At 43.1% G+C, this 144,179-nt stretch overlaps 4 protein-coding genes and 1 non-coding gene across 20 annotated transcripts in view; 1 reads left to right on the top strand and 4 right to left on the bottom strand.

Annotated features, from left to right (window-relative positions):
- Saxo1 (stabilizer of axonemal microtubules 1) overlaps nt 1-26,359 on the bottom strand; it is a 147,052-nt gene extending 120,693 nt beyond the window's left edge. Inside the window, exon 1 of the mRNA NM_001431253.1 lies at nt 26,023-26,359. Within this exon, the coding sequence (NP_001418182.1) occupies nt 26,023-26,063 (41 nt within the window). The 5' untranslated portion in view covers nt 26,064-26,359. The remainder of the gene's footprint in view (nt 1-26,022) is intronic.
- Nucleotides 26,360-46,738: 20,379 nt separating this feature from the next.
- Rraga (Ras-related GTP binding A) lies at nt 46,739-48,335 on the top strand. The gene is given in 1 exon segment (NM_053973.3): nt 46,739-48,335. A coding segment is annotated over 1 exon segment (942 nt). The 5' UTR covers nt 46,739-46,966; the 3' UTR covers nt 47,909-48,335.
- Nucleotides 48,336-49,931: 1,596 nt separating this feature from the next.
- Haus6 (HAUS augmin like complex subunit 6) lies at nt 49,932-86,481 on the bottom strand. 3 transcript variants are annotated; one of them, NM_001401872.1, is given in 17 exon segments: nt 49,932-53,147; nt 53,945-54,925; nt 56,384-56,519; nt 56,855-57,037; nt 57,383-57,449; nt 62,143-62,224; nt 66,994-67,096; nt 68,163-68,289; nt 68,718-68,911; nt 71,860-72,030; nt 73,355-73,403; nt 74,081-74,146; nt 75,862-76,006; nt 78,903-79,035; nt 80,413-80,491; nt 82,722-82,817; nt 86,135-86,472. In NM_001401872.1, coding segments are annotated over 17 exon segments (2,790 nt in total). In that variant the 5' UTR covers nt 86,263-86,472; the 3' UTR covers nt 49,932-53,097.
- Nucleotides 57,523-57,653, bottom strand: Scarna8 (small Cajal body-specific RNA 8). The gene has a single exon (XR_015621549.1).
- Nucleotides 86,482-90,034: 3,553 nt separating the features above from the next.
- On the bottom strand, nt 90,035-116,404 carry Plin2 (perilipin 2). 14 transcript variants are annotated; one of them, NM_001400554.1, is given in 9 exon segments: nt 90,035-90,571; nt 103,182-103,472; nt 104,467-104,574; nt 106,073-106,254; nt 108,260-108,539; nt 111,587-111,669; nt 114,934-115,129; nt 115,209-115,263; nt 116,354-116,404. In NM_001400554.1, coding segments are annotated over 8 exon segments (1,248 nt in total). In that variant the 5' UTR covers nt 115,239-115,263; nt 116,354-116,404; the 3' UTR covers nt 90,035-90,493.
- Between the last annotated feature and the right edge of the window lie 27,775 nt (nt 116,405-144,179).

Raw genomic sequence — 144,179 nt, forward strand, 5'->3', positions numbered from 1 at the left:
TTCCAGAGGTCCTGAGTTCAATTCCCAGCAACCACATGGTGGCTCACAACCATTTGTAATGGAATCCAACACCCTTTTCTGGTGTGTCTGAAGACAGCAACAGTGTAATAAATAAATCTTTTTTTTTAAAAAAGGGTTTCATTTTAAATTGTCCCCACACACTTGTGTGTGATTCTACAATGACCACAGCCACTGTGTGGGCTGCCCTGTGCCAATGTCCTTTTAGGAACTGGTGAGGCTTGAGCAGCCCCAGCCTATCCCTTAGTTTTCAGTACAGTGACCCAACCACCTTGGAGCATGAGGAGTATACAGACATGTGCCTTGTAATCACCGGAGTGAAAGACATCCCAGCTAAGGCCAAACAGGATAGATGTAAGGCATGGTACCCCATGTGATTGCAGAACGAGGGCTGGCAAGAAGCCAGTGAGTACAAGCGCTTGCTGTACAGCCATCAGACCCCAAGCTGGAATCTTCAGCATCCATGTAAAAAGCCAAGTGCGGCCATGCATGCATCTGTAACTCCAGCCCTGGGAAGGCTGGAGGCAGGAGGATTGCCAGCTCCAGGTTCAGTCAGAGACTCTATCTCAAGCTGATAAAGGGGAGAATAATAGAACAGGACATCCGAAGTCCTCCTTCGGCATCCTCCTGTGTGCAGAGAAATAGGTTTGCACTCACACTTGCATCATATACACAAGAAGGAAGAAAATAAACAGCATGGCCTCCATTCCAACTCAGGATGACAATAAAGAAAAAACGGGCATTGCTGGGGGTAGAATACCAACTGAAGATAACATAAAATATTAAGAAGGCAGGGAAGACACCTACTAAGCACGTCATATGACGTTCAGGATTGTATTAGCTACTGTGCTCATCGATATGTGAAGTCACTCCCAAGTAGCTGGTGTTTTTATCCCCAACTTATAGACAATGAAACCAAAGCTTGGGAAATCCCCAGCCAAATAAAAGTCCAGACTCCCCCAGCTCATCAGGAAAACTAAAGGACGTTGGTGACACAGAACACACGGTCACTGTGGAAGAAGAGCAAGCCTGTGCAATGGGTAAAATCCCTCTTCTGAGCGTTACTGATCCTAATTTAAATGCAAAAGTATGGAGAGTCCAGAAGGCAGACATCAGAGGAATTGTATTTCAAAAATATCAAGTATTCTCAGATTCTTGGCAACAAAATAAAACACATTACTGTGGCCAAAGAAGGAACATTCCAAATGGGCTATAATGGATCGTATTTAAAAACAGAAATTATCACGCAGCCAGCTAGGAAAGCTATGCATAGGAGGGTGTGTTTGCGTATGTGTGTTTTTACATGCACATGTTCCCCTGGAGCCATTAAAACCTCAGGGAAAAAAATTATGACAGCAATGTGCTGTGTATGTAAAAGATGGACGGGTTGAAGTTATTGTTTTCTTAGGACCTGCCTGGCATTTGACAGCCACGCAGCAGTACACTAGCTGGAAAGACTCAGGACCTGTGCTGTAAAGTTACTTATTAGTTGTTATTCATGGTACGTGCTCCCTGGCAGACCACCCAATGCTGAAGCAATAAAGGGAGTCACACCGCATCTCTCCAAAACAATCAAAAGACCAAGGAGTCCACCTTTGGGTATCACTATTGAAGGATGTGGCTTTCCTGCAGGAAAGTATGTTATGTTTTTTACTATTCTACGGACCCAGGGAAATGGAGACGACCAAGCCTGGCAGGAGACATCTCAGTTCAGGGTAAGCATGCCTCCTTTAGGGGCTTCAGTTATACCATCCATAAAAGGAAAGGCTGCTCCAACAGTCTCCCAGGTCCTTTCCCCTATGGATCCTGGGTTTTAAAAAGACTGGAACCTGTTAGCAGCCCCACACTAACCCCAGGATGTGATCGGAAGCTGACCTCAGCGCCTGGGGGCCTCAGGCTCTGACAGCCTGCCAGCACCTCCTCGCTCTGCCTCCCAGTTTGGCTTGTTAGGGAGCTAAGAAGGCATGTTTGAGCATTCCTGAAGGCCTCAACAGAGAAGCTCGTCGCGCAGTGCTTAATATCATTAGATATGTCAAAGCTGTGGTTCCACCAGGAGATCCAAGGGCAGATCAAGTTCCCTGCTTAAAACGTCAAACATAACTGCAGAATGCCACGTTGCTCCTACTAATGCTATTTTTTTAATATTCATTAATTGGTTAATGAAATAAACACCTCCCTCCCAAATAACCTTTGGACATTATTGCTGAATGATTTCTTTAAATTATCTTATGAACTCTAATGTAAACACAAATATCTTCTTCAGTACATCTAGCTATCTCACAGTAATCCCCTCATTTATAGTGACCAACAGTCCACCCCACCCCACTACTGGCTGAAGGCAGCGTTAGACAAAGTCTCACTTGTGGAATTCTTAACTTGGGAAACTAAGCATTGACCTTAGTTTTCTAAGGATAAAATGGACCAGTTACCTAACTCACCAAGCCCTTGGGCTGACCTTCCAATTAGGACTTTTGATCCCAGTTTCCACTTTCACCCACAGTGGCGGTATGAGTAAGATTAGCTGCCATAGACTCAATGTCTGAATGTTTAGAGTGGCGGTAGGAGGTGTGGCCTTGTCGGAGTGGGTGTGGCCTTTGTCGGAGTGGGTGTGGCCTTGTCGGAGTGGGTGTGGCCTTGTCGGAGTGGGTGTGGCCTTGTCGGAGTGGGTGTGGCCTTTGTCGGAGTGGGTGTGGCCTTTTGTCGGAGTGGGTGTGGCCTTTGTCGGAGTGGGTGTGGCCTTGTCGGAGTGGGTGTGGCCTTGTCGGAGTGGGTGTGGCCTTGTCGGAGTGGGTGTGGCCTTGTCACTGGGGGTGAGCTTTGAGATTTCAAATGTTGAAGCCAGGCCCAGTGTCATTCTCTTCCTGTTGCTTGCTGACTCAGATGTAGACTTCTCTGCTCCTTTTCCAGCACCAAGTCTGGCTGTACACTGCCATGCTTCCCACTGTGATGATAATGGACTAAGCCTCTGGAGCAATAAGCAAGCCCCAATGACATATTTTCTTTTGTAAGAGTTTGTTGTGATCGCAGTGTCTCTTCACAGCTATAAGAACTTAGCTAAGACGCCCACTGATGCAGGCTAATGATGAAAGAGTACCAAGGAACTTCTCCTTTTCTTCAGTCTTAACCCGACCGCAGCCCAGTCCCTTCCAGGAACCTAGTCCTACGCTAGGCCTCATGAATCTGCACACAGGGCTTATAGTGATTTCAAAGCATTCTCAAATATTTCACGTATAGAAATGTCTGTATAGAGCACGTCACATGCAAGCATGAACACTGGGGTTTAGGTTTCCGGACCCCAGGTAAAGGCCCCACAGAGATGGTGGTCATCTGTAATCCTAGCACTTGGGAGTAGAGATACATACTCAAGGCAAGCTATCTAGCTAGACTAACAGGAATTGGTAAATCTCAGGTTCACTGAAAGACTCTATAAGAAGAAAGCCACCAGAAAGGCAACTGACATCAACTTTGGGCCTCTACATACAGGCACATGCACACATATACATGTATGTGCACCCTACACACACACACACACACACACACACACACACACCATGTATACCCAATATTGCATATTCATACTAAATACCTGATGAGTTTAGAAGAACTCATTTGCTTCTGGTAACAAGAACAATACTTAAAATAAAATGAAATTTTAGACACACAGAGCAAAAGGAAATTCTTTTCTACACTGGAGGGAAAACTACAGTATAACTATTTGATACCAAAGATCACAAAATTTCCTAAAAACAAACAAATAAAAAAACAAGGGCTTTGAAATCAAAACGGATATTTTAAAGAAGTGTGCAAACAAGAAAACTAACGAATTTTTTCAAACATTTTACTATATAAATCTCCAAATACAGAATAGTTGTGTGATTAATTCATAACTATGTATCATTCATTCCTCCTACTCAAATGTTATCATGTCTGGATTCTTTTTGTTGTTGTTGTTGTTGTTGAAGACTTTTAAAGTAAATCCCTGAAGTCGTGCTAATGCACTTCCAAATGAATCTCAAGAGAAAGCATTTAATAAAGGGGTTTTTTTTAGTTGCTGTTTTTCTGGGGTGTTTTGTTTTTTTTCTTCCTTGTTTTGGTTTTTCAAGACAGAGTTTATCTATGTAGCCCTGGCTGTCCTGGAATTTGCTCCGTAGAACAGGCTGGCCTCGCACACACAGAGATCCACCTACCTATGCCTCCTGAGTGCTGGGATTAAAGGCATGCACCATCACCACCTAGCTTGGTAAAATCAATCTTGCATTGACTAAAAAAATCTCAGTTAGAAGCATATTTTTATGACAGGTGTCTTAGGGTCTTATTGCTGTGAACAGACACCATGACCAATGTAAGTTTTATAAAGGACAACATTTAGTTGGGGCTGGCTTACAGGTTCAGAGGTTCAATTCATTATCATCAGGGTAGGAGCATGGCAGCATCACAGCATCCAGGCAGGCATGGTGCAGGAGGAACTGAGTTCTACATCTTCACCCAAAGGAAGCCAGGAACAGACTGAGCATCCCCAGGCAGCTAGGTAGAGGGTCTCCAAGCCCACCCCACAGTGACACATTTCCTCCAACAAGACCACACACCTTCTCATAGTGCTACTCCCTGGGCCAAGCATATGCAAACCATCACAACAGATAAAAGGTGCATAAGAAAAAACCATGCAGGCTTAGACTTGGGATGAAAGACTGAAGGCCACCATTCAATCTGAAAGAAGCCCAGTGCTCACTTCAACACCAGCAGCAGACATAGGAGGGCATAAAACTATCTCCGATCACAGGACTGTCTAATTGTGAGATGATAAAAACACTTTTAGCCCCTTGGTGTTAGCAATCTTACTGAAATTTCAAAGTACGAAACACAAACATCAGCAGAACGTATGCATGCCAACAATGAACATCTTTAAAAAGTTAAGACAAGGGTTTTAATTATAGAAAAATAAAATGCTTTGGAATAAGTTTAACCACGGAGGTGAAATACATACACTAAACACTATAAAGCATTGCTGAAAGAAAATACAAATAAAAAGGTATCCCACGTTCATGGACCAGAGAACTTGATAGGATTAAAATGGCAATGGGAACTGGAGGGCGAGCTCTGCCTTTAAAGGCTGAAGCTGGCCACCAAGCTTCAAACTGACAACGCTAACCACAGTAATTTACAGATTCAATACAAACCATACCTGGCCCTTTTTTTTTTTTCCGCTTCTAGAAATAGAAAGCCATCCTAAAATTTGCATAGACTCCCAAGGGACCTCAAGTAGCCAAAACGAACTTGAAAGTGAGAAGGTTGGAGAATTCAAGCTTCTTTATTTCAAAACTCCCTGGAGTTAGTCACAGGGAGTGTGGGAAGATATTGTGTATGAAGTACAGCTTCATCTGGCCCTGATGGGACGTTTTCTGGAAGTAGAGAATGCTAATAGTTTCATTACATTGTAAATTTCTTGATGTCAATAGAGTGTGCACTTAAAATAGGCTTAAATGGGAAGTTTCACATTTAGTCTCTATATTATCACACTAGAACGTCATCCGTAAACACACACATTTTCTTAGATGAGTGAAACATTTTTCCATATTTTAGACCTGGTGACCTCAAAAATAAGTCTGACTCAGTTCTAAAAGCTTAGACTCCTCTCCCTGAGACCATTCCAGAATCTCATCCTGTGCAATGAATTTACATCTTAGAGAATCTTACCTTCTTAAGGAATAATTTCTATCAACATCAGTTAAAATTGAGAGTTGCTGGGCTGGAGAGATGGCTCAGCGGTTAACACTGACTCCTCCTCCAGAGGTCCTGAGTTCAACTCCAAACAACCACATAGTGGCTCACAACCATCTGTAATGGGACCCGATGCTCTCTTCTGGTGTGTCTGAAGATAGCTACAGTGTACTCATAGAAATAAAATAAATAATTTTTAAAGTATACATGTAATTTAGTAAGTAAAAAAAAATTGAGAGTTGTCAAATCGTGGCCCTTAGTCTACATTCAGATTGCTTCTTTGTTCAGATTCCTTTCCTGTTTGTTTTGTCAGATAGATAGATAGATAGATAGATAGATAGATAGATAGATGATAGACAGATAGATGATAGATAGATAGATAGATAGATAGATAGATAGATAGATGATAGACAGATAGATGATAGATAGATAGATAGATAGATAGATAGATAGATAGATGATAGACAGATAGATGATAGATAGATAGATAGATAGATGGATAGATAGATAGATGATAGATAGATAGATAGATAGATAGATAGATGATAGACAGATAGATAGATAGACAGATAGATAGATAGATAGATAGATAGATAGATAGATAGATGATAGAGATATATTTCTCTATGTGTAGTTTTTTTAAAAGATTAGTTTATTATGTGTACAGGATTCTGCCTGCATGTATGCCAGCAGGCCAGAAGAGGGCACCAGATCCCATAACAAATGATTGTGAGCCACCATGTGGTTGCTGGGAATTGAACTCAGAACTTCTGGAAGAGCAGAGAATATTCTTAACCTCTGAGCCATCTCTCCAGCCTGTTTGTTCAGCTTTCAATGTTAAGAATAATCTTTCCATTTTGAAATTGCTGAAGAATAGAAACAATATTTTCTAACACTTGGAAATTATAGTAACTCCAACTCCGATGTGATGAACAGAGTTTCACCAAGACACAGCGACACGTTGCCCCGAGGGTTATCCTCACCAGCTCTTAGGAGATAAAGGCAAAGCTCACAGAAGGTCAACGTGCTCGTCAGCTGTTCAATCGGTATAATAAATACCTGAAACAATCAAGTTACCAAGAGGAACATTTTCTTTGGCTGTTTTTGGAGACTCCAATCTATGATCAGAGCGCTTGTAGACCTATGGCCAGAAAGTACATCACAGGCAAAGCGCGTGGAGAAGCGAAACTGCTCCGATCATGGCTGGGATGGAAAAGGATCAGATTCCCACAACTCCCCTCCCAGGAACACCCCCAGTGACCTAAAACCTCCTCCTGCGCTGCATCTCTTACCACTCTTTGTCCCTATCAAGAGCACTGCACTGAGGATAGGTAAGTATGCCTTTATTTAACACTACCTTTAGGAAACATTCCAGATCTAAACTACAGCAGTTTGCAAATTGAAAAATATTTACATACAGTCCTTTAAGAAAGTTGACAAACCCTTTGTGTGCGTGTGTTGACAAACCCTTTGTGTGCGTGTGTGTGTGTGTGCGTGTGTGTGTGTGCGTGTGCGTGTGCGTGTGTGTGTGTGTGTGTGTATGTGTGTGTGTGTGTGTGTGTGTTTTGAGGCAGGGTTTATTTGTAGACCACAGTGGCCTTGAACTCACGGCACTCCTACTGCTTTTCACTAGGACACTTGGGAGACCCCTCCCAATGCCAGGATCACAGGCACAAGTCACCAGCTCTAAGCCCTGATCGGTCAACTCAAATACATCTAAACTGTAAAATCAATCAGTGAAGCTGAACTTGCCTTTGGACTCACACAACATCTATTTTGTTCTTGTAAAGATCTGGGCTACATGGCTTTTCCCAGGTAAAGTGGCCTTTGAAATCACAACTTAAAAACAGAATTTCTGGGGCTGAGGATTTAGCTCAGTGATAGAGCACTTACCTAGGAAGCGCAAGGCCCTGGGTTCGGTCCCCAGCTCCGAAAAAAAGAACCAAAAAAAAAAAAAAAAAAACAGAATTTCTGGGCTGGAGAGATGGCTCAGTGGCTAAGAGCACTGACTGCTCTTCCAGAGGTCCTGAGGTCAAATCCCAGCAACCACCTGGTGGCTCACAACCATCTATGATGATGTCTGATGCCCTCTTCTGGTGTCTGAAGACAGCTACAGCATACTTACATATAATAAATAAATAAATCTTAAAAAAAAAAACAAACAAAAAAAAAAAAACAGAATTTCTAAGGGACCTAGAAGTATTTTGAAGCACATAATGATTTGGAAGTTTAGGAAAAGAGGTTTGCTTTATTTGAAGAGCTGAGTAATAGCAAAACATATTAGACACTGACCCAGTATCTGTGCACTCTGCTTTCTTGGTAAATGGATCACGATAGACAGATTTAGACAGACAGATTTAAATTTAGATTTATTTATTTTATGTACATGAACACCTGTGTGCCAGAAGAGGGCACCAGATCTCATTACAGATGGTTGTGAGCCACCATGTGGTTGCTGGACATTGAACTTAGGACCTCTGGAAGAGCAGACTGGTTTTTTTTTCCTTAAGATTTATTTATTTATTTTATGCATACAAGTACATTGTAGTTGTCCTCAAACACACCAGACATGTTGTTGCTGGGAATTGAACTCAGGGCCTCTTTAATTCTATCAAATCCTCTAGTCCATGAACATGGGATATCTTTTATGAGGTAAAGGGTTAGAGGAAACTGTTCCTTCCTGGTGGTAGAATGAACACACACACACACACACACACACACACACTCACACACACACACACACACACACACACACACACACACTTTAATCAGCCATCCTGGATAATGAGGCAAAACACTAAAAGACAACAAAGCAACAAGACAGAAGGAGCCTGGGTTCCTGCCATTGCAGGTCACCTACTATCCCTGAACTTCCTGCTTATCTCAAATGACAGAAAAACTTCTATCTTGTGAAGCCACTATAATTTTAGGACTTCTGAAGTATACAATTAAACTTTATCCTAAATATTATAATAATATAAGAGTTTATAAAACCAATTATTCTGAATAAGTGCCTTTGTTAAAGGCAGACCTATGGCCTTTTGGGGGAACTAAACAGGAGAGTGTGTATCATGTCTGGCATTGTTTAAAATGTAGGACACACACACACACACACACACACACACACACCACACACGATAGATATAAAGCCCAGAATGCCCAAGGCCCTATTCAATCCTTAACACTATCCAAAAAAAAAAAAAAGTGAGGAACTATATGGCCTTTATCCTAGAACTTTTACTTACTTATAAGAAATGTGTGTGTGTGTGTGTGTGTGTGTGTGTGTGTGTGTGCGCAGATCAAAGAACAAGTTTCAGGTTCCAGTTCATTCTTTCGACCTTGTAAATCTCAGGAACCAAATCCAGGCCCTCAGGCTTGACTACAAACACTTTTACAGACAAACCATCTCTTTAGTGCTTACCTTGTTGTTGTTGTTGTTGTTTGGAAACGATAAGCCAATGGTAGAATGTCATAAATCTAAGTGCAATTCCCTCCAATGTCTGAAGTGATCTTGATGAAAGATTTGTGGCAATAAGTCACTTTTTTTCCCTTTTCATTTTCTTATGGGTCTGGTGTACATGTATATACACACATCTGGGGGCCTGAGGTTGATGTCATACCAATCATCCCTCCATCCTCCTTCTACCTTATTTACTGAGGCAAGGTATCTCATCTCAGTCAAGCCCAAAGGGTCCCAATATAAGGTTAGTCACTTCAGGGACTAGTCTTGCTCTGAGGATCTCCTCCTTTTGCCCTCTGGGGCTAGAACTATAGAAGGCAGGCCACCTCACTGACAACAATTAACTGGTTGTAGAGATCTAAGCTCTGGTCCTTGTACTTGTATACTACAACCACTGAGCAGTCTTCCCTGCCTAGTCATTTGTAATTTAATGGGGTTTACCTTAGTCAGATTGATTTCTATCGATAGAATAAAATATTCGTTCATGCATTCATTCAAATTTACCACTGTTCTAAGAGCCAGGGATATGGAATTTTTAAGACTTTTTATTATATATGAGTACAATGTAGCTGTCTTCAGACACACCAGAAGAGGGCATGGGATCCCATTACAGATGGTTATGAGCCACCATGTGATTGCTGGGATTTGAACTCAGGACCTCTGGAAGAGCAGCCAGTGCCCTTAACCACTGAGCCATCTCTCCAGCCCATAGGTATGGAATTTAAAAATAAATTAAAATACATGCAAATAACAAGGAGTTTTGAAATCAAGAAACAATAGTTGGAACCAAGGAACATAACTCGGTAGGTAGATCCCTTTGACAAGCCACGAGCCTCTGAGCGGGAAGAAATAGTGCCAGGTCTCATGACTTCCTACCTCCTGTGAGGGTGTCACAGCACCCTCCCTCAAGCCACCTACACAGGACATGGATGAAGAGCAACAAATCACAGTGGGAGAAGAAGACCTAGCTGTGGGAGGGACCTCTTCAAGAACAGACGCGGGAGCAGCTGTGTCTGGCAAGCTTGGCCATTCTATGGATGCTCTTCTCAGCAGGCATGCAGCTTAGCGACTCACTGCAGGGTGCCTGATCACAGCGCCTAGACTGTACTCTCAAATTGAAAGCAACTGACCAACTGAACTGATAGATCAGCTTACTCAGAACATGCAAACTGACCCACGCAGCAAACGTATGCCATGGTGGAAGCCCCTGTTTGTTTGAGGGTAAATATGCTTTATTTGAACCAGTGTCTTCCCTAGACAGAACTGAATCCATCTTCATTGCCTACAGTTCTTCATCTACGATAGAGAACAAAAGAAGCATGCAAACCGGATTACACCAAAGCCACTCTGCGCATCTGCGGAAATAAACATCATGACTTTGTTTGTTAATTTTGTTCCTGGTTAATCCACATTCAGAAAATACAAGGAAAAACAGCAGCAACATTGCAAAGGACAAAAGTGGGATTTCGACACTGACTCAAATGACCCCAAACCATCACAAGCAAAAGAAAAAAATATTCCCCAAAAGACCCTGGACTTTAAGCAAAGGGAGTCTCCATACTTCTGAGATTACAGCTCCGGTTGAAACTCAAAACTCCACTAGCCATACTCAGAGACACCACGCTGATGACATAAACAGCCCAAAAAGAAGCCCTGAGTTTTCAGATGTGGCAAACGGGGAAACTGCAGATGCTTTTTGGCTTCGTGCAAACTCCAGAGCCCCCAGGTGGAAACTGTGAAGTAACTGACACGCTTTTGCCATCTGAGACTTCGAGGAGCACACAGGATGAAATGGAACAAACATGAAGGGAAACTGAGATTTCTTGTGGTAGGATTCCCTGAGAGGGCGCCCTCTGCCTACGAAAACAGCTATGAAGGTCCTGGCATTCTCACACACTTTCCTGACATCACTTCAGAGTATGTTCACCTTCCAAAGAATTGAAGACTGTTAAAGAGGTTGTTTGGTTTTTATTTTTTAACTATAAAAAAAAAAAAACTATGATATAGTGAATTCATTTCTTTCGTTATGCTCCTTGCTTTTTCAACAGCCAATGCCACTTGCTGTGGGTGGGAGCCCTGCACAGGGCCCTGCTGTGCCACATACTGTGGGTGGGTACTGCTGCTATATCATTGGGGTTAGAAGACACACTCTTCATCCTTCTGAATATGCCTCCTGTAAAGCTCACTTTTAGAGTCAAGTAAGGATGATCCAGAGGCCACAGACTCTGTCCGTGTATCTCTGGTGCTCAGCAAACCCCTTCCCCTTTAGCCAAGACCACACCTCTAGAAGGCCCAGTCTTCAACCCAGCAACAAGGTTGTAAGCAAAAGGATTCTGAACACCCAAAACACACAAGTCACCCCCGAGGCCTCACTCCTGAGTCCTGTACAAACTCTTTTGTACTTTTTACTCTTTATGAAGAAATGCACTCTGGTTAGCTGGCTTTCACGGAAGCACTTTACAAGACAAGCTTGCAAGCTGAATACAGTGGAACGCGCCTGCAGCCTCAGTTGAAGTAGGGCCAGAAAGACCAGGAATTCAAGGTCAGCCTCTGCTAACGTGGTAAGTTCAAGAGCAGCCTAAGCTGAACCCAGGACAAGAAGGGGATTTTAGTGAAAAGCAATCACAATCCAAGTGTCCCATGCCTGTAATCCCAGAACCCGGAAGCGGAAGGATCACAAACATTGGAGCCAGCCTGAGCTACAGTGTGAAACCATCTAAGAAACGAAAGGGCAAGCATACTGACAGAACAACACGAGAGCTACACACAGAAGAGGACTGGTCTGGAGGGGACTGGGTAGGAAAAGGAAGATCATTGAGAGTTGGCGTGAGAAGGAAAAGGGTGAACACGATTGAGCTACATCACTTTCGTATGTGAGACTGACAGGTTTTTACAAAACAGGGTCAAAGGTTCAGGATTCTTGAGGGTATGTCTAAAAAGAAGTCAGTATACGTACACAACCGTTTTAGGAAACTTTCCGTGTGGTTAACAGGATCAGTGGGTCGAGAGAGCCTTCCTTCCTGTAAGACTACAGAAAGGAAACCTTTCCTTAGATCCGATTACTGTGGCCTCTGCCAAGTGATGGACATCCCGCCACATGCCACGCCGGGACTTGTATTTTTACATACATAATCTCTCTCCAACATTAAGAACTCTCGAAAAGATCACAAAAGACAGCTCGAGTCTGTTTAGACTTGTACACAGTTGTGGCCCACCCTGCTCTAGCTGTTTGCCTAGCCGGCCAGTTGCATAGATTTTTTTTTTAATCCCTCTTAAAATAGAACTGAGTCTCCTAACAGCGCCATGAACCAAAGCCAGGTTTGAAGCACTAAATAGGCATTTAAATGCATGCCTCGCTGCACTTTAGTACCAAATAACTCATTTTCTAACTGCCCTATTTCTCCAAATCCTACCAAGCTACTTAATGAGGCATCTGAGCCCACTCTCACTTCCCACTCGGGAGGCAGGGGATGAAATCAACACACTGTCAACCAAACACTTCCACTCCTGCATTAGAAATGCAGGGCATAGATGATTTTAACACAACCACCCCAAGGCGACAGGACATGTGGAGATCCCTCCGACTGAGCTTATGACTAAAAATTAACAAAAGTGGCAATAGACGTTCAAGGTCTTAGCGGGGCCAGAACTAACCCTGAAAGTGTAAAATCCAAGACTGAATCAGGGTCCTTTGTGATTATGGGCAATGTGGCAGAAGCTAGGCTTAAAACAGGACATACAATAAGGTACTTTACACAGTATCTATTACCTTACATTGCATGTATATGTGACATGAATATACATATATATTCCCTAGACATACACAAGAGTGTGTCCATGTATGGGGAGATTATATATATAAGCTGTACCTAGGATAGGGTGGCAAATTAAAGATTTCTTAACTAAAGCCAATTTTTAAATAATTTAAGATTCAATTCCTTTTTTTTTTTCATTTGTTGTTGTTGTTGTTGTTGTCAGGGTTTCTTTGTACAGCCCTGGCTGTCCCGGAACTCGCTCTGCAGACCAGGCTCCCCTCAAACTCAGAGATCCACCTGTGTCAGCCTCCCCAGAGCTGGGATTAAAGGTGTGCACCACCACCATCTGGCTAAACTCGTTTTCTCAAACCTTTGAAATCTCTTCAGGTGTCTTCAGAGTTGCAAGAGAGGTGAGGGTGTCTTGGATCCTGAGCCTGTCATAGTCCTGAGGCCAAATTACTAAAATAAGTTGCAGTGGGTAGAATGGGGTCTAAAGCAGAAAGTGCTAGGAGTAAACACAATCTAACAGAGGGTGAAGCTCTCTGATGATGGGTGTATCTGAACGGATGTGGAGAGGTGGGACCAGAGAACAGAGGCCAGGGGTTGGAACGAGTAACCCGTAGCCTGCTACAGTAAGGGGGCTGGCACCAACTCTGCGGTCCCTTGGTGCAGGGCTTCGGTACATCACAGGAACCTTCAGTGTCAAATTATACCCCTACCCTTGTGTGGGTATTTTAACTTCTGGTTATCTTTGTTTTGTTCTTTGCTTTGCTTTTTCTGAAAAGAAAAATATGCTAGTTAGCAGAAATGAGTTCTCTGGGTCTCCTCAGCAGATGTGTCTCATTCTGAATTAACAAGCATCTAGGTTTGCATAGCATCTCCTCAGGGCCTCATTAGTATTAGTGCATGCCTGTGGCTGTGTTCTCTGCCTCAGGATCCTACACCAATAAGAATTACCCCGAAGAGCTGGGACATAGCTCGTTTGGTAGAGGGCTTACATAGCACGCCATGGCCATGAGCTCCATCTATAGCACAGAGGTAACCTGGTGTGGTAGCAAATGCCTGTTTCTAGTACCTGGGAGGTGGGAGACAAAAGGATCAGGCTCAGGTCAGCTACATAGATCAAGACTAGCCCAGGGAAGGCTCTAGCTAAAAAGCAAAAACAAAAAAGTATCACAGAGAAACATTAGGCTGTGAGGCTATTTCTGTGGCCTGAGGTGTTTCCCTAGAAAGAATCCTACCTCACAAGGCCACTATTAAACTTCTATAGCTGCCATCTCAGCTGAACTTGTGGCTCTGAACCTACAGAATCAGAAAGAGTCCCCCTTTTGACTTCCACACCGTAGCTTGTAAGGATTGGGGAGCTGCAGGTGGGACAGAGAGAACCAGGCCCAAGGACAGGAGTCAGTGAAAATATGGATGGAAAGAGCAGAGCCCAGGCTGGACTCTGATTTGTGTGCAAACGTAGGTGGGTGCCTGGTTATTTCACTGAAGTCAAACGAATTTGCAGCTCAGCGTCCACTGTTTTAGAGATTAGACTGCCCTCTTGTGGGAAGTAAGAGGATAAACTTTCCTGGTGTTTCCCCCTTACCTTTTACCAAGATCAATTTGGAGTGAGCCTGTCTGTCTTCACCAGGCCATTACCACTCACAAAGACAGTCACAGTGCCGTCATGTAGTTTTGGTTTTTCAAGAGACTCTAGAAACTCAAGACTTTAACTCAGGAGGTTTTTGCATGATGTTAAACACCATTCTAATTATTTGAAAAAATATCCGGGCCTTGCTCAGTTGTGATATTCGAGTGGTGTGTTGTCTCCTGAGTGGTTAATGTAGAGAGTGCCGTCAGCAGCCAGGATACTAGTGCAGCCAGCACAGTTAGCGAGTCTGGGAGACAGGGTTCATGGGTCTAAATTCTAAGTCTACCCCAAGTCAGTGAAGAGCTATCATAGGCAAAGACCTAGAAGGTGCAATGGTACACGCCTTTAATCCCAGCACTTGGGAGGCAGAGGCAGGTGGGTCTCTGTGCATCTGGAATAAAGTAAAGCTGGTCTACTATCTAGTTCCAGGCCGGCCGAGGGTGCATAGAAAGACTCTGTTCTCTGGATGGGGATGAGGGAGGGGCTATTTAAATTACCCAAGTCACATGATCTTAATGTTTTAAAAAAAAAAAAAAAAAAAAAAAACAGCACCACGAGCAACCCCAGCTAGGAAGGAGGTAGAAATGGAACTGAGAGGCTGGGGATTTAGATGGCTCAATCGGTAAAGTATCTCCTCAGAACCTATGTAAAAGAGCTGAGTGCGGTGGCTTGTGCACGCTACCCCAGTGCTGGGGAGACTGATGGGGGATTCCTGGGACTTGCTGGCCCATCAGCCTAGTCAAATCCGCAAACCCCAGGTCTCAGGAAATAAGGAGAAGCAGTTGAAAAGGGGACCTGACATCCCCCCTAGCCTCCTTACACACACACACACACACACACACACACACACACACACACACACCCCTGTTTACCCTCACAAATGCACACGCGAGCGCACACACTCAGGTGAGTACCCATGAATGCCTCTGCCTTGCTGTGTTGTGGGTAGAGAAGTGAGCTCTTAAAGGGACAGCTTTGTCAAAGGGATTCCAGACGTTGAGGTTCTGTGCACTGTAAGATTATCTGGGCGGTTCTGGTGGCGCAGGCCGGTAGGATTTGCTGAAGGAGGCAGAGGCAGGAGGATCTGGAGTTTGAGGCCAGCCTGGGATACTCATTCAGGGGCTGGGGATTTAGCTCAGTGGTAGAGCGCTTACCTAGGAAGCGCAAGGCCCTGGGTTCGGTCCCCAGCTCCGGAAAAAAAAAAGAACCAAAAAAAAAAAAAAAAAAAAAAAAAAAAAAAAAAAAAGATTATCAGACTATCCGCCCTTGAGGCTCCACAGGAGGAATGCAGCTTGGGGTGCTCACTGGGTACTCTTTGCTTCCACAGCAGGTGAGGAAGTCTGTCCTGGAGATCACAGAATGGGCCTGTGAGGTTCAGGAAGCACTAAAACCACCCTGAGGGGATTGAGCAATGCAACTGGGAGTTTGAGAGGCCAACCTTCCTCCCCAAAGAGTGAGCAAGTCAGAGCTTATAACAGAGAATACACTTCTTGCTGGTAGGGCAAGGAGTAATGAATGCTCCTCCAAGCACTGCCAGACCACAAACATCGTCTTCACCTTACTTCTTTTTATCAAGATCCTGGAAGGTTGGAAATCTTAACACCCCCCCTCCATAATCTCAACAAACCATGTCCTTTTTTAAGTTATTTTATTAATCCTCTTGTTGAATTAGCATCACATTTCTGAAAGTGTGGTCCACCGTCCACAGCTTCAGGAATAATTGGTCAAGCACTCAACTGCCTAAACTTCAGACCCATGGAATCAAGGACTATAGAAACAGGACCCAAAAATCCGTGTCCTTAGGGTACAGATTTCCAGGGGATTCTCTTAGCCATTTAAAGTTGGGGACACTGTACAAAACATTGGAGTGCAGGTGAAGTCTGCCATCATGGCACAAAAACAGTCAAATAAGATCCACTCTCATGAATAAGGCAATCGTTTGGTATGGCTACCATGGCTTGGGAATGCCTCTAGTTCAGTAATTTTCAACCTTTCGTAATTCTGTCGCTCCATAAAGAGACATTAGGCAACAAAGGTGTGTGTGGAGATCGAAGGACAGCCTGCAGTAGCTGGTTCTCTCCTCCCATCATATAGGTACCAGGTCTCAAACCCAGGTGTTTGGCAACAGGCGTCTCTTCATCCATTGAGCCCTCTCCCTAATTGTCTTAGTCAGGGTTTCTATTCCTGCACAAACATCATGACCAAGAAGCAAGATGGGGAAGAAAGGGTTTGTTCAGCTTACACTTTCACGTTGCTGCTCATCATATGAAAGGAAGTCAGGACTAGAACTCAAGCAGGTCAGGAAGCAAGAGCTGATGCAGAGGCCACGGAGGGATGTTACTTACTGGCTTGCTTCCCCTGGCTTGCTCAGCTTGCTCTCTTATAGAACCCAAGACCACCAACCCAGGGATCGCACCACCACAATGGGCTGGGTCCTCCCCACCTTGATCACTAATTGAGAAAATGCCTTACAGCTGTGTCTCTTGAAGGCATTTCCTCAGCTGAGGCTCCTTTCTCTATGATAACTCCAGCTTGTGTCAAGCTGACACACAAAACCAGCCAATACACTAACCTTAACAGACATTTTTGGCTGTCATAATCAGATGAATATCACTAGCATCTAGTGACAGCTAAACATCCTGCAAAACTAACTGCACAAGACAGACCCCCAAGGACAAAGTGTCCATGTGTGCCACAGATAAGAACTTTCATTTAAGCTTACATGAGCCTTTTATTTGCATATGTGGTATAAAATTAGGTATAAATTCTTTTTTCAAAGTGTATTTGAGCTGCCTCTTATCTGATGCCCTTCTTCTGATGAATTCCCACCGTGTTAATCTTGTAGTAGAGAAGGGTCCACCTACTCCTACAGACACCAGTGAGAGACCGCTGCTATGATTGATATGTCAGCATGTGGCCAAGGCTGGGCCAATTTCAAGTTCCCCTCTGTAGATTGTAATATACAAGTGATAGAGAAAAATATATAGGGTCAGCAGATAAAAATGCTTGTGGCCAAGCTTGACAACTAGAGTTGTCAAGGAGAGAACAGATTTCAGCAAGTTGTCCTAGGACATGTGTACTGTAGTACATGTACACACACACACACACACACACACACACACACACACACACACGAACAATGAGCCCTGTTACTCATACTTGGATACTCTTTCAAGAAGTCCAATACCTATCACTCAGTGCTCTTTGACCCCACTTGTTCAATAAACTGAGAGTCCAATTATTCTCTCATCCAACCTGTCTTTCCCTATCTAGAGGGTTATCTTGGCAAGGCCAAATGATTCCTCTTCTGATTGCTTCCCAACTCTTGCCCTTGTGGAGAGCATCCCTGATGCTGCCTGTTATATAACCCTAGGCCTCCAAGAGCTCAGCTAACTAGGCCATGGGAAGGACTCTAGATGCCAGCAGAGCTATGTCAGAGGCTGATCGAGCCAGGCCTCTTCCCTTTGGAATGGAAACAGGATGGTAGTGTAATTTGTGTCTTCGGTGGTCTAAAATAGAGCTACTGTGAAGCTGGAGCACCCACAGGTGCTGACATGTGGAGGAAATCTGTGGGCATCATGTAAACAAGCCAGACATGCCCAAAAGTCCTCAGGGCCCATGGAAGACACATAGCTAATCATTCAGGAGTTTTCTTGAAAAAAATCTCTTCCCAGCTCTATGGTACAATTCACGTTTTCTTCTCTCCCCTCTAAGATTACCATCAGAGTCTCCAAAGTCTTCAGGCTTCTTCAGAGACTTGAGACAGAGATTCGGAGCCTAGACAGCCACTATGATAGAGCATGAAGGCAAGTTCCTAATCTGAAGATCTCTTTAGTTTTTTGAATCAGTCTCTCTATGATGCTCAGGCTGACCTTAAACTCATTACCTTCCAACTTCTGCCCCGGAAGTGACAGGATAGCATTCAAATGACACCAGCATGCTCAACAGGATGAACAATTTTTTTTTATTTCACTACCAAGGATAAAACCTTAGGGTCTCTTAATCTTTTAATCATTTATTTTTATTTAATGTGCATTGGTGTTTTGCCTGCATGTCTGACTATATGAGGGCATCGGATAGCATGGAACTGGAGTTACAGGCAAATGTGAGCTGCCATGTGGGTGATAGAAACTGAACCCAGGTTCTCTGGAAGAGCAGCCAATGCTCTTAACCACTGGGCCATCTCTCCAGCCCCAAAAGTGGAGCCAGCAAAAATGGTTCAGTGGCTAAAAGCACTGTCTGCCAAAGCTGAGGACCTGAGCTTAATCCCCAGATCCCACGTGGTCAAAGGAGAGAGAACCAGCTCTTCCAAGTTATCCTCCTTCCTCCACACGTGCACCATGGTACATGCATGTACACAGAGTAATAAAGTGTGATCTGATTTCATACAATTCCAGGGCATAGGGAAGAAAAAAGTAAAACCGAGCCCAGGATGCTGAGGGCCCTGAACAGACTGTTGAGGTTTACAACTCTTCAAGCCCAGAACCGGAACACCAGGCTTCTCCACTCACCATCCACTGGCGCTGTCCCTCTGCCCAAGCTGCTCTGACTAAATCAGGATGAAAGGCTGAAGTGTTCAGCTGATTCTTTGCTTTTCGGGTTGAAGTCTTGTCCACAGGTGTAGGTAGATTTTATGTGGGGAACAGAGGGGAACTGCATCATACTCGAAAGACAAAATCAGCTGTTGCTGGGAAGATGGTGACTTTTAAAATTAATCATCCAATAAGGATAATATTTCTGAGATTAAGTAATTGACCAGCACAGGCCGAAACAAAATTCATTTCTGACATTACAAATTCAATTTGTAATGTAGCATGAGGGGCTTTCAGATATCTGGATATTCAAAATATATGGATCTATTCGGCTAAGTGGTTAATTTGACAGCCACTTAGAAACACTATCCTTTCCCTTCTGAGCAGTCATCACAGAAACCTTAACATGATTTTGAAAGTTAAAAAGAAGGAGGAGGAGGAGGAGGAGGAGGAGGAGGAAGAAAAGGTACAAAAAGAGAATGGTTAAGTTGTGCTGTGCAGCGAGGATGGCTTTAATCCCACAGTCAGTGATTTTAAGACTTGAAAAGCTCTGACCCAAATAGACATTTCTCTGATGCTTGTCCACGTCAGTCTGAACATGGGAAGTATAGTGACTGCCGGGCTCAGGTACAGGCAGCCCCTGAGGGCACAGAGGGCCTGCCAGTGTTTAACAGTGAATCAAACCTTGTAAGCCAGGCTGGCCAGATGGCTCTGCAGTAAAGGTATGGCCAAACAAGCCTGAGCTCCTACGTTCAATCCCAGAAGCCTCATAAGAATGGAAGGAGAGAACCAGTTCCATCAGACTCTCCCCCATCACATACAAACAATAGTTTTTAATTCTGTTAAACCTTGTAAACCATTCCAATCTGCCAAATATCACCCGGCCCTCAACCATCTAACTACACTCCTCCCTCCAATTTAACTTCTTCACGACCTGCCAGTTAATAAGACTTCTCTCTTCCAAAGAATACACAGTCTTTTGGGAGCAAAGGTGGTATTTTCTTCTCGAATCACCCAGAATGCACGCTGGCACCTTTATCTACATTCATTTGATAACACTTGTCAGTTTTGCCTTCCTAAGGGCTCCCTTCTTACTTCATAGTGGTTCCACCCTCGTGACAGCCCTATGATGCTGACCCTACTCCTGTGTCCATTTTACAGATGAGAACAGTGAGGCACATAGAAGTACAGATGTCACTGTAAAGTGGTTGATGTGGCACAAGTAGGCTGTGTTAAGGATGGAATTTGAACTCAAGGCCTGGTGCAGCACCTGTCCTTGGGGTCTGTATGCTCAGCTGCTCCCATAAGAGCATCCAGTCCTCTATTAAGTAAGAAAACGAAAGCTGAGTGTGATGACCCATGCCTGTAATCGCTGGGCTCAGGTGGGAAGATCCACAAGTCCCCCCTTCATGGGGTGAGGGAGGGAAAGGGGAGGAAAAAAAATGGCCAGAATGTCAACACAATGCCACAATGTCAGGTAAGGGCCCTGTGCAGTGTGTCTCTGGCAGTCTCCCCCTTCTGGGGATCAATGCCTTTAGTAAGTGGCGCCCCCCACCCCTGCGCCCGCCCCCGATCCTGCCCGCAAGCACCAGCTTCTGAGCATGTATCCCTCCCCATCCCTACCGGCCCTGAGAATAAGGCCCTGCTATCACCCCTATTGTATAAGGACAGCACTTGGCTGGCACAGGCTCAGCCAGGCTCAACCAGGTGCAACCAGGATTCAGAACCTGGGCTTCCTGACTGCTTTGATTTCCTAAGCATGCAGCGAACCCCTTCCCCTTCCTGTAGCCCCACCTCTGAAGCCCTCCCACCTTAATATGCCGCACTCATGCCATATGTTGGCTACTTTTCCTCTTTCAGACTTGTCATATTTCCAAACTATATAACTTGCCTGAGGGATCCATCTTTGAACATCAGCTGAAAAGTACCCACTACTAAGTGGAACTAGCCAGGTGGCTAGTGAGGAACCAGATGCCGGGAAGGCTTCTTCCGAGGAAAGGGACAAGAGAAAAGGAGGAATTAAAGTGAGAGTTCTCAAACAAATCCATTCTCAGCCTACATGACAGAATAGATTGTTTTAACCGACAACCTGAGTTAGTACAGAGCTGTGTATTCTATGCCCTCAGCATCTGCAGTTTGACTGACTATACACGGACTTATACTACTATGAAAAGTATATGTGAGCAATTGAGGTAATCCTGATATCTAAAAGTCCACGTTTTAAAGTGCCTACACAGTGCCTCACATGAAAAGTACAGAAAATACACAAATCAAACGTGTTAAAGTGAAGGATGCCGTCCTGGTCCTCTACAAAGTCATCAGCAAGTATTTGTAAAATGTTTTCCCCAGCTTTTTCTTTCCTTTCCCCCTAATCAGAATTTATGAAGACAATTTTATTTAAATTAAAAACAAGAATTCTTCTTGAAACATGTAACATCCAACATCCCCACCACCACCTCCTAATTTGTAACAGAGACTCTAAGAAAATAAAATCTAAGGTTAAGGAAATTTCCATCAATGTGAAGAAAATATTTTCCAAAATTAAAATAACAAGTTCCTCCCTGGTTCACATAACTGATTTAAGTTGCAGATACATGGCTGCCCTGGAGATCACCTTCCTCCACACGCTCCCAGAAGCAGCCAAAGCCACATCCTCCAAAGCAATTGGCCAGTCCTCTCTGGGGCTAACTTCTTTACGAGATGCTGTGCACATGACCAATGCTACATAGTCCATGATGTGTCCCCATCCCCGTCCTGGAAGTTGCACATTAAATGGTATGCAGTAATCGATAAAATAATCAGATATAAAAGTAAGCTATGTCGGGGTTGGGGATTTAGCTCAGTGGTAGAGCGCTTGCCTAGGAAGCGCAAGGCCCTGGGTTCGGTCCCCAGCTCCGAAAAAAAGAACCAAAAAAAAAAAAAAAAAAAAAAAAAGTAAGCTATGTCAATCCCTTCTTTAACATCCACATTTTTTAATCCTACTTTATAAAAAGTAGAGGCGCTAATATTCTAATCTCAGGAGGAAGATTTACTGTCCCTTATTGCTTTACTAAAAAGCTTTCTAGGATAAGCTAATTATGTTTAAAGCAGATAATACTTCTAAGTCGGACACAGCCTTCGTCTTGTAATCAATAGACAATGGCTCAGTGTGGACGTAGTTCAGCAGTAGAGCTGTAGCCTAGGATGTGTGAGTGTGATTCACAGCACAAACAAAAACACCTGACTGTCTACACCATCGGAGCCCTGACCCTAGATGCTAATTTAGCTTCAATTCCCAGTTCCAAATTGGAAAAGGACAACTAAATAAGTTAAAAGCTTCCCCGGGGAGAACAGGCTTAGATGAACCCATCAAAACTCCTTACTAAAGTCACGTTTCCCATGCTGACAATCACCACGATGATGGGGAAAGAAATTGCTCTGAATTTTCTGAAAAATCATAGAAATACAATGTGATAGGAGGATGTAGAACTTCCAAAGTGGGGGTTTCCACAGGCAACACTGGGGGTTTCAGATGTAATTGGAAACACTATCCCGTTATGGAGTTACTTCCACTAAAATCTCTCTCTCTCTCTCTCTCTCTCTCTCTCTCTCTCTCTCTCTCTCTCTCTGTGTGTGTGTGTGTGTGTGTGTGTGTGTGTGTGTGTGTGAGAGAGAGAGAGAGAGAGAGAGAGAGAGAGAGAGAGAGCTGCAGCTATATAGAAATAATTAGCATTTGGGTTTTAAAAATGTTGACTTTACCATCTTTCTGCATCTTATGAATGCTTACTTTTGCTTATTTAGTATTAATCATATTTAAAAGATTATAAAATTCCATTGTACAATGCCAGTTGTCAGCTTTGGATTAAGGGAAAGTGTGGAATGTGTTTCAATCCTGGGAACTGGGTCTGGTTTCCTTGAACCAGTAAAGCTTGCTAACAAGTTTTATGAGTGGTTAGAATCTTCAGTTGTACATTATTTGAAACACCTTCATTCTACTGTTCAGATCCTTGAGGAATAACACCTTTCTCTGCTATGCTGGGCCCTAAACACTAATTGCTCATTTTTGAAAACTTAAAGTAAACCTATAAAAAATAAATAAAAATAAAATTCAAGAAAACTTCTGAACCCCAAAGGTTTTGTTAGAGACCAGCTGAACCAGTGATGAGGATTGGCTGAGAAAACACTGCCATCTTGTGGCCAACCTTAAGAACTGGCCCTTTAGTAGCTAATTCCCAGCAGAGAAGCTTTTTTAAATAGAAGCCTTTCCGCACTCATGAGTATCGTGTGCTACAATTGAAATCATATTAAAGGAGATAGCCATGGTGACATGTGCCTACAATCCTGGAAGTGGCAAGGCTGAAGCAGGAAAATCATGAGTTCAAGGCTAGCCTGGACTACATAACAAAACTCAAAAACCAAAGAAAAACTGGGAGTAGTAATACAGGCCTCTAATAGCAGGACTTGGGAAATGGAAACAGTAAGAAACAGGAGCTCAAAGTCATACACAATTATGTCCCAGGCCAGGCTACGCCTGGGTCTTTTAAGAGTAGCCAATGCTTTTAGCCACTAAAATAGCTCTCCAGCCCTCAAGTGGCTTTTGAACATCCAAAAAAAAAAAAAAAAATGTGATTAATGCAACCAAGAACTAAAGTTTTGGGCTGGAGAGATGGCTCAGTGGTTAAGAGCACTGACTGCTCACTCTTCCAGAGGTCCTGAGTTCAAACCCCAGCAACCACATGGTGGCTCACAACCATCTGTAATAAGATCTGATGCCCTCTTCTGGTGTGTCTGAAGCCAGCTACACTGTACTTATATACAATAAATAACTCTTTTTTAAAAAACTAAAGTTTTAATTTTACTTAATTGTAATTCACTGAAGTGAAATGCTATCATGTGGCTAGCACTGTAGACAACACCGCTCCAGACTGTCCCTAACCAACTCCAAAGAAAGAGCCCTCCTCCATCTCACAAAGCTATGTTCTGACCACTAAACAGGTCAGTATCACGAAGCATACAAAGCAGAGCTTGGCTTCTCCAGAGCACACCACCAATAGATATGAATCTGGAAGACATAACTAAAAGACAAGAGCATAAAAAAAAAAAAGACAAGAGCATAGAAAATGGGATCCTACCTCTGTGATGCGAGGCTAGAGGGTTGAGTCAAATGGGAGTCTTACAACATGAGCAAGACCTTAAAGGTTAGGAGGCAGAAGGAGAGGTCAGAAGCATTTTAGAAAAGGGAAGAAGAACAAGAGAAAGAAACCGTGAGTGGAGACTAGAAAGTCTGCTTTGGACTCTGGGATGTCCCATCAAAATCACAGGAGAAAAATCTACAAAGACTAGAATTCAGGGGGGAAGGCTAGCCAACATGAGGGTCAGACCCGAGATGCTTGACAGGACCATAAAGTAAAGGAGTCAACACAGGGGGGGTGGAGGGGGAAGGAGGAGGGGGAGGAGGAGGAGAGGAAGGCAGACTTTATATCAAGGACACCAGATAGGAATCAAGGTGACATCTGACTCTACATGCCTCACCCCGATGAGTCCCCGTCTTCCTACCTAGAATACACACTGTGCCAAGGTGGAACTCAAAGACTTCAACCCCAAAGCAGAGAGCAGAGATGGAGCCAGGAGTGATTCAAAGGCCCCAGGAGGAAGCAGAGCCTTAGAACAAGTACTGAATTTTCAGTAGTATGAAAAATTAGTCCTGGACACTGCTTGGCTGCACCTGACAAACCTGGACAGCAAGAGCCACTCGTAGGGAAATGGCAGTAATTATCCGGAGCCTGCTGATAGGACTTTCCTTAGGGACACCCATTTTAAAGTCCCCAGTCGACTCTAATGAGCTCTGATTCCTGAGAATTCAAAGGCTTCTATTTTCAGAGTGTCCTCTGAGCCTATTCTCTCAAATACAATAAGTATGTAATCATGGAATAATTTCATGTAACATGCTATTGTAAAACCTCTTCTGCAGACCTTAGGATACTAACAGAGTAAGTAGAATCCATGCTCATAGAAATACACCTTATCTCTGTATTTGTGATAGTCCTGTCAGAGGAATACTCTCACTGAAATATTAATGGGGAGAAGTTCGGCTCCCCTCCAAGATCCCACCGTTAGTGAGGACGCCAGAGGGCTGACCCCCGAGCTCACTCTCTTGGTCTTATCCAGAAGCCTGAGAACAATTCCAGAGCCCACCCTCTCCTGTCCTGCCCATCTGCTATCTCCTGATTGGCGCAGTCCTGCAGCTCTCTAGCTATCCTGGCAAAGCTGACAGAAGGACCCTCTCAGAGACCGGAGCCCAACGTTTCTCTCCAAGACCCTGCCTTTGCTATGCTTCACATCATCGTGGCCCTGAAAGCAAGTGACAGGAAGGCATCCTGCCAGAAAACTACAAAGTACTTTCCCTGTGACGGTTGTTTATTTCAACACTGCAACAGTTGGTGCCAGTGCCCTATGGTTCCCAGACAAAGTATCAATTTCTGTAAGTGAAAAACTCACCCACACAAAAGAACTCCCCAGTGCTAACAATCACAACAGAAGAAACAAAACCCATCCCAATCTGCCCGGGGCTTCCATTCTGTCTTGACAGCGTGGGCCAGGCCCCCTCTCAAGGTTCCTGAATCTCTACCTTGTAGGAACAAACACAGACACACACACACACACACACACACACACACACACACATACACACACACACGCACGCACACATCCCGCCTGAACAGCGCTGATTCGACATGTGTGCATTAAATGCTAGTCGACAACACTAACACTGAAGTCTAAAACCTGAATCCAGTGTGAATCTGCCTGGTGAAGCAGTGGGATACAGGTACAGCCTGTCTTCATTCCAGGAAAAGGGCTTGGCTCCCTAGGGAGTGTAAAAATCGGGCTCCCCTCCCCAGATTGCCCATTGGGGGACTACCTTACCCGCAGGTGCACAGATTGCAGATGCAAGTCCGCTTCCCCATCCTTCACCTCGGACCTTCCACCACCGAAGTCTCCTGTAGGATCCCAGCTGCCTGGGACAACGATCAATCACAAAACAGATGCTGTTTTGCTCAGAAGAAAACTTAGGTGGCCCTTTGCAAAATTCTGTAATCTATTCCCGTCCTGAGGCTGGCCTTGGGCAAACAAGCAGCACTGGGCACAGATAGCAAGCCAGGCCGGCTCACATCTACAAGCTTGCCCTCACTGCAGCCGGCCGCTGGGAAGTGCGCACCTGCTACAAGCAGCCTGGCGCCTACAAGCGGCAGGGCCCAGGACTGAGTCCTCTATGACCTCCAGGGTCATAGAGGAGGGCATCTTGAGGTGGCAATGACATCACAAGGGCCTCCTGTGAGGTCAGACTTCACCCACTATCTCACCTGGCTGACCCAAGACAGGGACTCTCCTACTAGACCTTGGAAGGAAAGATGGAGGATACGTTGGAAGGCTTTACAAAGCCTCTGGGTCCCCAAGTTAACCAATACCAAGGTCACATAATGCAAAGACAATGATAAGTATTTTGTCAGGGTGGCACTTGCCATCTCTAGGACACATTGTACTCCTTAAGGAAATGCATACCCTGACTTCCAGAATGTTGACCCTGAATTCCATCACTAGATCCTTCTGGAAAGTCTATACCTTGGCTGCCTACATCTTAGAATTGCTCTCAACCACCGGCCTCTGTTCTTGAGAACAAAGCGGTTTGAGAGGGCCCAGTTCCTTATTGCTCAGGTGGTTAAGTGCTGCTCCAGCTGCTGGTAACGATGCCTGGAAGCAGGGGTTTCTCAAATGTTAGCAGCATCAGAACCACATGGCTTGATGGAAACCAGATTGCCAGTCCCCATCCTGAGTTTCTGTTTCTGAGATATGGGCTCCAGAAAACACGTGCCTCTCACAGGTTCTTAATGATGGTGCTGATGCCGGCCCCCCAGCCCATGCTTCAAGGACTATAGCTTTTGAAGCTTCTGTTTTGCCCTCTGACCTCTTTCCCCTGATAGCTAAGCTGGTCCTGAAGACCACTGCAGACCTCTGCCCTGGAGACTCCTGTGTCAAATAACCACTAGTCTGCCAAAGCACGTGACGCCCACCCACAGACTGAGGCAAGAGGGCTGCTGCAAGCCCAAGGCCATCCTGGGCTACAAAATGAGACTTCACGCTGGCAAAGAAGCAAAAACAAAACTATTCTGGGAATCGAGCTTTCACAAGTTAGCAGCTTACTCTGATGATAGAACAAGGTCAAGGCCCCTCTCTCGAGCTGGGTGTGGTAGCTAGAATCCCAGCAGCTGGGACAAGGAGGCAAGTTTTGGGCTATATAGCTTTCCCTTTCTCAAAAGCAAGCAAGAAAGTATGGTAGTATACCATATAGTATACTACTATAGTAGAGTGTCTGGAATTAAACAGTACTGTTTCCTTTTATTGTATTTATTTTATTTTATTTATTTTATTACATTTATTTATTGCAGGTTCTGGATAGAAAGAGCCAAAGTCTTGTGTGACAAGACTCATGTGGAGGTCAGAAGATAACCTGCAGAAGTTGGCTCCCTCTTTCTACCATGTGGGCGGGAGAGATGGAATTCAGATAATCAGTGTGAACTGCTAGCGTCTGAGGAGTCTTGGATCGCTGCAGTGTTGAGCTGCTGGGTGCTCTGTCTTGGTTTTTATTCTTCCATGGCAGACAAAGAAAGTCAGCAAACCACTGGCAGTGTCCAAATTCCACTGGTAGCTGGTTGACAGGGCCACTGAGCTAAGAATGGTTGCCATGTTTAAATGGCTGAAAAATTAAAATAACATTACACTGATCTGTGAAACATAAAATTCTAATTTCACTGTCCATAAAGATTTGAAGTCTGTAGCATTCTACAGAAATCTTCCTGATTTTGCCTCTTTACCCACAGAAGCTAAAATATTTACTATTTACAGTTCCCCAACCTGGACTGTAGAAAGTCACAGACATAACCTCAGATAGGAGCACCACTTACTGATCAGTCTTAAGAACAAACAGCAAGGCTACGTCTTGCATTTCTGGTAGAAATGTGAGATGGGACATGGGAGGAAGGAGACCTCAGGGAGAGAAATGGAAGATTTGGAAACCAAACCAAGACCTCTGTGCCCCGTTCATTTCAAGGACAGGTCCATCACATGCATACACTGTTCATCACCAAGGACAGGGTCCACCATTGGAAGAAGTTTGTGTGCACTGTGTAAAGACTGTCCTTGCATTATTCAAATGCTGATTTCTGAACCCGAAGAGATCTGATTACAGACCGTATTTGGTATTGTTAATCATCTCCTGCCTTAGGATATTGTAAAGAGAGTTCCCTATCACCTTATCAAAAGCCTATGGTCTGCAAAAGGGGGTGAGTTACGCGAAACTTCCAGAGAGAGGAACTCTGGGAAGCCAGACATGGGAAGAAGCAGGCTGGGAAGGAAGACAAGGTAACTAACCAGCCATGTGGCAGAACTTAGATTAGTATAAATGGGATAATCGAGTTATGAGCTATAGAAAAACAATGCCTAGCTATAAGGACAAAAGTTTATAAATAAAGTCTTTGTGTCATGATTCAGGAACTGGAGCAGGCATAGAAGGGTCCACAGTTACACAGTCTGTCATGTGCACACACTGTTCATTGCCAAAGACAGGGTCCACCATGTACACACACTGTTCACTGCAAGGACAGGGTCCACCATGTACACACACTGTTCACTGCAAGTACAGGGTCCACCATGTGCACACACTGTTCACTGCAAGGACAGGGTCCACCATGTGCACACACTATTCACTGCAAGGACAGGGTCCACCATGTGCACATACTGTTCACTGCAAGGACAGGGTCCACCATGTGCACACACTATTCATTCCTAAAGACAGGGTCTACTGTGTGCACACACTGTTCACTGCAAGGGACTAACACTAACAGAAACTAACAGAAGTCCACTAACAGAAACCATCTAGAAAGTCTATGGCAAGCAAGTACATTTCCTAGAGATGGCCCACAATGGGTGTACCCTGGGAGGCACAGTCCCACAGACTTCGTCCCAGGATTGCTTCTTGCTGCTGATATGCCTTTCCTGCCACTATTGCATAGCCTAATAATTTCTGGGCATCAGCCCACCCTATTAGGCAAATTTCCTGCAGATCAATATGAAAATGAACTTTCATGAATCAATCCTGTTTAGATGAATTAATGACTACAGAATTCCTGATTTGATTAAAAAAATTTAGGAAGATAGTTGAAGGAGTTGGTTTTAGTTGTTTTGCCAAAAAGATGCAATAAAGTTAGAATCAAGAATAGACCCCCTACTCATAGAATAGTAAGTAAAGGCTGCATAATGAGTACAATGAGCTTTCATAAATTTCACTAAGAGAAATGGGCTTGGGACAGATTTGTGATCAAGGAAAAGTATTCATTTTAAGCCAGATCCAAGGATGAAGGCACAGGTGTGCACTATGATAAAGTGAGGCCATGTGAAACTGTTGCTTTGAACTTAAAATGAGCTGACAGAGTGAAACACTGCTTTGTACTCGCCATCAACATCCTTCCACCCTCCTTTTGTGTAACATTTTATCTATGAGATAATTTTATAAACAACTTTTGTCTCAAAAGGTACAAAACTAAGAGAAGAAATAAAGTGTGCTTGTTGGGGCTCTGCCCCACCCACCAAATGTGTATGCCTGTCTCTATGTACGTACATACATATGTCAGGTTTATGTGTATATATATAAGTGTGCATGCACACTTGTGAAATCGATGAAACAGTTGGTCCAGCCCTGAGAGAGAAAGAACAACCTTTTCCTATCCTTTTCTTTCTCACCAGACACTTAAGAGTTAAAAGAGTTCAGAATTTCTTGCTGGGCATTCTTGCTAGCCACAATAATTAGGTTTTGTTCCTTTAATAGTACTGACCCTGTAAATCACCCACCGCTGTTAGTGGAGGAGGGGGGATTGGCTGTTATCATTAGTACCCTAATCACCAACACCATACCCACTGACTGCCTGCCCCAGGTACCTGAATGCCAATAGTTATCAGCAATCCACCATGTGCACACTCTGTTCAGTGCCAAGGACAGGGTCCACCATGTGCACACTCTGTTCAGTGCCAAGGACAGGGTCAACCATGTGCACACACTGTTCATTTCCAAGAACAGGGTCCACCATGGAGTTCTTGCAAAGTAACTGGTGCTGGAGACTAGCATTCTCTTCACTAGCACCTTAACCTTATCCATGGACCCGCTAGCAAAAGGAAAGCCTAGTTTTGAGGCAAGGACCCATTGCACAACTCTCTAACTTCATGTGGCCCTTGTCTTCCTTAATGATCAGCTGATGTGTGCTTTTTGGATAACAGTGAATATAAAGTTTTGATGAGCAAAGGGTCTTCAGACTGCTGTTTCCTCTATCCTGTCCTTTGAGTTTGTCTGGAGATACACAAGAACAAACCAACCAATGCTAAAAATCACCCAAGGAAATGGTCCTTGTTCTTGAAGATTTGTAAAACTATAAAGTATCTCATGACTGTGCAGTTAAGCTCAGGGGTGAGGGAGACAGGCTGATGGCTCGGCAGGTCAATGTGCTTTGCCTGCAAGCCCGGTGATCTGGGTTCAATCCCTGAAGCCCAGGTAAAGCTGAAAGAATAGAACTGACTTCACAAAGTTGTCTGCACACCCCACCACCACGCCATACCACACCACACCCACAATAATTAATAAATGTTTAGGATCAGAAGTGAGCCACTGAGTCACAGAGCTCCACTCAGGAGAAGGTACCCACCAGCCAGTGATCACTTACCCTCTATATAAACTTCTAAATCAGCCTCTCAGTGAAATAGCTCTTCAGACACGAGAATCACAGCCACCATTCCATCAGCAAGTTAGTTCACAACCAGGTTCTCTGACACCACAATGGCTTCCAGTATTCCCATGCAAAGCCAGCTATCTGCGTTGTATGCAAGTCACACTCAAGTCCTTTGCAAACGCAAATAAGAAGGGTAGTGTGTAAGAAGGTGGAGAGAAAGGGAAAAGGGTGGAGTTGGGAGGAGGGGAAAGAACCCTAAAAACTGACTCTCTGCTGAGTTCTCCTACCAGACATTTGGTGGGGATTAAGCCGATTTTCTTCAAGGCCTCTGCGAAAGACTTGGAAGCTAGCACCTGGCTCCCTTAAGCCTTTAGCCTCCATGGTTCTCAATCTGGGGGTGGAACGACCCTTTCACAGGGGTCACATATCAGATATCCTGCATATCAGCTATTTCCATTATGATTTATAACAGCAGCAAAATTGCAATAAGTTATGAAGTAACAAAAGTAATTTGGTGGCTGGGAGTCACCACAACATGAGGAACTGTCTTAAAGGCTCACAACATCAGGAAAGTTGAGGAACACTACTTTAGGCTGTGTGGCTTTCCTTGGTGCTGATTTCTCAGAGTCCTCTCTCTGTGATAAGTAACAGATGTGGTTATGCTGAGAGCTGAGTCCTCCCAACAAGTCACCAGACCTGAGGGTACTCCTCAAGACCTCCCCCACAAGATGTGTAACAATAACCATTAGGATACACAGATTGTGAACTCAATGAGATTTCACGATGCATCCATTTGAACGACTGTAATTCACTGCTGCTGCCAAGGACAAGAAAGAAGTGCTGGAGTACCACGTGGCTCAGCCATCTTAGAAAACATTCTGACTTGAAGCAATCCCACTAAAATCAGGGCCTAAACAAGGCTGCCCACTCTCTCCCTACTTATTCAATATAGTTCTTGAAGTTCTAGCCAGAGCAATCAGACAACAAAAGGAGATCAAGGGGATACAGATCGGAAAAGAAGAGGTCAAAATATCACTATTTAAGATGATATGATAGTATATTTAAGTGATCCCAAAAGTTCCACCAGAGAACTACTAAAGCTGATAAACAACTTCAGCAAAGTGGCTGGGTATAAAATTAACTCAAATAAATCAGTTGCCTTCCTCTATACAAAAGAGAAACAAGCCGTGAAAGAAATTAGGGAAACGACACCCTTCATAATAGACCCAAATAATATAAAGTACCTCGGTGTGACTTTAACCAAGCAAGTAAAAGATCTGTACAATAAGAACTTCAAGACACTGGGGAAAGAAATTGAAGAAGACCTCAGAAGATGGAAAGATCTCCCATGCTCATGGATTGGCAGGATTAATATAGTAAAAATGGCCATTTTACCAAAAGCAATCTACAGATTCAATGCAATCCCCATCAAAATACCAATCCAATTCTTCAAAGAGTTAGACAGAACAATTTGCAAATTCATCTGGAATAACAAAAAACCCAGGATAGCTAAAGCTATCCTTAACAATAAAAGGACTTCAGGGGGAATCACTATCCCTGAACTCAAGCAGTATTACAGAGCAATAGTGATAAAAACTGCATGGTATTGGTACAGAGACAGACAGATAGACCAATGGAATAGAATTGAAGACCCAGAAATGAACCCACACACCTATGGTCACTTGATTTTTGACAAAGGAGCCAAAACCATCCAATGGAAAAAAGATAACATTTTCAGCAAATGGTGCTGGTTCAACTGGAGGTCAACATGTAGAAGAATGCAGATCGATCCATGCTTATCACCCTGTACAAAGCTTAAGTCCAAGTGGATCAAGGACCTCCACATCAAACCAGACACACTCAAACTAATAGAAGAAAAACTAGGGAAGCATCTGGAACACATGGGCACTGGAAAAAATTTCCTGAACAAAACACCAATGGCTTACGCTCTAAGATCAAGAATCGACAAATGGGATCTCATAAAACTGCAAAGCTTCTGTAAGGCAAAGGACACTGTGGTTAGGACAAAACGGCAACCAACAGATTGGGAAAAGATCTTTACCAATCCTACAACAGATAGAGGCCTTATATCGAAAATATACAAAGAACTCAAGAAGTTAGACCGCAGGGAAACAAATAACCCTATTAAAAAATGGGGTTCAGCGCTAAACAAAGAATTCACAGCTGAGGAATGCCAAATGGCTGAGAAACACCTAAAGAAATGTTCAACATCTTTAGTCATAAGGGAAATGCATATCAAAACAACCCTGAGATTTCACCTCACACCAGTGAGAATGGCTAAGATCAAAAACTCAGGTGACAGCAGATGCTGGCGAGGATGTGGAGAAAGAGGAACACTCCTCCATTGTTGGTGGGATTGCAGACTGGTAAAACCATTCTGGAAATCAGTCTGGAGGTTCCTCAGAAAATTGGACATTGAACTGCCTGAGGATCCAGCTATACCTCTCTTGGGCATATACCCAAAAGATGCCTCAACATATAAAAGAGACACGTGCTCCACTATGTTCATCGCAGCCTTATTTATAATAGCCAGAAACTGGAAAGAACCCAGATGCCCTTCAACAGAGGAATGGATACAGAAAATGTGGTACATCTACACAATGGAATATTACTCAGCTATCAAAAACAGCGAGTTTATGAAATTTGTAGGCAAATGGTTGGAACTGGAAAATATCATCCTGAGTGAGCTAACCCAATCACAGAAAGACATACATGGTATGCACTCATTGATAAGTGGCTATTAACCCAAATGCTTGAATTACCCTAGATCCCTAGAACAAACGAAACTCAAGACGGATGATCAAAATGTGAATGCTTCACTCCTTCTTTAAATGAGGAAAAAGAATACCCTTGGCAGGGAAGGGAGAGGCAAAGATTAAAACAGAGACTGAAGGAACACCCATTCAGAGCCTGCCCCACATGTGGCCCATACATATACAGCCACCCAATTAGACAAGATGGATGAAGCAAAGAAGTGCAGACTGACAGGAGCCGGATGTAGATCGCTCCTGAGAGACACAGCCAGAATACAGCAAATACAGAGGCGAATGCCAGCAGCAAACCACTGAACTGAGAATAGGACCCCCGTTGAAGGAATCAGAGAAAGAACTGGAAGAGCTTCAAGGGGCTCGAGACCCCATATGTACAACAATGCCAAGCAACCAGAGCTTCCAGGGACTAAGCCACTACCTAAAGACTATACATGGACCAACCCTGGACTCTGACCTCATAGGTCGCAATGAATATCCTAGTAAGAGCACCAGTGGAAGGGGAAGCCCTGGGTCCTGCTAAGACTGAACCCCCAGTGAACTAGACTGTGGGGGGGAGGGCGGCAATGGGGGGAGGGTTGGGAGGGGAACACCCATAAGGAAGGGGAGGGGGGAGGGGGATGTTTGCCCGGAAACCGGGAAAGGGAATAACACTCGAAATGTATATAAGAAATACTCAAGTTAATAAATAAATAAATAAATAAATAAATAAATAAATAAATAAATAAATAAAAAGAAAGAAAGAAAGAAAACATTCTGGCCATTTCCTTAAAAGTTTTGCTATTTATCATATAACCCAGCAATTCTACTCTTTTTTTATCCAAGAGGAATAATAGTTATGCTTGTTGAAAAAAAATTAACGAGAAGTTAATCCCAGGACTGGAGAGATGACTCAGCGGTTAAGAGCACTGACTGCTCTTCCAGAGGTCCTGAGTTCAATTCCCAGCAACCACATGGTGGCTCATAACCATCTGTAATGAGATCTGATGCCCTCTTCTGGTGTGTCTGAAGATAGCTACAGTGTACTCATACCTAATAAATAAATAATCTTTTAAAAAAAGAAGAAGAAGAAGATGTTAATCCCGGCACTCAAAAGGCAGAGGCGGGTGAATTTCTAGGAGTTGGAGGCCAGTCTTGTCTACACACTGAGTTCTAGGCCAGCCAGAGCTATGTAGTGTGACCTTGTCTCAAACAAATAAGAAAATGTGTAAGATGTTTCATTGTGGTAAATGTACTTGCCACCAGGCCTAACAACCTAAATTCAGTCCTCAGACCACACTCGGTAAAAGGAGAGAATTAAATGTCCACAATGACCTCCATGCTACTGTGTGTAAAGTCAAAAACAAAACACAAAGAAGCCCATTCAGAGCCTGCCCCACATGTAGCCCATACATATACAGCCACCAAACTAGATAAGATGGATGAAGCAAAGAAGTGCAGGCCGACAGGAACCGGATGTAGTTCTCTCCTGAGAGACACAGCCAGAATACAGCAAATACATAGTTGAATGCCAGCAGCAAACCACTGAACTGAGAATAGGACCCCCGTTGAAGGATTCAGAGAAAGGACTGGAGGAGCTTGAAGGGGCTCGAGACCCCATATGAACAATAATGCCAACCAACCAGAGCTTCCAGGGACTAAGCCACTACCTAAAGACTATACATGGACTGACCCTGGACTCTGACCTCATAGGTAGCATTGAATATCCTAGTAAGAGCACCATTGGAAGGGGAAGTCCTTGGTCCTGCCACGACTGAACCCCCAGTGAACGTGATTGTTGAGGGGGAGGGTGGTAATGGGGGGAGGATGGGGAGGGGAAGCCCATATAGAAGGGGAGAGGGAGGGGTTAGGGGGATGTTGGCCCGGAAACCGGGAAGGGGAATAACAATCGAAATCTAAATAAGAAATACTCAAGTTAATAAAGATAAAAACAAACAAACAAAAAAAAAAAACACACAAAGAGGACTGTTGTTTTGGGTATTTGGGCTCAAGAGTTCTCTCTTGTCCAAAGAAGTGGGATTGTTCACACACATAATTCTTTTCTTTTTTCCTAAACTCCACTAAAATGAGGGTTGTGTAATGAGAGGGTAAATTCTGAGGATTTTATGTAGAATATTCATTCCTTAGTGGCATTTTTCATAATGAACTAAGAACTTGAAGCAACTCTGGTTTCCATCATCTGCTGAACATATAGAATGTGGGACTCCATACTTTTTCTACAGACTCTCATTCAGCAATGAAAGGGATGAATTAATACAGACTACAGAATGGGCTTCAAAAACTGTATCCTGAGAGAAAGAAACCAGGTACAATGTACATACATGTATAGTCCAGTTTATATGAAATTTCTAAAACAGGTGACTCGATAAACAGAGCAGACCAATGTTGTCTGAGTCTCAGAGTCAGAGCAGAAATTGAACACGAGTTGGAAGAAGGAAAGATTTGGAGTGGTAGATATTTAAACTGAGCCATGAAAGTGAAACTGGGAGTCATATATATAGAAGACTTTTATAATGTGTAAATTATACCTTATCTTACTCCGCTCAGAAGATAGATCAGTAGTAGAGCAATTGCCTAGCATGTATGGGACCCCAGATCTGTTCTCCACCATAGCAAAAATAAAACAAAACAAAACAAAACAAAACAAAACAAAACAAAACAAAACCCACAAAACCAGAGCACACTGTAGCCTTTGCATTCTGAAGGCAGGCAAACCTCTGAGTTTAAGGCTAGTCTGATCTCCACAGCAAGTTCCAAAATAGCCAGAACTACATAGAGATACCCTGTCTCAGAAACAACACAAAACAGACAAATCCCTGCATAGAATCCCTTTCAGAATCATTAACAAATCATTCTTGTTTGGACTAGGGGTGACTGTGCACATTTGTCATCCTAACACTTAGAAAGCAGAGACAGGAGGATGGTGAGTTTGAGCCCAGCCTGGGCTACATAGTAAGACCTTGTCTCAAAAAAATAGTTATTGTTGTTTTGAATATTTTGGCTAAGAGTTGTCTCTAGTCCAAATAAACTGGCAGACTCAACACCTGTAATTGCTTTCTTTAACCTACGTTCCACTGAAACAAGGGTAGTGGGATGAAAGGGGAAATTCTTTGTTTTGTTGTTGTTCTTGTTTTTTTTTTTTTAAGACAGGGTTACTCTGTGTAGCTCTGGATGTCTGGGGACTCACTCCAGTCTGTAGACCAGGCTAGCTTTGAAATCACAGAGATCTGCCTGCCTCTGCCTCCTGGGTGCTGGGATTGAAGGGGATTCCACCATCACCCAGCTGAGAAGGTAAGTTCTGAAATGGGGTAAGGAAATAAGATCCGCAGAAACAGAATAGAAAAAATAGCAACTGGCTTAGCTGACTCAAGAAAGCGGAATCCTTGGCCAATAGTGGGAAAAGCTAAGCAAATTAATTTTTACCACAGAACATCCTAACCATTCAGAAATTGAAGGCTTCACTGGGGATCTTGAATAAATACCTGGGAGAAAAACTGTGGAAGAGGCGGACTGGCTGGTCAACCCTCAGTCATGTGAAAGGGTTGCCATGCTTCCTATCCAAGGCCTAACTACAACTTACCTTAAGCAATGGTTAGCCTTCTAAATAGCGATTCTTTGCCCCATCTGACAAGCAGATAAAAACGTTTTTGAGTGTTAACAAAAGCCTAGTTTTCCATGATTAAAGGACTAAGGGTGTTATCAGACAGCATCCAAGTCCTACAGCAAAGCACACTCCTCTCTGTTTCCACTGATGTGGTTTTTTAAATCCCTTGATTTATAACTTTCTATAAAAAGGTTCCACGAAACTGCTTCCACCTTAGAACAGTGACTTGGGGAGACCTAAATCACGTTCCAAAGCCATGGCCACTCGCATACGCTCCAGAATAAACCATGTCTCTTTCCTCTGAGGTGAGAGCTGTTTCTTTTGATGGGTGAATAAAAATTACACTAGAAACAATTGAAGGTCTCTTTAAGAAGCACTTATACCCATGGATCCCTTTCTCCAGTTTCGTATAAATTGACAATTACGCCATCAGAGATTATCAATCTCATTCCCCAGAAACAATAAATCAGAGAATGTCTAGACAAGGGGACTTCTGCCACTGAGGACTGGGGCTCCAAATTATAAATAGGAGTAAGTAAAGCCTGCCTCAAACTCAGTAAGGAGTCTAACGTTTTTCTACTCCATAACTAGATTGTTCTTTAACTGTCATTTATGTCCCCAAAGCATCCACTGTGCATGAAGACTTGACCCACAGGATACCATACTCCTGGGGTGTGGTAATTCCTTGGGTTTTGGTAAAATCTCTAGGAGTAAAGCCCACCTTCAGAAAGCAGCTCTCAGGGAACTCTTCAGTAGTTCTCACGAAAGGATGTTTTAGAAGCTGATTTGTTCTCACCAACGCTCTGTCCCTGATTTAAAAGAACTTCTTCGCTCCCCACACAGATTTTCACAATTGCTGTTCTCACCCATTGTAAGCTGACGGAATTAAGGGGCAACTCTCATCAAGCCTGCTGTGGGCCATTTGAACCTTAAGCCTCCAAAACTATAAGCTAAATAAGCCACCTTTTCTTCATAAATCCTGGTGAGAGAATCAGAACCAGAAGGGCCTGGCATCAGTTTAGGCAGCGGGGTGCGAGGGTGGGCATCCAGAAGGACTTACTTAGGATGGCAGCAGCTATTGGCTATCTCTGGAACCAGGAGAAAGCAACAAATGTGAATGGTCTTTACATTCCCAGTTCTGGCAAAATGCCACTTTTATGTGCTTCTGAATAAACTCCCTGAGACTCGGGTGTTACAGTTTCCCAGAGTGAATAGTTTGTTACAACTGCGACCACCCTGTCCCCGGATCCAGAGCTCCTACTGCGGCTTTCATCTTTCATTGTTTCCTTCCAGGCTTTGTTTTGTTTCATTTTATTTCAATTTTTGTTTGTTTGTTTGTTTGTTTGCTTAGACTGGCCTTCAACTCTTGATCTAAGGAAGGCCTTCCCTTCCTTAGTGCTAGGATTATACCAAGCCCAACCTCCAGTTTTTCTTTTCTTTTTGGATTTTTCAAGACAGGGTTTCTCTGTGTGGCCCTGGCTGCCCTGGAACTCACTCTGTAGACCAGGCTGGCCTCCAACTCCAAAGAAATCCGTTTGCCTCTGCCTCCCAAGTGCAGGAATTAAAGGCATGCACCACCGCAGCCTGATTGTTTCTTTATATCAATGAAAATCCAGCTGGGTGTGGTGTCATATGCCTTTAATGTCAGCACTTGGGAGGCAGAGGCAGGTGGATCTCTGTGAGTTCAAGGCCAGCCTCGTCTACAGAGTGAGTTTCAGGACAGCCAGGATTTTTGGGGAAATTCTGTCTTGAAACACACCCCTTCCTCCCCACTCCCCGAAAAAGAAAAAATATAATAAACTGTATATTAGACTTATTCTTAGCAGAAAATTCTTTGGAGAATTTAACCACCCAAGTCTAAAGATGCACTCAATGTTAAGGCCTAAGTAACTGTTACCCGGCTAGCCTGCCATTTTATGCTGTTAACTTCCTTCTATGTTGTTACTGCTGTTACTAAGAAACTCTCTCATGCCCAAGTTGATTACATATTCTGCTCTATTCTGTACTCTCTTGGAAACCAATCACATCAGAAGTCAGTTAGAACTGCTTTGTATAGTTAGCCACAATAAGCTTGGACACAAATCAACCATCCAGCAGCACTTCCTATACCTGTGTATAAGCTTTTATGGTATTTGCTTTTATAAGCTGCCCCTGGAATAGACCCCAATATAAGAGAGACATCTGCACCAATATAAGGAACTATTTGGAATAAGACTTCCATTTTGAGTAGGGGTCAAGAAAAGTTTAAGTTCTCAAGTCTTCCCTAAGAACTGGCACTCTACTTGGCAGACAGGGACATAGGGTAACTGACATCCTGGTTGGCAAATAAGACTTGAATGTTAGACAAGGCAAGTCCTCTGCCGCAGTTGAATGCCCCAAACACGGAATCAGGACGAGCACATGTTGCTAAGGGAATCCCCCATTGTTGCTAAGGGAATCCCCCGTGCCTAAATCCTGATTGGTGAAATAACTTGGCACAGACGTTTATGGATTTTAGGCTTAAAAGCACTGTAGGATTTTAACTCAATGTCGTCATTCAGCTCCCGAGTTCATGATCGAACAGTCCTGGGACATATGTTCAATAAACTATCTGTGTCTGTCTGAGATCAGTGTTCCTGTGGTTTGTGAGGTGACTCCTGGACCCCAACACTCAACAGTATGCAGGAGTCCCTGGGTACAGTCTCCAGAAATAAAAACCATTTTTAAAATTAATATTATAATGTATCCTTAGAAAGATAAAAGAAGACATTTAGTGCAAGAAAATGACTCCGTTAAAAAGAAGTCAGAGCAAGATAGCTCAGCAGGTAAACGTGCTTGCTACCACGACAGACAATTTGAGTTTACACCCCAGCATGTACTTACTGATAGGAGAAAATCGACTCCCGAACGTCACTCTCTGACCCTCACACATATACCATAATACCGTATGCCCAGATACATTCAATTTTTAAATGTAATAAACATCTTAAATAAAAATAAGTAAATAAAATCAGCCTGACTATAGTAAAACAACCCTCCATCTAGGGCAAGGAAAAGCCCCAGCAACGAACAGGAAATGATAGGGTCTTACTAGGAAAGGATTTACAGCTTCCCCTCCCCCACACATCAGAACCGCAAGAACACTGAAGCTGCAAAAGCCAAAGTCTTTCACACACAACCCCTTTCTGCACCACGTGGAACCTACTGGAGCCAAAGAGATCTGAGAACGTCACCTTTCAACTCAGCCCAGCTGTTGAGGGATGGTTGTGTGTGTGTGTACACTCATTTCTGTGTCCGGGCATCTAATACAGTCTGGATAATGCCATGGTCAAGCATCTCCAGTCTCGGTGTTATGTAAAAATTGTTTTCTGTCATCCCTGGTTAGTTAATTAAGGGCTGGTCAACCAATTAGCCGGGCAGAAGAGAATAGGGCAGCACTTCCAATCCTAGTTAGGGGCTCTCAAAGAGAGGAGAGAGATGGCCAGGAGGTAGAGGGTCCAGGAAAAGTAGTGGTGAGCATGTAGCCAAAGGATTTGCCATGAGGACATGAAGCAGAGCGAGCCAAGGCAACACTGAGATGGTAAGTGACACAGCCCATACGGTGAGAAGTAGCGAAGATGGCATAGAGGGCAAGAATTAACAAGTATCTCCAGTCACAGTGCTTAAAGCTTGTTAATAAACTTAACAGCTCCTTGTGTCAATTATTTGGGAACGAGAACAGGAACAAATAAGGCTCTCGCCCCTGAATTACTGCCTACACACAGCTGTGCCAGCAAGTCGTCCCTCTCTCCCTTCCTCCCCATCTCATTTTCTAGTGTTAATTTCTACCCTAGCACGTGCGTCTCATGATATGTTTGCCTGTGTCTGTACAGTGCTCAGTTAGATCTCTTGCCCACCCAGTTTTCTGGAAGGCATACCTTCCTCACTACTTCAGGCACACCTCATACACCACCACCTCATACACCAGAAGTCTATGACTTCTCATCTCTTACTCTTCTTACTTTCTAATTAGAACCTTCCAAGGCCTTAGCAATATTTAAGACCCATGGACTCTGACTGTATCAGAACACTTCCTCCTAGTTACTTTACCCACTTGAACATTTCTCTAAGTTGATCTAATGATTAACCCTTAGCCCCATGTAATCTGTTTTTTTTTTTTTTTTTTTTTTTTGGTTCTTTTTTTCGGAGCTGGGGACCGAACCCAGGGCCTTGCGCTTCCTAGGTAAGCGCTCTACCACTGAGCTAAATCCCCAGCCCCTGTTTTTTTTTTTTTTTTTCAAAGTAAATCTGATATTTAATATTCAATTTTACTTACCTTCCTTGACTTCCACTCCTAAAATGCAAGCATACACTACACCCCTCTTGGTTGGTTGTTCTGCAACAGTTACTGGAGTCAGAGCACCCACAATTAGTAATTGGCTAATATGCTTTCGTGCAACTGATCTCACACAGCTGTGGTTGCTCTCCCAGCAAAGGCTCTGCTTTGGAAGCAATGCAATATACAGCGTGCTCCAGGCTGCCAGAGCTCCTCTTCTGAGGAGTTACCTTCTGAGACACACAGTCAACCCTACCACAGTCAACCCTACCACAGTCAGGCCCCACTTGAACATTGCAAATCCTTTGACTAAAAGAATGTAGCTGATGAAGAAAATAATAATAAAACAAGAGACTAGAAAGTTGACTCAGTAGAACAGAGTACAAACTGCTCTTGCGGGGACCCGAATTAAGTTCTCCATACCTGTGTTTGAAGGATCACGGAACCTCTAACTCAAGTTCCCAGGAGTATTTGATGCCTCTGACCTCCAAAGACACCTAACTCCTATGCACGCACATCTGTGTGCAAGTGTGCCCGCACATACACGTGCAGACACACAACACACACACACACACACACACACACACACACACACACGCACTTAAAAATGATGTTTAAAAAATAAAAAGAAACATATCAAGGAAATAGTCACATGCATATATCTAAGGCAGTAACATAAAAATTATGAAATATCAAGACAACATAATTTCCTTAAAATTTTATTGACTCTACAACAGTGACATCTACTGAGTTGGATGAAATCCCGGAGTGAGAGCATAGGACTTCCACACCTCCACAGCAGAGCACAGCCCCAGGTGTGGCACAGGGCCCTGGGGTCTCCAGAAAAAATATCATTGTGTCTTATCTGGAACTTGACTTTGTCAAGTAGCTCTGTGTGTGCCTTATCTCTCTAGGATTCTCATTACAAGAAAAATTGATGGTCCTGCTTATACTAGCAAATGATTTAAGGAGTTTTTCAAATTACGTAATATTAATCACATTACTGAAATCCCTTACAATCCGCAGGGTCAGGCTATTGTAGATTGACATCACCAAATGCTTAAATGGCAAATTTTAAAAATAGGAAAAAGGCACACTGACTTTAAGCTTTTTCACTTTAAAGCACAAGAGTTCTGCTGCTACCCCAATCGTTTTCCCCTAACAGAGACACAGCCAAAAGTGTATGTTAAGTGGGAAGACCTAGAAACTAATCAATGGAAAGACCTGATGTCCTATCAGGGCAAGGTTATGCGTGTGTCATACCAGAAAGTGAGTGAAGTCCCAGTGGTTTCTGCTCTGATGCATTCGTCATGAACGGCATCCCAGAGACCACTGGACAAACGAATCGTCTGAAGGTAGACAACAAAGCAAGAGGAGGTGCCCTAAGAAGAAGGGGCAGCTGGTGACTTGGAGAGACAATGAGACTAACTCATCGAGCTGAGACCTTGGCAAGACAACAACACTCTACTACTGACCCAAAAGTGAAGCTGGCTATATTACATTCATTCTCAGCTTGTGGGTGCAGAATGCAAATACCTTTTGTCAGGGGGATGAAAAGTATGCCAGTCATAGGAAATAGTATGATGTTTTCCCATGCTAACAATTGCTTTTAGGCTTTTTGATGTCCAGTCCCAGGAATGATTACTGGAACACAGAACTCTCAAAGATGGCCTGTATAATTAGTAAAACTATTACTATTGCAGCAAAAATATGAGCAGAAATTAATCAAGAGATTAATGTATATTCTTGGCTCAAGAAGTGGCACTATTAGAAGGTGTGGCCTTGCTGGAGTAGGTGTGTCACTGTAGGTGTGGGCTTTAAGACCCTCATCCTAGCTGCCTGGAAGCCATTCTTCCACTAAACCTTCAGATGAGGGTGTAGAACTCTCAGCTCCTCCAGACCCATGCCTGCTTGGATGCTGCCATGCTCCCACCTTGATGATAATAGGCTGAACCTATATGGAAGCTCTGAACCTATAATCCAGCCCCACTTAAATGTTGTCCTCTAGAAGAGTTGTCTTGGTCATGGTGTCTGTTCACAACAGTAAAACCCTAACTAAGTCGTTGTTGCTCAAGCACAATCTTGGTTGTTAGCCGTTTCCTGTGTGTGCTGCTTAAATGTGTCAAATTTCTCTCATACTATAGATGGTCAAATTAATGATCATCATAAGCAGATAAAATCTCTTTAAGTGACCTTTGAATGGTTACCATGATTAATTTAAGATGGAGTTCCCCTTCCCTTAGTCCTCAATTAGCTATTCTTTTTTTTTTTTTTTTTTTTGGTTCTTTTTTTCGGAGCTGGGGACCGAACCCAGGGCCTTGCGCCTCCTAGGTAAGCGCTCTACCACTGAGCTAAATCCCCAGCCCCCTCAATTAGCTATTCTTACAATTCTGTTATGCTAGTCTATATTAGTTAGATTAGCCATGCAGGCAATACATTCAACCTTGACCTCTATTACAGCTACATTTTTTTCTCTAAAAAAAATAAGGGGATGGTGGTACACGGGAGGCATGGGGATTATTGTGTTCACAGATTAGCACTAGAGGAACCAGGATTAAACACACAGGGTTGTTCATTTGAAGGGAGGGATGTAAAAACCTGTCATCAACCCAGAAGGCCGGTGACCTTTGGGCTAGCTCTGTAGTCAAGGCCACAGGGGATCCTCCTCCAGGAATTTATCAGGAGTTTGTCAATCTATACAACCTATCTTTATGGAAAGTGTCATTTATAGTCAATCTGCAGAACCCATCTTTATTGAAGATACCACATGTATTTTATAAATGTAGTCATGTTGTACACTTTATTGTGCACACAAGATTAGGTTGTCACCAGGAAAGTTTTCACCAAATCGTGTGGTGCTACAACGTACCTACAATAAGCTACTCGGGGTCAGATTCCCAAAGTTCAAACCAACAGCAGCTACTTAGCAGTGTTGAAGGAAACGACCCCACAAGTTATTACTCTGCTGGCCGCGGTGGTTACAGAGACACCCCAAAAGACAGAACTCAAAATAGTGATTGTAAGCATGTCCCAAGACACAAACAAAAGGCTGAGTGAAATAAGAAAGATAATGGGTGGAATGAAAGGAATTCAACAGAGGCAGAAAGGCTGAAGAAAAGCTGAACTCAAATCTGGAAGTAAGAAAACATAATCGATCAAATAAACTCTGTGGAAAGTGTCAGCAAGAACGGACACAGGACGGGGGAGAGAATATCTTGAAGACAAGATGAAGAGAGAGGAACAATTCAACAAGGACAAATTAAAAAATAAGAAAACTCCAGTGGGAATTCCAAGATACAGAAGACAAACTTATTAGATTATCTGCATTGAAGAAAGAGAAGAATCTCATTCTAAAGACATGAGAAATGTTTTCAAAGAAATCAAGCATAAAAAATAATCCCAGATTTAGGAAAGGAGATGCCAGTCCAGACACACAAGGCATTGACAACACCACACAGACAGATCGGAACAAAACAATCTGGCTTCTCTCTCTTAGCCTTTCCTGAATTGCTCTGCTTGGCCTCATACTAATTTCTGGCTCTGTCTCATTCTGCCTTCACCTGTGTCTAGCTTGCTTTCTCTCTTCAACCTGTCTCTCTATAACTGTCCTGGTAAAACTGCCTCCTACTTTCTCTGTGATGCTCTCGCTTACGTAGCCTCTTTCCCTCTACTCATGAGAGCTGGGCATAGCTGTTCTGTCAAATCTTTCTCTGACTCATTACTTTTGTCTGCCTCTCAATTAGACCTCCGTTTCAAACATGGTATTTTCTTCTACAAACTAACTTTTCCTTCATTGTTTGGGATTAAAAGTGTGTTCTAAGGGCGTGTCTGTATTCCAGCCAGAGGAATTAAAGGTGTGGGCTAAGACTGAGCCCCACCACAACTAGAAATAGTTTGTTTGTTTTTATAACAATATAATCTCAGGGTTCACAGTGTGATCAAATAGCCCGCAACAACGGTTACTTGCATATGAAAATACTGTTTATGTAAATGCATATTTTGCTTGCATATATGGCTGTGCATCACATGCATGCAGTGCCCACAGAGGTTAAAAAAGGGCATCAGATGCCCTGGGACTGGAGTTACAATTTCAAGGAGCCATGGTGGAGCTGGGAATCAAACCCAGGTCCTCTGGAAGAGGTGTGTGTGTGTGTGTGTGTGTGTGTGTGTGTGTGTGTGTGTGTGTGTGTGTGTGTGTCTGCGCGTGCACCATATCTGTGCAGGAGACCACAGAGGCCAAAGGAGGGTATCATACCTGACCCTTGATCCTATACGAAAGCATCGAATACACTTAAATGATAAGCCATGTCTCTAGCCCCAACATTCAATTTTTGAATGAATAAAGAAATGTCTTCATTGGTACAGTAATAGTATACAACTTGGAAAAGGCTTTACAGTAAGGATGTGGTGTCCTAATTTAGGAATCTGAAGTGCCCTGGCAATTCTACTGATTCATCCTGAATGTATTGGACCACAGACTTTCTCTCCTTGAGGGCCCTTTACTTGAGGCAATGTGACCTATGGCTAAGCGAGCAAACCTAAGTCATTCAGACTCTTTAGCCTCCTAAGGTTTGAAAATAGTGTTCACACGGTTACTGTGAGGACGAAGCTAATGCATGGTGTTCCACAGTACCCTCTCCTGGGGTTTTGGATTCTAATCACAAATTCCCAAGTTGAGGTTATAGGAAAAGAGGACATGAAAAGGGAACTTGTCTGGAAGTAGAAAAAGAACCAGGAGTCAGGATATCTCCTGGTAAGGTACTGTCTAGCTCTTGGCAATTATCTTCTCGAAATCTAAGCTGGTTTTCATTTGTCATCCCTGACAAACAAGGACTTGCCTCTGCCCGCCCGATTCTCAAGCCAACAGCACGTCTCTCTGAGGTGATAATGGCAGTGGGCATGTGAGGTCGTTTGGCCACGCGAGGGCAGCATTCTCCCTCCCAGGCTCACTCGACCTCTCCTGCAAACCCCCAGTGCAACCCAAGCAGAACCAAAAACCAGTATGGGCTGCCCCTTTCGTTTTATCTCGCTGTATGCGAATACTAGATTGCAACTTAAGCAGTTTCTCAAAATTCTACAGGTCGAAAACGAGCTGCCGACATTCTCGCGATGTCACCACCGGAAGTGGGTGGTGGCAGGAACTCGGAGTTCTCGCGAGATACCGGCGGAAGTGGGTGGTGGCTAGGCTGGAGCTGATCGCATCACTAGTCTGCTCTCCCTAGCTCCGAGCTGCTGTGGCCATTGCCTCCAGCGCTGTTTTCTGAGGCCTCGCCTCCGCCGTCTTTCCTGCCCGAGCTCCGGTGCAAGGCCTCCGCTGCCAGACGGTGCCTGGTGTCCCGCCGTTCCCATCCTCGGTTGGTCCGCCGTTAGGCCGTGCCTCAGGCCCAATCCGCGGCGACGCCGGCAGGTGATGCCAAATACAGCCATGAAGAAAAAGGTGCTGTTGATGGGAAAGAGCGGGTCGGGGAAGACCAGCATGAGGTCGATCATCTTTGCAAATTATATTGCGCGCGACACCAGGCGCCTGGGTGCCACCATCGACGTGGAGCACTCCCACGTCCGATTCTTGGGGAACCTGGTGCTGAACCTGTGGGACTGTGGCGGCCAGGACACCTTTATGGAAAATTACTTCACCAGCCAGCGGGACAACATCTTCCGTAATGTGGAGGTTCTGATCTACGTGTTTGACGTAGAGAGCCGCGAACTGGAAAAAGATATGCATTATTATCAGTCGTGTCTGGAAGCCATCCTCCAGAATTCACCTGATGCCAAAATCTTCTGCCTGGTGCACAAAATGGATCTGGTTCAGGAAGATCAACGTGACCTGATTTTTAAAGAGCGAGAAGAAGACCTGAGGCGTTTGTCTCGCCCGCTGGAGTGCGCTTGTTTTCGAACGTCCATCTGGGATGAGACGCTCTACAAAGCCTGGTCCAGCATCGTCTATCAGCTGATCCCCAACGTTCAGCAGCTGGAGATGAACCTAAGGAATTTTGCCCAGATTATTGAGGCTGATGAAGTTCTGCTGTTCGAGAGAGCTACGTTCTTGGTGATTTCCCACTACCAGTGCAAAGAGCAGCGAGATGTACACCGCTTTGAGAAGATCAGCAACATCATCAAGCAGTTTAAGCTAAGCTGTAGTAAATTGGCCGCTTCTTTCCAGAGCATGGAAGTGAGGAATTCTAACTTCGCTGCCTTCATCGACATCTTTACATCAAACACGTATGTGATGGTGGTCATGTCAGATCCATCCATCCCTTCTGCAGCTACTCTGATCAACATTCGTAATGCCAGGAAACACTTTGAGAAGCTAGAGAGAGTAGATGGCCCCAAGCATAGCCTCCTCATGCGCTGACATAATGCCAAATGCTCTTTAGTAAATGCTGAATTATGGTGGGTTTTTTTTTTTGCATCATTTGTTTTTAATATTCATAATGTCATGTGCTTAAAAGTGGGCTTTGAAACGTGTGCTTACTATCTCATCTCTTCCCTAGTCTTAGTATTGGACGCTATTTACTCAGCTATCCAGTAGAGATCCTCAAGACGGCCTTTATGAAAAGTTAGTGTGGTGTTAACACTAAAGTAGGTGGTGTGTATGGGTGTGTGTGTGTGTGGGTGTGTTATGGTTACCTGGTTATAATAGAGTATTAAAGCAGTTATCTTCTGTATTATCAGATCACAAAGGTGGAATGTTACTATTTTATCAGCAAGATATTAAAATGTATTTCTAAATCCTCCTTGGTTTCAATCATGAATAAACATTTATTATTAGCAATTTAAAATGTTGTTTGAAATAATTTGATGGTACTTAATAGTACAGATTCTGTTTTTTTATCCTCAAATGTCGTTTAGCTGGCAAACTGGCAGTGTTTGGTAGCATCCGTAGCAGTGGTAAAGACTCAAGGGGCTGGAATAGTGACTCTGCTTAAGAGCACTGTCTGCTTTTCCAGAATACCTGGGTTCACAACTATCTGTAACTTCAGTCCTAGGGAGTCCAACACCCTTTTGTGGCCTCTACACACACCAGGCTCATAGCTGGTACAAGCAGAACACTCCAACACATGTAAAGCTTAAAACAAACAAGGACTGGATATTTATAGAATGTAGCTCAACTGGTATATGGCTTGCCTAGCAATGCACAAGACCCTGGGATCCAACACCAGAGGCACATAAAAACCTAGGGGTAGTGCTGCATGCCTGTTCCCAGGTGAAAGCAGGAGTATTCGTTGGAATGTTTGAGACCAGCCAGAGACCCCAGCCCCAAGAAGTTCTTAAGCTAGGGACATAGCTCAGTGGTAGAATGCCAACCTAGAACTTCTTGGGATGAAATCCCAGTTCTAATCTTTTACTTTGAAGAAGCAAGACGTTGATTTCACTATGCCTGCTCTCCTGTTTGTGGATACAGTAAGAGCACGACTACATAAGATTTCCAAAATGGTCAACACAGAAAGCATCCAGATTATGCCATTCCTCTAAATACTGCACGTGACATCTGGCAAAGTTTGAGCCTGTTAAATGCTAGGTATTAAGTGCTTGACATGCATGTATTCTAATTTATCCTCATAACCTGATGGATGGTGACTTCTATCAATACATGAGAAAACTGGCATGACTATTAAAGTGAGACACTTTAGGGCATTCTGACCAGATCCTTTATGCCTCCTAACCATCACACCCCTCTACCTCCATTGACAGAAAAGTTATTTGAAAAAAAAAAAAAATACTTATCTTTTGCTAGGCAGCTGCTCATTCCCTATAATCCCAGTATTCAGGTGGCTATGTAAGATGATTACCATAAATTTAAGGACAACCTAGGCTATGCTAAGATCTTCAAAAACTACCATTTAAGGTATAGATTATTCCCACATGTAATTCCAAATTTACAAACTTTAGAAAGAGGCCACAAAATTGGTGTTTGACCATTTGTACTTATCTGGAAATTCCATGACACCAAGATTGTTTATTACTTACTTTGTGGGAAAAGATTCTGAGGTTCCTAGTTTGCATTGGGCACATATGGTAAAAGCAGAATAGATATAAACTGCTCCGTTCCAGTTCTAGTGTCAAGCCATCTGTTAGAGCAAAGACTTCTCTGTCTAGGACCACAAAGACCAGTCACTCACTCAAGCCAGTGTGATCTACACCAGAGTTCAGGCCAGTCAGAGCTACATAGCAAGACCTTACCTTGAACATAAAAATAACAGCTGTTGTAGTAGATCCTAGATTCTAGTGATTAAAACAAAACACCAGTAGCAAAGTACTCTTACCTGAACCACTGAGCCTTTTAAATTATTTTACCAAGTTGTACTTTTGTACATAATAATTCAGTGGTGTGTTTGAGGCATAATTCTTTTTGAAATACAGGGAATCCCAGACAGTGGTGAAACACTGAGTATTTATTCTAGACAGCAGTTTGTAGAACACACTTCCAAACAGTCCTTAGAACATAGGCATTTCCCACTTAAGAACATGAACTTGCCAGCTCTCCGTGCATAAAGAGTTGGGTGCTCTTGAGAGCAACCAGGCATCTGATCTTCATAATGTCTTCACACATTAAATGAAATGTTTTGAAACACATTTTTTTAGTACATTAGGGAAAAAAAGTTTGCTTTTATACAGGTCTCAAGAATTCCCATCTACACTTTAGGTAAAATTGGTATCAGACCTTATAACTAAGAAAACTACTGTAAAGGTTTCAAAATGTCTGTTTAGAATTTTGTTGAGCTTGGTCCCTGTCCCCCAAATGCTCCTTAAGTACTCTTATCTTACTTGTCAGCATTTTCCATGCTCAGCAGTATACATACCCTACAGACATCTACACAGGTAAGGTGTGTGCACAGCTGTGATCAGAAATCACGTACAGTGGGGGACAAAGACACTAAGTAAAAACTAAGTAAACATCTGTGGTTCCAGCACTTGGGAGACCGAGGCAGGAAGGCTGCTGTGAGCTGAAGCTAACCTGAACAACTGCAAGATCCCTACCTCCCACCCCCCACCCTCCCACACAAAAGAGTTACACAATAGACTTCAAAAAGGATGTCAGACCATGGATCTAGGAGGGCAAATTAAGACATCAAGGCAGACCACGTGATTTGTCTGAGCCTTCAGCTCTTGTTTTACAGATAGGGTCTCACTCTGTAGCCCTGGCGGCTGTCCTGGAACTGACTTTGTAGACTAGACTCAGATCAGCCTGCCTTCCCAAGTGCTGGGATCGAAGGTGTTGTTCTGAGTTCTAAAGGAACTATAACTGGCTGGAGAGATGCCTCAGTGGCTGCTCATCCTGTGACCCAGGTTCAAGTACTAGCCAACTCCAGTCCCAGAGGATCTGACTCCCTCCTCAGGGAGCACCAGGCACCAAAAAGGTACACAGACAGACATGTAGGCAAACATCTACACATGTGAAAATAAATAAAAAATTTAAAAAATCCTAACCGCTATAATGAAAGGTTCTTAAAGTCTTCAAGTCAAATTAAAAAACTGAGATGAGCTAGAAGGACAAGGTAAGTACTGTAAAAGTTTGGGGGGAGGGGTGTCTAAGTAAGGGAGCTGTCTTTAAACCAAACCCTGTTCTGTAATTGCAATGAACCATCAATGGGCTTGTAAGCAAGGACCTGACAAGATCCAAGTAGCTGCTACCCATCACAGAGCTGCAGGAGACGCTGTGCGGGAAAGCACTGAAAGCATTAAGTTACTATCAGTTTTGGAAGTGACAGATTGGAGATTTGATCATGGTGCTGAAACAAGAAATAATGAGTTCAGGAATGTTCAGCCATCCACAGGCAAATTTCAGTGACTCTTATAAACCCAAGATATCCAGATACTTGACCTTTCAACTCTCATAATGAAGGGCTGAGCAATATGCATACGACAGTGTGCCCCGTCTTAAAGGTACCTCGGGCTAACCGTGCATCTCAGTCTCTGCATCGAGCTGCTGAGCCTGTGAGTGGCCATGGATGCATATCTGAATGAGATTTCCAGACCCTCTCTCAATAAGCATCTTTAAACAGGCATCTCAGATGATCCTAATACAGGTGGCCCCGGCATCCCACCCCAGCCACTTAATCTCTCACTCGCTTCAGAATCTGCAGGCGAGGTATACCTCCTATCTCAATTACAAAGGTTAAATGCAACCATGTGTATTAAACACTTAGCATTGGCTCTGGATGACAGAGGCTCCTCTGATAGTCCTTCTTCTCCCCTAACATGCTTCGAGTCTAGATACCAGGCTGTTTGTCAACAACAAGTGATTTCCCAGTACACCCGAACAGTCTGCTCTGCTGCACTCGTGAAGGAACCAGAGCCCTCGGAAACATGTCCTCTTTCCCTCCCTGTAAACAGCTCTTATACAATCCTTCTGACACTCAGCCCATCTACCTTTCTCTTCTTCCTTTTCTTAAGACTTGGGGACAGGATTTTGAAAGTTACAAACTGAGGCTCTGCACAGAATAGAAGGAGATAAACCAACCTTTTAGAGCCTCTTCTAGTCAGGCTTATTAAGGCACATGTATTTATTCCTTGGATGACACAAACAAGACCTCTGACAATAAGGCAAAATGTATAAATGTTAAATCCATGTTCGATTTTCTCAAAACTATTTTGGAATATTCTGTAGGCACTAGGGAACTTTAATGCTTTCAATCAGTAAGTAATAAAACCTTGTTGCTTTCCACAAACAACACCCACCATACCACCCACAGACCACAACTGTAAAACAAATTTGCAAATTTCTCATTGATATTCTTGTTAAATATAAATAGAATTAAATTCTCAGTCTAACATACACAAAACAGAGTCTGACTGTTCTTTAAACATCTGGCCATCTTCTACCTTTCCCCATCTCCTCAATTCACTCCATTTCATCTTCACCTATCACATACATGCATTTTATCCTATCAACATCATTCTGCAGGACCAATATACTTAGAATTCATTAAGTCTGTTTACAATTTTACAAACGTTACAGTGTGTTGCTTTGATTACACATCCAAGGGTACTACACCTCATTCATTTTGTGTTATTACCAGAATATCCATCAAGATCCAGTAAAATGGTTTATTTCTCTAAAATGAGAGAGATATGGCTATTTAGTGGCTATTAGATTATACACCCATCCTTATGTTAATGACTGATATTTTTTTTCTTCTTTTTTCTTTTTTTTTCCGGAGCTGGGGACCGAACCCAGGGCCTTGCGCTTGCTAGGCAAGCACTCTACCACTGAGCTAAATCCCCAACCCCATGACTAATATTTTTAACATAACTATATTTGTAATTTACTTATAAGATTATTCTAGGAATCAAAATGGTTTTCTAAAATTTGACATTCGCTGTTCTTAAATACTTCACATTTCAAACTCATAATATTTAGCAAGAAAAAGAGAGAGAGAGAAAGACCTAAACACATTATAAGAAGCCAAAGTACATTCAGAACTTCTCTGATGCTAGAAAGAGAATTACACTTCCAATGTGTGGATCTCAGCTGCAGTTAAGTGACAAGGCTTCAGAGTAAGTGCATCAGCTAAATCAACTGGAAAATGCTTTATCTTGTCAAATCAGAGAGTCTCTTGCTTCAAGGCTCTTGCTTGAGATTTCTTCTTCTGAAAAATTGATTTTTAAAAGAGGAAAATTATTACGCAGAAAAGTAGGAACAATTCCAAAAAGTAGCAAATTTCTTGATTTAGCAAAGGCTTACTCTGTGCAAGACTCACTAATAAATAATGAATAAAATTATCATTTTTACTCAAATGTCTTTTCAATAAATAAATAAATAATAAATAAATAAATGTACTTCTAGAATACTTTTCAAAAGTGTTTAAATATCATGGAAAAACCAAAGTGATATGCAAGAAATCTATATAAGACCAAATCAGTCCTAAATGCCTAAGAATAATTTTAACTTTTTCTTATATAATTTTCAAACATAAAAACAAGAGAATTATGATTCATAACATGTGCTGAATGCTTAGCATCAATAATACTGTTATAGGTTGAATTGCCCACCAACACACTCTGCTGGAATTCTAACACCAGCGTCTCAAAATATGACTCTATTTGGAAAAGCTGTCTGTCTCTCTCATTGTAGATATACAGTCAGGACTCTGAAAGTATCCATGAAGTAAGGGTATACTCCTCTTACCCTTGATGAAGGTACAAGGATTATGTCTGTCACATCACCCACCATGACCACACAACACTCACTTTGTTCTATATTTATGAAAAGTTAAGTGAACAGAAGATTAGAAATAGCCTGGGCTACATGGTAAATTTGAAGCCAGCCCAAATCATATAGTAAGTTTGTGGCTAGCTAGGGGTAGGTAGCCCAGTGCTACTCTAGCCTAGGAGGGTTAAAAAAGTTAAGAGAATGGATGCATGCACAGGTTTGGTTAACTCTTACCTTTTAAATTAGGCAGAAATTCCCCAAGCCTACATGGTAATGTGGTCCTCAATTTTTGCTCCACCAGAAAAGCTTTAGATAGAGGTGATACAGTCTGTGTTCTTTCATCAAAGGACACGTGGGAAGACAGCTTTGTGCAGTCAACAAACAAATCTTGAGTGTCCAAAACAGTGCATGTATCATCTACTTGCTTGGCTACAGGACTCAATTCTATTTTGTGTTGTTCAAGGTTAGACAGGCGAGATTCTTTCCTGATTTTGTTAAGAGATTTCTTCAGAGCCTCATAACTACTGAGAAGAGACTGTAAATTGGAATCTAATTCTGGAATAGCTTGTCTTTTCCCCACACCATCTGGAAAAGCATCACTGTCTACATAAGTCTTTGGTTCCAGGTGAAAAGTGGTCTCTGAATTTGTAGAACTATTAAGACTTAGGTGACCAACTTCTTCTGGAAGAGTCTCATGTAATATGCCAATGCCACTCAACCTCTGGAAAGAATCCCATAGCAAAGTCTTATGTGTGGAAGGTTCACTGCAAGAAGCTTGTGAGTAGTCCAACAGTCGAACACAGTCCTCTTTACTTCTACCCATCACATCTATTCCACTGCCCACAGCAGGGGAGAATGCCTCCATTTGTCTAGTTTCTGAAAGCCTGGTGGCTGCACATTCTAAATCTTGCTTACAAATCATTTTCTTATTTATCAAGTCTGACTCATCTTCTGTTGGGGGTTCACTGATCTGACTCGTTACCAGATGTTTCTGAGGTACACTGGTAAGCTGATCTGGAACAGCTTTCTCTTCAGGCAAATAAGACCCATCAAAATCTGGGGAAAAAATAGCCATGCTAAATTCCCTCTGATTATGCAGTGTAGATGAAGACTCTGACGACACGTCTCCAGCTTTGGCATCCACTAGAATCCCATCTGAACTTCTGTTAACTTCAGTTTCGACAGCTTTTCTCCATGAGCTTCTAATATCAGCTACTAATTAAGGTGGAGGAAAAAACACAAAAAATATTTTACCATTTACATATGCCCAAACATAGACATGCGATTAATATACCTTACTCTAGTGCTGAAAACAAAGCTCCTGCCTTAGTAGCAGCCCAAGGTCCATATATATGCGAACAGGATGACAAACCAGAGCATCAGAAAACTTCATCTCCTAATAACCAAACTCAAGTCAGGGCCATAGCAACAGCTATTCCTGAAACATACATAGACTTACACACAATAAATTTGATTACATACAGCAAAGACACATCTGCTTGTCTACCCAGACCAGAAATGGGCAGAATGTTTTTTGTTGTTTTTAAAAGATTAGATACTAGGGCTGGAGAGATGGCTCAGTGGTTAAGAGCACTGACTGTTCTTCAAGAGGTCCTGAGTTTAACTCCCAGCAACCAGATAATAGTCACAACCATCTAATGTCCTCTTCTGGGGTATCTGAACACAGATACAGTGTACTCATGTTAAATAAATAAGATTTAAAAAAAAAATTAGATACTAATATTAGGTTGTCGATCATTTGATCTCCCACAACTCCTCAAATCTGCCATTGTAGGATGGAAATGGCTTTAAGCAATGTGTTAACAAATGCGCAAGGTTGTGTTAAATATAATTTTTTAAAAAGAAAAACACACTACAGGACCCTATTGTCATTTGAAGAACAGTAACCTATGCTGTCTCAGCTCAATGAACTGAATCAGAAGCAAAGAAGAAACTGTATTCAATCATTCAACCCAAATGATCTGCATTGGTTAAATATGGAAGCATCAGGTTCACCTACACCAACCGCAGGTAATAGAGGGAAGCTTTTGACACTGATTATTTTTGCCATGGGCTGCTGACTGGAAAGCAAAATCATCATATTCCCTAAACATGGATGACTGATCTGAAGGTGAAAATTTTTCTTAGTATATTTACTGATTTTATTCATTTGTCTATTTAGTGCATGCCTGTACACGTGTATGTGTGTATGACTACACACATGCTATGGTGCATGTATGGAGGACAGAGGACAACGCCATTCTCTTCCATGTGGAAGATGGCTCAACTGGCCCCAGAAGTTTTAAGTGACCAAATAAAATTCTTTGCAGAAAAATAGCCAAGTAAAACAACTAAAACAAGATTATAACATCAGGACTGATTATATTTTTGTGGAGGTACTCAGAGTCACAAAAGATTACTGATGAAAGACAGTAATAAAATGTGAGTGATCATGCTGAATAGGTCAACGAGATTCCATTGTATCAGACTAAAGAGCCACCGTCAGCTAAACAAGAAGTGCAGTTTTAAATTGTTTCCAAAGATCATGAGTCTAATGGTGGGAAATGTCTTAAAAAGGGAAAGTGAGGCTGGAGAAATGGCTCAGCCATTAAAGGCTAATCTCACAACCAAAAATATGAGAAAGGGAAAGTGGAACAGAAAGCATTAACTTACTCAAGTTATCTGGAGTCCGGGGAATTTGTTTCCTGGTTAAGAAGGGATTAGAAATTAAAGTGTCAATTAGCTCCTCCAATTTGACTTCTTTTCCCTCAGAGAGCTGTGGTGAATCAGACAGAACTACTCTGGCAACCTACAAGAGAAAGAAAAAAAGGAAAATGACCCAGGCCTGACAGAAACAGGACAGAGTGCAGCAAGAAGCATGAGCACAGCAGTCAGCAGCCCAGTACCGGCAGATGGCGGCAGACGCTCCCTGACGTGCTGCAGGTCCAGGTCCTCTGCAAGAGCAGCACGCGCTCTCTTAACCACTGAACAATCTCTCCAGCCCCTAGCCTTCATCTTTATCACCTGTGACTCCTTTACTCCAAATTTCTCAACAATTAATTCTACTCGATTTTTGATGCCAACAGCACTTAGGAAAAAATATTCCAACTATGTAAGCATATTTATTAATAGTCCTTGTCTAACCTCGTCCACCAGCTGATCTTGCTCTCTCTGGAATGGATCACTCTTTTTCTCCAGCAGAGACCCTCCGGATACACTACTCTGTGCATTCTTTGCAGTATCTGATAAAGGAGAGTCTTCCAATTCAGAGCCTGCTATTTTCTTATAAGGCACGTTTTTCTCTTTGGGAGTCCTCATATTTGGATCCTGAAAAAAGACATACATTATAAAGTAATGATCGTGGCTGGTATTGAAGCTCTTTAAATGGCAGATCTAAATAATTGCACATTCTCATTTAGCAAGAGAATAGAAATGGCACAAGAATGGGAGGAAAAGAACTTGAATGTAATTAAGTTACCAAAAATAATTTATAAATCACTGCAGTCACAATTAGCTGAAGCTGTCTTCTAAGGCAAGCGTTAAGCACCTGTATAATCCCAGCACTTGGGAGGCTGAGGCAAGAGCACTGCCATGTGTTCAAGAATGGCTTGAACTACACAGCCAATTAGCAAGGCCATGTCTCACAATCATGAAAATGGTTTTAGACCATACCTTCTCAAGTAGTGTGAAACTGTTTGTATCTGAGGACGAAGCACATTGTAAGGGAAAAGGCACAGGGCTGAAAGAAAAGAGACGGCAAATCTAAGTTATGTGTAGAGAGGCGTTCACTAACTTGATGTATCTCAGTGAGAAACTGTCTGCCCCGTATCTGTCCATGACGATTTCACTCAATTCGCCCTGGTCATCAAAAGGCAGTTTACTCTGGGGAGGTCTAGTGACAATTGGAGCAGCACTTCTGCCCAACTTGTGTATCACTCTCCCGAATAACTCCAACTTTCTTACTACATATTTTTATGCCTATAACATTTATAAGTTTAAATATATACAACCTAAAAATTAATTCAACTGACTAGAAGTGTACTATCGCAATGTCCTCAGCATGCTAATAATACAATTTCACAGTGGCAGAGACTTTAATATTCTTTCAGCCAAGCATGGTAGCACACACCTGTAATTTCAGCACTTCAGAAGTTAAGGCAAGATCAAGTTCCAACCAGACTGGGCTACCAAGCAAGGCTGCCACAAAACAAGCAGCTTTTGCCAAGTATTCACCATGTAGCCTCAGAACCTGAGCTGGACTCCCAGATCCAAGACAGAAAATGAACCCAATTGTCCTCTGACCTGTATACACACACAGACAATCTTGTGCTCTCCCACACACATAGAAGATTATTCTGGGGGGTGGCTGAGGTGGAAGATTTATTTTTAATAGCACTTGAAGCTAAAATCCCATAGCAAGGATAAAATACAAGTACGTAGGCTGTCCTACATGAAATCCTCAGATTCAGCATAAAGAAATGATTTTAAAAATTAAGAATAATATAAATTAAAAAAATAATATAAATTATTTTTAAATATGAAAAAAGCAAATAGTATTCCACACACCTTAAACTCCAATGCTAGTATGGCTGTATTAAGTACTTTTTTATTGCTCCCTTTCTAGGCCATGAAAAGAACACACTATAGTAATGAAAATATGTATGTTCATATAGTGCAATTTATAAATAGTAATTTATAAAATTTTAACCTACTTCAGAGATTCAGATGCAAGAGGGGCTTCTTATATTTCTCATGTACAGATATTCTTTTTCATTATCAAAAACTTTAATTTTGTAGATCAAGTTCTTTTTAAGTAACAGAAAAATTTAGCATTCCATCTCCAAACTCGGTTTCTCCTATGAACCTTGCTCTACAGCAGCTACGTTAAGTATATAATAACACTATGTTACGTATATAATAACACTACGTTACGTATAATAACATATAAACACCATTCTGCTCAGAGCCCCATAAGCTATGACCTGAGAACCACAATAAAGGTAGGACAGAACCAGTCAGCCAAACCACTGTGGCTGACCTTCACATGTGTGCCATGGCCCATGTATACACACACACACACACACACACACACACACACACACACAAACATACAAACAGAGTATACACATAAATAAAGAGCAAATAAATTTTCTTTAAAAACAAACAAAAAAGTAGTTCAAGGTAAGCCTAGATCATCCAGTCTGACTCAGAGACCCTGTAGAAAACAAAACAAAAATTAACTCTCAACTTAATTTCAAAAGATCTTTTAAATTCTAAGGCTAGTTTTTTGTTTTTTGTTGTTTTTTTTTTTTAACAAGACCAAACCAAACCAGAGGCCCCTGCCAAGAGCACTTGGCTTACTCTTCAGATACAGAGTATAAAGTAAACAGCTGTGCTAATTAATCTAGTGGTTTTTCCTCTGGGTTTTGTGGAGACAGCACATGGTTGAAAGCACTTGCTTCTCTTCTAGAGGACCGAAGTTCAGTTCCAACATGTACATAAAAGCAGCCCACAACCACCTGTCACTGCAGCTCCAGGGTATCCAACGCTCTCTCCGGAGTCCCACAAGTAAATACCATAAATCTTTTAAGCAGATGGAAGATGATAGCTCATTAGGTAAAAGACTGGAGGTCTGAGTTCAATTCCCAGCAACCACATGGTGGCTCACAACCATCTGTAATGGGATCTGATGCCCTCTTCTGGTGTTTGCTCAGTGACAGGATGCTCATATACATTAAATAAATAAATCTTTTAAAAAAAATTCTGACCTTCACTTGTACAAAATGGCATGTACACACCAGCACCCCCAAATCTCTCTCACACACACATACATGCATACATACATACATACATACATACATACACAAAATTTAAAACTAATTAATTAGTAAGAGGTGCAACATCCGTAGCAACTAGAGAGGCGAAGCCTATGTGTGTATATATACACACACATATATATTCTAATTTAAAATATTCCAGACTGGAATTTTGTTTTTTACTGAAGTTTAGGAGGAAAGTAAAAATAAGTAAAGAAAAAAGAAGTTGTGGGGAAACATTGGGTGTGGTAGCACATGCCTTTTTCCCAGCACACAGAAAGGAGGTAGAGTTCTGTAAATTCAAGGTCAATTTGGTCTACATGGTGAATTGTAGGCCAGCAATTCAAAAAGTAAAAATGTCAAAAAGTAAATAAATAAACTGAGAAAACAGCATCGCCACTATACACTGGGGAATTGTGCAGAACCTGCTCTGAAGAGAGTGCTCACAGAACAGGAAAGGAATGAGCCACTGCTGAATATTGGCTCAAGTACAATGCTAACTCCACCAGCTTACCCTAATCAATGAGACTTAGGAGTGTTTAGATTTCTCTGTGAAGCCCTGGTCATCCCAGAACTCACTCTGACACCAGACTGATCCAACGCAGAGACCCTGCCTCTCTCTCTGCCTCTGCCTCCCGAGTGCTGGGATTAAAGGCATGTACCACCACTACCCAGCTTAAAAATGTACTCTTTCAATGGTTTTCAAGTATAATATTCAATCCACAGACTTCTCCCAAGTAATCTTTCCTTCACAATTTTCATAGGTGATCTATTTTCATATCTGTCCCTCTTCTCCTTGGGGAAGTTGTACTGCACGAAATATACAAAAGGCAAACATCAACCAAATGATAATACATGGTGGCATTAGAGCAACAGCCCCAAGCTTAAGAGTAGGCACTATTCTTACAGGGGACCAAGCTCAGGTCCTGGCATACACTGGTCAGTCCCCAAACACCTGACCCTCCGACTGCAGGAGTTCCACACCCTCTTCTGAACTCCACAGGCACCAGCACTCACGTACACATACCCACACCCAGACACACATATAATTAAAGATACCAGAAACAAATCTCAGCCAAGCCTGGCAACCTGAGTTTCAGCCCTGGAACACACACTGTAGAGGAAGTAATGAACCAATTTGCACAAGCTGTCGCTCTGACCCCACACTCATGCAACAACAGAGAAATAGAAACAAATGAAAAAACAATAGAAAGGCTGGGAAGATGACTCAGTGTAATGTGCTTCCTACATAAGCTTAAGCGGGAGGGTCTGATACATACACAGCACATACATGCATACACAAGCATATGCCACGTGTATGTTCATAAGACCAATCATCTGTTCAGTTACCTGTTTCATTGTTACATAAGAATTCCTACTTCCAATAAAAATTACCCAAGTGTACTATGTACATTTACTTCAGAGGTTTTGACATTTTTATTCATCGGTGGGGAGGAGGCATAGGACATATGTGGAGACAACATGGGGAGAAGGTTTTCTCTCCACTATGTGGGTCTAAAAGATCTGAACTGAACTCAGGTCCTCAGGCTTGGGAGCAAACACCATTACCCACTAAGCTATCTCACTGGTCCTCAGTTTTTTACTTTATATCAGGCATTCATCATAAGAGCTAACAGATCAGGATAACAGGATAATAGAAAGCAGGCAATAAAGAAAATAGAATTCCTGAAAGAAATGGTAACAAAATAGCTTTTCCTGCTAAATTTGGCATTAGAGTAAATCAAATATCTTCTAGTATTTTTTTGTAAAGAATGTAACTGTTATAAATATCAAAAACTTCATTATAAACTGAGTATAGTGCGCACACCTGGAATCTCAGCACTCAGGACACAGGAGCAGACAGATCTCTGTGAGTTCAAGGCCAGTTTGAGTTCCAAGACAACCAAAGCTATGCAATGAGACCCTACCTCAAAAATAACAACCACCACCATCAATATATTGGCCAGGGGGAGAAAAGACGGGCTCACCCACTACGAGCACTTTCTATTCCTGCAGAGCATCAGGGTTTAGTGACTACTACCTACGATGGAACTGTAACTCTAACTCCAATTCCACAGGACTTAGCATCCTCTCCTGGCCTCCAAAGACACCAGGCACTGCATTTACATACACGTAAGCAAAGCACGCATACATTTAAAATAAACAGTTCTTTTTTTTAAAAAATCTGTAATATAGATGCAAACAGCAAGCTATGCAGGCTAAAACAGGAAATACGTGGACCAACTAAAAGCTAAGCTGGACTCAGCCACAGCAATAGAAAGCACGAGTCTGAAAGTTCCCACCAAACCATATGACCTCAAATGTTCCCAAATCTTACTCACTCAATAGTGATTTTAAGATAGTTCACACACATAGAAAGGGGCATAAATTCCCAAACTTACCTTATGTAATTTCCAAATCTGTACCTTCTTCAAAACTCAGATAATTCCCATAAAACCCAATAGTCAGAAATATAGAAGAAAAAATACCCAGGCATAGTAAGTATTGAACACCTGCAAATGCGGATCTACAGTAGAAAAACACTGTCTGGGTGAGAGGAAGAAATCATGCACTATTCCACCACACAGAAAGTTCTATATGAGTCAAACGTTTTACCTGTCAGCGCCATCACACACATTTCCTGGAGTATCCACTTCTCTTCTGCCACCATCTTCTTGTTTAACTTCTTTATGTAAATCTAAGGAAGTTCAAAAATTATTCCTTTAATTAGGTTTGTGTATTCTAATATTCAAAGGCCTCTAGAAACATTAAAGACATATTCTTCTCCTCCTGAAACCAAAGTCTAAACCTTTGCTAGCCTTAAACAAGTGCTCTACACTGAGCTCACGCCCAACTGTTTAGAATAGGTTCTACATAGAAACCAGAAAAACATAAGCGTGAGTAAGCAGACAAGGGGATGGCTCAGTGCATAAAAACAACTCGCCATGCACACCTGACGACGTGAGGTCACTCCCTGAGGCCACAATCCCAGAACACCTACAAGAAACGGGAGGCAGAGAAAAAGAAACTGGAGGACTGCAGGCCAACTGGCCTTGCAAACTTGCAAAAACACAACAGAACAGACCTGCCTAACACCCACACACCCATAGCCACCACACAGGAAAACAATTTTTAAAAATTGAGCAGGTAAGGGTGCATGCCATCAATCCTGACAGCCTGAATTAGCTCCCTAAACCCACATGGAGAGAACACTAATTCCCACATGCACTTCATAGTGAGCATGCATACATAAAACAGTATTTGGGGGAAAATAACAACCAAAGATAAAGAAGAAAGAAAAAACAGATTATGTGGTAGCAGGCTTTTATAAGAAGACAGATGTAGCCATTCATGGTGCTGGACCATGAAGCTTGGAAGGTAAAGGCAGGAATTCAAGGCCAGCTTCGTTATACAGAGTTTGAGACAGCTTGTACTACAAAAACTATCTCGAAACAAACCAACAAACAAAAGATGGGGGCTTGGGGGGGAGAGATGGGGTATGTGCACGGACCTGAGTTTGGTCATCAGCACCAAATGCAGTGTTATATAACCATGTTACATTTTTAAGTAAATGAACCATGGTCTAACAATAAAGGCATGCGAACAGCTTCAATAGCATGCTTCAATACATTCATGCCATCAATCAGCTTGCACATTTTTTACACCAACCTTTCAACAGCTATATGTTACTACCATCCTAACACAGCAAAGATATAAAAGATAGAGACCTTGACACCAAGCAGTCTAAAATAGTGGTGACTGAAGTGCTCTGTTCTGCTACAGCAGCATGCTGAAAGTATGCAAGGAGGCAGAAGATATACATCAGTCCCAGTGAGGGAATGAAAAAATAAAGGTATCAAGACATTAGGTACAGATTTCATTCACCAGAGCATAGAGGCCATGGCTTATGGTATTGAGTAGAAGATAAATACCACCAAAACATGGTAAGAAAGGTAAAGACTGGTAAATGAAGCCATGGCTACATTACAGATGAGTGCCCCTTTTTCAACATGTTAATACTCAAGAGACTTCCCATACTTGAACATTTAGCTAAGGTGTCACTGCATAAAACGCCAATGCAAATGCTATGTAAAGTTACTCGTCCATTACAGTGGTCTAAGCAGAATGTCAACTGAACCTTTTCAAAACCCTCTGTACTACAGAATCACAGAACATTCCCCAAATGAGAACAGACATCACAAAACTCGTAGGACACCATAAAAACAAGTATCACCTGTTGTTGGTAGACAGAAGCTGAAACGTGTCTGTCTTGCATATAAAAAGAAAGTTAATAAGCAGGACTGGGTAGCTTGTACCCTGCTAGCACTTAGAAAAGGCAAGTTCTGAGGCTAGAGAGATGGCTCAGTGATCAAGACCATTGGCTGTTCTGAGAGGTTCAATTCCCAATACTCACATGGCAGCTCCTAACTGTAACTTTGGTACCAGGAGATCCAACACTCTCATACAGGCATAAATACCAATGCTCATAAAGTAAAAATAAATCATTTATTTAATCCCTGCACTTGGGAAACAGAGGCAGGCAGATCTCTGTGAGTTCCAGGCCACCCTGGTCCTCAGAGTGAATTCCAGAACAACCAGGGCTATACAGAGAGAATCATGTCTTAAAGGGGGCAGGAGGAGGTATGTCACTAGATAAGCTTATTTCTTAATGAAGTTCCTCCCCAGGTTTTAAAGAAAAGCTTCTCCTTCCCTTTTTGGTATTATGTCAATTTTACTACTTTATACCTTTTATGCCTCATCTTTCTGAGACATGGTCTATCTATCATGTAGCTCTGGCTGTCCTGGAACTCACTATATACACCAGGCTGGCTTTGACCTCACAGAAAACCACCTGCTTCAAAAAGAAAGGGAGGGGAGGGGAGGGGAGGGGAGGGGAGGGGAGGGGAGGGGAGGGGAGGGGAGGGGAGGAAGCTGAGTTCAAGATTAGCTTATGCTATATAATGAATACCAGGCCAGCATGGGCTCCTCCATGTGGACTCACTAAAGATGAAACTAAACCAAGAATTTCAGTAAGAAGCAAACAACCATGAGAATCAGCAAGAACACATAGGAGTAAAAATACCTAAGATACAAAAATATAAAAGGCAAGAAAATGAAAAAGGTATAATTAAAAGGTATGAGCAAGAAAAAAGAAACCAAAATACAAGATTAGACTATTAAAAAAGCAGTTTTGAAAAAGAGGTAAGTAGGACTTCTCAGTTTGGGGACATAACTCAGTTGATAATGACTGCCTACTACATACATACCCATGCCTGTAATCTAATCACTAGGAGACGGAAGCAGGAAGATCAGAAGTTCAAGGTTACCTCAGCCAGTATGGAAAGACCAGGCTAACAAGACAGCTCAGCAGGAAGTGTATTTGCTGATTAAGCACCTAAGTTTCATGTCCAATTCCAGGCCATACTTGCTAGGATAGAACCTGTAAGCTCTCCTCTGTAAATGAACTGTAGTGTGCATGAATGTGCACATGCAACATACATACTAAATTAATCAGAAGTAAGAAAAAGAAAGGTAGAAAAGGACAACAAATTAGGCTTCTCAAAGTAAACAATATGAAATACTAAGTGTTAAAAGTAGGTTAAAAAGACAGATTAAACTAACTAAAGTAGAAAGAGATCTAAGGAGAAAAGCCATCAACTGTTGAGGTTTGGTCTGTGACTATGTAATGCTAAATTCTGTATCCCAAGTGCAAACTTTGCCCCTTAATTTAAGACTATTGGTTGAATAAAAATGGCTACAGCCAGTTTCTAGAGGGATTAGAGGTAGGCAGGTCTTCAGTTACCTGGTTGTGGGGTTACAAGTAGAGAGGGGAGAAGAGCACAGGAGAGGAAGCCACCATGAGAGCAGATGAACCATGAGAACATGGCTGGGAGAAACAGCAAGTATTTGGGGTTCACTGCTCGTACAGTAGTCAGTCCAGCAGTTAGGAAAGTAGATTAGGGATCACCCCCCATAACTGTCAAAGCTAAATAAAATAACCAGTCTGAGTCTCACTCGTTTGTAAGCTAGATGGAGATTAGTTTAAATTGGTCCAACTACAATTAACAAAGCCCAAAAATATAAGAATCTGTATACACAAATGAGAACTTAACAGAGGTGAAAGACAGAACTAGAAATTCTAGGCATTCATAGTGGCCCACAACTGTAATCCCAGCACTTCTAAGTCTAAGGCAAGAGAATCTCAAGTTTGAGGCTGGTCTGGGGTATAAGTTAGACAACACCTAAAATAAATGTGTAACAATCACAAAACAGAATCCTAATAGAAGATTCGGAAGGAAAGGATTAAAATGAAAGATGAAACTGGAGATGGCTCAGTTGTTAGAAGTACTTATGGCTCTTACAGGAGATTGGCTCCCGGCACCTACATTGGGGAGCTCACAAATGTCATAACTCTAGTTCTGGAGTATTCGACACCTCTACAGTCCTCCATGGACATCCTCATCCACACAAGTTCGTGTGTGTGTGTGTGTAAAATCTTTTTAAAAATTAAAGACAGGCAATATTAAAGGATACAGAAAAACAAAATCTTGAACTTTGAAAATGAGCTTCTAGATTACACACACACACACACACACACACACACACACACACACACATAAACCCAAATAGTTAAAAACAAATCTACACTTAGGAGTGCCCCAATAAACCTGTATAATATAAAAAAGAAATCTTATAAGCAACCATAAGTTATATAACCTAATTATGTACAAATGAATGACAATGAGATAGATAGTTAATGTGTCCGTGATAATAAAAGGCAGGAACCCAGACTTAACCATCAAAGTCTTAAGATTTGTCGACCTAGGGTTCTAAATCCAGGCAACTACTGTTCAAAACTAAGTAAATGCCAGGTTTGCAGCTCACATCGCTAATCCTATAATGACAAACTAAGTTCATCTCCAAGTGAAGTCTCTCCCTAACAATAAATTACCAAACATTTATCCTGTGACTATTCCTATGTATATGTTTTGTGTGTTTCAGATAGGCTGAAGCATTCATTTTTTCAAGTGATAGATTTCTTTTTTCATAACATTTTGTAACCAAAACAAATTTTATGATATATATTTCATAATAAAAATAACTGGAATGCAGGTAAAAAGCACTTGCCACAATGCCTGATTATCTGAGTTTGAACCTAGGGTACCACTTGGTAAAAGGAGAGAACCAGGTTGTCCTGTGACCTCCACACATGTACTGTAGTGTGTACATGCATATACACATAAATTTGCATATACATAAATATAAAAAATAATTGAAAAAATATAAATAACTTTTAAACAATGAGAAATAAGCCATGAGCAGTAGTGCAGGCCTATACACCCAGCACTCAGGAGGCAGAGGCAGGAGAACAGTGTGCAGTTCCAGGCCAGCCTGGTCGGCACAGTAAATTCCAATATTTCACAATGAGACACAGTCTTTAAAAGGAAGTGGGGGGAGCTTACCAACCTGGAAGTGACGCAGGATACTTAAAAAGTACACTCTTTGCATATACTTCCTCTGACACAGGATCAAACGAAAGGGGAGACATGGGAGGCAAAAGATCCACAGCCTTAAAACACAGAATTCACAATATTAAGTAAACACACTCACAAACAACCATAATGACAAAGTTAAGTTTATCTCCAAGTGAAGTTTTTCCCTAACGATAAATTATCAAACATCTATCCTGGGACTATTCATATGTATGTTTTGCATGCATATGTGTCTGTGCACTACATGTATGTGTGCCTGGTGCCCACCGAAGCCAGAAGATGGCATCAGATACCCTAGGACTGACGTTTAGCTGGTTATAAGCCACCACGTGGCACCCGTCTTCTTGGAAGAGCAGCCAGTGGGCTTACCTGAGAAACCATCTCTTCAGCCCCTACAAACATTATTTTAAATAAAAGAATATAACATTTGTATGTTTTGAATTTTACTTAATAGTATTTTTTAGCCTCTGAATTTAAAATGAGTAACTATACATAACAGTAGTTTGATGAAAAACTATGAAATTATTACATTTTTAAACATCTCAACTGCACAGCAACACACCTATAATCCTAGTGCTCCAGCTAAATACATTCCAGATCAGCGTAGCATACATACGTATCTACACAACAGGTACCTGTCTCTAGAAAGCCACAGGGCCAAATACGGTGGCAGAGGGTTACAATCCTAATGTGTGGGAGCAGATGCAGGAGAAGCCACAAATCCGCAGTTTATACTCATCATCAGCTGCTACACATCATGTTTAAGGCCAATCTGGGAGACAAGAAACTCTCAAAACAAAAAAATAACTGGGGCGATAAGCTGGCTCAGCAGGTAATAACTCTTGCCTGGCAAGCCTGAGGGCTTGAGTTCGAGTCCAAGGACAGGTTGGATGGAAGGAATAGACTTTGTAAAAATCATCCTGTGCCCTTCTCATCTGCACCATGACACATGTGTGCTGCCCCACCCCATCACACACACAATAAATACAAACAATGGTGTGTGTGCGTGTGTGTGTGTGTGTGTGTGAATACACTCACATTTCTAAGTTACTGTAGTATTACAAATTAAAAGATTGTTAAAACTTAAAAACAGAATTGCCGAAAATTTAACTCTTCTCCAAAACACAAGTCTTTATTACTTACTGAAGGCCCGCCTTTAATTAGACTGAAAGGAGACACACCAAGAAACCCTTTCCACTTCGTATGCCATTTTTCTTCCTTTTCAACAGTAGAATGTCTTATTGCAGTGACGTTCTCTTTTATTTTATGCCTATGATATCATAAAAAATACTTTGTTGAAGAATAAATAAAAATATAGCACGAGGGGTTGGGGATTTAGCTCAGTGGTAGAGCGCTTGCCTAGGAAGCGCAAGGCCCTGGGTTCGGTCCCCAGCTCCGAAAAAAAAGAACCAAAAGAAAAAAAAAATAGCACGATTTAAGACAACAGTACTAGGGCAGAGAAAGATATAACACAAAGATTAACATTAAACACCATACAAATTTAACAAGTGACTCTTCAGAACTTAAAATATACTTTTTCTCCTTTTAAAACAAAAAGGCAATCATATGCCTGCTACTCCACTTAAGTTCCAGTATACCTTAACTTATCCACCAAAGCTGAAGAATTATACACAACTTCTGCTAAGAAAACCACCCTATCCATCCCATAGCAAAATAACAAGACAGCTTTCTATGTACCTCATGTTCTTCATATCTGATAATCTTTCCCTCTGAAATTTGGTTTCTTTTTCAAGGTAGTGGAGGTCTATTGTCAATCTTGCTTGGCCAGCCTTACAATGTTCATATTTCATTACTTTCAAGACTTCATTTAACAACTGAATAATTGTTAAGAGGTTCAATTTTCCAGCCTCATAAACATTTCCTATCTGCAACTAAAGTTCAAAAGGGGGACAAAAAGCAAAGATGGTAGGTTCTTAAGGTGATAAAATTACATGGATGCTTTTTACTATTATGTAACAGTGCCTTAAGAGTGAGGGGAGAAATCAACAACCACCCAAACGTAAACCAGGTAAATAATCTCAGTCCTGTAAAAACCGTCAAAGGACTTGCACACCAGTCTTCTATCATGCAGAAGGGCAAAAACCTAGCAACAAAGAGAACGCAAACAGATGGGATGAGAAATAAAGGGGGGCTGGAGAAAGCCAGCAGTTGGCTAAGAGCGCTTGGTGCTCCTCAGGACTCATGCTCAGTGCCGAAAGCTTACAATTGTGTCTAACTCCTCCTGGATGCAGCCCTCTTCTGGCATCTATGACTAGCAGGTACACATATGGTATGCACACACACACACACACACACACACACACACACACACACACACATGCTCGCGCACGCACAGAGGCAAGCATTCATATAAAAGTAAAAGAAATTGATCTTTTCTTTTTTTTTTAAAGATTTATATTTTATGTATATGAGCACACTATAGCTGTCTTCAGACACACCAGAAGAGGGCATCAGATCTCATTACAAATGGTTGTGAGCTACCATGTGGTTGCTGGGAATTGAACTCAGGACGTTTGGAAGAGCAGCCAGTGCTCTTAACCGCTGAGCCATCTCACCAGCCCCCAATCTTTTCTTAATGGCTTAAATATATAGAGCAGATTTGAAAACAAAGCAAAAAAAAAAATCAATTTTTTCCTTTGAGACAGGTTCTTACTATGTAGCCCAGCTAAACTAGAACTTACCATGTCAATCAAGCTGGCCCTGCAGCCCAGAGATCTGCCTGTCTCTACCAAGTGACAAGTTTATTTTTAACAAAAGTTGCAAATGCCATCCATCCTAACACAAACAAACCAAAAAAAAAAAAAAAAAAAAAAAAAAAAATCAGGAGGCTGATGAAGAGTACTCAGTCCTTATAAAGTGCTTGCCATCCGAGCATGAGGCCCCCACTACCCACATAAAAGTGAGTGTGGTGACGTGTACTTGTAATCTCAGCACTGGCAAAGTAGAGACGGGAAGATTCCTACATTTTCTCCCCTACCCTAATTATCAAGCCCCAGGTCCCAGTGAGAGACCCTGTCTCAAAAAACACACCACTGATCCCAGCACTCAGGAAACAAAGACAGGCGCATCACTGTGAGTTCAAGGCCAGCCTGGTTTACATGATGACTTCTAAACCTGCCAGAGCTACACAGGGAGACAGTATCTCATACAAAACAAAACAAAACATTAATAGTGATTTTCTCTAAAGACATCACCACTTCCTTATTTGTATTCTCATACATAATTAATGTCTTTTTTGATACCTGCCTACACCCTGGAGAAATCTGAATTCACGAATGTTAATTGCTATATACTATGAATTTGATGCACATATATTGTATCTTAAAGTGAAATCTCACAAAATATTTTATCTACGTACCTTCTATATACTACCGTCAGTACCCGGTATGTGGTAAGTACTAAATAAAGGGTACATACTAAAGAAAAAGTAAGTAAGCCATTCAACTAAATGTTCCAAATGAAAACAGAAACATGCAGATGGTAGACTGGGCTTTGTTTGTTTGGCTGAAGAAGAGAGATGTGAAGTAACATTGTATAGGGACCAGATGTTACGGTGTATGTCTTTAGTCTCAGTACTCAGGAGGCAGGGCAAGAGGGTCTCTGTGAGTTCAAGGCTAGCCTGGTCTATAATGCTAGTGTCCATGAGACACTGTTTGAAAAATAAAATAAATAAAATTATTGATAGGAAGCTGTTAACGCCATGGCACTTGGGAAACAATGGCAAGCAGATCTCTGTGAGTTTGAGGCCAGATTGGTCTACATAGCAAGTTCCAGCATAGGCACAGCTATATAGAGATCAGACCCTGTCTCAAAACAACAAAAACAAACATGGAAAACCTCCTCTCTTGCTTAGAATATAGATGGCGTGGAGAGGGATGAAAAGAAAACACTAAGACCAGCACTGTGAAAACCCACAAAGAAAACTGAGGTATTGCCATCACAGAGATAAAGGAGGTAAAGCAGTCACGGAATGCTTGAGCGTCAAGATGAAAGGGAAGGGGGGAAGGGAAGCAATTTGGGAGGAACCTCCCCCACAGCTTGTTCTCCAGAGTAGGGTACTGAGGAGCAGAAGCTTCCAAAGACTTGTACCTCAGCAAGGTTTGTGAATGATGGCCCCAGTCACATTCTACTTGAAAATAAGTAAAAAAGTGCTAGAGCATACAGACTTTATAAAAGGCCCTCTCTCTGGAAGCCAAATGTAGTAGGGCACCCTTTAACTCCAGAACTTAGATGGCAGAGGCTGGGCTAGTCTATAAACCCAGTTCTAGACCTGCCAAGACTACAAAGTTGAACCAGGCATAAGAAGAAAAACAAACGATACACATGAGAGCGAGACTTGATGGAGTCTACAATCTCAGCACTGAGGAGGCTGAGGCAGGGGAAAATTTATAAACAACTGATACAAAAAGTTGAAATGGCTCAGTGGATAAATGCACTTGTGACCAAGCCTGGAGAACTGAGTTCTGCCCCATAACACACATGAAAAAAGAGAATAGATTCCCATAAATTGTCCTCTGACTTCCAAATACACACTGTGGCATGAGTGCACTCACATGTATACACACACTGCACGCATGCACACAAAATGTAAAAAATTAACACAGTACAATCTTCACTCTAAGCAAGGCTAACCTTTCTATATCATACAAAACTGAACAAGGTAGAAGAGATGACAAAAGCAAATGGATAGGAACACACACACCTTGACAGAGAACACAGATGCTTGAAGCAGTGGGAAATCTCTACGATGACACACAATGTAAAGAGCAGTGACACTATTTTAGCATGTTTAGCATGTTTCCTTTACAGCAAAACCTACCTGACATATCTGCTCCTCTAGTCTGTCAAGTAAGAGCCTTGGAATATTAACAGAAATACTAGCCCCATCCAAAGCATACTGGTTGACAAAACTGAAGAGTGAGCTAACAACTTCTCTCTCCTTTTCCAAAACCATGAGTGTCTCATTCACTGAAGTCCACAAAGACCGAACCTTCGAAAACAAAACAAAATATAAAATCCACACATGTGTCCATACTAAGAAAAATTTGGCATAAATTTGGCTAATAACGAATGAAATATAGCTGATGAGAAAATTAAGTAATTCTTCACTAAGAAACCTTGGCTGGCAAAGAAGCGGCTTAGACAACACTAACCTCCAACTCCTAAGATCAGCCTGCCTCTGCCTCTCCAGTGCTAAGATCAAAGGCTTGTGCCATCACAGCTGAGCTAAGGAACTTCTTAGGGAAAATACAGTTTACATAAATTCCAAACAAACTTTAAAATTCTTTATACTATCACCCCAAAACTGTGTTACCTATGGAAAGCTCAAAAGTGAAGAAAACAAATGCCAAAGGGGAGGAAAGGGGAGGGGAAGGGAAAAACAAAACAAATGAAAAGGATTCAGTCAGAAAAGAACTAACAGGGGCTGGAGAGATGGCTCAGTGGTTAAGAAAATTGACTGCTCTTCTAGAGGTCCTGAGTTCAAATCCCAGCAACCACATGGTGGTTCACAACCATCTGTACTGAGGTCTGATGCCCTCTTCTGGTGCATCTGAAGACAGCGACAGTGTACTCATATACAGTAAATAAATCTTTAAAAAAAAAAAAAAGAAAGAAAGAAAAGAACTAACAGGAGCAAGTGAGAAACAGTCACACCCTTCATTTTCAAAACAAAGATAAAATGAGTATAAACACTATGGACTTAGTTTCCCTTGAGAGCAATGATGTGTTTTTTAAATATTTTTTCTGTTTTGTTTTTTTTAACATTTTATTACTGTTGTTTTATGGGTATGGATGTTTTGTCTTCGTGTATGCCTATACACCAGATTCACCCACTGCTAGCTAACACCAAAACAGGACATGGGGTCTCCTGGGACTGGAGTTATACATGATTGTGAGGAGCTATGTGGATATGAGGAACCAAACCTAGGTCCTCCAGAAAAGCAGCCAATTCTCTAACCTGAGCCATCTCTCCTGCTCTTTCTTATCCCTCATATGCTACAGATTCATTATAGAGAGCTTAGAAAACCGCAAACCAAACCTTTCCATCAATAACCTACAGTGAACATTTTGTTATCTCCTATTGTGATATATAGATATATAGGGGTGTGTGTGTGTGTGTGTGTGTGTGTGTGTGTGTATAAAACCTATATTTTTAAGTAAAACTAAAATTATTACATATGTTCTTTTTTGCTGTGTCTCACTTGGAATTACATCGTCAGGATTCTGTAATATACTGATCTAAAAATGCTAACATTGAGACCCCACAGAGCCATTCACAATAAACAGATCCCCTGCTATTCAAAGTGTCTCACCTTTTGAATCTTCTCTTGTATATTACTCTTTTCATCACAGGGTCCCAGTCTAATAAAAAAATTAAATGACTGAATTATTCATAGAAAAAATTCACATGGTAATTTTACATCCAAGAAACTAAGTGGTCTGCAAACTACAAACAGGTATTTCAGTTAAAAAATAGTAATTCTCCAACTATCAACCGAGTGTGGTGGTACAAGTCTTTAATCTGGATGCTCAGTAGGCAAAGGCAGGTAGATCTCTTATCGGTTCAACATTAGCATGATCTACATAAAGTGCTAAACCAGCCAGGGCTACAAACGTAGTGAGATCCTGTTTCAAAAACGAAGAACTCGGGCTGGAGAGATGGCTCAGTGGTTAAGAGCACTGTCTGCTCTTCCAGAGGTCCTGAGTTCAATTCCCAGCAACCACATGGTGGCTCATAACCATCTGTAAAGAGATCTGATGCCCTTGTCTGTACCTCGTGTGTATCTGAAGACAGTTACAGTGGACTTATATATAATAAATGAATAAATCTTTAAAAAAAAAAAAAAACCACGAAGAACTCAACAATGCAATAATAATTTTTAGAGCTGCATTAAAAGTGAGAAAAAAAAATGTTCTAGTCCTAGCATCAACTAAGTAATGACATATTATTCTCCTTCTACTCTTAGTAGTCCCATTACTTGTAAAATTCAAATCTTAAACTTTATATAAGGTATATTCCAGCTCTAAAAGTCACTTACCTTTTAATTTGGTTTTGTAGACCCATGCATTCTGATCTTGCGTTTCGTACTTGCTTAACAATCAGACTGTAAGAAACAACAGAAAAGAACATCCCATTATAGTTAACTGGTATACCTCACTTGTTTACTTTCTTTTCTTATCTTTACTGTGCTTTAACAGTAAAAATTCAAGCAAGAGGCTTCAGAGGGGTAAAGTACTTGCCTCCAAGCCTGACCACTCAGTCAATACCCAGACCATACAGCAGATGAAAACAACTTTCAAAAGTTGTCCTGGAGCTGGAGAGATGGCTCAGCGATTAAGAGCACCCGACTACTCTTCCAGAGGTCCTGAGTTCAATTCCCAGCAACCACATGGTGGCTCACAACCATCTGTAAGGAGATCCGATACCCTCTTCTGGTGTGTCTGAAGACAGCTACAGTGTACTTATATGTAATAAATGAATAAATCTTTTAAAAAAAAGTTGTCCTGACTTGCACTGACACAATGTGAAACATACACACACAATATGCTTATTTTTACAAGTAAAAGTAAAGACAGTCAATTCCTTGTCAGTCTTATCTGTCTCATTTCATGCTGTAACAACAGTACACACGTAGAAAAAAAATGAAAAAGATTTATTGAGTAAGTAGATAAACAGACATATAAAATACTATGAACTGGATCATGCGACATGCTTGTAATCCTTAGGATGTAGAAGCAAGAGGAACACATGTTCAAGGTCGATGTACATGGCAAAGCCCAGGTCAGCCAGGACTTCACAGGGAGACCCTCTCAATCAACCAAAATTAGATAGGAAGATACACAGATAGACAGAAGGAAGGAAGGAAGGAAGGAAGGAAGGAAGGAAGGAAGGAAGATAGATAGATAGATAGATAGATAGACAGACACACACACACACACACACACACACACACACACACACACTTTGCTACTTTGTGGTTCCTTGTTTTCCCACACTGGATCTCACCCCTACCACTAGAGAGGAGATAAAGAGATAAAGAATGGGGGCGGGGGGGGGGGGGGGGACACAGACCAACAATCACCAAACCCACCATCTTGGGGCCCTATCGTTTATATACCCATTTAAGTCCAAACATCACACAACTGCAGAAACGATCTGCAGCTGGCAAAACCACACCTCTGCTAGAGCACAAGGCAAATCATAGTCAGCTACTGCAGACAGTCCAAAGTAACCCCATATTCTCATACCTGGGATTAAAACAAAAACAAACTCTTATTTCTGTTTTTTAAAGAAACCAAATTTCCGGAATTCTCACTACATGCAGTAGTCTACTATATAAAATAACTAAAATATGGAATACTTGTTGAAAGGTAATAAAATATCTACTAAAACTATGAAATAAACATTAAAAAGTTACAAAATGTATATCCAGACCAAAAAAAAAAAAAAATTCAAAATAGAGTGAGGACGGTTAGAATTCAAAACTCCAACTCCATGGCTAAGCACTGGAGAGCACTTGCTGCCCTCACGGTCTCTAGTTCAATTCCCAGCACCATGTGGCTCACAACTCTCTGTAACTGCACTTCCCAAAGAATCAACAATCTCTTCTGGCCTCTGTGGGCATCAGGTACATGTGGTACACAGACATATGTTCAAGCAAAGCACCCATAAACATAAAATAAAAATAATTTTCAAAATTGTACAGTTAAAATGCAATATTAATACCAAGATTTTGAAGTAGGCCATTTCTAGACATATTTATATTGGTGATATTTACTCAAAAAGGAAATAATTTTCTAACTTTAAAATATTACTTACTGCGCATTATCCTGGTATTTTTGGGTAACATAATGTTCTCTTTGCAAAACCTGTAAAAATCTGTTGCGTGCTACATGGCATCTGGCAAGGCACTTGTGCATATCTTGTGGCTTTGCATTAAATGTTTCTGCAAAATGTGGAGAATCTAAACAGAAGGCAAGATCACAGAAAACGTCACCATGAGCTTGTCTTTCCAGTAAGACAAGAGAAAAGAAAACCTAATAAAATAAGTGCCATTTTTTTCAAGCAACTCTTCACTTTGCTAGTGATGACCAATGACGACGAATCCTTACAATCCCATCTGAGGTCAGGTTTTCATCTCCACATCTTACTAAACACAGATCAACAGTATGGATAGGATACTCCCTCAGTCTCCGTCCCCATACCACACTTAAAGCTTACCCACATCCCAGCATGCTGCAGATACCTCCACAATGTCTAACTACTTGAAGAAAAATCACTGAATACAGAGGTCTCCTAAACACTGGAAATCTCAGCTGCATGCTGGGTACACAAATTAAGGTTTTTGTCCGGTATAATAAAAAGCAGTTCTAAAAAGAAAAGTTCTGATACCCAATGAACCAAAATCAGGGCTACAGCCTCATTTATGAGTTTCCTCCACCTTTTGTTTTGTTTGCGTAGTGTTTGAGACAACCTCACCATGCATCCAAGCTAGCCTGAAATGTACACTGTTGTCCAGGCTGACCTCAAACTAACAATCTTCCTGACTAAGCCTCCCAAAGGTTAGAATTAAAAGTATGCATTAAACACCAGCCAGACATGGTCTCCTATGAAGAGACCCATGAAGGAGGCCTGAACTCACTATGCAACAAAGTTGGCTCTCAACTTGAGGTCAGCCTGCCTCAGCCTTCTAGGGCTTAAAGTATAGGTCTGTATAACCATTTCTGAATCTATCTATTGTCTGAGAGAGAGAGAGAGAGAGAGAGAGAGAGAGAGAGAGAGAGAGAGAGAGAGAGAGAGAGAGAGACAGAGAGAGAGAGAGAGAGAGAGACAGAGAGAGAGACAGAGAGAGAGAAAGAGCGAGAGAGAGCCTACTTATGTATATGTGCAAAAGGCTTGTTTTTTCGTTTTCTTTTCCGGTTGTGAGTCTAGGCTTTAACAGCTGAGCAATCTATCCACATTGCTAGGCAATATGATACATGTCTGTAATCCTAAAACGAGGGAGACTGAGGCTAAAAAGAATGAAGGGAAGGTAGGAGAGATAAAAGAAGGGAGCCAGGAGGGGGAAGAAAGAAGAAACATTCACTTAGATTACTGATTACACTGTTTATATAACTGAAACATCAAACTGCCAGGCCTGGTAGCCACTGGTAGCAGGTCAATCCGAGTTTGAGGCCGGTCTGGTCTACATAGTGAGTTCCAGAATAGTCAGTTAGGCAGAGAGGACCCGTCTAAGGAAAAAAGAAAAAAAAAAAAAAAAAAAAAAGAGGAAATAGAAAAAAAAACATAAAGTCAAACAACACAGGGTGAGCCAGGCAGTGGTGGAGGTGACAGTAGTGCACACCTTTAATCCTAGCACTTGGCAGGCAGATCTGAGTTCAAGGCCAGTCTGGCCCACAGAGTTGAGCTCCAGGACAGCCAAATACACACAAGAGAAACCCGATCTTGCAAAAATAAACAAGCAAAAAACCCAAACAAACAACAACAAAAATCAAGGGGTGAGTTCTTGTATTTTGATTTTTAATAGAATATACTACCTATTCAAAATAAGCTATGTCAGGGACTTGGAAGGCAGCAGGGTTCAATGCTTCAACGCTTACTTCTGCCTTATGACTGTGCACATTTTATGAGCAAAACTAACAGTGTCACAGCTTTTATTACCATACATTTTTATTAGCTGTAAGAATTCATTTATTTGGTTTTTAGGAACCAGTGAATTAAAAATTTTGAAATAAAAACCACCAATCAAAGCCAGCATGTTGTGGTTAGCTTTTTCCTTCCCTGCCTAAGCTCCAGGATCGGGCAGCACTACCAGCCCCCACCCAGCTTCCCTTGAATCCATGGATAAAAGACACAAACTTTCAACTTGCCTTCTTGGGACAATTATTGGGTGCTACTCTCTTTGGCCTGGAAAAGCATGTCCATAGCAATATTCTCAGCTCTGCACCTCCCACCTGCCCTAAACTTTAGTTATTAAAGTCCCCTGACCACCCACCTGAAGGACCAGCCTATGTGGCTCACAGGGCTGGGCACCTTTCCTCCACTAGAAGCCTGATGAACTCTGTACTCCTTCCTTTTTCTGTAGGCCCAGAAGTCCCACCTATCCCTTCTGCCCATCAATTAGCCCATGGCTTCTTTACTGACAGATCAAGAACCATTTGGGAAACAGGACCTTAGTATCAGAATCACACCTACACCAGTTACCAAACTAAACTTCTAACAATATTTACCATGCTGGATTAGAGGTATAATTTGTCTCAGTGGCTGCCTTTAAGCAAGCAAGGTAAAACTGAGTTTCTCCAATGTCTTTAAGACATGTTCTCACAAGCCCATATAGAAGGGGAGGGGGAGGGGTTAGGGGGATGTTGGCCCAGAAACCGGGAAGGGGAATAACAATCGAAATGTAAATAAGAAATACTCAAGTTAATAAAGATTAAAAAAAAAAAAAAAAAAAAAAAGACATGTTCTCACTAGGTAGTGATGGTTTTGCCCAAAACTTGTTATTCAGCACAAAGAGGCTTACTCTTCTATTCCTCCCACCTGAGCCCCAGTATAATAGGCATGTGCCACCATGCTTGCAGCTTCTCTGTCTCTGAACTGTTATAAAAACAAAACAGAGGTAAGGAATAAAGCCTAAAATACTTATCTGACCTTTCTATGGAAAATGTACTCCAAACTCTGTACCAGAACATAACAAAGTGACACATACATTAACAGGCTCATTGCGAGGTTTCCAGTCTAGATAGTAAAATATTAACCACATGCTTTTTCAGGCAAATGAATGGCTTAGCTCATTTTGATCTTGATTTTAAAATAATAAATAACAATTAAGAATAAAAACAAAGTATAAGTAAACTTACTGTTAGAGTTTGTTTTAATGTATTTGATTGCAACATATCTTGCAAAATGATACATCAGATGAATAAACTTAGGACCACCGGGAGACATAAGCAATGAGCCAACAACCTGAGGAAAACTACTCCCACATTCAGCCTAGGAAAGAAGACATGAGATGATTCAATCAACAATTTTAATCACTTATTTTTAATTTCATTATTTTATTTGTGTGGGTGCTTTGCCTGCATGTATGCCTGTGTATAGATGCATACACTCAAGGTTATGGCCAGAAAAAGGCATCAGATCCCCTAGAACTGGAGTTTATTGGAACTGGAGTTTGTGAGCTGCTGCTATGGTTATGTGGGTGCTAGGAATCAAACCTGGGTCCTCTGGAAGAGTAGCCAATGCTCTAAACCACTGAGCCCCATCCTATGACAATTCTGCAATAGAGGCCACATGTCAGCTCCTCACTGTAGCACAGTAAACCATCAACCCTTCAAAGCAGTGGCCTGGAAAAATCAGATTTCCATAGAGGAATGGAAAATACACAGAAAACATAAAGTTGCAGCTAATTACTACCTCCAGCCCACTCCCACCATTTTTTAAACTAAGAAGGTTGAGTAGAGTGTTAAGAGTTACAATCCCAGCACTAGGGAGAGAACAAAATCATAACGGGCTGTGAATGTTGACACAGGCCTTTAGGCTGAGCACTCGGGCAGAGAAGAGTAGAAAGGTCTCTAGGAGCTCAAAAGCAGACTGATCTATGTATCAATTCCAGGCCAGCTACAGCTACACTCTGGAGGCTGGGAGATAGCTCAATAGATAAAGTACTTATCACATAAGCAGGAGGAAGAGTTAAAATTCCCAGAATCCAAAAAGAAGCCAGATCGGCAGAGCACCTCCCTGTAATCCAGCACTCTGGGACACATAAACAATTTTTCTGGTGGCAGTCACAGGCAGGCTCTAAGTTCAGAAAGAGAACCAGCTTTGGAAAGGCATGGTGGCCCACACCTTTAATAGGAGCATTTGGGAGCCAAAGGCAAGCCAATCTTGAGTCCAAAGCCAGCCTGTTCTACAGAGCCTGTTCCAGGACAGCCAGAGCTGAAACCCTGTCTCAAAAAATCAAAAGAAAAGTATAATCAAGTTAGACATCCAAAAATCTACCTTGGGCCTAGACACACTCACACATCTCATCTGTTGAAAAGGATTAATGTAGTTTAGTAGTTAGTTGTTCTTGGTTTGGTTAGATGGCTTTACTAGGGTGGTGGAACCCACCAAGGCTTACACACTCTGGGCAAGTGTCCTAGCACCGAGCTACATCCTCAGTCTTTTCAAAGGGATATTTTTGTTTGTTGTTGTGTTTATTTCTGTAAGACAATCTGTCACCCTGGCTGGCCTAGAACTCACTACAAAGGCCAGGTTAGCCTTATTCTGGATGGTCCTCCTGCCTCTCTCTGCCTCTCAAGCACTGGGATTACAGGCACACCTGGACCTTCAAATCTGCATTTTCTATTTTACAAAGGAAATACTTACAGAAATCTCTTTTAACCATTCACAGCAATGTTTCCGGAATTCCATGTCAAGTTTTTGGTCAAATGGAGGCCAGCAATCTCTTGAAAAGATAAGAACAGTAGACTAATGAACACTTTGGTCTTAGTTTAGATTTTATTGCTGTAAAGAGACATCAGGACCAAGGCAATTCAGATAAAGAAATACATTTCGTTGGTGCTGGCTTACAGTTTCCATGTTTAGTCCATTTTCATGGGGGAAGCAGGGCAGTGTGAAAGCCAGACATGAAGGCTAGAGGAACCTAAAGTTCTACGTTTTCGTCTGCAGGCAGAAGAGAACTGTGTGTGGCATCAGTTGTAGCTTGAGCATTTAACACCTCAAACTCAGCCTCTACAGTGACACTCTTCCTCTAACAAGGCTACAATAAGACCATACCTACTAATAGTGACATTCCCTATGGCCAAGCATTTATACATGAATCTATGGGGGGGGGGGGTAATTCCTATTCAAACTACCATACCTCCCAAAATACAAAATTTAAAAAACATCGGATTTGTTCCCCACAGTAGAAACATTAAAGCAAAACAAATTAAACTAGTATTCCTAGTCTGAACTAAAGATATCAGCCTATGAGAAAAGTTCTTTCTTAGGTCATCATTATAAGAAGTTCATTTGATTACAAATAATTATTATAGAGATTTGCCAAGAAAAATAAGGCAATCTTGGTACAAGCTTTTAATCTGAGCACTGGGGGAAGGCAGAGGCATGTGGAACTCTGTGAGTTCAAAATCTACAGAGAACCAGGCAGGCAAGGGGTAACAGTGACACCCTAGCTATGGAAAAGGGGGTAGGGGACACTTTACAATTTACCTATTACTCCCTCAATAACCTTTTTTTGTCCACTTATTTACTGAGGTATACTTATTTAAAGAATCAAGCTTTGAGCCCAATGAGAGTATATGCCTTTAATCCCTGAAGACAGGAGGAAAAAGCAGGAGCATCTCTGGGAGTTCCAAGCCAAGCAGGGCAACATAGAGAGACCCGACCTCTCAAAAACAAGCACGTTGTTTGTACTTTGGAACACATAGGGTTGTAAATTTAATCCCTGGTAGACAAGGAAAACAACAATACATTTACAGAAAACAGGACTGAAGGCTAAAATGTAAACAAGTTATATTCTCAGCTAAGTGACTTTAGGAATAATGCTTACTTCTGTCTTCACATTATCTAAAACACAGACTGAGCCATGATGGTTTTAATCAGGGAAAAAACATCAGAAAAATCTGAAGCCCCTTGTAGTGTTCTGAATAACAAAGCCCCACAGGCCCATATTTGAATGTTTTTGTCACCAGCAAGTGGAACTCTTTTTGATAGAATTAGAAGGATTTAGCTAGGTAGTGTTACTTGTCTTTAATACCAGCACTAAGGAGGCAGAGGCAGAAAAGGGTGTTGTATCCCCTGGAACCAGAGTTATATACAGACGGTTGTAAACCAACATGTGGGTGTGGGAAATCAAATACAGGTCCTCTAGAACAGCCAGTGCACTTAAGCATAACCATCACTGTAGTGCCCCCAAAATAAAAATTTTACAGAGAAAAAATAAGTATATATCAACCCATTAATTTTTAGACCATGAAGCTGATATGGTGGCACATATCTTTAATCCCAGCACTACAGGCAGAAGCAGATGTTAGAGACCAGTCTGGTCTACATATTATACATACTGAGCTCCAGGCTAGCCAAACATAGTAAGACCCTGTCTCAATCCTCCCATCAAAAGACCATAAAGAATAGCAGGTCAAAGTGTAAAGAACAAAATCTACAATATTTATTAAACATACAACTTTTTAAAATAAGCACACAAACACACACCCCCAAGCCCTCACCTAGCTATATAAGGCTTAAGCACTTCCACTTCTAAGGATACATCCACTCTAAACAAGTTACTGACCAGCTGGCTGTGGTACGCACCTTTAATCCCAACACTCGGAGGCAGGAGAATGTGGATCTCTGAGTTCAAAGCCAGCCTAACCTACAGAGTGAGTTCAGGACAGACAGTGCTACACAGAGAAACACTGTCTTGAAAAACCGAAGGAAGGAATGAAGGGAGGAAGGGAGGGAGGGAGGGAGGGAGGGAGGGAGGGAGGAAGGATGGAGGGAGGGAAGAAGGGAGGGAGGGAGGAAAGGAAGGAAGGAAGGAAGGAAGGAAGGAAGGAAGGAAGGGAGGGAGGAAAGGAAGGGAGGGAGGGAGGGAGGGAGGGAGGGAGGGAGGGAGGGTCATTTTCAAATCTGAGCATGAGTAAAAGAAGAAAATGAAATAATTTTTTTCTTACCTGAAAACTTCTTTGGCAAGAGACTCATCCAGTGTTTTAAACAAAAAATAGGAAACTATATGAAAGGCATCGCGGTTCAGTTTGTCAAACATGTCCCTAATGGTTTAAAGTGAAAAGGCAAAGACAAATGATTAATAAAGCGATCTGGCATCCAAAGCTGTCTAGATTCTGCACTAAAGAGGTTCATCATAACTGCTTATGTATTCACTCACATGCTATTCCTCATTCTCAAGAGGTCAAGGCAAGTTAACTTTTCTCATTCAGGTACATTTTATACACAATTGACAAGCATGGGGGGAGGGCAGCAACGGAGATGTAAAGTAAGTAAATAAATGGAGAAAAACGAGACAAGCAGACAAACTTTTATTTTCTGATTGTGAAAACAGAGATCCAAATGAACAACTAGCCTTTGCTTTATTGCTATGACACCAAACAGAAAGGGACAGAAGCCTAATTACCTAGCAGAGAAGAGACCCTCTGACGGGATTTACTAAGTAGTAGATAGCAACAAAAGCTAAAATTTTTTGAGAACTTGATACTTGTTGGGTAACTATTTTAGACCTTTTACAGATAGCAATCTATCCCACCTTCTTCCTTAAGTACTATACTATTTTCTTAAGATGCATTTTAATAATTTGCTTGTCCTCACTATATACACAAACTTTAAGCTAGAAGCTAGAAAAACTGTCTCCTCCCAAAAATATCCTAGTTGGACGAGCATTCAACAGGTGTTGAGTGGACACATACACCACCTCCACCTCTTTTCCTTCCGGCTGCCAATGTACAGGTGTGGATAACTATGCAGCTCTCCTTTCCCTCTAGTCCACGCCCTAACAAAACTAATGAGACTTTCCAAATACAGTCTTTGAGACAAATCCTTGGGCTGAGACAGTTTATAAGAACAGAAGTTAATATATGCTCATATAAACTATAAACTCAGAGAATTACAAAAAGTTTGCCACAGAGGTGAACAGAATTTGTTGTCTTTAAGTAAACATAACATGATATTCGCCCTCGAGGTTATAATTAAGTTTGATTGGTAACTGTTTAGTAGTTACTACTATTAGCATATGCAGTGCTTTATTTAGATGTCTGTTCTAGGTGGTTCAGCAGGTAAAGGTGCTTACCACTAAGCCTTACTACCTGAGATCCATTCCATTCCTGGGACACCCACATGGTGGCAGGAAAGTGTTGACTCCACACAAATATATATCTATATATCTATCTATATTTATATCTATATCTACATATAGAGAGAGAGACTGAGAAATCAAGAAATAGATGAGACACCTTAGTAAAGGAACTTGCTTCCCAGAATTGCAAGCCGGGAGATCTGAGTTCTATTCCAAACTCTGGTAAATCATCTAACATAACATTGTCCTTTGATGTTCACACACTTGACATGCACACAGACAGTAAATGAAACCCCACCTGACAGTTGGAGGTAGAGACAGGAGGCTTAGGAGTAAAAGGAAGGAAGAAAAAGGAGGGAGGGGGAAGGGAGGGAAAAATAGATGCCTAGGTGCATTAACACAGTCACTAGAACTGAAATTATATTGGCAACAGTCAGGCATAATGGCACACTCCTGCAATCCTAGCACTCCACAAGTCAAGGCAAAAGGATCATCACAAGTACAAGGCCAGCTGGGTGGAGTAAGATCTATCTAGGGGCCTGGGGATTTAGCTCAGTGGTAGAGCGCTTACCTAGGAAGCGCAAGGCCCTGGGTTCGGTCCCCAGCTCCGAAAAAAAAGAACCAAAAAAAAAAAAAAGATCTATCTCAAGAAACAAGCCAAGCTGAGCATAGTGTCTCATGCCTTTAGTCCCAGTACCTAGGAAACAGAGGCAAATGGATCTCTTGTGAATCTAAGGACAGCCTGGTCTACATGGTAAGTTCCAGGATAGCCAGAGAGCTAAATAGTGAGACCCTGTCTTGAAAAAACAAAAGTTGAAGAGAAAAAGAAAACGATTAAATAGATGGAGGCAACAGATGACAGATGTATCCTCAGATTATTCTTGTCCTTGGTGAGGAACATAAACTGTCTCCAGCCCTGTTTCTGGAAATTCCAACACCCTCTTCTGGTAGCATAACTGAATGTGTGAGGGAGGGTCTTGAAAGATGTAACAGCAGCAAAAGTTTCTGGAAATGCATCAACCAAAAGTTAACACAAAATCAGCACTTAAGCAGAGGCAAGCAGATCTGGAGGCCAAGCTCTATGATCTTTCATCTCAAAGATTCTTTAGTATGCAAATTTACTTTCATCCTTAATAGTAAAATTAACTGTATGTCATGGAATTACTTTAAAATAACATATATAAACTATTACAAGTGAATGATTGTATACTATATATACACATATATATGTACGTATGTATGTATGTATATTTAACTGAGGTTGCATAAAAACGTCTAAAGCATCAAAAAAACAAAAGTCATTTAACCAGGTATGATGGTACATTTTAATCCCGGCACATAAGAGGCAGAGGCAGGCTGACATCTGAGTTCAAGGCTAGCTGCTCTAAAAAAAAAGAGCTCCAGGACAGCCAGGGTTGTTACACAGAGAAGCCTTGTCTTGAAAAAATAAACAAACAAAAAAATCAAACACAAAATTCAGAGACTGGAGAGATGTCTCTAGAGGTTAAGAGCATTGATTGCTCCTCCAAAAGACACGGGTTCAATTTCCAGAATCCACATGGCAGTTCTAAACTGAAACTCCAGTCCCAGGAGATCTGACAACCTTGCACAGACATACAAGCAAGCAAAACACCTATGCAGAGGAGCCAGACCGTGGTGGCACATGCCTTTAATCCCAGAACTCCGAACGCAGAGGCAGGCGGAGTCTATAGAGCGAGTTCCAGGACACCCAGGGCTACACAGAGAGAGGGTGTTTGGGTTTTGTTTTTGGTTTTTGGTTTGTTTTTGTCTCAAAATACCAAAATAATAAGTGATGATGATAATAATGATGGGGATGATATAATAATGGAATCACTCTTTTAATTAAATTATAAGGAGAAAAGGGTGCTTGAAATCGGAAGTTCGGGTCTAAAGTACATGAGTATAAACAAGGTACTTCATTTTGTGATCACAACCATAATAATTTAAGTGGCAAAAGAAAGGGTATCGGCTTTTGATTTTTCATTCATTGTTTTGGCCAGCTGTAACATGCTTTAGTTCGGATTCCAAGTTTAAACCCACAGTCAACTGCTTATAAGACGTTTGCATATACAGTTCCCCGACGCCTCCCACCAACTACAGACCACAAAGGCAGGGAGGGTTAAGAGGGCCCGCCGTTTTGTCTCAACTGCAGGGCACTCCTCCCTACACTGGTGACGAACAGTCAGTCCCCCGCCATGGGCTGGCGGCCTCTGAGTTTTGCCTCCACCGGGGACCGCGCCACCGCCCGGGTCTCCTTACTCTCCAAGGTGCGCGTAGGATACCATCTTCCCGCCGACCCTGACGCCGGAACTCGGATCCAAACCCAGCGCCTGCAGGTACATCCAGAGATGCTGCTTCTCGAAAGCGGAGTCCCGGGCGGAGCTCATGCTTTCCAAAGGCACGGCGACTCTGACGGAGGAAAACGAAGGCACCGAAACCGTGAGGACCCTTGGACCCCTCCTCCTACAGGCATCCCGAGGTGACGGCAACCCCTCTGCTGCGGCCGCCTGCTGCCTCCTCTCCAAGAGCCATCACACCACAAAAGGCCGAACGCGCCCAGAAAACCAGGGCAGTGACTGCAGCGATACACGCAAACCAAGACTCCCGCGCTTGCGCAAGGACACAGTGCGCCGGCGCCGGCGCCGCCTGACTTCCGGGACTGGTCTTCCGAGGAAGCTCTAGCTCCCACCGTGCAATGCGCCAACTCCCTCAGAGAAACTACAAGACCCACAAAACCTTGCGTGACCAGCAACTTGCTCCAAGGGCGGGTAACCAGGTGTTTTCTAGAGCCCTCCGGGCCTAAGTTCCGGGTTCTTTGAGTTTTCGGTTTCTCTTGCTCAGTATGTGATTGCTGTTCGGAAAAAGCTACACTGTAACCCTTTGTAGTGAGTAATGCAAGTGTATGACCCTGAACAAATTATCTTTTCCTTTGTTTTAAGCCAGGGTCTTGTCTGGTGGAGGCGGCGGTGTACTTTTTTTTTTTTTAATACCAGCATTCGAGAAGCGGAGAACTTGTTAGTTCGAGAACACTACTGAGTGAGTTCCGGGACAGTCAGAGCTATACAAAGAAACCCTGTCTGGAAAAACACAAAACAAAACAAAAAAGACGGTCTTGCTATGTAGCTCTAACTGAGCTGGGACTCTGTATGTGTCCCAGGCTGGCATCGAAGTCTGTACCTGTCTTCCTACTATGAGAATTAATGGACAAGAGCCACTGGGTCAGGTGGAGTTGCTCATTGATCACCTCATCCCGAGTGCTTGGCAAAATTTATATAATCAAATGTTTCTTTGGTCGTAGAGGTTGGGAGTCAAGAGAAGATTTCTTTTAGCCTCATCTGGCCTTCAACTCCCTTTCCAAAGGAGGGTGACCCTGAATTCCTAATTCTGGAAGGCTCTCCATCTTCCAAATGCTGGGATTGGTGGGAGGCACCACCAGCCAGACTTCAACTTGCTGTACCAGAAGTCTGTCTCTTGCTAAGCATACAGCTTCCTCTTCCAGCACCCTGGCTATTCTTTCTCCATCATCCCCTCTATAACAAGTCTTTCAAGGTGGGAATATCATATTTCACATTACCATATCAAACAATTATTACCTCCTGACTTAGTAAAAGCACCAGCTCCTGTAGTTTTCGAGGAGGTCATCTGAGATTTCCAGCGCACCAGAGTTCATTCTGAGATCTGACGTTGCTCACAGGAGGTTTTGCATTATCCACATAGGTGATTAAATATCCCAGCCTCTCAGTTAACTGACCTTGTCTAAGTCTGTCTTCCGTTCTGTTTATGGTATGTAACCCTTTATGTTGTCATTTTTGCTGTAGTATTTCCATAATCTCAACCTAACTTCGATGCACAATCCCTCCACATCTCATATATTCATACATGAATTCGTGGAATTACACAGATGTACAGGATTCAATTTGCTTGATTTGTTATCCATATAGTGATTCAAATTATCCTTTATTTGGACAATGAGAACTTTCTCAAATTTCCAAGAAATTGAAGGCTCATTTTGGGCAGTTCCTGCCTCAGGCCTGGAGTCAGCCATTTCTTCCAGAAGCCCTGCTTTCTTTTAGTGAGAAATACTTTGTGACCACAACCTGGGCAAAAATGACATTCATACTTACTAAAATATAGACCTGTATTTTAGTTTATAGAATATTTTTAGCTAATTTATACTTGATACTGTTCTGTGACCAGCGGTGTTTTGTGCCACTAGGCGTCTCACAAATTCGGTTTTTGAGATAATCTTTTTGTGTAGCGTGTGAAGGTGGTCATTGTACATTCAGATATTGATGCTGTACCAGCAGATAGCCGAGTACTGTCCACATTTTGGTTTTGTTATTCTTTTTTTTTTTAAGATTTATTTATTTATTATATATAAGTACACTGTAGCTGTCTTCAGACACACCAGAAGAGGGCATCAGATCTCTTTACAGATGGTTGTGAGCCACCATGTGGTTGCTGGGAATTGAACTCATGACCTCTGGAAGAGCAGTCGGGTGCTCTTAACCGCTGAGCCATCTCTCCAGCCCTTGGTTTTGTTATTCTTATGGATTATCAACTGTCCCAGTATTTTGTAAACATATGCCTTCCTCACTTACTAACTGATTTTATAAAGATAGGGTGGCCAATTGCTGCCAGGGGAGGAAAGGCAGGACTTCCTAGGAGAAGAGGGTTTCTGGGAGAGGAACCAGACATGGGGGATTCACCAGCATGACATGAGAAGGAACAGTTGCTGGGAATGAATGGGAAAGACAGGTAATGGGCCATGTGGAGGGACAGAGGCCAGGATTTGGCAGGTTGGAGTAGCTGAGAATCTGCCAGCCATAGAACCTATGTTTTCATAAATAACAAGTCTCCGTGTCTTTATTCCATCCACTGGCATTCTAAGTCCAGCTATATTCAGTTTTCTTTTTTTTTTCTTCTTCTTTTTTCTTTTTTCTTTTTTTCGGAGCTGGGGACCAAACCCAGGGCCTTGCGCTTGCTAGGCAAGCACTCTTACCACTGAGCTAAATCCCCAACCCCTATATTCAGTTTTCTTAAACTTTATAGTAAATCCAGCACTGAGGCAAGATAAGATTTATAAAATTTTAAGAGGACTTGGGGAGGGGAAAGAACCCTTCCCAAGATCTACTTTGGGGTCTACTTTGTGTTTCCTAATGAGTGAGTCAAGTTTCAACGCAACTGATAGAACCCAAATTGCCTGCAAAGGTAGTGCTTGCTTTCATGAAGACAACTCAGATGAAGGGTTTTGGGTTTGTTGAGATACCATCTCATTATGGATCCCTAGCCATGTAGAACTCGACTGTGGCCTTGAATTTAACTACATTAGCATTCTTTTGCTGCCCTCAAACCTAAACAATGCCCTTCAAAAAAAAAAAAACCACTTTACAATTTCATGTGCAATAATTTTGTTATCTTTCTTGAGACAGGGACTCCTGTAGCATAGGATGGTCCCACATTCACTATGTAGCAGAGGCTGGCCTTGGACTCTGACCCTCCTGCCTTCTACCCCCCAAAACCTTCAGAGTTCTGGGACTGAAGACATGCAACACCAGGCCCAGCTGGAAATTTTTCAAGATAAGAAAAAAGAAGTAAAGCAGCTCTAATGTTTTTTACTTAATTTTTAAACTTCTCATGATCTTTAAACCTTTTTGTAAATTATATCCCCCAAGCCATGTGACTTAGAAGGCCATAGAGTCATACTTTTAACCATTTCATGCTAGATGTGGTGGTGCATGACTATAATCCCAGCACTCAGGAGGCAGAGGCAGGAGAACCTCTGAGTGTGAGGCTAGCCTGATCTAAGTAGTGAGTTCCAGGACACCCAGTGCTACATAGGGAAGCCCTGTTTCAAAAATCAAAAAAGGAAAACAAAAGAATGTCCTAAGAAACAGAAAATAGGGCTGGAGAGATGGCTCAGCGATCCATCTCTGACTGCTCTTCCAGAGGTCCTGAGTTCAATTCTGAGCAACCACATGGTGGCTCACAACCATCTGTAATGGGATTCAATGCCATCTTCTGGTGTGTCTGAAGACAGCAACAGTGTACTCACATACATAAAATAAGTAAATATAGCTTTCAAAAAAACAAAAAAACAAAACAACAGAAAATAGCAAATGATGTTCAGTTTTTTAAAAAAAAGACTTTCTGGTCAAATTTTATGCTACCCAATTTTTGTATTTTTATTACACGTTTGTGTGTGTGTGTGTGTGTGTGTGTGTGTGTGTAGAGAGAGAACAGTTTGAGAAAGTCACTTCATCACATGGGTCCTAAAGAGTCAAACTCAGATCGTCAGGCTTGGCACCTTTACCCATTAAGCCATCTCACTGGCCTACAGCTAAATATTATTACAAAGGGATTTCAGCAGTTAAACATTAAAGAATTGTATAAAATGATACATGACGCAGAACAAGTTCTCTTACAAATGTTCACGTCATTTACAACTAAGATCAAGCAGCCAAAAAGGAGTAGATTAATAAAGCCACAGGAATAAAACAGATGCAAATATTTAAAAAAAAAGATACGTATTATGTGTTGAATAAAATAAAGTCTTTCCTTGTGTTGGTTGGGTAGTCTTTTGCCTTAAGAGGACAAAGCTGTGTGTGATCATTGGGTTCAGTCTTCTTCCAAAGGAATAATATCAGGAACTTCATCAGTGTCAGATGTCGAGTCAAAAGCAGAGAAATCAAGCATCTGTAAAAGAAGAACCTCAGATGTTAGAACAAGCAGTCTCTTCCTGGTGATGACTAAGGTCAAAAGAACAGGCAGTTAGCAAGTAAGTGAACTTTTGGATCCAAAGCAGCTCCTCGTGCCTCCACCCTTGGAGTGCTTTGAATACAGACAGGTGCTGCCATAGCAGCCTGAAACTCTCCTTTACTGGTTCATGGCCGCTGGAGCAGACTCTATAAAAGGTTTCCCTGCTGTGCCAGGCGCTCATCTGTCATCCCAGCACTCCAGATTCGGAAGCAGACAGACCTCTGCAAGTTCAGGCCAGCCAGCCTATGTAGTGAGACACTCTCAAAAAATATAAAACAAAATAGAGCAATTCGAGTTACTATCCTTTTTTTTAAATAACAATAGTTTACCTTTTGTAGGACTTGCCTAGGAACTGAAATAGCAGATTGTTTTCTAGTTTTGATATACAGCACTCAGGAGGCAGAGGCCAAGACAATGGTAAGCTTAAAGCCAGATTGGGCTACACAGAGAGAACTTTCCTCAAATGAAACTTTGAAACAGTCATCGAAAGGGGCCAGAGGTGTAGATCACTGGTAAGGCTTGTGCTGAGCAAGCTCACAGGCCCTGGGTTTCACCTCCAGCACACAGGAAGGTTAAAAAGGAGCTATAGTGTAGACTGGACTATTACAGAAATAATGATGATGATAATAATAATAATAGGAAAGCTAATGTCCTAATAGCCAAAACAACTAACAACAACAACAAAAACCTCTTAAAAAGGGGGGGAGGGAGGCAGAAATGAGGAAATGGACTAAGGAGTTAATGATTTAACCTGTAGCATAAATGGACAAGATATTTTACATGAACGAGAAAAGTCTCTGTAGTGAATGATGGTGATAGTTGGACTACATTGTGACCATATTTAATATTACTGAGTTACATATCAAAATCATGGCTTAAATGAGCCAGACATGTGGCTGACATCTGTAATCTCAGCATGTAGAAAGTGGGACTAGCCACATGTGGCCCATACATATACAGCCACCAAACTAGATAAGATGGATGAAGCAAAGAAGTGCAGGCTGACAGGAACCAGATGTAGATCTTTCCTGAGAGTCACAGCCAGAATACAGCAAATACATAGGCGAATGCCAGCAGCAAACCACTGAACTGAGAACGGGACCCCCATTGAAGGATTCAGAGAAAGGACTGGAAGAGCTTGAAGGAGCTCGAGACCCCACATGTACAACAATGCCACTCAACCAGAGCTTCCAGGGACTAAGCCACTACCTAAAGACTATACATGGACTGACCCTGGGCTCCAACTGCATAGGTAGCAATGAATAGCCTAGTAAGAGCACCAGTGGAAAGGGAAGCCCTTGGTCCTGCCAAGACTGAACCCCCAGTGAACGTGATTGTTGAGGGGGAGGGCGGTAATGGGGGGAGGATGGGGAGGGGAACACCCAAATAGAAGGGGAGGGGTAGGGGTTAAGGGGATGTTGGCCTGGAAACCTGGAAAGGTAATAACAATTGAAATGTAAATAAGAAATACCCAATTTCATAAAGATGGAGAAAAAAAATGGGGCTAGAAGATCAAGATCAGTCTCAGTTACAGGGCAAGTTTAAAACCAGACAAGATCTGAAAAACTAAAAAGCTAACCAGCTTGAGTTACACTGAATCACGACAGAGATACTTTTAACAGAATCCTGCCTCAGAATGATCAAAATAAAAATGTTTGTGTGGCATGTGGGCATGGGTAGACAAGGGCCCACGCTTAAGCCCAAAGGTTGATTTAATGTGTCTTCCTCAAACACTCTTCACTGTATTTTTGAGGCAGAGTCTCTCACTGAGCTGAGACATCATGACTCCCCTAGGTTGGCTGGCCATGAGTCCCAGGCCTATTCTGTAGTTCTACCCACCCTACCAACAGTGGGACCACACCGCAGCTCCAGGTTTAAATATGGGTGCCAGTGGTCCAAATCCAGCAGGCACTTTACTAACTCGGCCATCTCCCCATCCCCAGCATGGTAAACTTGGTGTTTGCTATATTTTATTCCCTAACAATAAGGGGGAAATGAGAGGCATGGGAACAAGGAAAGTCTTCATTTATTCACCAGGCCTTTTTCTCTCTGTGTCCTTCACCGGACTTCTCCCTAAGGACTCAGGAGCTGAGAGATCCGTTCTCACTAATGTACTCCTTAAGTTTCCTGTTGGCACAGTAAGAACCCCAGCTCCTGGGTTCACTTTGCAAAGACTTTATCAACCTGAGATCCACAGAGCCCAGCAGTGTTACGAAAATTGATTCGGAAAATAAGCCAGAAAAGCCAACTATCATGTTAGCCTGTTTTAGGTCAAAAGATATACTTTGTTAGCTTCTTCCCTGGGCCCTTGTTAATGAGTGTATTTAACATCTACCACACCATGTGCCTTCAATACCCATTCATTATAGTTCCCTCTTACTAGATCTGTATCATAACATAATGTTTGTGTACATGTATTTTTGTGACCCCCCCCATAGCCCAGAATATGCCTGAACTTGTGGCAGTTCCTCCTGCCTCGGCCTTAGAAATCTTTGGCATGAGCCATGGTGCCTGGCGCACTATATTTATTTCTACTAAATATAAAATAGACCATGAAGCTATAGCACAAAAGATATAAACAGAGGAATTTTCTAGTCACCAAACCAGAAAGCCAGTTGCTGTTTTCTCCTGCCAGAGAGTTAGAGTGCTAGAATGGAACTCTATGTCTGTATCTATATCTATAAATCTATATTTCCACCTATCTCTATAGTTCTATATCTCTATTATATATTTATATCTATATCTATCTGCACTTTGACATCAGTAAGGCATTGGACCAAGTCCCCACTGTGCTCCTTAGTTCTTTTCAACCTGACTCTTCATCTGAAGTATCCAACTTACCAGGTGAAGAATGAAGTCGGGGTGCACTCACTTGTGGAAGGGGACCAATAAACTCTAGTGACCTACACACCAACTCTCTGAAGATTCTCTGAAAGTGTTGGAGGTCCCACTTGCAGAGTTCCAGTCCCTAAAGCCAACAAGATAACCTCCTCCACCAACACACACACACACACACACACACACACACACACACACACCCTTGGAACCGTTTAGGAATGCCATATGAACAATTTGCCTTCCACATAATCAGATCAGTGTGCAAGTTCCTTTACACTATTAGGCTGTCTCCAACTCTCTGATAACCTGGTTGCTATGAAGGAAATGGGAGAGGGAAGGAGCGGCTAAAAGTAGCCATAGTCTATCATCTATGGTGAGTTTAAGTTCGAGGTTGGGGATCTTGCCTGCCACCTTTTCAGGGCTTTGGGAAATGCTTCACAAATCATTTCCCAGCATTAGAAAATAAATACTTGTCTTACTAACGTGAACAAGCAGTCATGTACTGCTAAAGCAGGACTGTCAGAAGTGTTTTTGCTGAAAAGGTGCCTATCAAGGAGGAGGGTGGAGCCAGTATGGCATGCACAGTGCGACACCAATGACGTAGCCATAGACATTCCCCAAGGACAGAAAGCCAGATATTCGTTCTCTCATGAAAACCAGAATATCCTGAGCCAGAGATACCGTGGGGTTTTCAGGCTGTTCACCATGAAATCCTCTAGGGGGCACCATTCACACGATACATGTCATGAATTCACATATTATGGCAAACTTCCACAAGATGGCACTAAACATTTTAAGGATATGGAGTCTTTTTTCTCCTTTTCATAAAGGATGAGCAGTGAGTGGCCCTGGGTCCTGGATAATACAAGAGGCAGCTGAGGAATGGAAACGCTATCTGTAGGGATTTAAACTGCTGATAAAGCTGCGCGCACAGTGCCGACTGTGAGCCTGAGGGTGTGCTCGCCTCCCAGAGGACCTGGGGCATCCAGTCCAGCTTCATTCGCTTTGCCTATACTGAACAATGAGGAACAGCTGAGTGGGCTGGCACACACCCAACTGCCCCCCTCACTCGCCCCAAGTGGGACGCTCTGTAGAGCGATGCAGTGGTCTGCTCTTGTCTTAACAAGTCTGAGGAAGTTAGCATCCTTAGGATAGGGTGCAGGTTACAGTGATTATTGTTATCTACTGTTAATCACCTAACCAATGTCCACTCCTCTGTGTCTTATCCATTTGAGTACTTTATTTTGCTCTATTCTTCCCTGTGCAAGGCACTGAAGCCATGATCTTGCAGATACCAGACAAACACATTACCACTAAAGCTGCCTCTCCAGCTGCAAAGCTCCCTTGTGGTTCCCCGTGCTACTCTGTATCAACAGGCCTTCTTAGTTTTCTGGGTTTTTTGTTTGTTTGTTTTTTGTTTTTGAGGAGACTTCTCACTATGTCAAATATATTGGCCTTCAACTCTCTTCGTAACCCAGGCCAGTTTTGACCTGTCTCAGAACTATGGGTAGCTGGCATTGAGAAACATGCACCACTAGGCCCTGTGCCCAGGAACCTCTAGAAATAAGATATTTTGTAAAGCCTATACTAAGGATCTTGGTTTGTTTGTTTTTTTTTATAAAAGAACTATAGATAACTGTCTGTTACCTATATACATAACATAAAATCACTCTATGTTCTGTTTCAGATTAAAATCATTTACTTTCTATTTCCTTGTTCCTCAAAATATGGTCATTGGATCACCTGTATTAGAAGCACATAAGAATGTTCTTTAAAAGTAAAGAACATTCCAGCACTTGAGAGGCAGAAGGCAGATGGATCTCTAAGAGTTTGAGACCAGCCTTGTCTACAAAAAGAGTTCCAGGATAGCCTGACCTACATAAAGAGACTCTGTCTCAAAACAAACAAACAATAACAAAAAACCTACAAAAAGCAAAAAAACAAACCACGACAACAATAACAAAAAGAAAACCGAGACCTACTTAAAAGTGTGGGACCAGGAATCTTCTTATCAAGCTCCCCAGTGGTAATTCCTGGCACAGAGGGGACAGGGGAGGACAATGACAGACAAGGTGGTCCTAGGCCCAGTGACAGAGGGGTACTGTTATCTATGCTAAAGCTCACTCGGACCATTGTTCACTAGGGAGTTATCTCAGCTGAGTTTTTCCCAGGTTCTAGTTTAAATAGAGTTTTGTGTTTTGTTTTTAGATAAGATCCCATGGTGCCCAGGCTGGCCTTGAGATCCCGATGCCCCTGCCTCCACCTTGCAAGTATCAGGACTACAAGCAGGCACCACAATGCCCATCTTCTATGGAGAGTTGAAAATGAAAAGAGAAGTATTTGATCCACACTTCTCACTGTCTGCTTTTTCTTTCTTTCTTCTTTCACATACTCCCACATGCCCTAGGCTGCACTTGAACCTGGTATGTACCCACGGATGGTCTTGAGTTTTTGATCCTCTTGCCTCTACCTCCTGAGGGCTAGTATTACAGGTCTGAGTCACCACGCCTGATTTTATGTAGTGATACAGATGGAACCCAGGGCTTGACTGCATGCTTGACAGGCACTCCACAAACTGAGCTCCACTCCCAGGTCTCAGTATCTTCTCTTACCTTTTTTTTTTTTTTTTAATTTATTTATTTTAAAAAGATGAGTACACTGTGGGGGACTTCAGACACCAGAAGAGGGCATCAGATCCCATTACAGATGGTTGTGAGCCACCATGTGGTTGCTGGGAATTGAACTCAGGACCTCTGAAAAAGTGGCCAGTGCTTTTAGCCTCTGAGCAATCTCCCTAGCCCCAATATCTACTCCTATAATGTTGTAATTCTATAATTGGCTAGAATTGAAAGTCTGTTAATAAGTATCGAGGAAGTACTGAGAAGTCAGGGCTTTCACATTTGAATGGAATGCGAGTGGAATGGGGTAGCCACTCTGGAAAAATCTGGCCTTTTTTCCAGTCGGTAAACATCTGCCACATGACTTGGCAACTTGACTCCTACGTATGCAGCAAACAAAAACCAAAAACATAATTTAAATGGTAGCCATTTCCTCACCGACATTTATCAGAAACCTCATCATTGATGCACACACACACACACACACACACACACACACACACACACACACGCCATGTGAGCTTGCCAGCCTTCTGTAAATGTCAGTTGACACAGTCCATTACCTTTCTCACTTTGACCTCTAGGAGCTGTCAGACCTCTTCCCCCTTACAGTTACAGGAAATGCCTAAGTCAGCATTTTCTTTCACTTTGCTCAGTTTGTTGCTCTGGAATTCCTATACTTTCCTAGGCTAAAGTGTCATCTTTAGCAAGTTAGTTTTGTAATAAAGACCATGTAAGAGGGGTTGGGGATTTAGCTCAGTGGTAGAGCGCTTGCCTAGCAAGCGCAAGGCCCTGAGTTCCGTTCCCAGCTCTGAAAAAAAAAAAGAAAAAAGGAAAAAAAAAAAAAAAGAAAGAAAGACCATGTAAGAATTAGTAGCCTTGTAGCCTTGACAGGCGGTGGTGGCACATGCCTTTGATCCCAGCATTTAGGAGGCAATCAGATCTCTGAGTTTAAGGTCAGTCTGGTCTACAAAGTGAGTTCCAGGATCGTCAGGGCTACACAGAGAGGGGAGGGGGAGGGAGGAGGAGAAAAATAATTAGTAGCCTCAACCACTAAGGGTGAGGAATAGATGGCATTCTATACTGGAACGTCATCAAATATTCACTGACAATCTTTTTCTAAGGGCATCAAAGTTTCTGTTCTTTATTTTGACACAAGGGCAGAGTTTACGCCTTATCCTATCAGGAACTCAAACATATATGTATGTATGTATATGTGTGTGTGTGTGTGTGTGTGTATGTGCATATATGTATGGTAGCTGCTTTTGTATTCACATTGTTTCTACCCAGTAAGTGTACAAAGCACTTTGTTTTTTTCACTATCAGTCCAGAATACAGGTATTCATGATAAGGGCCCAGTATCTTGTATCTAGCTCACTCCAGTAGAACTTTCATGAAATGAATAACAAGCTAAAAGTCTCAAAGGTTCATTCTCTATGAAGACTAGGTTCTTGAGTGAGAGTCAAAGCTTTTCCTCTTCTTATTCTCCTTCTAGTCTGAGGGTCTAGTTTAAGCAAGTGTGAGAGAGGACTCTCCGCTGGACACAATGGCACATCTCTTGGTCCCAACACTTAAAAGAATGAGGAAATTGGAGAGTAAGTTTGGTACATACTGAGTTCAAAATGAGACTGGGCTACTTAGCAAAACCTTATCAAGAATAAAGGAAAGAAAAGAAAAGAGGAAAAGAAGAAAAAAGAGACTTCACTTAACTGTCTACCCCACTCTGAAATATAAACGCCTTTCTTCTCCCTGACTTCCTGTCCCTTCAAGTGGTCACCCAGCTGATACTTTTCTGAATATGTATTGTGCCAAGCATCATTCTTACCTGTCAAATTCAGCAATGCACAGATGACCTGCCTCTCACCACCTCACCGCTAACCGAGGGTGTGATTTCGATTTGCCCTTTTCCTCTGGAACCCTACCCCTTCCTTAGAGCACACCCCCAAGTGGACAGTAAATTTAGTTAAAAGGCCTCCTCGACTTGCCAAAGTGGTTGGGAAGGCCAGTATAACCCTAGCACTCAGTAGAGTAGGGCAGGAGGATTGCCGTGAATTTGAGACTAGCTTACCCCGAAACCTCAGAAAGAGTTGACTCAGTAACTTGTATTACGACACAGTGAGAGGCTGGCATCAGAAGAAGCAAGAAGAGAAAGAAAGATCTTCAGCGTACAGACATTTTAAAATGTTGCAGAATATCCTGTATCACATAAAACCTCTTTGGAAAGTATATACCTATAGGCTGAAGGTTTCCCTGAGACACAGCGATAAATACTTAGGCTGACTGGGTCAAAGACCTCACAAGACCATCACAGGTACAGACCTCAGTATCAAGTTCTCCTGGAACTGCATCAGATTTGAGATCTAACTGGCCCGGTCCTATGGAAGCCAAGAAAGGCCCAGCTGGCCAGAGCTTTCTCTCCTCCCACACTGGCTTTCCCAGGCCCCAATTAGACTCTGCTTCTTAAAGATCTGTACTCCCCCTTCTTCCTCTGTAAGTAGTACTCTAAGGGGGTATGGAGGACAACCCAAAATTCAATTTCTTTTTGTACTTCACTAGGTCCTCAGCACCTGAAATGTCCTACCAAAGGACTTGTGTTTTCCCTAATCTCATTCAGGTATTAGGGACTAACCTGCTGGTCAGTTAGAGATAAGACATGTCATTGTCCCATAGATGATGTCCTCATACTTCTGGTGGTTAGAGTGGTTAACCTCAGACCATACAGAAGGACGTAGTAGTTTGTGTCTACTACAGTCTGAGCTTTTGGGGAGTCTAAGGCAAAAGGACCTCTTGAGCCCAAGAGTTTGAGCCTAGCCTGAGTAACATAAGAGACTCTGTCTTTTGAATTAAACTTTCTGGGGTGCTAGGGGTGGGAGACAGGGTTTCTGTGTGTAGCCCTGACTGTTCTGAAACTCACTATGCAGACCAACCAGACTGGCCTCAAATTCAGAGACCCACCTGCCTCTGCCTCTCCATGCTGGATCAAAAGCATACGCCTCACACCCAGCCAGAATAATTTTTTAAAAGACATCCTCATCCTTAATACTTCACATTCACCAATCAGGGTATCATTAATCTGTTTTTAAAAAATGAGAAAACTATGAAGACTAATGGACAGCACCCCATAATCTCTTGACTTTGTTTGCTGGCTGGCTGGCTGGCTGGCTGGCTGACCACACCAGAGCCCACATAGTTATTACTTACTAACCTACTATGTTAAGTAAGATATCATGTTAGGAAATCTGTTAAAACTAATTTTCTGTCAGTTTATACCACAATGAAGCTGCAAGATTTGAAGACACCAAATACTGAAAAGACAATGAGAAGCATTCTTGCAAAAAGTTCTCTCAACAAAGACACAGGCAGACAAAACCACGACTAGTGTAGACAGGTCATGACAAGCAACAGGGGCTTCTTCTAAAACTGACCTGCATTGTTGTCTGGCTTTATTGTTTTGTGTAGCCTTGGCTGTCCTAGAACTCACGTTGTAGACCAGGTTGGCCTTGAACTCACAGAGATCTGCCCACCTCTGCCTCCCAAGTGCAGGGACTAAGACAGAAGAAGTCACAACACCTACCTCTAGTCTGTATTCTGTTTGAAATTTCTGTAGAAATTTCAAGCCTGTCTCCTTTTCATAATCAATTGAATTGGCACTGAAACTCTTATAATGTAGAAACACAAGAGTAGACTTTCAGAATTAAGTAGCCAGCATTGTGACACATGCCTATAATCTCAGTCCTCGGGAGACTGAAGGCATCCAGAGCTGTGTAGCAAGACCAGTCTCAACAAGAAAAAGCATGTGTGTCCTTATTGCATACGAATGCTCCAAGCCAGGTGTAGTACCCAGAGTCCCTGCACTTTGAAGGCTAGCCAGAAGGATTGCTTGAGTCCAGGAGTTAGGCCAGCTTGGTGACACAGTAAGTCCCCATCACAAAAAACTGTGGGGCCAGTGAGATGACTCAAAGAGTAAAGGCACTTGCTGCCAAGTCTGATGACCTGAGTTTGAGGGGGGAAACCACATGTTTATGAGAAAATGGATTCTCACAATTGTCCTCTCCACACCCATAATGGCATCTATACGCCCACAAAAGCAAATCAATAAGCATAAAACCATTTTTACACCCTCAAATACAAATATTTCCACCAACTGAAATAAACTACACACATACTTTTGGGGCACAGAATAAAAAGATTATGACTGAATTGAACTAAGAAAAAAAATTTAAGAAGCAGAGACCCATGAATCATCTGCTTTTCCTAAAACCATATCTGTAACTGTCCCAGCCTCTGCAAGGACATGGGCAAAGTTACATGCTCTCCCTTGTTTTGTGTGTGTCTATGTGTGTATGGTTTTGGTGACGTGGGGTTCTTTGTTTCTATTTTTGTTTAGGTTTTTATATTTATGTTTGTTTGTTTGCTTTCTTGCTTGTTTGTAGACAGGGTTTCTCTGTGTGGCCCTGCCTGTTCTGGAACACACTCTGTTGACAAGACTAGCCTCGAACTCAGAGATCTGTCTGCCTCTGCCTCCCAAGTGCAGGATTAAAGAGGTGTCCCACCACCATCTGGCTACTCTTTCTTGTTTTCATAGAAAGGCATGAGCTAGGGCTGAGAGAACCTTCGAGCTTAGGTCTAGTGATGGGCAGTGCTGCTCACTTAGCATAATAGGCAGAGCGTGTGGCTCTAGAGTCTGCTTTCTTTTCAAAAACATTTTATTTTTAAAATATTCTTTTTACTTTATGCATAGGAGTATTTTGCTTGACTGTATGCATGTGTACCGTGTGCAGGCAGTGACCACAGTTGCTAAGGGAGGGCACCGGATTCCCCTGCACCAGGCTATGGTATATGTGAGCCTTCATGTAGGTGCTAGAAATGGAAGGCAGAGGGTCCTCTGCATGAGCAGCCAGTGTTCTTGTCCAGAGAGATCTCTGCAGCCCTTCAAATCTGCTGTCTTAAAAAAAAAATTTTTTTTGAGATAGAGTTCCATGTCGTCCAGGCTGTCTCTGGACTCACTATGTAGCCACCAATAATCTTGAACTTCTAATCCTCCTGCCGGCTCCTCCAAAATGCTAGGATCCCAGGAGTGTTTACACGCAGCTTGTGAGGTGTTAGGGATTGAACCCAGGATTTAACTACAGTCTTAGAGTTCGTTTGCATTTTTGGAAGTTTGATAAGACTGCAGCTCTGTGATAAGGAGACTTGTGTCCTGCTTAAAGGAACGAGAAGCCTGGAGACCAAGGGGCAGGAACCTTGGACTTTTTTCTGTTATCCTATGGGTGCCCACATCACCAATGACTGAAGTTGTCTTCTCTCTCAGAAATAGCACAGCCAGTTATCCAGGTAAAGTGGACACTGGGCAATCTCACTTTGACTTACTTTTTAACTGAGCTCTTGGTCAAAAAAAAAAAAAAATCTGCTGTCTTTCTGGAAAGTAATACAACCCCCCCCCAGTTGCTTCACTTCCTGTCCTTGGGTTCCTTTTCAGCAAAGCAGCCTGCTGTGAACAGACCTTTCTACTGGCTTAAAATCCTGGAGGTGGGTGGAGAGAAGGCCCAGCTGTTGAGAGCTCTGGCTCCCCTTGCATGGGACCAGGGTTTGACTCCCGGCACCCACGTGTCCGCTCATAATTATAGATCCAGTACCAGGGGACCCAGTGTCTTCTCCTGACCTTTATGGGTATCAGACATGTACATAACATATACCGTCTTTTGGCTTTTTTAGACAGTGCCCTGTTTTTCTGTCATTTTTACTTTTAAGTTTTATCTTTTTGTGAATGGGTATTCTGCCTACATGTGTGTCTTGCACCATGTGTGTTGGATTCCCTTGGGCCTGGAGTGACAGCTGTGGGCTGTCACATGTACGCTGGGAACTGAACCCACCTGGTGCTCTTAACCCTTGAGCCATCTCTTCAGCTGCCGTCCCCCCTTTTTATAAATCATTAAAAAAATTAAAAGACATTCCACATCTTTATTGTGTTTTGTTTTTGACACAGGGTCTCTCTTATGTAGCCCTGGCTGCCTTAGAACTCAATATGTAGACCAGAGATCCACTTGCCTCTGCCTTCTGAGTGCTTAAAGGATTAAAAGTGTGTGACACTATCCCTGGCCTGTGTGTGTGTCTGTGTTGTGGGTGCCCAATTGTGCATAAGGAACTCAGAGAACCACATTCAGAGTCAGCCTTTACGGGTCTTGAACCCCAGTCATCAGGCTTGGCAGCAAGCACCTTTACCTGTTGAGCCCTTTTCCTGACCCTTTACTCCTTCTATGGGGCCTTCACTGCTGCCCAGGCTGCTCTCTAATTCTTGGGCTCAAGTGATCTTCTCCCATCACCCTGAGTAGCAATAACAATGCGTTCGGCCTCATGCTAGCTTTGAATCTGTTTGAAATCGTCAATTGGACTTCATCTTCTAATGCTGAACTCCCCAAAAAGCCAACTGGAACTCATGTATGTGCTTAATAATGTCATGCAGATCAAGCAGGTCAATAAAAGCAACACACAAAGCAAACATAACAACATAAAAACGCTCTACCCTGTTATGAATTTTATTGGGTCCAAAGGTGATATTTCTTCACATGGAAAAAAACTAAATTCAAGCCACACAAGAACATGCCTTGAGGGAAACAGTGATGAAGCCTGCTCGGACCACACAGGAGCAGATGCCCATTCAGAGCAGAGGCCGCATGAACAAATCTTTATTCGGAACAGACAGACGTTTACAGCCAATAAGAACACAAAGGCCATGGACAAGACTGTAAGCGCACCTGAGCTTTAAGGTTCTGGTGAGGTCCTCACAAAACTAACACACTCCACATACCAGCCGGGTAAGAAGAACTCATGTGTCAGGGCCAGCGGGGGCACGACCATAAGTGAGCTGTGAATGACCATAATGAGGACCTTTGTTCAAACTAGCTGCTTTTCTAATCTAATCAGGTTAATTTCAATACAAAAAAATAAAAAATAAAAAATAAAAGGTGCCACCTGGTCAGCAACATCATACACTGGTGACAAGAGCAGGTTTACTGAGTTGTGAGCTCAGACTGCTGGACCTTCAGGCTGGCCTTGTCCACCTCGGTAGACTGAGGATAAAAGGGACCTACCAGCCAGTTGAGAGGCGTGTTGTTAACAAGGTAATCCATAACTTCATCTAAGGACTCCTTCATTTTCTGCAGCTGCCCCTTGCTAGAAGTGAGGACGCCATCAGACACTTCCTTGAAGGAGGTAACATTGCGGAACGCCGAGTAGATGTCACCTGCCATCACCCCCAAGTGTTTGGCCTGGTCTTGAATGTTCTGTGGTAACCCTTGGACGTTGAACAGGAGCGTCTGGCATGTAGTGTGGAGCTGCTGGGTCAGGTTGCGGGCCATAGACAGAGTATGTGACTCGATGTGCTAAAAATAAAACAAACTCAAGAATTAGCAGTGGATCTGATGGCCGCTATGAACGATTTAGCCCAGTGACAGTGTGCTGGCTATGTATCCATACAGACATCCTCCCCGTGCAGCTTCTCTGATGCCTGGGTATTTGCTTGGGTTTCCTCAGGGAGGAATGCTCTGGCATTGAGCTAACCCTCCAACCAATCCTTTGACGATTTAGTAACAATACTGTATGCAGCAGCACTAATCATATTTCACAGCTAGGAACATATGCTTGGAGTTTAATGTGCCCAATTAACAGCTGGAAAGTAGTTCAGGAGGAGATTTGAACTCGTGACTGCAAAGGTCACCATCATAAACTGAAGAACGGCAAGCAGGAGAGAGCAGACAATCAAGACATACACTTGCTGTTGTTGGTTTAACTTAGTCTCTTCTCCAATAGGAAGCTACGGTATGCTGATTTCAGCAGCACACTGCCCCTGGGGACACAGAGAACCATTCTGTATGGTTACACTGAGCCAGTTCTAGAATATCAGCTCCTCTTTCGCTGGTTTACTAACCGTCAGTCCTCAACTGCGTCCTGGTCTCTTCCAGAAGCCACCCGACTCACCCATTTGAAGGCAGGTACTGTGCACCACTGAGGTACATTCCCAGTCCTGTCACTTTTAAAAATAATATTTAAACTGCCTTTACCATGTGCACTTAGGCAGAGGTCAAAGGAGACCCTGAGGGAGTTGCTTCTCTCCTTCTACCTTGAGTCCCAGGTGCCTTTAACTGCATATCCATTTCACCAGCCCCTCTCTATTTTTTTATTTGGAGATAAGCCCAGGCTCAACTTGAACCTGCCATCCTCCTGCCTCAGCGTCCCAAGTAGCTGGTATTCTACATCTGCGCCACCAGTGTGAGCTGACATAAATATACTCTGAGAGGATTCATGGGGGGAACTGAAGCAAACAGTGTAGTAAGGACTTCTCCAGACGCTGTAGTGAATGGCTCTCCATCATCTTACCTCAGCACAATGGGACTCGTCCGTGTCGTCGTAGCCGACGATTCTCTTCCACTCCACCCATGAGACAGAGAGCTTGTCCTGAATTTTCTGGTTAGCACTGTGCACATTCTTCCTGGCGAATTCAATCTTTAATGAAACAAACCAAGCAAACACAACTAGTCCTTGTGTCTCATCTGCTTACAGCTCGTGGTGTGGGCAGGCAAAACAGATGCCACGGAGTTGAACAAGAGCTGCATTTACTGATCGGCTTCCTGGCCAGCCAAGCAGTAGCAGCTCTTTACCGCGTCTGTGCGATTATGACATCGCTGACGTCAAAATGTGTCTCCTGAGCGCAGGGTAAGATATACTAGACTTTATTTTTTTATTTTTTATTTTTTCGGAGCTGGGGACCGAACCCAGGGCCTTTCGCTTCCTAGGTAAGCGTTCTACCACTGAGCTAAATCCCCAGCCCCTGTACTAGACTTTATATTTGCATGAAGGGTAAAAGAGAATTTAAAAAAGAAAAAGGCATAGGGGAAAGTGAAGGAGGAAGGCGGCCAGGCATGGTGGTGGATGCCTGTTAGCCCAGGATTGGGGGAGGCAGGGGCAGGAGAACTGCTACAAGTTTGAAGCTAACTCTGTCTATGTTTCAAGTTCCGGGCCAGCCTGAACTGTACAGCAAGACCTTGTCTCAAAAACAAACAAAAGAAAAAAAAAAAAAAGAGGAAAAGAATTCAGCCTCCTTCCTTGTTACCAGCCACCTGTTCTTCCTAGAAGAAACTGCCATTCGGTACAGTACATGCCATTCTTCACCTTGGCATTCTTTAATGGCTGCACAATAACCTATTGTGGCATTCCCCACAAACCTGCCCCTACTTGCTGTGCACTGTTTCCATCTTTTGCAACTATAAAGAGAATAAATTATTTACACGGCAAATATCTAACAAATATCTGAGTTTTTATTTATTTAGATTTTTTGAGATTAAAGTCTTAAATCCTGACTGCCACTGAGCTTGCTATGTAGACCAGGCTGGCCTCGAACACACAGATATCCCAATCACGGATACTTCTCCCTCCCCAAGTGCTGAGATTAAAGTAAGTGTTTTCTTTCTTTCTTTCTCTTTCTTCCTTTTCTTCTTTTTTAAAGAAGACTTACTTATTTCTATGTTATTTGTATGAGTGTATGTCTGCATGCATGGATGTGCACAATATGCATGCCTGGTGCCCTCAGAAGCCAGAAGAGGGTGTTGGATCCCCGGAACTAGAGTTGCAGGTGGTCTGAGCTGCTGTGTGCTGTGGGGCAACCCATCTGAGCCCTTTGCAAGTGCAAAAAGTGCTCTTAACCACTCAGCCCTCTCTCCAGGCCCACAGAAGTTGTTCTTTTCAGTGTTGGGGTCCCGCAGACATTCACAACAGCAACCCCTTCTCTGGATCATTGAAAACTGCACCACACTGTGCTCATGCCACAGGACAGAGGTGGCTGAGGGCCCTGAAGTTCTGACTTTATTTCCTTCTCTGGAGTCATCTACACTCTCCACATTCCTACTGGGCTATTCACATACAGTACTGAAATTCTTCAGTGTCGTAATTATATCTACTCTTATCCTTAAAATGAACCGGCACTCACCAGATGGACAGTGGAGTGGAGCTGGGAAATGGTCTCCTGGCCCTTTTGTTTGGCGTCTTTGATCCTGCCGAGAGCCTGATGATAGGCCCGGGTGCAGATCTTGGTAGACAGGGACTCCAGCCGTTCATAGTATCTTTGCTTCTGAACCATATCAAATCCTTCCACCTTTTTTGCTTCCATCTCTGACAACAGAGGGAAAGAAAAGGAAAAAGATAAACAAAGCCGATCCTTTGTTTAGAATTCCACAGTTGGAATCCTAAGAAAGATGTCTTCATTTCCTAAGACTGTTCACGCCTTCACGCCCACTGTTAGGTGGATCACACTGAAGCATTTGTTACACACACACACACACACACACACACACACACACACACACACACACAGAGAGAGAGAGAGAGAGAGAGAGAGAGAGAGAGAGAGAGATGTTTACATGTGCTTCTTCCTACCTACACACACTTCTTAGCAACATGGACCCTGGCACATAAGATAAGAAGTAGAGGTAATTAAGTACCACTAAGGCTGGTCTCAAACTTGCTATACAATCAAAAATGGGTTTTAAGCATTTAAAACTTTTTTTTTAAGATTTACTTATTAGGTACATAGAGTTCTGAATTGTACATATGCCTGCACACTAGGAGAAGACACCAGATCTCATAGAAGGTTGTGAGCCACCATGTGGTTGCCCGGAATTGAACTCAGGACCTGTAGAAAAAGCAGCCAGTGTTCTTAACCTCTGGGCCATCTCTCCATTCCTCAGAACTACTTTTAAAGATTATTTATTTTTATTCTGTGTGCATGAGTGTTTTCCCTGCATGTACATCTGTGCATCATGTGCATGTGTGCTGGAACTATAGTTCCAGACAGTTGTAAGTACCCATGTGGGTCCTGGGAATCAAACCCAAGTTCTTCCACTGAGCCATCTCTCTAGTCCCTTGTTTTTAATTCTTGATTCTCCACCTGCACCTGCTCCTCTAGTGCTGGGATTACAGGCATGAGCCTCAATACCCTGCCTTTTTTTGGGGAGGGGGGATGTGTTCACTATGCAACCCTGGATGGTCTGGAACTTACTATGTACATACTGTAATACCAGCACTTAAGAGATAAAGGCAAGGTCAGAAGCTCAAAGCTAGCATCGTGTATCTAGTGAGTCTGAGGCCAACCTGGGCTATATAAGACCCTGGCTCAGTAAAAAAATAAAGGAGAAAGAGTATGGTACTCGGGAGGTAGTGACAGAAGAAGCAAAGTTATCCTCAGCTACAGAGTGAGTTCAAGACTACCCTGAGTTATGTAAGATCCTTAAAAGGGGAGGAGCTGGGCTGGAGAGATGGCTCAGCGGTTAAGATCCCCGACTGCTCTTCCAGAGGTCCTGAGTTCAATTCCCAGCAACCACATGGTGGCTCACAACCATCTGTAATGAGATCTGGTGCCCTCTTCTGGTGTGTCTGAAGACAGCTACAGTGTAGTTATATATAATAAATAAATAAATCTTATTAAAAAATTAAAAGGCCAGCAATATGGCTAAGTGGAGAGAGGCGCAGAGAGAGAGAGAGAGAGAATGGCCCTCAGGAGCTTTTGGTTGAATCCTTAGTCCCCAGATGCTAGAACTGTGTGGGAAGGATTAGGAGGTGTGGCCTTGATGGAGCAGGTCAGTCAAGGGGCAGGTTTTGACAGTTCAGTTTTGGGTGTCATTCCCAGTGTGCTCTCTCCACCTCTAGCTTCACATCATGAAGATGTGAGTTCTCAGCTGTTCCTGTTGACATGCTTTTGCTCCCTAAGTCCAACGAAATGTTTTCCTTTATAAGTTGCCCTGATGATGGTGTTTTGTCACAGAAATAGAACAGTGACTAAGACACATATGCAGGAATAGAACCAGCTCCTGCACCTTGTCCTTTGACCCCCACATGTACATCAAGGCATGCATGCACACCACACACAAGTAAAACATAATTTCACTGATTGATTAATTAATTAAAGGTTAATGGTAGCTTTTGGTCGGACGTGGTGGTACACACTTAACCCTGTACACAAGAGGAAGAAACAGATGGATCTCTGTGAGTTCAAGGCCAACCTGGTCTGTTTTACTAGTTACAGGCTGGCCAGAGATACATAGTGAGACCTTCCTCTAAATAAATGAACAAACTTTTTGAAAAGGGCTCAAACATAACTTCAGCATAAAAGCACCATTACCGAGCTCCTTCTGAGTGAGCGGCAAGTACTGGTCTACCAGCAGCTCCGACTTGCTAATTGCATTTTCCACTCCACTGCTCATGAGCTGCACCACCCCCAAAACCGTATCGATGCCGCCATTGACCACAGACTTGGTCCTTTCCACGCTGCCAGTAACTGCTCCTTTGGTCTTATCCACCACCCCTGAGACTGTGCTGGCTACAGAATCCTTGGCTCCAGCCATGGTAGTCGTCACTACATCCTTTGCCCCAGTTACGGCACCTCGGGCATTGGCAACAATCTGTAAGCAAAGAAACAGAGAAGCCAGCTTATGAGAAATATGGGCAAATACACACTCATGGTTCTACAAAGGCTACACAGCTAAATAGTCAAAGGTGCACTGAACACGATCTTTTAAAAAATATTCTCATTTATTTATTTTATGTATGTAAGTACACTGTCACTGTCTTCAGACACACCAGAAGAGGGCATCGGATCCCATTACAGATGATTGTGAGCCACCATGTGGTTGCTGGGAATTGAACTCAGGACCTCTGGAAGAACAGTCAGTGCTCTTAACCACTGAGCCATCTCTCCAGACCTGGACATGCTCTTTTATTCTCAGTCTTGGGCACACATAGCATTAAGACTTAATGAGGCTGAATGTCTCTGTCGGGTTGCTTTGTCCTACCAGACTATCCCTAAGTATAAATGAAATGAACAAACATGAAATAATCAATTTGTCCAGACAAGTTGTTTTGTTTTTGTTGTTCTTATTTGAGACAGGATCTCACTACAAGGTACTCTGGCTGACCTGGAACTCACAGAGATCCACCTGCCTCTGCCTCCCTAAAGCTGGGATTAAAGGTGTGTGACACCATAACTTTCCCATTCATAATAATTAATATTAGAAACCTAGGAGGCCAGCCTGGTGTACAGCCAAGACTATGTGGAAGAAACCCTGTCTCAAAAACAACAAAAATAAGAACAAAAAAGAATTTCTCTTAGGGCTAGCAAGATGGCCCAGGGGACAGAATGAAGTGCTACAGACCCTGAAGACCTTAGTTCTACCCCTGGAGTTCACATGATGGGAGGAAAGAACCAACTTCCACACAATGTCTTCTGAATACACACATACACCGTGGCACCAACACCCCATTCACCACCCCACCCCCAAAAGTTAATTTACATATAGTATTTTTTAAAACTTTATCTTGTTTTTTCCTTTGTTTTTGATTTTTGTTGTTATTTTATTTGGCTTTGTTTTTTTGAGACAGGGTCTCTCTGTGTAGCCTTGGTTGTATTGGATCTCACTCCATAGATCAGGCTGGCCACGAACCCACAGAGACCTGCTTCTGCCTCCCCATGCTGGGATTCGAAGTGTGTGTCACCACAGCCTATCACATAGAGTATTTTTCAAAACTACTGGGTGGGTGGTTCATGTCTATAATTCCATCAGTCAAAAGGCTAAGGCTGCAGCTCCAGTTCTGCTACACAAGGAGACAATGACTCAAAACTAAGTAAAACAAAAAGCCCTGAGTTGAATCATCAACAGCTCTCCTGATAAAGAATAATCTAGTAAACCATTACAATTTGCAAATAGGCAAAGGTAGAGGGAGAAAAAAAGGGTGATAGCCTGGGAATGTAGCTCAGTTAGTAGAATATTTAAACATGAAACACTGGGTTTGAGGCCTGGCACCATGGAAAGTGGGCATGGTAGCCTACAAACCCATGACCCTAGCATTTGGGAGGTAGAGGCAAGAGGATCAGAAGCTTAATGTCACCTTTATCTGCAAATGGAATTCAAGAGCAGCCTAAGCTAAGAAACCCTGTCTCTCAAAACAAACAAACAACAACAACAGACAGCAGAAACGTATTACCTCCTGGTGAGATTATATAACTTTACATAGCTCATGCAGAAGTCACATCAGTCCAGAAAGGAAACCGCAGACCAAGTTGAACTTGGCCCTCTAATACTGGCACATAGGTTTGTCTAAGTTAAAGAGAAGAATCTAGGGAAGGAGAGAAGACAGCAAGAGATACAGGGGAGGGTGGCACATAGCCACAAACACCTCAAAATCACTTCTTAATAAGATCTCAATTTGGGCTGGAGAGATGGCTCGGCGGTTATGAGCACTGATTGCTCCTCCACAGGTCCTGAGTTCAATTCCCAGCAACCACATGGTGGCTCACAACCATCTGTGATGGGATCCGATGCCCTCTTCTGGTGTGTCTGAAGACAGCTACAGTGTATTCATACATTAAATTAATTGACTAATTAATAATTCTTTAAATAAGATCTCAATTTATGAAGTTTTCAGTTTAATACCCCAAACTAATTTTTATCTAGTTTGAAACACAGTAAGTTGACTATATTTGTGGTCTTGCAGATTAAACTAAGCCCTCTACACACTAGGCAAGGAATGAGCTACAAGTTCATTGTATATAAGTTATGCTAGATATTATAAATAAGTCATCAGATTTTTTTCTTTGAAAAAGGGTCTTACTGTGTAGGCCAGTCTAGCCTAAACTCACAGAGAATAGCTTGTCTCTGTCTAGAACCCTGAGATTCAAGTCATGTACCACCATATTAACCAACCATTCATCAAAATTTAAATACCCCAAATGGAAAATAATTCCTCAAGCAACACAAATGAAAATTTTAGAGACACAGAAAGGTATCTAAAGGCTATACACTAAACTTACCTATTTAAATGGTGAAAGGCACAACCCAATGTCCCCCTAACTGAGATCCTTTTTTGCAATGCTGTATTCTTAACCAGAAGGAAAACTTTAGGGCATTATCTGAACTGCACAGTCACCAAGACGGATAAAGCCAATTGTTTTTGCCAGCAGTGGTTATCTGTCGCATACGCATGTGGTTCCTATCAGCAGTGCACAGAACTATGTCTCCCAGTTTGTATATATACACATCCAGCACCATATGGAATCAGTTACTTAAAAGCAGTTTCACAGCCGGAGCAGAGTTACAAGCTGGTAGAGACCGGCCTGCAATCTAACCAAAAGCAGTCCGCTCATCTCTGTTTCTTGGACTCACCCCAACGGCAGCTGAGGAAGACGGGGAGCAGTCATTACTCCTTCAAAATAAACCCAGCTCGGGGTTGGGGATTTAGCTCAGTGGTAGAGCGCTTGCCTAGGAATCGCAAGGCCCTGGGTTCGGTCCCCAGCTCCAAAAAAAAGAACCAAAAATAAATAAATAAATAAACCCAGCTCCAGCTGCAGTTTGAGGTGAAGGTATTTGTGTGTTTATGGCACTCAGAGACTGGGCTAACAAAACAAACATGAAAACATCCCAAGTAGCAAGCCTCAACACTGTCCCAAGCTCACCTCAGATGTTGGCTGGTTCAGAATAGGCAGCCTTGCCTCCATCCTGTCTAGCCCCTTGCAGGCATAGGTATTGGCGACTGCAACTGTAGGAGGCACAGACAGGAAAATGATCACTCATTGTAAGTACAGGATGAACACACGGATAACACCTCAGGGCTTTATTTAGCCTTATTATGAAAATAACAAGAATGCAGCTTTGTTTTTCTTCGAGCCACAATATTGACTTCTTGGTTTCTCTTGCTCTCACAGGAAGAAATTTGGTAGGTTCCTGGCAACTTTCTTCCAGTGACAGGTAAATGAGGGGTTGTGTAGGGAAAGCAGCTAAGGAAGAAGGCCCCAATGTTAGCGACAGTACAGGTGACGCAACCTTCTACTGAACCTTCACTCAGGAAATAAAGTAGCCCATGCTGAGTTAATCCCTATTTATCTCAGTACATAGAGATACATTCTGGGATCTCACCAGTGAACAGTACCACCCTAGATCTTCTTAATGAAGCCCAGATTTCAGTCCAAGCTTCCCCTTAAAGATAACAGGTCAAGAATCCACACCAAATTCATTAGGGAGTTAGCGCCGTTGGAATAACTGTGTCTTAAAAGATCCTTATAATCCTAGGCCCTAATTTACCCTTTGGAGAATGATGCAAATATTTGTTAAAAGCAGTTCATTCCTGCTTTTGGAGATTTGGAGAGTCTGGTAGTTCCTCTAAAATTAAAGAAAAACATTTGATGTGCATGGTTAGGTGTTTTGCTTGCAAGTCTGTGTACCAGGTGTACAATCCTGGTATCTGTGGGATACCAAAAAAGCCACTGGGTCCCCTGGAAATGTGAGTGCTGGAAATCTCACCCAGGTTGTTTGGAAGAGCAGCCAGTGCTCTTAACCCTCAGTTATCTCTCCAAGCCCAAGTTCCTCTGAAATTTAAACAGTTATTAAAGATCCAGCAGTTCCACTCTAAAATACATACTAAGGAGACTGGAACTGTTACCCTCAAAACCTGGGGTGAGCATATATATGTTCACAGAAGCATCATTCACCACCTTCCCAAGGTAGACACAACCTAAATGCTGATGAATGGATCATGTTGGGGCTGAGGAGACAGCTTGTTGATTAAAAGTGCTTCAAGCACAAAAGCTTGAAGACCAGAGTTCAGACCCCCAGAGTCTGTATGATGTGGATTACAAGTCATCTGCAATCATGGCCTCTGCATTAACAGGAGATCCGGAGCCAGCCTGGCTAGTTTGGGTAGCCATGTCAGTGAGCTCTGATTTGTGATTGAGAGACTCTGCCTCAAAAGTCACAGTGATTCAGGGAGGTTCCAGGCATCAGTCTCACACCTCCACATGTCTACACACACACAACACACATGCAAGCATACTCACGCACAGATATACACACACACACACACACACACACACACACACACACCCCAAGTGGGAGAAGCATTGTCTGGCTAGTTTTTAGGTCAACACAAGCTAGAGTCATCAGACAGGGGGAAACCTCAATTGAGAGAATGCCTCCAAAAGATAGCACAAACCAGTAGGTCATTGTCTTAATTAGTGATTGATTAGAGAGTGACCAGCCCAAAGTGGGTGGGGCCACCCCTGATGTGGTGGCCCTGGGTTGAATAAGCAAGCTGAGCAAGTCGTGAGAATCAAGCCAGTAAGCAGCACTCTCCCACAGCCTCTGAGTCAGCTTCTGCCTCCAGGTCCCACAGTTTGAGTTCCTGACTTGGCTTCCCTTAATGGACTATGATTCAGAATATGTAAGCCAAATGAACGTTTTCCTCCTCCGGTGGTTTTTGGATTTACAGTGTTTCATCATAGCAAAAGTAACCCTAAGACAAATATGTTCTACCCATACAATGTGATAGTCTTCTTCAATAAAAAGGGATTAAATACAGATACAACATGAACACTTGCCATGGCTACAAAGTACATACAATGCTGTATCACAGATAAGCCCTGAAAACCGCTATGCTAAGTGAAAGAAGCTTTTTTATGACTGACTGTACCAAAGGCCAGAAATAATCTTATATCAAAATAGGTTTAAGAGTAACTTGAGGGCTGGAGAGATGGCTCAGTGGTTAAGAGCACTGACTGCTTTTCCAGAGGTCCTGAGTTCAATTCCCAGCAACCACATGGTGGCTCACAACCATCTGTAATTGGATCCGATGCCCTCTTCTGGTGTGTCTGAAGATAGCTACAGTGTACTCATGTAACCAAAATAAATAAATCTTAAAAAAAAAAAGAGTAACTTGAGGGGATGGAAGGAAGCGGGTCCTGACTGCTAAAGAAAATGAGCTTGCTCTCACGGCTTGCAGTTCTGGGGATTGAATCCAGGGTCTCATACATGCCAGGAAAGCACCCTCCATTGAGGTACAGCCAGTTTTAACTTAAGTAGATTAACTGTACAGTGTGTGTTCTTATCTCAATAATGTTAATATTAAAAGTAAAAAGGTTTACACTGATGATGTAGTTCAGCAATGTAACCCTAGCCATTTGAGAGGCTAAGGCAGAGGGATACCCTTAAGTTTGAGGGCAAAGTTACATAGTGAGTTCCCAAGGCCAGCAGAAGCTACAATGTGCAACCTTGTCTTGTAAAGAAAAGTTTGGGCAGGCAAGATAATTCAGTGAGTTAGGGCACTGACTGCCAAGGCTGGTGACCTGAATTAGATGCCCCTGGTATTCTCTGAGTACTGTCATGACATGCATCTACACACACACACATACACACACACACACACACACACACACACACACACACACACACGTGCAGACACACAAAAATCAATAAAAATGTAATAAAGATTTGTTTTTCAATTTGCACATGCTGTATGAGAAAGTTAACTCAGTTCATTCACCCCTTTGGACGATGCCTTGGTGATTTCAGTTATTAACACAAAAGCATTTTGGAAATTTACTTTTTCTTTTCTTTTGGGTCTGTTGTCTTGAGACAGTTCTCGCTACATAGCTCTGACTAGTGTAGATTTTGCTAGGTTGACCAGGGTGAGCTTGAACACAAAGATTTGCCTGCCTTCACCATACAGCCCAGGCAGCCTGGAGTTCACCATGTAGCCACGGCTGGCCTTCCACTGACATTTCTCCGCCTCCCTCCACAGTGCTGGGGTGACTGGGCTGAGCACCATGCCAAGCTGGGAAGTTTCTATTTAGAGTAAGATAAGTGAGGATCAGTTATGGCTGCAAAGCAGTCCATCTGTGTGAATGAAGGTCAGCAGACAGTTTCCAGGAAGAGGAGTGCTTCAGGAAGGCCTGAGGGCTTCCTGGTGTTCCTTAGAACTCACCCTACCCACTCCCTTGGGCTCAAAAGTGACAGAGAAATCTAAACTCACTCTGTGGCTCCAGCTTCTGGATGATGGGCAGTGCGCCTGTCACAGCCACTGAGGTCACGGTCCTCACTCCCTTCTCTGCCATCTCACACACTGACCTCAAATACGGGTGCTGATCCTTTGTACTGACATAAGCGGAGGACACCAGGTCGTAGGTGGAGCTCACCAAGGGCAGGTTGGCCACCCTCGTCACCACGCTCTGCAAACACGGAGGAGTGGATAGTAACTACTCACACAAGAAAGAAAAGGGCCAAGAAACGAGTACTTAAAAACCATACCGGTTGTGGATCCACTGCTACTGATGCCATTTTTCCTCCTGGAGTAAAGAGATGCCTGGAGAGAAAAGAAAATTACTCCAGAACACCGAGGAAACAATTCCTGTCCCAACCAAGGCAGGCGTACAATTCCTGCACAGACAGTTTCAGTTTCCCTCCCTCTAATTCAGGGCCAACAGCCTGAATGGAGGTTCTGGAGCTGTTTACACACTTTCAATAGGAAAGACTAGTCGTAGGCGTTCTGAGACAGGATTTCTCTTTGTAACAGTCCTGGCTATTCTGGAACTCGGGTGGCACACCAGGCTGGCCTCGAACTCACGAGACCTGCCTGCCCTTGCCTCCCAAGTGCTAGAATTAAAGACGGCCCTTGATTTACTTAGTCCCTGCCTGTGTAAAGCCTAGGCTGACTCTCTTAACTCAACCTAACTCAACCTCCCTAGAGTCGGGATTAGGCCCAGGTCACCAGGCCTGGCTCTCAGCAGCAGGATTATCAAACTGATACTTTAGGGTGTTTGCCGTTCTTGTGAACAAGTTTGAAACTAGCAGTGGCTGCCTTAATGCTGACTGAGCTCAAGAAAGAGTCGCTCCAGGGGACCGTAAAATCTCCTATCCCCAGTGACCCACACCCACACGAAACTGCCTTCTTCCCAGCGACAGAACCTGTCTAGAACAGCTCAGCCTCCAATCAAAAGTCCCAGGTCCTTAAGAATTGCCTGGAAAGCGGAAGCTTCGAGCAGTATCCATACCGAGGAGCAACACATAAAATATCTCCTTACGTTTTCCAGGGGTGTGGTGATGCAGAGGCAGAGGAGGAGCAAGATTCCAGTCCAGCTTGGACTGTAGAGAACCTGAGGGCAGCCAGTGCTGCCTAGTGGGACACTAAGGAAAACCAGACAATTCTCACTATGCACCTTCTAAATTCTTCTGTAAGGTGTTTCCCTTTAAATAATGCCTCTACAGTACAAACGCAAGTTGCTCTACCACAGACAGGCGTGCAAACAGAAAGGAAACCTCTAGAACAAAAGCGAGAGCTTTCCCAACCAGCCCCGGGTTGTTCCCACCCCGCCACCAACTCGTTACTGCAGTTCCGAGCCCAGCGAAGGTAAAGCGGCAGCGGCCTGGGGGCCAGATCTGGTTGCAGAACCCACCGAACAGGAGAGCTGAGAGACGAGCAAATCGGCACGGTCCAGAATCACCGCACAGCAAGGCGGCCCAGCGACTGTTAAATATCGCCTGGCTGCCCCGCCCATGCCTCCGCGCCACGTGATAGCCCAGTGGCCTGGGGCAGCTGAACCCGGAGCCCGCCGAACCCGGCTGGGCTGAGACTCGGGGCCACTCAGTGGGGAGGTGGGGACCCAGCCTGGGTGAGCGGACCCCAACTGGTGCCAGGAAACCAGGGGCCTCCTTGGTGAAGGAACCTGAGCCCAGTGCCCAGAGATCCCAGTACAAGACCAGGAGCCAGCGGGGCGAGGCTTACGATTGTCTGTCTGACTTAGGGCAGGGGTCCTGAAAGCTGTGTTGCAAAGATGCAGGGCATCTTAAGGTTTTGGAAAATGCAGACAAATTGACAGGAGTCCTCAGAAAAGAACACTTCAAAATTGGAAGTTGGGGTAGACTAAATGCCAATAGGGGTTCTAACCTTTTAATTTAAGTCAAGAAAGTAACAAAGATCTGTGGAATTCCAACACAATAATGACCTGTCATTATTTCTGGTTTACTGCTCTTTGGATTTAACCAGTTCATCAATGGGATGTGGTGGCTCTGGTCTGTAATTCCCAGCCCTCACGAGGGAGATTGTGGCAGGAGGCTCGTTGTGAGTTCTAGGCCAGAAAAATACCCTGTTCTCAAACAGAGACCATTTATCAAACGCTCCTAATTGAAAGGTTGATCTGGATTTCCAAATACAAAGCCTGAGTCTGTCTTCTGTGTTTTCTTCAGCAAGACAATTCCAAATCGCTCTTTACTGATAGCAGCCAACAATTAAGGAGAGATGACCAACTTTATCATGACTTATGCAATGTTTTTAAGGGAACTTAAATAGTCAACATCTGAATCATATTTTAATCCTTGTCAAGAACGCAGGGACGTGAACTGGGTTATTGGATCTCGAAAGGTGTACAGCCATTTGGAGTCATAAGGGTTCAGGGAATTTCTTTCCTGGAAAAAGAGGTGCAGGCCTTCTGATTCCTTGTGAGGGAAACTAGAAGGATCAGTTGAGGATAGGAAGGAAGCTCTTCCCAGGTCCCCAGGGTGTGGAGTAAGAACAGCAGCAGCAGTGCTGTGACCCACTAAAAAGGCTTGTGCACGGTGCATTCGGAGCTATGGAATTTGAACTCTGGGCAGCCTTCACCTCCACGTCAATCACTTAGCCAAAGTTGCATGCACACAAGTGCTGCTCATTTTTTCAAAGGTCCAAAGATCCAAATTGGCTCATTAAAATGTGTGCCTGAATGGATCGCAAGCACTGGGAGACACCACCGTATAATTAAAAAAAAAAAAAAGCCATAAAATGTCTGGAAGTGCAAAGATGTTCTGAGTGTCTTTATTAAAGATTTTTTTGTTCTACGTGCACATGTGTGTATGCCACATCTGTGCAGATATCCTCTGAGACCTTTCGGAAGAGGACATTGGATTGCTAGGAGCTGAAGTTACAGGTGGCTGTAGGCCAAAGCTCTCCAGAGGCTGAGGCAGAAGGATTGCAGTTTTGAGACTAGGTTGGGCTATATAGTGAATAGCAAGCCAGCCAGGTTACATAGCAAGACCCCCACCAAAACAAAACAAAACAGCCCACAATTCTCCTTCTGATGATGACGATGATGTAAAAATAAGAACAATCAACTAAATCTTTTTTTTAATTTTAAATTTTTTGGTATTACTCTAAGCCAGAGGTTCTCAACCTGTGGGACATGACTCTGGGGTGTAACAACCCTTTCACAGGGGCCACCTAAGGCCATCTACATATCCGATATTTACATCATGATTCATAACAGTAGCAAAATTACAGTTAAGAAGTAGCAACAAAATAATGTAATGGTTGGAGGTCACCACAACATGAAGAGCTGTGGTAAAGGGTCACTGCATCAGGAAGGCTGGGAACCACTGCTCTAAGCAAACATTTGGTCTGTCCACCACTTGTTACTCCCCTCCCCCACATTCTAATGACTTCTCGCCAACATGACCTCTTTCTTTGCCCTTTCCCCTACAAAAAGCCTCTTTTTACATTTCAAGCCTGTGAGTCACTTCCCCTTGTTAAAGATGTGCAATTTTTCTTCTGTTTTTATCTGCCAGTGAAGGAGAGGGCCCCTGGGGAAATCATCTGGGACAAGACTACCCTAACTTGCAAAGGTTGGACCACACCAAATCAATCTGTTTCTATTTCACCTTCACCAGTGTGAGAACTTGAGTAGAAGATTTATTAAGAAAAATTAAGACTGACTCCCGAGAGTGGAGGGCCTTCAAGCTGTTTTTCTTTCTTTCTCTTGAGACAAACTCTCACTCTGTAGCCCAGGCTGGCTTTAAACGCATCACGGAGCCCAGGCTGAGCTCAAACTTGCAGTGATCCTCCTGCCTCAGCTTCTTGAGTATTATGAACACTGGCATGAGCTATACTCAGAAAGAGTTATTTATAAAACTGAGTTCTTGTGGAATGGTCAGGACAGCAGAGTCACCTGATTAAAGACTTCTGCCTCTTAGCCCAGATCTACTGAGTTAGAATGTAAGGGGAGTAGTAGAACCTTACAACGGCATGGAATTACTACCACCACTTTATGGAGAAACGGTCTCAGGAAAGTCACCTGATCTGCCTTGGCCTAATGATCAAGCAGCAACCTGACCAAGATTAGATCCCAGGAGATGACCTGAGCTATTGCTTAATTTGTTTTTGCCTGGGCTTCCTCACCTGTGAAATGGAGATAACACTGCTTCCTGGTCCACATGATGATATTTGGCCGTTCCTTGTATTAGTCTTTTGTCTGTCTACTCTTTTTTCTTTCTTTTCTTTTTTCCTTCTTTCTTTTTTTAAAGGCAGGCTCTCGCTGTGTAGCCTAGGCTACCCTCATATTCATCGTGTAGTTTAGGTTGGCCTTGCTCCTCCTCTCTACCCACTGAATGCTGGGATTGCAGATGTGTGATTAGGATTACAGTCACATATCACCACACCTCGATCTCTAAACTCTGCTGTTACAAGGTAGGGATAAGGGGTTGGAGTGCTGGCGCAGTAGGTAATAGTGCTTACTGTGCCGGCCCGAGGGCCTGAGTTTACATCACAGTGCCCACATCAAAACCAAATGTGCCTGCCCAGTATTAGCATTGAGAGAAGGGAAGGCAGGAGGATCACTGGGCTTGATGCACTCCAGCCTAGCTCCAGGTTCACTGATAGAACTGTCTGTCCCAAAGGACCAAGGGGGGAGGTGAGAGCACATGACACCCTATCTCCTCCTCTGGCCTCTGCACCAGCGTGCGTGCACACTCACTCGGGCACACACACACACACACACACACACACACACACACACCTGTGTGTACATGAACTTGCACATTCCCAAGCATGCAAAACATTCACATACACACACCCACGCCCACACAAGTGAAGGCAGAGAACTGGGTGAGATGGCACATACCTGTAATCACAGCACTGGGAACCTGAGACAGGAGGACTGCCATGAGTTCAAGATTCCTAGTGAGTTCCAGGCAACCTGACCCACACAGGGAGATACTCTTTAAAGAGGTGAGGAGTAGGTGCTCAGAAGATAGAAGGACCTGCTATCAAGCCTGATTTGAGTTAGATTTCCCAGAACCCACTCGGTAAGAGGAGAAAGAAATGATTCCCACAGCTGTCTTCTGACCTTTAAGCACTCCATGCACACAGGTTAAAACCACCACTGCTGAAATTTAAAAAAAAGAAAAAAACTAAATAAAAATGTAAGCAAGGACAAGGACAAACCTGAGGATGCAAGTCTTTAATCTCAGCCTTAGGAGACAGAGACAGATGGATTTCTGTGAGTTCGAAGCCAGTCTGGTCTACTTAAAGAGTTTGAACTCCTGCCAAAACTGCACAGTAAGAGACCTTGTCTCAGGGAAAGAAAAGGAGGGGGAGGAGTAGAGGAACGATGGTATTTGTTTCTGTGGTAAGAGTAGAAAAGGGGGGACAATAAGTAATCTTTTGGGTGATGGGAATTTTTTTACTCTAGGAATGTTATCTGTCTATACTTCTGAAACTCTATCAAGCTGTATACTTACATATTTTTTTATGTATGTTATGCTAGGTCTCACTGTGTTTCCCTGGATGCCCTGGAAATAGTTATTTAGAGCAGGCTAGTCTTGAACACATAGAGATCTGCCTGCCTCTGTCTTTCCCGTCCTGGAATTAAAGGTATGTGTGACCACACCTGGCTGAAGTTTTGAGAAGCTGAAAAAAAAATAATGCAACTTATTTTGTAAGGTTCTGGGGAAGATAAACAAATCAGTAAATTGAACAGTTAGACTCGTGTCACACACATAGAAATGGGACTATTAATGACTTAGACAATCTTATGGTCTATTGCTAAGGGAGTCTTGCTGGCCACTGAAATGAAGAGCAGAGCCAGCAGGAGAGCAAGAAGGAATCTCAGGTATCACTGACTTCCCAGACATTGCCTAGTCTGCTTTCCTGAGCTGTCAACCATGGGCTGATGTGCCTAATGACCCATTGTCTAGGCTTGTGACCATGCTGATTGTAATCAGAATGGCTTGAAGCTTTTTTGCAGTTGCCTTTTACCAAGATTAAGCCAAGGCCTCCTCCAGGCCTGCTCTTAACCTCTGAGCCACCTCTCCAGCCCTCAACATTACTTTTCTACTGCTGAGATAAAACTCTACAACTAAAAGCAACTTGGGGAGGAAAAGATTTATTTCATCTTACAGCTTTTAGTTCACCATCCAGTGAACTCAAATCAGGAACTGATACAGAGACCATGGAGAAGTGTTGCTTACTGATTTGCTCACCATAGATAACTTAGCCTCCTTTCTCATGTCACCCAGAAGCACCAGCTCAGAGATGGCACCACCCAGTGAGCTGGGCACTCCCACATCAATCATGGATCAAGAAAATACCCAACCAGATGGTGGTGGCACATTTTTAAACTCTAGCACTCAGGAGAGAGAGGCAGATGGGTCTCTGAGTTCGATGCCAGTGGAGTGTAAATCCCAGGATAGTGAAGGATGTGCAAAAAGATCCTATCTCAAAAACTCTAATAAATGAGTAAAGGAAGGAAGGAAGGAAGGAAGGAAGAGAAGGAAGGGAAGGAGGGGAAGGAGGGGAAGGGAGGAAAGAAGGGAGGAAGGAAGGGAAGAAAGAAAGGAAGGAGGGAAGGGAAGGAAGGAAGGGGAAGAAGAAAGAATGGGAAGGAAGGAAGGGAAAAAAGAAAGGGAAGGAAGGAAGGAAAATACTCCCATAGACTTGCCCTCAGGCTAATCCAAACTGAAGCGTTTTGAACTAATTTTACTGGCAGAGAAGATTTCAAGACAGCCTAATATTGACTCTGTCGTTTGGTTACTAGTTGTCACTCTTAGGCAGGTCTACAATCAAAACGAGCAAGCAGAAAAAAAGAAATACAAAATTTACAGTTGGAGAAGAAAAAGAACATCAAGAAATATGATGTTGGGTCCAAGGCTCATGCTAAAGCAGAAAAGGGGGGAGGGATTAGCTGGAATAAAGGGAGCAGTACCTAGCTCTGTGCTACAGAAGGATTCACATTTTTAAAACCCCATAAACACAGGAGGAATAACTTCAAAACACATAACAAAAACAAAAGCAAAGAACAATTACGATGAAGTTGATTGTTTTCATGCTTCTTTCACATCATATGATTAATGTTCTCAACAGAAAAAAAAACTGAAGGTTCAACAAATAAGAAGTTTCCACAATAATAGGATATGTATGTGAAAGAGATGTATTCAATACCTCCAGGGGATGCCACAGATAGCACTGGGTTTGATCCTGGTCCTGTCTGTCTGTCTGTCTGTCTGTCTGTCTGTCTGTCTGTCATCTATCTATCATCCATATATCTCCACCTATCTGCCTCTCTACTCATCTCTATATCTCTCTGTTCTGTAAAGTGAAGCTAGGGCCTTGTACATGGCAGGCATATGGTCTCCCACTGAACTCTAGCTCAGATTTTATGGTCTTTTTCTTATATATACAAATTCATAATAACATTTAATTCAAAAATTTGATACCATAAGAAAGGAGGTATGGGACTGGAAAGTTGGCTCAGCAGTTAAGAGCACTGACTACTCTTCCATAGGTCCTGAGTTCAATTCCCAGAAACTACATGGTGGCTCTCAACCATCTGTAATGAGATCTGGGGCCCTCTTCTGACCCCCAGGCATACATGCAGGCAGAACACTGTATACATAATAAATAAATCTTTAAAGAGAGAAAGGAAGAAAGAAAGAGAGAGAGGGAGGGAGGAAGGAAGAAAGAAATAAAGAAATAAAGAAATAAAGAAAGAAAGAAAGAAAGAAAGAGGGGTTGGGGATTTAGCTCAGTGGTAGAGCGCTTGCCTAGGAAGCGCAAGGCCCTGGGTTTGATCCCCAGCTCCGAAAAAAAGAACCAAAAAAAAAAAAAAAAAAAAAAAAGAAAGAAAGAAAGAAAGAAAGGAGCAACGGCTAATAAGACAGAACAGTTACAGTAATAAAAGTTATATGAAAGTATTCTCTCTCTCTCTCTCTCTCTCTCTCTCTCTCTCTCTCTCACACACACACACACACACACACACACACACACACACACACACCGGAGCTAAAGCCAGGGTAGAAAGGGAAGCTGTGTGTTAGGGCTGGTGGTGGCCCATCTCAGGGCAAAGGCAGTAGCTTTCAAAACTACATGCAACACTCCCCTCCAACCCCCACTTCCTCTTTCTCCTCTCCCAGCACGTACACATACATAGCACAGAGGAATGACTCAGGTGCAGGGTGGCAGGAAAGGAGATCAATCAAATTTCATCTTGTTGCTCAGAAAGTCAATTTGAAATTTGTGAGTTGTTAGGACACCAAGATGGCTCAGTAGGCTCAGTAGTAGACAGACAGACAGACAGACAGACAGACAGACAGACAGACAGACAGACACACACACACACACACACACACACACACACAAATATAGCTTTATATGGTGGTACACACCTTTACTCCCAGCACTCTGGAGACAGAGGCAGGAATATTTCTAATAAGTTCCAGACTGGTCTGGTCTACATAGTAAGATTTTATGTCAGAAAGTTAAATTTAAAAATGAGTTATTTATGAAAATTTTCAAGTAAAGTCTTTTACTTTACTTTTACTTTTAATCATTACTTTTTTGTGATCAAGTGTATGTACCATAGTATGAGTCCATGAAGGTCAGAGGACAACTTTCAAGAGTTGGTTCTCACCATGCTAGTCCCAGGAATTAAACTCAGGTTATCATCAGTCTTGATTATCAGGCTTAAGTGGAAACTTAAGGGTTTTTTGTTTGTTTGTTTGTTTGTTTTGGGGTTTTGGGGGGTGTTTTTTTGTTTTTGGTTTTTTGTTTGTTTGTTTGGTTGGTTTTTTGGAGAGTCGGTTGTGTTAGACTGTGTTTTGTTGGGGCAAACATGTAAAGAAGTGTTTTCCTGAAGTGGACACAGGTGCAAGAATCTTTTACTAAAGCAGACATGTAAAAGGACACGTGATGAAAGATTATTTGTTAATGGCACACATATATTGGTCTGCCCTACATTGAGCTACATTTGTCAGGACTCCAAAAAAGAAACATCACAAAACTTCTGGGAATGTGCCTTGGCTTCTTCCTGTTTTCTCCGACTCAGGCTGATTGGCAGAGTGATGTCAGCTAAGACAGACTCACGTGTTAAGGCAAGACACCTGCTAAAACAAAACCCAAAGAGGATGCGTGGTGTTTAGAGACAGTATAACAAAGATTCAAAAGACAGTGAAGGAGGCTGAACTTGGCTTACGTACAGAGCTAGCTGTACAATGCTTGTTAGTCTCAAGTCTTCACTGATCTTCGCTTTACTCAGAGAGACACAGCTGAGGACTTTTCCTGATGTTCCTCCCTGGTCCCTCCTGCTGACTCGTGCTGAGGCAAGGCCTGGGTGTTCCAACTAGGATGTGCTACCAATGTTCCTATCCCGATTCTACCAGACTAGACTGCTGATATATCCATAAAGTGTTTAAGAGTGGATCGAGCTGCCATTTTTAACCTGGGAACTGAACTGCCAGTTTCCAGATAACACAAACAAGAGTTGCTCTAAAAAAAAACATTTCTAAACATGTCCACTTCCTCCATATCCTTTCTTTTCCACTACCTCTGGTAGATAGTGGGCTAAAAGAGAGGTTAAAGCATTTAAAAATCATTATTAAAAGTAGACCTTAAAAAATTAAAGTTACAGCTCAGTAGCAAGCACATTTACCTGATGAGCTGGCCTTGGTTGGTTAGTTGGTTGGTTGGATGGATGGATGGATGGATAGATGGATGGATGGATAGATGGATGGATAGATGGGTGGTTAGTTGGTTTTGAGGCAGTACTTTACTGTTTCCCAAACTGGACTGACCCATGTAATCACAGCACATGGAATGCAGTCAGGAGGATCAGATTTCCAAGATCAGCTTCAGCTACCTACTGAGTTCTCAAATTCAAAGCTAACTTGTCTTACACAGTAAGTTTCAGGCCAACCTGGGATACATAGTAAGAGCCTTTCTCCAAAGCTGGGTTTGAGTCAGGCATCATGGCCTATGCCTTTAATCCAGCACTGGGGAGGCAGAGTCAGGCAGATATCTGTAAGTCCAGGGCTAGCCTGGTCTACAAATGAGTCCCCAAAGCCAGCCAAGGCTACATTGTAAACAGTCTTTAAAAACAAAAGTAAAAGTTGGGTGTGTTGGCTGGTTTATGTAATTGTTACAGTGAGCTTGTTCCAGCCCGTGATACATGAGATTTCATCTAAAACTACAAAAGCTTTTTCTACCTTGTTTGTCCTGTGGTTGGGCCTTGATAATCAGTCACACAAGTACACGATGACCTCCAGGAAGGCTACTTAGTTTATTAGAGACAAATACTACTCATCCTACAAAATGAACTGTTTTTCAAGAGCTGTCCATGCTCCAACAACTCTGTTCATGTCCGTCCCTGTGGGCTTTAGGTCCTGAGGATAAGAACTGGCTTTCCTCTGGGGTTGGAGGGTCAGAAAGGCTGAAGCTGCAGCATAGTAAATACATTATCAAGGGTAATTCTTTACACGAAACAGACTCTAACAGCTGAGTTGTTAAGCTGTATTATGTGTCTACCACAGAAGCAACGTAGCCATGAATCAGAAACCCCAGACTCCAGTTTTAATCTAATTGCCCAACTAAGCAAATAGCTGAAGAGTCTTACTTAAATGTTTAAAACCTGATTTTTTTTTTCCCTGAAACAGGGTCTTGCAAGCCCAGGCTAGTCTTGATCTTGTGATCCTCCTGCTTCAGCCTCCTAAAAGCTAAGGTTACAGGAATATGTCAATAGGCCCAGCTTAAACACTGGTTAAATAAATATATAAATATACTTGTTTATAGGTAGGATTTTACTATGTAGGTCAGGCTGGTCTCAAACTCATGATCCTCTTGCGTCAGTTTCTGAGTGATGGGACATGACATGTGCCACTACTCCAGCCTTTGTTGTCTCTCACCCATTCCCTTTTTCTTCCCTCTTCCTTCCCCTGCCCTGCCCTCCCCTCTCTTTCTTTCTTTTTTAAGATTTATTTATTGTATATTAACACACTGTTGCTGACGCACTAGAAGAGGGCATTGGATCCAATTACAGATGGTTGTGAGAAACCCTGTAGTTGCTGGGAATTGAACTCATGACCTCTGAAAGAGCAGTCAGTGCTCATGACCCTTAAGCCTTCTCTCCAGCCCGTCTTGCTTTCTTTTTAAGGAGTTCTCAGGCTCGAACATGAGAGTATGCATGTGCACGCATGGGCGTGCACGTGTGTGTGTGTGTGTGTGTGTGTGTGTGTGTGTGTGTGTGTGTGTGTATGTACTAGGAAAATGTTCTGCTCCTCCCAGCCTCCCCCTTTGTCTTTTGTTATTGTTGTGTTTATTGTTTGTTTTGAGACAAACTCTGTTCCAGGCTGGACTGGAACTATGTAGCCCACATTAACTTTAAATTCATGTCAATCCTCTTGAGTCAGCCTTCTGAGTACAGGGAATACAGGTGATGAGCCACCATGCCTGGATTCTGTAGAATTTATTAATGTGTAATGTGTCTTGGATCATCTCAATCAGAATGACTTGAACTATTTGTTTAAATATTTCTTGATTGTGTCCTTAATGTAGTAAGTCAGAATTTTGAATGATAAACCAGCTACAATGGTATGGTCCTGTAATCCCAAATTTGAAGGCAGAGACAGGAGGATTATTATAAATTCAAAGCCAACCTGATCTGCACAGCAAGTTCCAAGAGAGACATTACTTCAAATGAAGGAGGAGGAGAAAGAGGAGGAGAAGGAGGAGGAGGAGGGGGAGGAAGAAAGAGAGGTGGGGAGAGAGAGAATGGAGAAGAACATCAGAATCTATCCCCCCTCCTCCCCTGGCTCTAAATCCAGGGTCTCATTTTAGGCAGCTCTCTTCCCAGCTCTCTGAATGTGTGTGTTATGATTAATTTCTATTGTCAAATTTGTTGGATTTAAAAAGCACTTGGTTCATTACTGAGTCATACATTTGGCCATGTCTGTGAAGGGGTTTTCAGAAAGGTTTAGCTGAGGAAGGGAGACCACTTTGAATGTGTGTGGCAGCACCTCATGGGCTGGGGCATGTGTGGAGTAAATCAAAAAGGAAAAAACTCTAAGCCTGGTGACTCACACTTGTAATCCCAGCATTTATAGGGCAGGAAGATAAGGACTTCAAGCTCATCTTTAGCTTTCTGCTGAGTTCTCAGATTTGAGGCTACCCTGTGCTACATAGCAAATTTCAGGCCAACCTGAGCTACGTAGCAAGACCCTTTCTCAAAAGCTGGGTGTGATGGCTCGTGTAAGTAGTCATATCACTTAGAAGGGCGAAGCAAAGGGATTGCTGAGAATTGTAGGACAGTTTTGGACACTAATGAGTTTGAGGGCAGCCTGGTCTACAAGTTCAAGACTCTGTGAAAACAACAACAAAAAGTCTGTAAGTCTGTAAATTTAAAAGCTCAAGATCAAAATAAATAAATAAATAAAACTGGTTTGCGACACAAAATGATACTTGAGAGAATAGCTCTTTGTTTATTTTGCTGGCTTGACGTCACAGACATCACCTGTCTCTGCACCTGCTCTGCCTACACACAGTGCTGACATAAAATTGGTGAGCTCTCATGCCCAGCTTTTGTTTTTTTAAAACAATGTCACTTTTCCAAACCTCTCCTCCTCCTCTTTTTTTCTCTTCTTCTTTAGTTTGAGGCTGGAGAGATGGCTCGGCGGTTAAGGGAACCTGATGCTACTGCAGAGGCCAGGATTCAATCCCATGGCTTGTAACCATCCGTAACTACACCTCTCAGGGGAATTTATGCCCCCTTCTGCAGCCATGCCTTACCTGCCGTGACAGACTATACCCCCTGAACCATAAACCCAAGCAAAGCCCTCCCTCCTTAAGCTGCCCTTTCACCACACCACCACCACCACCACCACCACCACCACCACCACTACTACCACCACCATCATCAGCATCAGCATCACCATCACCATCATCATCATCATCATTGTATGGTTTTTGGAAACAGGGTTTTTCATGGAGCCTTAGTTGTCCTGGAACACATTCTGTAGACCAGGCTGGTCTTGAACTCACAGAGATCCACCTCCCTCTGTCTCCTGAGCATTGGCCTTAAAGGCTTGTGTAACCACCACCTGGTTTAATTTTGTTTTCCCCAGACAGGCACGTTCTCCTTCTGTAGCTCTTCCTGCCTGAGCCCCCAGAATGCTGGGACTAGAAACGTGAGCCGGCAGTCCCAGAAATCTTTAAATTGCTTCTTGTCTGTTGTGTAGTCTCAGCAACGAGAACAGTAACTAGCACGGAGCCAGCAGGCATGTGCTGTTAACGTTTTAGGTCACACCATTTACACAACCTCTTCTATGTAACGTCCTAGGAAATCAACAAGTGGGTCGTAGCATATGTATTATCCTATAGCTTGCTTTTTACACTAAGCAACATTCATCCCGAATGCTAGCTCCAATATCTAGATCCTTGCAGTTGGTGGTGAATCCTTAAAGGCACACAGTTGTACTGCCATGAAGGGTTTAAATTGCAGGTTTTCAAACAATCATCTATGAAAGATTTGTTTGCTCAAGCCTAACATATGTTGTAAGACTGAGGGAGGGACACTTGGTCAGAGTCCTTGCCTAGCCCACCAGGCTCTTGGCAGCTCTCCAGGTGTCAGTCAAAATCCGCCCGTGGGCTTCGTTTGCTCTGCGGATGTGAGGGCGATTTGGTGACTACGTTTTCATGTTCTTGGTGAAGAGATTATCTGACTCTCTATTTCCTGACAGTTTCCAATGAGAGAGTTAAAAGCTTTCAACTGGACCATTATTCAAGGGAAGGTATTTGAGCCAGCTGTTGAGCCTTTAGTGTTCCAGCTCCAAGTTAGAGGTGAGCGGGGCCCAGAAGGGACCTGCATAGACCTCTGGCCTGTCCCCAGTCAGTACCTTCATGCCCCACTTGACCATGGTGTTCAGCAGAGCCCATGGTCCCAGAAGCCATCCTGAGGTTTCACGAAGAAGTTGTTCATGCTGAAGGTTGGTGTAGAGAACCAGGTAAAAATCTCTTTCCAGAGCCCAGTGGTGATGGTGTACCCCTTTAATACCAGCACTCAGGAGGGAGAAGTGTTTGGATCTCTCTGAAATCAAGCCCAGCCTGATCTACAGAGTGATTTCCAGGACTGCCAAGGCTACACAGTTAGACCCTGTCTCAAAAGACCTAAACTATAATATAATAATCTCCTTCCAGAAACACAGAGAGATCCTCCTGTGAAGTACACCAGCACACACTGGAAAGACAGCTTCCAGAGCAGCTACATGCTTGGTTTCAGACCCCAGAAACTAAGATGCATATTTTACACACCAAAGCAGACCTGGCCTCCAGGTTCTCCCAGCATCCCTTAGTCCCTACCTGGCATAACCTGCCCCCAATCCTGAACTTTTCAGCCCAGGGACTGGGCTGCCCTTCCCACAGTCTCTTTCCTATATAATCCAGACATTTTGCATTTTGCATTTTGGTCTCTATCTCTGTCTTCTCTGTCTTCTCTTTCTTCTCCTTCTTCCTCTTCTCCCCACCCCCTCTCCTCCTCCTTCTCTTCCCTTTCTTTCTTTTCCTCCTCCTCCCTTTCTTTCTCTTCCTCCTCCTCCTCCTCCCCTTTCTCCTCATGGCAACTTCCCTGGCCTCAGTCCTTGGGGCCAGTGAACTCAACCATTGGGGAGCTGTTTCCCAATAAACCTGCCTTTAATCTAATCTAATCTGGCTTGAATTGGCTCACTTCACCAGCAGAGAAATAACCTATCAACCTGGAGTATGGTGTGGTACGAGACAAGGCTGTCCTCCAGCCTCAGTGCTCCCTAGACTAGTCAGTTACAATCTAACTACGGTGCCCTAGCATGTAGAATGTGTGCTGGAGGTTGCCATTCACTCTCATCCCCCATGTCAAGTGGAGCACGTGGTTTTACTGTCCTTGTTCTATCTGTGACCCCAATCCAAGTGACCCTGCAGTGAGCTACTATTGTTCCCTGTTGGTCTCTCGTGACTGGGGAAGGAGTACTGATGTGTCTCCTTCTCTGACCTGGGGACCATATTAAGGGCCCTTTTCCACACACAGCAGTCTCTCAGAGATTCAAAGCTAGTGACTAAGCCTTATTTCACCCAGTCCCTGCAGCCTGAAACCTCTTACTTGGCCCATCAATATTTATTGACAAAATTTGTGCCTTCCCTCTGCCTGGCTTTCAGGGATATCACCTCTGGGCAGGCTTTCTCTGGACTCAGCCAGGATAGACCCGGAGCCAAGTGCACTTACAGTCGGGAGCTGTCTCCTGAACCTCTCCTCGAGTCCCTTCCCCCATCTTCCTGTGGTATCTGCCAGGCCCTGGCCTCACAAACAGAGGAAAGAACTTGTCACCACTTCTCTTCTAACTGGGAACTACACATTAGAGAAAGGGAGACAACTAAGAACGGAAGAGTATTTCCCAGAAAAGGAGTGTAGACAGGGCTGGGGACAGGCTCAGGGCCTGGGGCACTAAAGGAACAATTTCACTGAGCTCCATTCCCAGGCCCTCCCAGAAGGAAATACAGGTGACTTCCCCTTCCATTCCCTCCCCTCCTCCCTGTACTTCTTTCCTCCTCTTCCTCCTCCTCCCTCACACACACATGCAGCTTGGAGCATACACCACAAACTACCAGGGAATCTCAGTTTGTAGTGCACGTTCTTTTGGTCAGAGATTCTGTGTAGTTTTAAGACACAATGTCCTTCAAGACAGGGTAGCTGCTACCCCACCACTTAAGAGGCAGGCAAGTCTCTGAATCTGAGGCCCTTGGTTTACTGAGCTTAGCTACATAGAGAAACCCTGATTTGAAAAGGGAGAGAGAGATCCCCACTGTTTCGAGAAACGTACTAAATACTGGCAATGATTAGTAATGGTTAGAGATGGACAAAGATAGAAAATTTCCACTTTTCTCTCCTTCTTTGGTCCCTTCCTTCTTTCTTTTCTCTAGTTTGTTCTGTGAGACAGGTTCTCACTGTGTAACCCCTGATGTAATGGCCTTGAACTCATCAAAATCCTCTTGCCTCATCCTCCAAAGTGGTAGGATGACAGGCATACACTATTATCCCTGGCAGATTCAGTGTGTGTATTTCCTATAATGTTTGAAGATACTTAGTGATTTTGTATTTCTACTTCTGAATACAAACGTGTACACTTAAAAAATAAAAAATAAAAACCAAAACAACAACAGTGACAAAACTAGTGGTCACCTGTATCGATTCCAGTTCTCTGGAGGCAAAGAGAGAAGTTTGTCACAAGTTTGAATCTAGCCTGCTTTACAGAGTGAATTCTAGGCTAGCCAGGGCTCTATAGCAAGACCCTGTCTCAAAACAACAACAACAACAACAACAACAACAACAACAACAACAACAACAACGACAACAGATCCCTGTGGATGGCTCAGCTGGTGAAGCGCTTGCTATGTAAGTTTGGGGACCTAGGTTCAGCTCCTCAGCACCAGGCACAGGGCCAGGTATGACTCAGAGAGTAAAGACCCCAAGCCTGACAACCTGAGTTTGTTCCACAGGACCCACATTTTGAGGGAAGTGACTCCACACATGGTATCACTGTACGTAAGTTAAAAAAAAAAAAAACTGAACTGTGATTTTATTTTATTTGTTAACTTTTTATTGATTCCTTCTGAATTTTCCATCATGCACACCAATCCCATTCATTTCCCCATCCCTTCGTATCTGCCCTCTGCCCTTATAACCTAACCCCCCCAAAAGAAAATAAAAAACAAACACAAAACATCTCATCATACGGGCTGTGGTGTGTCACGGTGTGTCACACAGTGTACCCTTTTGTCCACACAAATGTGAGTGTTCATTGCAGTGAGTCATTGGTCTGGTACGAGGCCTCTGGCTTCTGCTGTACTAGTCATACTGGATCCTCACAGGGACTCCTCTCAGATAATCTCATGGAAACTCTGCAGCTTTGGATCTGCAGGACTGGCCCCTTCCTGCAGTACATAGATGGTATAGATGGGCCAACCCAAAGCCCTGGGTCTCGGCCTAAGTGGTAGCTGAGTTGGTTAGGCTTCCAGCTCTCCACACCCACACCAGCAGGGCCAGCTCTCCAGCACAGCCCTAGCTAGCTCACCCAATGCCCCTGCTAGCCAGTGCTGGTAATAGCATGGGTTGATTTTTTAATTAATACACGCAACAAGCCACCTCTCCTGCTCTTACACCCCTGGGCCTGCTCATCCATGCCTTTGCCACCAGGGCATCTCTACTGTGCTGCCAAGTGAGGTACCTGGCCCTGTCTCCCAAATGATTCAGCCAGAGAGGAGTGGGGCCAGCTCTGCACAGCCTATGAACATCAACATGACCCCAGGTGACAGCCCAGACCAGGGACATCAGTATGGGCCTTGGTGGTAATATAAGCATGGACCCAGACATGGCCCTCAGAGGCAGTGCTGGCCAGGACTTCTCATGGCCTCAGGTGGCAGGACAGAGTACTCAGGTCAGGCCGTTTCTCTCCGCCCACCTTTTTTATGGTTGATTCTCCAGGGCTCCCAGCAAGCAGCTAATGGTCACAGAGGTTTAATTAGTCTTAATTGCCAGCAACACAAAACCTCACACTTAATCAAAGACCTATCTTAGAAGTTGACTGGTGAGCCAGGCCTGTGGTACAAGCCTTTAATCCCAGAACTCCAGATAGATCTCTGTGAGTTCCAGGCCAGCCTAGTCTACATAGTAAGAGTGGAGTGGACTGTTAATTAGAGTCTTTAACATGTGTAAGGAAGAATGGAAGCTTTTGTGCGAATCATTGACACAGCTTACCAAGTCCGCCATTTTATCATACCCCAGTGAATAACATGTCCTATTTAAGGAGGGCCTGCCAAGTATACAAGTTTGCATTAGGTACCATTAGGAATGAAAGAGTGCACAGATTTTTTTTTTAATTTATTTTTTAATCTTTTTTTTTTTTTCCGGAGCGGAGGACTGAACCCAGGGCCTTGCACTTGCTAGGTAAGTGCTCTGCCACTGAGCTAAATCCCCAACCTGAGTGCGTAGACTCTTAGTGACTGCTCTCTGTATAATGGGACTTGCCTGGGATCGGTAATCAGGAGGCTGGGGCTGCAGGGTCATGTAAGCCAGCCTGCAGAGTGAGTTTCAGGTCAGCCAGGACTGTACAGCAACAGCCTGTCTCAAAAGTAGAACGACAGTGAGAGCAAGAGAGGAGGGAGAAAGAGCAAGATGGAAAGAAGGAAGGAAAAAAGGAAAAGAAAAAATAAAAAAACTAAAGATACATATTTCACTAATGTCTAAGATCTCTGTGAGAGTTAGAGTGATGTCCTTTCTTTCCCTACCTCCTTTTTCTCTAAAAAAAAAAAAAAATGTAGTATAAAGCTCTGTTCCTTCCTCACACACTGAACAAGACAGCTAGTTATCCGCCTCCCACAAGCACAGCTCCTCAGGGACGAGCCTTGTTTCTCTGTCAGGTCAGGGGCTGCCGCCCAAGCTCTCCATCTCTACTTTGGCCTTTTGCCCTTGGCCTTCTCCTTCCCTCCAGATGCCCTTCCTGTTCCCACGAGACATGAGCAGAGCTAAGCCTTAAGGCACACTGATAGCCCACAATGATGAGAGCTGTCTTTTCTTACAACTCGGCTTGTATCTTGGTGTAAACCTTCTCCATCTTTGCTCAGCAGCCCATCTTCCACACACCACTTTCAGTCAGTGTTTCATCAGCCCCAGAGGGCCCCTGCTTCTTTCCCAGACAACCATTAAGGCTTTAAGAAGAAAGCCCAGATCACTCTGACAAAACATGTTCTGTCTGTCTAAACTCAGCAGAGTACTGGGAACTCAGGCAATAGCCATTCCTCGCCAGGTACTGCCTGCCAATTCTGAGAAGTGCCTGGAGGTAGCAGGCCTCTTGTTCCTCTGCCTTCTCCCTACTCTGTGGTAAGTGGTGTTCTGCCCAGTGCTGACAATGGCCTCATTCTCCTAGTCACCCCATTTCGACAGTTAAGAGTGCTGCTCATAGCCCAGCATCTGTGGGTTTGTGACACTCCCTGATAAATGAACAAGTGAGAGTTCTGGCTGCTGAAATCCCCACTCCCCACTACAAACCCAAGTAAGTGCCTTCTTGTGAGGATGAGTGGGGATGCAGGGTGAGAGAAGGCGAACATTAATCGAAGAACAACCTCAGAGTCTGTGTTGATGTAAGTTTTATGGCTAGGCACAACGAATGGCTCATGCCTCTAACCCCAGCACTTGGGAAGGAGCCAAGGGAATTCAAGGTCATCCTTAGCTGGATACAAAACACAAAGTGTGAAGTCAGCCTAGGCCACAAGCTGCCTAACATGGGATGAGGTTTATCTTGCATAACAGAAAGCTCTGTAGGTAAACATCTACTCAATGTTTAGATTCCATAATAACCTATGCCTTTATACATGATATTATTATTATTATTATTATTATTACTACTACTACTACTACTACTACTATTATTCCCACTTTCCATGACTGAAACTGACATATGATCAATGGCAAAGCAGAGTACTGTCTCGCCTCTCAATCCTTTTCTAGTCTACTATTTCAACCCACAGCCCAGATGGCTGCCTGCCTGCCCCAAGAATTTGGATTCAGTTCTGACAATGCTTTGTGGGTAAGCCCCAGAGAAAAGTCCCCTACTCATTGGCCCTGTGTGCCTTCAGGTGTTACTTTCTCTAATGACCTTTAACCTCCCTTAGTGGATACCTCCTCCTCCTTGAGCTTAGTTAGCACTTTTTAGATATGGGAGAAGCAGTAAGCACCCTTAACAGCTGAACCATCTCACCAAATCGTTCTATCTCATCAGCACAGTGCTTCTCGCAATCCTCTCTGAGTCACCCTGTCAGCCGGCTGCATGACATCATAGAGGAACAATCTCAGCAGCTCCCACCCACTCTCTCAGACTCACTTAAGGAAAATCTGCATTTTAACAAGATTCCCATGTGTTCCTGTTCACGAGTCAGCCAGACCAAGCATTTTATATATATATAAACATATATATGATTTATTTATTATGTATACAGAGTTCAGGCCAGAAGAGGACACCAGATCTTGTTATAAATGGTTGTGAGCTACCATGTGGTTGCTAGGAATTGAAGTCAGGACCTCTTGAAGTGCTCTTAACCTCTGAGCCATCTCTCCAGCCTCCTTTTGTATTATTTTAAGATAGGTTTTCATTATGTAGCTGTGAATGGGTGGCCCTGATTAAAGGTGTGTACCACCATGTTTGGATCTGGAACTTGCTTTCTCCCAGGCTGACCTTGAACTCTGAGATCTGCTTGCCTCAGTCTCCTGGGATTAAAGGCCTGTACTACCTTGCGTGGGCCTAAGCTTTTCATGGCCACTATGCCTCAAGATCTCCATGTCAAGAAAACCTCCAGGTCAGAAACCTGTGTCTTCCAGCCACAAGATGTATACCACAGGTGTGCCCTCCATTTCTGAATTGTAGTTCATTCCAGACGTAGTCAAGGTGAAAACCAGGAGTAGCCATCAGAGGGACCAAGGACTTTTACTAGCTAAAAGTGAGGGCCAGGCAATTCCATTCTCTTGGGAACTGCTCTTTTCCCACACCCTTTGCCTAGTCACCCTCTCCTGAACTGTGACGGCACTCATTGTTTTAGTGAATTATTTCTAAAACTCTCCATGAAGCTCTGGCTAGCCAGAAACTCACCATGTAGACTAGGCTAACCTTGAACTCACAGAGACCCTCTTCCCCCTGCCTCCCCAGGGCTGGGACTAATGGCATGTGCCACCATACCCGATTTGCATATCCAAGATTTCCTGTATCCCACACGGACCTAGATTCTATCTGTAGCCAAGAATGATCTAGAATTTCTGATCCTACCTTCCCAGTGCTGAGACTACAGGTGTGAACCATCTTGTTTATTTTTGGTCAAACCCAGGCCTTAGTGAAGGTTAGACAAGTGCTCTACCACTGAGCTATCCTCTGGTCCTGGCTCTTCCTCCAAGAGCCTTTCTCCTCTATTCATCTGAGAACCGTGGGGAAACACCTGAGCATCATAACCTTTCATAGATGGTCAGGAGGGAAAGGAGTGCCAGGCCAGTGAAGAATGGTTGGTCACGCGGGACACACTCTGTAAAGGCATGTTCCACTTCCACCCAAAGGAAGCACTCAGGTGTCAGCTGTAGTTGGTGATCTCTATGCTGAGCATAGGGATCCACATAATGAACTTCTTGATTCTTGGTCTTAGGAACATAACTGGCAGTGGGGAAGGACATGGACCTATAAAATGCCCCAAGAATAGTGGCAGGAGTGTAGCTCAGTGGTAAAGCTCATGCTTTGCATACATAAGGCCATGGGTTCAATATACATGTGTGCATACACACACACACTCACAGAGAGAGAGAGAGAGAGAGAGAGAGAGAGAGAGAGAGAGAGAAACATTAAGGAGCTTCTGAGTGGTGTAAACAGATGATTCCATAGAGCCACTACCCTTGGAGGATAACACCAGCAGGGAGTGCGGGGTGGGAGTCTAAAATAAAGAGCCTACAAGGGGACTCCAATGCCCCCTTCTGGCCTCCTCAGGCTCTTACACACATTGGTATATATACATACACACACACAAGCACACACACACACACACACTAATGAATAAATAAAAAGTTAAGAAATGAGCTATCAGATTAGTTACTAAGGCAGAAAAGGTGAATCCAAGCAGAGCTGGATTCACTGTAGAAAGTGATTATTGACATCTACAATGAACTTCAACAAACACAAGTGACAATTCACACCTATAACGAACTTCAGCAAACACAAGTGACAAGTCACACATGCAACGAACTTCAATAAATACATCAAATAAACAGCGTTCTAACCTTTTACCTACCAAACCCATCGTTGAAATTAGTTATGTAAAGATCTATTAAATATGCAAATTTAAAATAAAAAACATGTTAACAAGATCTATTAAGCTAAATGTCTGTAGTTGAAGAACTGAGAGGAAAGTTTTCCCCTCTTATCCCCTTCTGAACCCCATGGTTACCAAAAGGCTTGTTTGAAAATCAGTAATGAGCAGGGATTGGCAAACCTCAACCAGCTGCTGCCTGCCATCTGTCATTACAAATAAACCCTCTGGAACACAGCGGTGTCTGTCTGATGGTATGCTGACTGGCTGCTTTCAGTTTATACTGACAGAGTTAAGAAATCAGGATAGAGGACCCATGACCTGTGAAGTCAAACATATTTGCCATTTATAGACAAAGGCTTCCAACCTCCGTTTTCAACCTTTGCTCTCAAAGTGTAATCTGTAGTCTACATATATCGTCCCTGTTCACACATAATTGTTGGAGGGGATTATGGGAGTCCGGAGACATGTGACAGGGCTACAACTCAAGGGGGAAGCATTTCCAAAGGAAAGAAAGGAAACAGGATTTGGCTCAGTGGAGAAGCTGGTCCTTAAGCAGGGCTGAGATCAGTCCCCAGCACCAAAATAATAAATAACTAAGCAGAGGCACCACAAAGCACATTCTAGCTTTCTGGATTTTTAGACAGAGTTCTCTAGCATAGGTTGGCTGGAAAGTTGGAGCCATGCCTCATCCTGTGGCCCCAGAGGATTGTGATTGTGGCATAGTGAGATTCACTCACTAGAGCAAACGAACGAGAAACAAAAGCAGCTGGGTGTAGTGATTCGTACCTCTAATCTAGCAACTGGGCAGTAGAGACAGGGGGATCGCTGTGGACACTATAGTGAGTCAGGCTGGCATGAGCTAGACAAGCCCTGTCTAAATAATTAGTTAACTAGCCAATCAATCGTTAGAAGTGTTCTTTTCTCTGGCTGAGCTGGAAATGAACTGTTTGGGGCTGGGGTTGTAGCTCATCCAGTATGCCTGAGGCTGAGTCTGATCCTTAGTACAGAATAAATCTCCATGTAGTGGCATATGTCTTTGAGCACTCCATGAGGTGCTTCGAAGGAGGATCAGACGTTCAGGTCATCCTCAGCCTGAAAAACAAGAGGCTGTCTCAAAACAAAACAAAACAAAACAAAACAAAAACAACAAAAAGAGAAAAGAAGAGACTTGTTTTACTTTTAAATGGACGTGCTAATAATACCTAGGAGATATTTAGATAGACTAAAATGACTAATAAGCTCACCTTTGCTATTAATAATCTCAGGGAATCAGGCTCACAGGTTAAAGTTCCCCGAAGAGAACATGTCTTTACACCAAAAACTAGGGCAAAGGTCAGAGCCTGACAGAGAGGCTGATCACTTGCTTCCCTTTTTAGACCAGTCAACCTTTCAGCATCACGAGGTAGATCTAACATTTTAACAGGAAATGACTCCAATCTAGACCAAAGTTGGTCCCGGTGAACAATGAAACCTTACACAAGACGAAGAGGATCTGTGTCAAGTGTCGCCCAGGATGACTGGGGTGACTGTGTTGCTCAAGATGCCGGTGAGCAATCCACTTTGCAGCAGTCAGAGCCACGCCCACAGCCGGGGCGGGGCTCCGTAGTGGAGCTAGTACGGTAACCAGCATGAATAAGGCACCGGGCTTTATGACCAGCAGTGCGAAAACAAACACTCGAAACCCTGTTGCAACCAGAAGTGGGCATACACTGGTAATCCCAACTACACAGAGGACCGGAGGCCAGCCTGGACTATGTGGGACCCTGTCTCAAAAAGGAGGATGAATTTTAAAATCAATAATGTAATGTGGAATTAAGTAGTGTTTTTTTGTTGTCGTTGTTGTTGGTTTGTTTTTTGGGTTTTGTTGGGTTTTTTTGTTTTGTTTTGTTTTGTTTTGTTTTGTTTTGTTTTGTTTTGTTTTTTGAGACAACACTGGCCTTAAATTCATAGCAGTCTTCCTGTCTCTACCTCCCGAATACAGGACTGCACTCCTCAGGACCATACCCCATGCCCAGTTCACAGTGGCTTTTCGTTGTTGGATGGAACAAGGGCCCCCACACGTGTTAAACAAGTGCTCTGCCGCCCAGCCACACGCTAGTCTACCTTTCCATTGACCTTGCTCAGTAACCATGCAGGCTTTAATTTGAGATTCTCCTGCTTCATCCCAACACACAGAACTATGTACAGCTAACAGTGGCTTCTTAACTAATCCCTTATGGAAGTCCTCCGCTTCACCCCACTTGCTAAACCTGTATTTTTCAATACAGCCTCAACGTAATCCTCTGTTCAAAACCTTTTAAAGCTAGGTTTGGTGGTTCGTGCCTATAATCCTAGCACTTAGGAGACAGAGGCAGATGGATCTCTGACTTTGAGAACAGCCTAGTCTACATAATAAGACACTATCTCAAGGGGGGGGGGGCTTTAAAATGTCTCACCTTCTGACCCCTGACCCTCTAGTTACCACTCCTGCCCCTTCACCTTTGCCCCAGCTGAACCACGTGCTGACGTGTGTGGAGGCCCAGGCACAGTAGAGCGGGGAGATACATTACATCATTAAAACATGAGACCTCATGCCACAAAGGGTGTTTAGAAGGATAATGGTTTCCCGGTGAAGACATTGCATCCCGACTCCATTTCTATATGTCTGTATTTCATAACCCTTGCTCCAATGGCACAGGGATTCACAATGAAACAGGGTTTCGCCGCGTCAATCTTGATTGGCCTGGAGCTTGCCATGTAGAGCAAGCTAACCTTTGAAGTTGTGGTGCTCCTTCCGGCCCTGCTTCCCAAGGGCGGGGATCGTAGGCAGGTAGCATGTCCAGCTAAATGACTTGACTTTTTATTGCTCAGCATTTCTGTTTTGTTTTGTTTTTGTTTGTTTGTTTTTGTTTTTTGAAGAATATAAAGCAGGGCATGGCACACAAGCCTGAGCATAGAATTCTTTTTCTTTTTTTTTTAACAAACAATTTATTTTTAATCTTACGTGCATTGGTGGTTTCACTTGCATGATGTCTGTATAAGGGTGTTGGGTCCCCTGGAACAGTAGCTACTGCTCTTAACCACTGAGTCATCTCTCCAGCCCCTCTCCTCCATGCCTTCAATTTCAGTGCTCAGGAAACTAAGAGAGGCAGATATCTGAGTTCAAAGCCAGTCAGGCCTACCTGGCAAGTTCCAGGCCAGTCAGGGTTATATAATGAGAATCTGTCTTTTAAATAAAAAAAAATGAGGGGTTGGGGATTTAGCTCAGTGGTAGAGCGCTCGCCTAGGAAGTGCAAGGCCCTGGGTTCGGACACCAGCTCCGAAAAAAAGAACCAAAAAAAAAAAAACAAACAAACAAACAAACAAAGATTAGCTAAGCACGGTGTCACATGCGTGCAGCCCCAGCACTTGGGAGGTAGAGGCAGGAGAATGAGGCATTCGGGGTCATCCTTGGATAAGTGACTTTGAAACTAGCCTGAGACCCGTGAGACCAGGTCTCAAAAAAAAAAATATTTGGAAGATTTGAACATTTTCCCCAGAAGATAAGTAACTGTGCAGTAGCACTTGGGGAAATGCTCGATATAGTTAGAGATGAGGGAAATTTGAACAAAAGCCAGATATACCACTACACCCATCAGAAGAGCTGGGAATCTGACCGCACTGAGGGCCCGTGCACCACACTCAGACACTACTGCTGATATCAGAATTAGAGGGACTTTCATAAGAGTCGGTAGATGTAGCCTGGTGTAGAGTTGAAGTCTACCATGTGCAAGGCCCTGGGCTCAGGCAAAAGCAAATCTAGTGTGACTTCTTCCGGTTTACTTCACGTCAGCCAACACACACTGTGCACCAGAAGCTGGCTAAGAGGAAGAGAACGATAACGGGGCCTGGTGACAGTCACTGGGAAATGGAGACAGACGGACGAAGAGTTTGATAGCAACCAGAGCTACACAGCAAGACTCTTAGGTCTAAAAAAAAAAAAAAAAAAAAAAAGCTGGAAGATGCAGATCAGTGGTAGAAAGCTTGGGTGGTAGGTATGAGATAGTCAAGGTCTGTCTTAGCAGGGTTTTACTATTGTGAACAGACACCGTGACCAAGGTAACTCATATAAAGACAACATTTAATTGGGCCTGGCTGACAGGTTCAGAGGTTCAGTCCATTACTGCCATCAAGGCAGCATCCAGGCAGGCATGGTGCAGGAGGAGCTGAGAGTTCTACATCTTCATCTGAAGGCTGCTAGGAGAAGACTGGCTTCCAGGCAGCTATGATGAGGGTCTTAAAACCCACACTCACAGTGACGCACCTACTCTACCAAGGCCACACCTCCTAGTAGTGCCACTCCCTGAGCCAAGGATGAACGAATCATCACAGGAGTGGGGGTGGGGGTGGGGGTTAGCGTTTCTCAAGTTAGAGTCTCACTATATAACCCTGCTTGTCCTGGAACTCACGCTGTAGACCAGACTGACTTCAAGCTCCAAGTGCTGGGATTTAAGGTGTGCACCACAGCACTGGGTTTCTTTTCTTTTTTTTTTTTTTTTTGGTTCTTTTTTTTCGGAGCTGGGAATTGAACCCAGGGCCTTGCGCTTCCTAGGCAAGCGCTCTACCACTGAGCTAAATCCCCAACCCCAGCACTGGGTTTCTTATAAAATGATTTTTTTAAATGACTATTCTTCATTAAGTGTGTGCATATGCAGTTGAGTATGGGTACCCTCAGAAGCCAGAAGAGGCACTGTCAGATCCCCCGCAGCTGAACTTGCAGACTGTTCTCAGCTCTCCAATCTGGGTTGTGGGAACCAAACTCCAAACCTCTGTAAGAACGGCAAGTGCCCTTACGCCCTGAGTCATCTCTCCAGCCCCAAGACCTTTTTGCTTATTCGTTTTATGTTTTCATATTTATTTGTGTCTGTTATAGTCTCACTTTATAGCCCAAGCTACCTTAAGGCACAGGCTGCTGCTTACTCCTGGTCGGTTCGCCTCAGCTTTCCTGCATAAAGGGGCACAGAAAATGGATCTGAGTCTAGAGACGGTTCTTTGAGTAAGGCACTTGTCACTGGAGCATGAAGACCCAAATTCCCCAGAATTTATAAAAACGTTGGATGGGCATGGCCATCTTCCTCCAATCCCAGCTCTTGGATCCTAGGAATAAACTGGGTAGTAAGACTAGCCTAGGGTTGGGGATTTAGCTCAGTGGTAGAGCGCTTGCCTAGGAAGCGCAAGGCCCTGGGTTCGGTCCTCAGCTCCGAAAAAAAGAACCAAAAAAAAGACTAGCCTAACAGGTGAACTCCAGGTTCAATTGAGATACCCTGGATCAATGAATAAGGAGGAAAACAAACGATCAAAGAAAACCCTGCGCCAGCCTTGGGCCTCCACAGGCATGCGCACCTGTCAGCCTCCTCCCACACCCATTCCACGTGCAGATGACTCTGATTTCTAACTCTTGCTAGCGGGAGGAGCGAGGAGCGGGGCACCTGTGCCGCTGCGCATGCGTAAAGGTCTGAGGACTTCATATGGGTTTCTGAGTTCTTCAGGGTTGTGTGACAAACACCTTTCTCCACGGAAACCATCTCATTGCCTCCCCCTAACCCCCGGCTGTTTTGGACACAGAGTTTCATGTAACCCAGGATGGCTTGAATCTTGCTATTTGGAAAGAATGGATTTGAACGCCTGATTTTCCTGCCTTCACCTCCCAAGTGCTAGGGTTACATGCCTGGTACAAAGCCAAGAGTTATGCACTTGTCTTTTTTTTTTTTTTTTTCGGAGCTGGGGACCGAACCCAGGGCCTTGCGCTTCCTAGGTAAGCGCTCTAACCACTGAGCTAAATCCCCAGCCCTGCACTTGTCTTTTTTTAATTTCTGGTTGTTTCGTTTTGTTTGGAGATGAAGCCTGTAGCTTGGCTGTCCCCGCTAGCAGCTCTGTCTGTCTGTCCCAGAACTTGCTTTGTAAATCAGTCTGGCCTTGAACTCAACAGAGATCTGCCGACTCTGTTTCCCGAGTGCCAAGATTTAAAGGTGTGTACCACCACACCGGGCTCTCTTTCTCCTCTGTACTCTCTACTCTTTCTCCTCCCCTGCTCTTAAACACGGATACATAATTGCCTGGGACTCCACCCGGCAACTTTGGGTTAGAGATGTTGAGAGCATTTGGTGCTCTTGCAAAGGATCTGAGTTCACTTTCTAGCATCGACATGATGTAGCTCATATCCACCTTTAACTCCGTCCAAGGGATGTGACACCCTCTTCTGGCCTCCATGAGCACCTGTACACATGTGCATGTACTCGCACATAAACACTCATACATATATGAATATATAAATAAGAATGTAGAAACCTGAACATTCCAGGCAAGTGCCCTACTGCCGTTCTACATCCTTGGCTGTCCCACACACACCAAGAAAGTTCCACAGAAAAGGTGGCGTGAGCTGCTCTTGAAACACAAATGTTCATCTGTGGAGTACACTGACCCCTTCACAAGGAAGTGAAATGCTCAATGATAGAACATGATAGAACTATGACATCTCCTGCTAGGTGTGGGGGTGCATGCTTATAATACCAGCTCCTAGGAGGTAGAACCTGTAGGATTAAGAACAAAATCAGGGCTGGAGAAGCATCTCAGCGATTATGAGCACTTGCTGGTTTTCCCAAAGGATCTAGGTTCAAGTCCCAGCACCATATGGTGGCTCATAATTGTCCATAGCTCTCTCTGTGGGCACCAAGTATGCACGCGGTGCACAGACACACATGCAAGCAAAACCTCATACGTATAAAAATGAAACACATTGGGGCTGGGGATTTAGCTCAGTGGTAGAGCGCTTACCTAGGAAGCGCAAGGCCCTGGGTTCGGTCCCCAGCTCCGAAAAAAAAAAAAAAAAAGAAATACATTTATTTTCGGAGACAGAGTTTCTTTGTAGCCCTGGCTGTCCTGGAACTTTCCAAAGACCAGGCTGACTTCACACTCAAAGATCACCTGCTGCTTCTGTCTCCCGAGTTCTGGGATGAAAGGCACGCTCCTCAAGCCCAATTTGAAGTAAATATTTTTAAAAGTTATTTTAAAGAGTTAAAAGTAGTTCTCAGTTACATAGTAAGTTGGGAGCCAGCTTTTTCTACATAAATCCTTGTAAAAACAAACAAACAAAACATATGGAGAACACATCTTTCTACACAGATGAGAGAATTAGGGACTATAATTAGCAAGAAACTGACATAGGGTTCTAAGTGCATGACTAAGCAAAGCAGAGATTCAGAGAGTGAGACCGGGAGCCTCTTTGGAAGACAAGCAAGAACTTCAAAATACATCACCTTTGCTTCCCACTTTCTGGGTCTTTGGTGACGTCTAATGGGCAAATAGGGAAACTACAACTACTGGACTTTCTT

Source organism: Rattus norvegicus, chromosome 5 (genome assembly GCF_021556685.1).
Source record: "Rattus norvegicus strain SHRSP/BbbUtx chromosome 5, alternate assembly SHRSP_T2T, whole genome shotgun sequence".
In the NCBI taxonomy this organism is placed as follows: Eukaryota; Metazoa; Chordata; class Mammalia; order Rodentia; family Muridae; genus Rattus; species Rattus norvegicus.

Coding starts and splice junctions, on each gene's coding strand:
- Plin2 (XM_087548065.1), bottom strand. CDS start 115,238: ATGGCATCAGTAGCAGTGGATCCACAACCG. Junction 108,540..111,586: donor TGAACCAGCCAACATCTGAG/GTGAGCTTGGGA, acceptor CTTTGCTTACAG/ATTGTTGCCAATGCCCGAGG. Junction 104,575..106,072: donor TCCACTCCACTGTCCATCTG/GTGAGTGCCGGT, acceptor TTCGCCAGGAAG/AATGTGCACAGTGCTAACCA.
- Haus6 (XM_087550198.1), bottom strand. CDS start 86,262: ATGAGCTCCGCCCGGGACTCCGCTTTCGAGAAGCAGCATCTCTGGATG. Junction 79,036..80,412: donor AATGGTTAAAAGAGATTTCT/GTAAGTATTTCC, acceptor CTTCTTTCCTAG/GCTGAATGTGGGAGTAGTTT. Junction 68,912..71,859: donor TAGAGGAGCAGATATGTCAG/GTAGGTTTTGCT, acceptor TTTGAACTTTAG/TTGCAGATAGGAAATGTTTA.